The 116,847-nt window shown below is 42.0% G+C and overlaps 5 protein-coding genes and 1 pseudogene across 5 annotated transcripts; 1 reads left to right on the top strand and 5 right to left on the bottom strand.

Moving 5' to 3' along the window:
- Nucleotides 1–344: 344 nt before the first annotated feature.
- On the bottom strand, nucleotides 345–34,697 carry LOC120066726 (WW domain-containing oxidoreductase-like). The gene is made up of 5 exons (XM_039018188.1): nucleotides 34,450–34,697; nucleotides 34,177–34,241; nucleotides 33,393–33,450; nucleotides 15,825–15,994; nucleotides 345–488 (listed from the first exon to the last, which is right to left on the bottom strand). Exons 1-5 carry the CDS (start codon nucleotides 34,554–34,556, stop codon nucleotides 352–354), a joined length of 537 nt encoding a protein of 178 aa, XP_038874116.1. The 5' UTR covers nucleotides 34,557–34,697; the 3' UTR covers nucleotides 345–351.
- Nucleotides 34,698–52,795: 18,098 nt separating this feature from the next.
- nfat5a (nuclear factor of activated T cells 5a) lies at nucleotides 52,796–71,744 on the top strand. Its single transcript, XM_039017675.1, has 12 exons — nucleotides 52,796–53,009; nucleotides 56,375–56,503; nucleotides 58,422–59,091; nucleotides 64,031–64,214; nucleotides 64,323–64,513; nucleotides 64,608–64,780; nucleotides 66,015–66,149; nucleotides 66,333–66,385; nucleotides 66,476–66,608; nucleotides 66,724–66,905; nucleotides 67,103–69,140; nucleotides 69,274–71,744. The coding sequence occupies exons 1-12, from the start codon at nucleotides 52,940–52,942 to the stop codon at nucleotides 69,669–69,671; spliced, it is 4,356 nt and encodes a 1,451-aa protein (XP_038873603.1). The 5' UTR covers nucleotides 52,796–52,939; the 3' UTR covers nucleotides 69,672–71,744.
- Nucleotides 71,745–75,062: 3,318 nt separating this feature from the next.
- Nucleotides 75,063–89,166, bottom strand: LOC120066360 (annotated as a pseudogene).
- Nucleotides 89,167–89,605: 439 nt separating this feature from the next.
- Nucleotides 89,606–93,474, bottom strand: nudt7 (nudix (nucleoside diphosphate linked moiety X)-type motif 7). Its single transcript, XM_039018190.1, has 3 exons — nucleotides 93,065–93,474; nucleotides 90,971–91,129; nucleotides 89,606–90,546 (listed from the first exon to the last, which is right to left on the bottom strand). The coding sequence occupies exons 1-3, from the start codon at nucleotides 93,218–93,220 to the stop codon at nucleotides 90,196–90,198; spliced, it is 666 nt and encodes a 221-aa protein (XP_038874118.1). The 5' UTR covers nucleotides 93,221–93,474; the 3' UTR covers nucleotides 89,606–90,195.
- A 3,811-nt stretch (nucleotides 93,475–97,285) lies between these two features.
- On the bottom strand, nucleotides 97,286–102,042 carry LOC120065897 (hypoxanthine-guanine phosphoribosyltransferase-like). Its single transcript, XM_039016941.1, has 10 exons — nucleotides 101,995–102,042; nucleotides 101,744–101,771; nucleotides 101,296–101,479; nucleotides 100,496–100,679; nucleotides 100,035–100,100; nucleotides 99,837–99,854; nucleotides 99,476–99,558; nucleotides 98,732–98,778; nucleotides 98,124–98,200; nucleotides 97,286–97,481 (listed from the first exon to the last, which is right to left on the bottom strand). Exons 1-10 carry the CDS (start codon nucleotides 102,040–102,042, stop codon nucleotides 97,434–97,436), a joined length of 783 nt encoding a protein of 260 aa, XP_038872869.1. The 3' UTR covers nucleotides 97,286–97,433.
- Nucleotides 102,043–103,590: 1,548 nt separating this feature from the next.
- Nucleotides 103,591–108,380, bottom strand: LOC120066728 (26S proteasome non-ATPase regulatory subunit 7-like). Its single transcript, XM_039018191.1, has 8 exons — nucleotides 108,251–108,380; nucleotides 107,081–107,172; nucleotides 106,824–106,916; nucleotides 106,407–106,504; nucleotides 106,171–106,251; nucleotides 105,911–106,002; nucleotides 105,557–105,755; nucleotides 103,591–104,431 (listed from the first exon to the last, which is right to left on the bottom strand). The coding sequence occupies exons 1-8, from the start codon at nucleotides 108,322–108,324 to the stop codon at nucleotides 104,183–104,185; spliced, it is 978 nt and encodes a 325-aa protein (XP_038874119.1). The 5' UTR covers nucleotides 108,325–108,380; the 3' UTR covers nucleotides 103,591–104,182.
- Between the last annotated feature and the right edge of the window lie 8,467 nt (nucleotides 108,381–116,847).

Below are 116,847 nucleotides of genomic sequence, written 5' to 3' on the forward strand. Positions count from 1 at the left end.
CTCCAGCAGTGTGTACTGTATGTGTAGGTTAATAAAGCTCCAGCAGTGTGTACTGTATGTGTAGGTTAATAAAGCTCCAGCAGTGTGTACTGTATGTGCAGGTTAATAAAGCTCCAGCAGTGTGTACTGTATGTGTAGGTTAATAAAGCTCCAGCAGTGTGTACTGTATGTGTAGGTTAATAAAGCTCCAGCAGTGTGTATGTGTATGTTAATAAAGCTCCAGCAGTGTGTACTGTATGTGTAGGTTAATAAAGCTCCAGCAGTGTGTACTGTATGTGTAGGTTAATAAAGCTCCAGCAGTGTGTATGTGTAGGTTAATAAAGCTCCAGCAGTGTGTACTGTATGTGTAGGTTAATAAAACTCCAGCAGTGTGTGACTCACCCACTCCTGCTGTATGAGGCTGACAGCCTTGATGGCCTTGGAGAGATTCCTACAGGCCAGGATCACATGGGCCCCATGGAGGGCAAACGACTTGGCTGTCTCAAAACCTACACACAGAGAGGAGGTAGCAACAGGGGTAGGGAGAGAGGGAGAGAGAGATGTTTACACAGATTACACAGATCCACAAAAAATTAGAAAACAAACCCAATTTTGATAAACTCCCATATCTATTGGATGAAATACCACAGTGTGCCATCACACTGTGGTATTTGTGACTTGATTTGTGACTTGTTGCCACAAGAAAAGGGCAACCAGTGAAGAACAAACATCATTGTAAATGCACCCCATATTTATGTTTATTTGCACATCGTTACAACATTTGAAATGTCTTTATTATTTTGGAACTTCTGTGAGTGTAATGTTTACTGTTAATTTTTATTGTTTATTTCACTTTTGTTTATTATCTAGTTCACTTGCTTTGGCAATGTGTCCCATACCAATAAAGCCCTTGAATTGAATTGAATCGAGAGGAGGGGGCATGGAAGAGGGGAGCAACAGAGGGAGAGAAGATGGAGACAGAGAGAGGAGGGAGACGGAGGGAGTAATGCTTTAAAGATGGGTTATTTTGCGAGATAATTTGGAGATACTCCGGGAAATTGACTGTGAAGGGGAATAAGATGAGTTAGAAATTATATTAAACATAGATATGGATTCTATCACTGAGGAGGAAGCCAAAGGGTCTACTAGGGAAAGTTAATCATGTCTCTGTGAAGTGATGAAACTGATTGAATTAATGTGGTTCAGGACTTCACCCACTAGTCTCTGATACAGTTATAGGAAACCAAGCACACACCATTTCAGAAGTTATCCCTATCCACTGACTGAGAGAAACATGGAGATGCATATTGGTTGGAGTGATAATGCCGTATCAGTTCTGCTAGCAATAATAATAATGATGTTGATGATTAGGTTAACTACTGTAGTTATAGAGAAGACAACTAGAAAATCTGAACCATTCGACTGACTTGAGAAAAACTTCCATATAAAACCTTGGTGTGATATTCTAGCACTTCAAAGACTGACTGATAAAGACATTTACTACATCAAAAGAGTGGTTCTGATAGAAACTGGATTTATCAGTACAAGACTACTTCACGACTCCATCCAAATCATGTAGTCACGATAAAACGGACAAAAAAACAAGATAGAGACAGAAGTTAATTTCCAAATTGCCAGTCTAAATGGGTCATTTCAACCCAGAGGTAGAATTCATTTACGAGATTAACTTTTCCTTAAATCATGTTTTTATTTCCTGTTAAGATTGACTAACTTTCCCATCCGTGGATGTTGATATTAACAGTGTGCTATAAACCGTTCAGCATCCACTCAGTGGTACACTATCTCAATCATTTATACATCTTTAATAAACAGAAACACACACACACACACGGCATGCGCACACACACACAGACAGAGTGGTGAGTGACAGGCCGGTAGGGCAGGTTGATGCCCGCTAAGTGGTTGTGACAGAGAGGAGCTAAGAGAGGGAGTGGCAGACAGCCAGTGTCACAGCCAGCGTGGATTAAAACCAAACAGTAATTAGATTAGGTCTTAATCTGATTTTCATTAAACGGAGAACTAGGAGGCCTAATTGTGAGTGGTGTGTTAAAGAGTAATATCTATTAAAACTGCAAAATTGGAGTGGGATTTGAAGGTCTCGATGACACCTTATTAGGTGTAATGAAAAATGCGCCGCAACGCGTCCCCTCGCAGGAAAAGGACAGGAACATAATAACAAAATGAAAGAAGAGAAAGTGTTGCACTTTGACTTTGAGAAAATTGTAAATAAACACTTTTTAAAATGTTTTTGAACAGGCATAATTTTACATACCAAGTATCACAGAGCCTTGACACAAACATTTTCTCGCTCTCTCAGACTAGTTTTATAGTTGTTCAAATACCCCCACCAGTTCAAATACTAATATGTCAAATGGGAATGTTTGTCAAACAAAACATCTGATTTACCCTACATTATACAATGAACCAGACAGCAACAAACCCAAGGTTCTACTCATATTTACAAAGAATAAACAGCAGTCAGAACAGGAGGGCAGACATGCCTGCTACAGCTTAAACAATGATTATTCCATCCTTTCTAAATTGGACAAGAACACTGGCAGCTGGGTAAACAATGCCACCCCACACTCACTTGTTGTGTGTACCAAGCATGAAAGTGAAATTAATCGACACCAGTGTTTTCCATAATGGAGTACAAATTAGAATATGACAACAACAACAATATGGGCGAGGGAGCTGTGTTTTCTTCATGACAAATAACAAGGGCTTGGCATTAATTGTGAAATAACGAGAGTGGCGTTGGTTTACAAAGACTCCCCACCCTCAAGCCTGTGTTTCCTGTACGGAGGTGGTGTGGAGATTAGTTCCTGGTCAGGTGAACAACAGGGGGAGGTTATTTAGCGTTCCACTCAGACTGTAGAACATGACAGGAGGTCAGGCTCGGGTATGTTCAACTCAGGGATAATGAGAGGCCTACTCAACAGTAAGCGTTTAGACTTGGGAAAGACACACCACACTCTTAGGGCTGGTTTCCTGGACCCAGATTAAGACTACTTCAGGATTAAAAAGCATTTTCAACGGAGAATCTTCATTGAAAATGCTTATAATCCAGACTAGATCACTAGGAAATGAGGTCCAGAGAGTTACAGCAACTTTTCTCACTTTGAAGGTCCACAGCATCCATAAGTAAAATACTGTATTATTGTACAATCATTGAAAAATCTCTATAAAGCAGTGGATGGATGCTCTGCATGGTACATTAGGATCCTGGCCATCCTGATATCCCCAATAATGAGTGTGATTTAACGCTCTGTTTGTCCTGCGAGGCCCAACGCCCCTCTCCGTATTTCCTCCATACACAGGTGTATTGGCTCAGCCTAATGAGATCATTACCAGTAAACCTGTTTATTTGGCAAATGGAAAGCATTTTACTACAATGAACTGTGTTGATTTGGGCAAACAGAGCTAAAATCAGATCATTAAAACCCACAACGGTAAACATGTTTATTTGGCGAACAGATAACCTCCCTTGCCAGAAGATTCAGACCCTACCGTTATTCTTGTTTACACTGAGCTGCACTGAAGTCGGAAGCACTGGTCTATTTACCATTAGGCAGAAGAGGCGATTGCCTCACACCATCAAGGGGCCTCATGATCTGGGCATAAAAAAAATAGATACAAAAATAATAATTTCTCAGCTTGAGGTCTTCTCATGCTCCGCTGGTTACATAATAAATAAGTCATAAAACAATCCCCATCAAAATCTGTCTGTTTAAGATAGAGAAATATTTCTCTTGGGGCTACGTCTCAATCCCCCGCATCCGCTGATGTCGGCGGTGGAAGGTGGCCGAGCTACATCAGTATTTGTCAGGCCAGGAGACATCCCGAAAATCGGTCTTCTCACGAAAACATTGGTAGCGTACGAACGGTTTGGGCTACACAATTATATGACCCTCTATGGAAAGATGAGACTTACGAACGATGGTGTTCTCCGTTTTTCTCTATGACCCCCACAAGTGTCACTAGACTCATCTGAAGGTCCCGGGCTGAAAAATGAATGGAAGTGAATATGGCATTTCCACGTTAAAATATTATAAAAATAATTCTGAGCTTTCTTCTCTCTCTCACATACAGAACAGACACTTCAAAACATACTTCCTTTTGATAACATTTTGGACTGTTTTTCCATGTATGAATCTGTTATTAAATGCGTTTCTATGGGCTAATAGCGATAAGGCCAAATTCAATGTTTCATCAAATATATATATATTTTTATATCTAAAATTCCAAATCAAATAGCTAAATGATCCTTGGTATCTTTAAACAATTCCATACGTTAGCTTAGTAGAAACCCAGCCCTTAGACTAGGGGCAGGCACGTGCACATGCCTCTTTCCCCTTCCAGTCTCCAAAGGACCCCAAAATGATTTTTTTGTATACATTCTTTGTCATTGTTGTTCGGAATTCACTGCCCGCAAGTTGTTATCAAGTTCACCCCCCCAACCCCAACCCCAACCCGTCCGTTGGTTGGTTGCGCCTGTTGATCTGCCCTGTACGGCGCTCACATGCGCCCGGTATCCAAACATGCATGGCTTGAGAGATACGCTCACCATTCTAGTGTGTGTAGCTAGATACCTGGTTTAAATATGAACACTACTGCCGCAGCAGCATACCATTGATAACACTTGATTTAGCCTACAGCATCATCAATATTTGGTCTGCTTGGCTGATACGCGCAGCAGAGAGAGACAAAACGACAGAGAGGTAAATTACAATCAGTAAAAGAAATGGAGCTAGCTAACTAGCAGATTTACATCAATCATCAATATCAATGACCAGCTGATAGCCCAGCCTCTTTTCCCCATGTCAATCATGTCTTTAGGATGCACTGTTACTAGTTTGCTTACAATTTGTGGTGATGAGTGAGAGTGTTGTGAAATAAATAGACCAATGCTCAAAAATGTAAGCATCGTCTCTACAGAGTCAGTTGGTTATGAATTTTGACATATGAATTATGAAAGTATTGTATTTTTTCAAGCGGGAGGTGGCCTTTTTTCATTTTGAGCACCTGCACCCTGAAAGGTCTGTGCACGGCCCTGACTAGGGGAATACAATAAGCATTTATTTGGTAAAAGACAGGTGCTGCTGATAATACTGCCATTGTCGTCAAGGCAGAGGACATTTGTGGCCCATGTGTATATGTGTAGCCAATGTACTGTACTTGATGCTGTCTGGACATAAAAATGATAGCACGTCATACTCTTTCTGGCCAGACAGCATCAGATATATGGGCTACATACAGTAAGACAGAGGGGCGCTGTTTTGCTCGCTCAGATGCTTTCTCCGGTGAGATAGTTTCAGCCACTTGTGAATTGAATGGCAATCATGGTTACATTAAGACACTGTGAAGCCAGCGCGAGATATTGGTTCAGAAAACTTACCTCAATGCAGGGATGGGATATGCCACTGTACTCCAAACTGTACCTATATCCAAAACTAGCAGTATTTCAAGCTTCTCGACAGAGCAGTGTGGATAAAGGTGAAATTAGGAAAACAGTGACATATCTCATCCCTGCATTGAGGTGAATTTCCCGACCCATATCTCGGCCGTCTCCAAGGTGTCTTAATGTAACCATGATTGTGTTCCGACCCCAGCGCAGTGTAAACAAGCGTAACGGTAGGGTCGGTATCTTCTAGTAAATAACCTCCCTCTCTCTAGCCCCCAACTATCTCGTGCTCCTTCTCTTTCTCTACCATATCAACATTGTACAACATAATTCTTTACACCCCAACACCAGTCCACTAACAGTGTCAACTAAAAAGGTTTACACTCATTCTCTCGCTCTATAGAGAACTTCCACCTGCTCTAATGAACACTCAGCTCTCCCCAATTCCTAACTATTCTTACTGCAGTACCTCCTGTGCATCTCAACGATGAATACACCTGTTCCTACTCTAGAGTATTTTAAGCCCCAGAAGACTGGAGAATAGTCCACGCCTGCAATGAGGAGCGCTCTAATTCTCCTCCATTCCAACTGCAGCCTTTCCTTTACTGCCAGGGAGGTGGTGTCACCCCAAAAGTGGGATGTATGGTTTGTAATTACAGCCCAGGTGTAACTCTCTCTCTCTCTCTCTCTCTCTCTCTCTCTCTCTCTCTCTCTCTCACTCACTCATCAGAATCCCCCCCCCTACATAGCTTCATCGCCTCATCATCCCCAGACTGTAAACCTGATGGTTCCATAAACTACTTCACTACACACAATAACCCAGTCACCTTTCATTTGATTCCACTGAGGGCTTTAAGCACATATATGTATTCCATCCTTTCTCTCTAACCATTCCAGTTAAATTCTATTAGAACTGTAATCATTATCGAACCCTCTTGGCCTACAACGCAATTCCCTCGCATGTTACAACAGTTTGGGACTCCATTGTGAATTTCATCCAAGGTTAATAAAGTTGAATAATTTGACTAACCAACCATAACTGGTTCTCATTACGTAGCCAATAAACATCTTCCTCAGAGAGGACATGACATGCCAGTTGTAAAACCCTTCCATTTGCTCATTTATAATAACACCAGCCACGTCCAAGGAGACAGGGGACTTTACACAAGAGATTGTCCCACAGTGAAGATGTACACATACACACTCAAGCATGTTTGCACACATACAGTGTATACAGAGACACACACATGTCCGTTGCATCTTGTTATCCTCTACTTCCTCCCAGTCAGTCCCAGCATGAATAATGAATCCCCTCCTTACCAGGCGGTGGGCTTAACACATGGCTGGGCCGCTCTTTAAGGGCTCCTTATTCACAAACAGCAGTGGTGCAGTAAATACCAGGGCTTTGCTGCCAATTTAATGGCAGTTATGCTTAACAAATCTGCCTCAATCTAATGCTCACTCACAAAGCCTGGCTATGGGCTTAACCTGCACATTGAGCCTCCCTCCTGTTTCTCTCTCTCTCTCTCTCTCTCTCTCTCTCTCTCTCTCTCTCTCTCTCTCTCTCTCTCTCTCTCTCTCTCTCTCTCTCTCTCTCTCTCTCTCTCTCTCTCTCTCTCTCTCTCTCTCTCTCTCTCTCTCTCTCTCTCTCTCTCTCTCTCTCTCTCTCTCTCTCTCTCTCTCTCTCTCTCTCTCTCTCTCTCTCTCTCTCTCTCTCTCTCTCTCTCTCTCTCTCTCTCTCTCTCTCTGACTGCATCAGTTTAGTGAGCTGTCCTTCCAGAGAGAGGAGAGAGCAGGCCTAGCTCATAATCCACACAACACAGGGATCAACAAAAACACCGAACAATAACACTCTTTCATGAATAACAAATAACATTCAAAGACCTAAAACGCCAAGGGAATGATGTTTAGAGATAGGATGATCATATTATACACTACCGTTCAAAAGTTTGGGGTCACTTAGAAATGTCCTTGTTTTTTAAAGAAAATCACATTTCTTGTCCATTAAAATAACATCAAATTGACCATAAATACAGTGTAGACATTGTTAATGTTGTCAATGACTATTGTAGCTGGAAACGGCAGATTTTTTAATGGTATATCTACATAGGCGTACAGAGGCCCATTATCAGCAACCATCACTCCTGTGTTCCAATGCCACATTGTGTTAACTAATCCAAGTTTATCATTTTAAAAGGCTAATTGATCATTAGAAAACCCTTTTGCAATTATGTTAGCACAGTTGAAAACTGTTGTCCTGATAAAAGAAGCAATAAAACTGTCCTTCTTTAGACTAGTTGAGTATCTGGAGTATCAGTATTTATGGGTTCGATTACAGGTTCAAAATGGCTGGAAACAAGAATAGACTGAATCTCATCAGTCTATTCTTGTTCTGAGAAATTAAGGCTATTCCATGCAATAAATTGCCAAGAAACTGGAGATCTCGTACAACGCTGTGTACTACTCCCTTCACAGAACAGTGCAAACTGGCTCTAACCAGAATAGAAAGAGGAGTGGGAGGCCCCGGTGCACAACTGAGCAAGAGGACAAGTACATTAGAGTGTCTAGTTTGAGAAACAGCTGCCTCACAAGTCCTCAACTGGCAGCTTCATTAAATAGTACCTGCAAAATACCAGTCTCAACGTCAACAGTGAAGAGGCGACTCCGGGATGATGGCCTTCTAGGCAGAGTTGCAAAGAAAAAGCCATATCTCAGACTGGCCAATAAAAATAAAAGATTAAGATGAGCAAAAGAACACACAGACACTGGACAGAGGAACTCTGCTTAGACAGCAAGCATCCCGGAGTCGCCTCTTCACTGTTGACGTTGAGACTGGGGTTTTGCAGGTACTATTTAATGAAGCTGCCAGTTGAGGACTTGTGAGGCAGCTGTTTCTCAAACTAGACACTCTAATGCACTTGTCCTCTTGCTGGACTGGGGACTGGGGACTGGGGACTGGGGACTGGGGAAAGCTGTTTAGGGACAATTCTCTGCATGTTTAGAGAAACAACTGAGCTAGAGTACCTGTAAACCAGCAATCTAAAAATGTCCTCTATAAAATCTTGAAATTTACCAAACCAAAACCACAAATCATGCACACAAAAATCTATGTCATGACAGTGAAATTAAATGTTCTTGAAATCAACTTGATAAAAAATGTATTAATCAAATTGATTAAAATAATAAGAATCCAATAATCCTTTAACCGAAGTCTTATTTGTGGAGCCAGTCATGACGGATATGAATGGGTAGTTGTCTCTACATCTAGTCCTGCTGTAGTGAGACAGAGGGTTGCTAGGACCATAACTAACCATAACTTATTATATTATCAAGTTAATAACAAGACACCACAGAGACCAACAGCCCTCACCTGAACACACACAGGTTCTATAGAGTATCTAGTGTACACATGTAACACTGTATATGGATGTAGATATTTAGTACAAATATATGCTTTGCCTCATTCACATGTTCTATCCTCCCTATTGAAGATATGGCAGAAACAAAACCTTTCACGGTGTAGAGATTGGATGAGAATAGCCAAAACAGGACATGTTCACAGGTGTGAACACGCAGAGGACAAAGTGTTGACAGCTAGCAGGTTTAGTGTTATGAAGAACTAAAAATACAAAGATACTGACGGGCTCTCAAGTTTTTAACAGACTGAACACACACCTCCCCTGGACCATGCAGTACCACTACAAGTATTGCTAACAATATTCTAATTAAGTTAAATAAGTTGTCCTTTGCTGCACCCAGTGATGGTAGCCCTTTAAGGACAAACAGTACAGTGGACCCTTGGCCAGTAAATGTACAGTAACCGTGTAGCGTTAGTCAGTTGGTTGAGTGAAGGAAGGAAAGAACAGGAGCTGTTAATGGGTTTGGATGAGAGGCCTGAGGCAGGATTACAGTCCCTACAGGATCAATGGTACACACATACAGGTGGACCTGAGGACTAGAGGAGACTACCTCTACACACAGAGACAGAGACAGAGAGAGAGACAGCGAGAGAGAGAGTCCACAAAATGAGGTGGAAACTGAGCTCCTAACCTCCTGCCAAATGTATGACCATATTAGAGACACATATTTCCCTCAGATTACACAGACCTACAACGAATTCGAAAACAAATCCAATTTTGATAAACTCCCATATCTACTGGGTGAAATACCACAGTGTGCATCACAGCAGCAAGATTTGTGACTTGTTGCCACAAGAAAATGGCAACCAGTGAAGTGTTTATTTATTTTCCCTTTTGTACATCGTTACAACACTGTATATAGACACATTTCTTTATTCTTTTGGAACTTTTGTTTATTATCTATTTCACTTGCTTTGACAATGTTATATGTTTCCCATGCCAATAAAGCCCTTTGAATTTAATTGAGAGAGACAGAGGGAAGAAACAGAAAGAGAGAGATAGAGAGACAGAGGGAAGAAACAGAAAGAGAGAGATAGAGAGACAGAGGGAAGAAACAGACAGACAGACAGACAGACAGACAGACAGACAGACAGACAGACAGACAGACAGACAGACAGACAGACAGACAGACAGACAGACAGACAGACAGACAGACAGACAGACAGACAGACAGACAGAGCAAAAGAGAGAAAGAAAGAAAGAGAGAAAGAGAGAAAGAAAGAAAGAAAGAAAGAAAGAAAGAAAGAAAGAAAGAAAGAAAGAAAGAAAGAAAGAAAGAAAGAAAGAAAGAAAGAAAGAAAGAAAGAGAGAGAGGAGCCAAGGAGGGCCTACAGAAGCAACTAGATCTTCTGCAAAGATTCTGTCAGACTTGGGCCCAGACGGTGAATCTCAGTAAGACAAAAATAATGGTGTTCCTAAAACAGTTCAGTTGCCATGACAAAAGCTCTATCTAGACACCGTTGCCCTAGAGCACACAAATAATTATACCTACCTCAGCCTAAACATAAACACAACAGGTAACTTACACAAGGCTGTGAGCAATCTAAGAGACAAGGCAAGAAGGGCCTTCTATGCCATCAAAAGGAACATAAAACTCGACATCCCAAATAGGATCTGGCAAAGCAATACTTCAATCAGTTTTATACAACTGGTGGGTCTAATCCTGAATGCTGATTGGTTAAAACTGCATTCCAGCCAGTGTCTATTCCACAAGTTACCACCGGCTAAATCTATGACGTTAAAATGCCTATTTACTCTGTTCCATCTGACTGTGCAATCCACTGTCTCATCAGCCCAGCCAGGCACTTTATAAACTTGATCTCCACTATAAATAGCATCTAGACGTTATCTCACATTTCTTTAAGACTAACATTTCATTTTCACCACGGAGATTTGTATAAACCTTTCGGTCTGTATCTCCAACATTTGCAACATTGTTTCAATATTCAAATTCGATCTCCTGCTGTCCCATAGTAATGAACGTGTCGGAAGTCGGGATGAGACAGACAGGCAGGCAGCATTTCTCAGCCAGTCGAAATCATGAATCTGCTGGCATAATTTTTATGGATATATACAAAAAAAGGTCAATTGAAAAAAGGTCAAAAGAAACGCAGCTAATTTGCAGTCTTTCCAGCTTCAGTTTGAAATGTTTATGTTACTGTAGCTGTGTTGTTGGCAAACTCCTCTGAACAACAGTGTCCTGACGAGTGAGAAAATTTTTATGCAAGGCGAAATCGCGCCTCATTAGCTCATTGTTATGGATGTATCCAAATAAATGTCACTAGAAAACAGCTTAAACAAATGAAAACGGAGCTACTTTGCTGTTATTCTGGCTGCACTTTTTGACGTGACTAAGTTATCTGTAGTTGGCTAGCTAACAAGGGATAAGAACATTGCCAGCCAGAATGGCAATGGAACATCCATAGATATAGATATAAATAGATACAGAACAAAATGACTGAACGACTGGGTCACGTCTCTAGCAACCCTAGATTTGTGTCAAGACTACATCTTGTGGAAGGATGAAATATTATGAATAAATTTATCAAAATAATGTTTTTAATGAAAATATGTCAATCATTATTTTGGCAACCCGTTGTATAAAAGTGATAATGCCCTCGAAGCCGGTGTTTAGAGGATATATTTGTCACACCTTCCTTGTGATTGTCTCCACCCCCTCCAGGTGTCGCGTATTATCTCCGGTGTATATATCCCTGTTTCCTGTCTCTCTGTGCCAGTTCGTCTTGTTTGCCAAGTCAACCAGCGGTTTTCCTTGCTCCTATTTTTCCCCCAGTCTCTTTTGGTTCTAGTCCTCCTGGTTTCGGCCCTTGCCTGTCCTGACTCCGAACCCGCCTGTCTGACCACTCTGCCTGTTCTGACTACCAGCCTGCCTATCCCCTTGTACTGTTTGGACTCTGATCTGGTTACTGAACCCCTGCCTGGCCTGACCTCGAGACTGCCCTTCGCCTGGTACTGATTTAGACTCTGACCCGGTTTATGAACTTCCGCCTGTCCCGAACCTTTCTTTTGCCTACCCCTTGGATAAATAAATATCGGAGCTCAACCTTCTGCTTCCTGTGTCTGCATTTGGGTCTCGCCTTGTGTCCTTATAATATTGGGCCTAACAACACCCATGCCAATATATCCTCCAAACACCGGCTTCTCGGGCATTATCACTTAAATAGAACCCATTGCCCCCTATGGTTGTGAGGTCTGGGGTCCACTCACCAATTAAGAATTCACAATATGAGACAAACACCCAATTGAGATGCATGCAGAATTCTACAAAAATATACTTTGTGTACAACGCAAAACATCAAACAATGCATGCAGAGTAGAATTAAGACTATACCCGCTAGTTATCAACATCCAGAAAAGAGCTATTCAATTCTACAACCACCGAGGAAGCGCTACCCAGACATTCCACCACAAAGCCCTTATCTACAGAGAGAGTAACCTAGAGAAGAGTCCCCTCAGCCAGCTGGAAAGAATCAACCAAAAAACTGAGCAAATTGGTATGCTATCTGGCCCGAAACATAGAGTGCACAGTGGCAGAATACCTCACCACTGTGACTGACCCAAAATTAAGACAATAGCCTTGCTATTGAGAGAAGTCACCATAGGCAGACCTGGCTCTCAAGAGAAGACAGGATATGTCTCCACTGTCCACAAAATGAGGTGGAAACTGAGCTGCACTTCCTGACCTCCTGCCCAATGTATGACCACATTAGAGACACATATTTCCCTCAGATTTCATAGACCCACAAAGAATTTTAAAACAGGTCAAACATTGATAAACTCCCATATGTGAAATACCACAATTTGCCATCACAGCAGCAAGATTTGTGGCCATTTGCCATGACAAAAGGGCAACCAGTGGAGTACAAACATTGTAAATACTACCAATATTTATCTGTTTACTTATCTTCTACTATTTCGTACTACAACTACAGTATTTGCACATTGCTAAAACATAGCTGATAATATAACACTTGAAATGTCTATCTTTTTTAAACCTTTGAGTGCAATGTTTATTGTTAATTTCTAAGAGTTTTTTGTTGATATTGTTAAATTAGTTTATTCTCACATTTGTTGATTGTTTATTTCACTTGCTTTAGCAATGTAAATCAAATTAAATATAATCAAACTTTATTTGTCACATGCGCCAAATACAACAAGTGTAGACCTTACTGTGAAATGCTTACTTACAAGCCCTTAACCAACAGTGCAGTTCAAGAAGAGTTAAGAAACTATTTACCAAATATACTAAAGTTAAAAAAAAAAAAATTAAGTTACACAATAACGAGGCTATATACAGGGGTACCGGTACCGAGTCAGTGTGCGGGGGTACAGGTTAGTTGAGGTAATTTGTACATGTAGGTAGGGGTGACGTGACTATGCATTGATAATAAACAGTGAGTAGCAGCAGTATACAAACAAACGTTTAAACATATGTTTCCCATGCCGATAAAGCCCCTTTTAAATGAATTGAGAGAGAGAGAGAAAGAGCGAGAAGGTGAGATCGGCTAACAGCGACCATTCATTTCCATTACCGCAATTAAAGACCAAATAGGAGTTCTTACTGGTTTTTAAATGAAAAAGGAGAGAGGGAGAAAAGAAGACTAATGCCGTAAGCTGAGACACACCACATCCCTGTATCGCCTTCCAGCAATATTACTAGAGCCTATTCGGGCCTGTTAACAACACCATACCGCATTACATTTCATGCATAAATGGCCCCATATATGTACAATCCCCATGCATTAAGAGCTAAATTAACACAATAAATAATAGCCAGCTATAGTGACAAATAATTGTCCTCAAATTTCATGTTAAAACAATTCTGTTGAACAAATGAAAATAGCCTTGACATTAGGATTGAAACACAACTGATGCAATTTAAATTCCCACTGTGTCTAGTCAATTGGCATAAGCACATTTCACATGTGGACCATGAGGATGTCAAGGGAGCTCGCTGCTGGTGGCAATTACTATTGGCATACTGTTCATTATAGCAGGATAATTCATATTCAGTACACTGGGAGACAAGTGGAGGATAAAGGTTATGTAAATATGTGTTCATTAGGCATTGACACTGCAATACAAACATTACAATTTAGACAATATTTGTAATAATATCAATGGGTTATTTCATTTATAATTGTGTTTGATCATTTTCAATGAAAAACAAGAACCCTATCACAGGGGAAAATAAATTACAGACCGGATGCAATGCATCACGGTTAATCAGAATCAATAGACCAGCAGCGAAACTTTGTTAAAATATCAAAGTGTGTTTTTGATACGTTAGATATTCTGTATTTTAAGAGAAACAAGGGGACTGATGAGTGTAAAGATCGGTGTATTATTCAGATCGCCACATTGCACCTGAAAGAGCTTCTGTGCCCTCTTTTGGAGGAATAAAAAACACCATCTCACTCACTGGAAAGTGTCTCGTAAGAGGACTATGTTACAGGTAATAAGCTACATCAGCTTTATCCATTTGACAAAATATGTTTTGTGACAGAAGGCCTATATGTTTTTGCATTTGACAAGTTAATTTTTTCCTGGCAAAAGTTGTTTCTCTCGAATGACTTGCACATGATAGCCAGAGTTTAGCCCTTTATTCTACCCTGTATGCTATCCTTGTTGTTTTGATCCTTCTTGAAAATAACCAGGTACAAACTTGACTGTGTTGCAGAACCTCTGGCCCAAAGTAATATATACTAAAAAGTAATTAAGTGTGGGAAGCTGAGGTAGTCTGCAACCGCATGAGTTCAGTCACGGTCTGAAGTCATTATAAATCTGAAAACAGCAACACTGTTTTACAACCATCTCTAGTGATATACTCACTCCATTTACAAAGCTAGAACTTTAGGAGAGAGGAATGATTTGAATATAAAGACAATTAACGATTTTATGTTTGTTTAATTTTCCTCGCGCTGTCGTTATCTCCCTGCAACTGAAGCGGCGACTGTGGATAAATGTCTGCTACTTGTGTTCATTTACACAGAGAAATACATTTGTTTCCAGGGCCATTATACAGTGAGCCATGCATTTTCTCCCCACAAATGGCCATCATTCATTACAGTTAACAATGACATCCAATTCAGCTCGGTTAACCCTTTACACTTGTGGGAATTGGCCTGTGCGGCTAGGCCTAAATTGAAATGTTTCTTACAGAAGAAAAGCTTATGCAAAAGCATGGTAGCAATTGAACGGGAACGGTTTGGAGATTATGGGAAAAGTATTAGACTAAAGTTGAGGACACAACTGTTCACCTGACACAAGACTGAATCCAAACATTACACTGTTGATTTTTATGTGCATTTTACATTTACTGTACTTTTCACTGCATTTGTTGATAACGAAATCTAAAAATACTCTGGATACATTCAGTAACATGTTAAGACTATTCCTGGGGAATGTGGGGTAGGTGCAACATAAGATAAAAACATGAGAAGGGTTTGAGTGAGAGGACTAACTGGTGTCCAAGTGGCCACACACCTCTCTAAAGTGTGCACAGCTCATAAGTCATTTCAATGCACCTTCATGACTCAAAGAAGTCTTCAACTATAAGGTGCTTTTTTTAACTCTCCTAGCTGTGCCGTTGAGGAACTAGAGCAAGCACACTTGCAGTTTTTTGTTTGGAACACAGCCCTGCATCCTCACCATCACACAATTACAATTACTATCTGCCATTTTCAACCCGGATACAGGTATGAGTGAAAAGTGCTACTGACCTTCAATACAATCATGTTGGGTATTAGTGAATGACTTGTTCAGTCTAAGTGTAACATTTCATAATGTTTATGAATGCCTGGTTTTAAAGGCATACAATGAGGGGGACGACAGAGAAGCACTGTCAGGACCGGACAAAAAAATGTGTGGTACAACACCCCCACCTACTGGTGAAATAATGAAGGTGCACTTAACTCTATTGAGGCATAAATAACTTAACTACACACAGGCACATGTGCATACACACACACAAAACTCACCGATGCCAGAGTTTCCCCCGGTGATGAGGACCACCCTGTCTGAGAGGTCACGACCCTGCAGGATCTCCAGGGCTGCAGTATTCCCATCGTAACGCTTTGGCTTCACCAGCACGTCCTCCACAGTGAACGCCTGCCGCGGGTCAAAGTAGGTCTTCCTCTTGTTAATGTGACTGTTAGTGAAGGGGCAGGGAAATAGGGGAGAGAAAGAGAGAAGGGTGAAGGAGTAGATTGTATGTTGTATTTTTTACCAAATGAAATACCCAAGTTCAGATGAGACAAGACGACACTAAGCTAAGTGGTTGTGCGGATGCTCAAACAGGTCCCTCTCTACCAGAACAAGGCCTCATGAACAGTCTCAGGCAGAAAGTGGGGAATAGTTAGGCTGCTCACAGCCATGGGTCTACTTTACACCAGTGGGGAGATTTCAAATCAAATCGTATTCGTCACATGCGCTGAATACAACAGACCTTACCATGAAATGCTTACTTACAAGCCCTTAAACAGCAATGCAGGATTTTTTTTAAGTAAGTAAGAAAATATTTGCAAAAATAAAGTAAAAAAAAACAAAACACAATACCGGTACCGGTACCGAGTCAATGTGTAGGGGTACAGGTTAGTTTAGTTTAGTTTATTAATTCAACCATTTTAAAAAAACAAGCACACATAAAACTTAAAAGCCATACATGCACATGAATAAAATCATCGAGGATAACACGCAATAAAGTCTGGGACTTATTTCCATTGTGGTCCTCTTGAGACAAGATGGCTAGACAAGATCGAACACAGTGTGGCAGTGAAATAATAAAACAAAAACATAACAGAAGAACATCTATCTCATCATTCCAGTTACATCATAGGGGTTATTCATATGGGCACAGAGGACATCAAACATATTTTTACTTTATTTTTAAAGCTGTCCAGAGAGGATGTTGTTTTTATGGGCAGAGGCAACTCATTCCATTCTGAGGCTCCAGTATACAAGAAAGTACCTTTCCCAGCATTACTCCTGAACCTGTATAAGCACACATCAGCAACACCTAATCTGGTGCTGTGATTGTGTGCATACCTAACACGAGGAAAGTAGTCACTTAAATATCTGGGCGCAGGACCATAAATACTCCTGTAAACCAAACCTAGTCTAACCTGGGACACCCTAGCCTCAACAGGCAGCCAGTTTAGTTCCTGAAAGCGTGGGAGTGAATTATACATTTGGGGACAGACATGAGTGAATGGATACAGGCTGGTAAAAACAGCTGAACACTAAAACAGACAACAGGAAGAGAAGGCGACACATAGGCGCCTAGGACAACTGGACACACTAATGATAGAAGAGACACATAGTCTGCTGCTTCTAATAAAGGCAAACATAACAAAGAGTACATTAACACACTAATGATATAGGGGCACATAGTCTGCTGACATTAACACACTAATGATAGAGGGACACATAGTCTGCTGACATTAACACACTAATGATAGAGGGACACATAGTCTGCTGACATTAACACACTAATGATAGAGGGACACATAGTCTGCTGACATTAACACACTAATGATAGAGGGACACATAGTCTGCTGACATTAACACACTAATGATAGAGGGACACATAGTCTGCTGACATTAACACACTAATGATAGAGGGACACATAGTCTGCTGACATTAACACACTAATGATAGAGGGACACATAGTCTGCTGACATTAACACACTAATGATATAGGGGCACATAGTCTGCTGACATTAACACACTAATGATAGAGGGACACATAGTCTGCTGACATTAACACACTAATGATATAGGGGCACATAGTCTGCTGACATTAACACACTAATGATAGAGGGACACATAGTCTGATGACATTAACACACTAATGATAGAGGGACACATAGTCTGCTGACATTAACACACTAATGATAGAGGGACACATAGTCTGCTGACATTAACACACTAATGATAGAGGGACACATAGTCTGCTGACATTAACACACTAATGATAGAGGGACACATAGTCTGCTGACATTAACACACTAATGATAGAGGGACACATAGTCTGCTGACATTAACACACTAATGATAGAGGGACACATAGTCTGCTGACATTAACACACTAATGATAGAGGGACACATAGTCTGCTGACATTAACACACTAATGATAGAGGGACACATAGTCTGCTGACATTAACACACTAATGATAGAGGGACACATAGTCTGCTGACATTAACACACTAATGATAGAGGGACACATAGTCTGCTGACATTAACACACTAATGATAGAGGGGCACATAGTCTGCTGACATTAACACACTAATGATAGAGGGACACATAGTCTGCTGACATTAACACACTAATGATAGAGGGACACATAGTCTGCTGACATTAACACACTAATGATAGAGGGACACATAGTCTGCTGACATTAACACACTAATGATAGAGGGACACATAGTCTGCTGACATTAACACACTAATGATAGAGGGGCACATAGTCTGCTGACATTAACACACTAATGATATAGGGGCACATAGTCTGCTGACATTAACACACTAATGATATAGGGGCACATAGTCTGCTGACATTAACACACTAATGATAGAGGGGCACATAGTCTGCTGACATTAACACACTAATGATAGAGGGGCACATAGTCTGCTGACATTAACACACTAATGATAGAGGGGCACATAGTCTGCTGACATTAACACACTAATGATAGAGGGACACAGTCTGCTGACATTAACACACTAATGATAGAGGGGCACATAGTCTGCTGACATTAACACACTAATGATAGAGGGGCACATAGTCTGCTGACATTAACACACTAATGATAGAGGGGCACATAGTCTGCTGACATTAACACACTAATGATAGAGGGACACATAGTCTGCTGACATTAACACACTAATGATAGAGGGACACATAGTCTGCTGACATTAACACACTAATGATAGAGGGGCACATAGTCTGCTGACATTAACACATTAATGATAGAGGGGCACATAGTCTGCTGACATTAACACACTAATGATAGAGGGGCACATAGTCTGCTGACATTAACACACTAATGATAGAGGGACACACAGTCTGCTGACATTAACACACTAATGATATAGGGGCACATAGTCTGCTGACATTAACACACTAATGATAGAGGGACACATAGTCTGCTGACATTAACACACTAATGATAGAGGGACACATAGTCTGCTGACATTAACACACTAATGATATAGGGGCACATAGTCTGCTGACATTAACACACTAATGATAGAGGGACACATAGTCTGCTGACATTAACACACTAATGATAGAGGGACACATAGTCTGCTGACATTAACACACTAATGATAGAGGGGCACATAGTCTGCTGACATTAACACACTAATGATAGAGGGACACATAGTCTGCTGACATTAACACACTAATGATAGAGGGACACATAGTCTGCTGACATTAACACACTAATGATAGAGGGGCACATAGTCTGCTGACATTAACACACTAATGATAGAGGGACACATAGTCTGCTGACATTAACACACTAATGATAGAGGGGCACATAGTCTGCTGACATTAACACACTAATGATAGAGGGACACATAGTCTGCTGACATTAACACACTAATGATAGAGGGACACATAGTCTGCTGACATTAACACACTAATGATAGAGGGACACATAGTCTGCTGACATTAACACACTAATGATAGAGGGACACATAGTCTGCTGACATTAACACACTAATGATAGAGGGACACATAGTCTGCTGACATTAACACACTAATGATAGAGGGACACATAGTCTGCTGACATTAACACACTAATGATAGAGGGGCACATAGTCTGCTGACATTAACACACTAATGATAGAGGGACACATAGTCTGCTGACATTAACACACTAATGATATAGGGGCACATAGTCTGCTGACATTAACACACTAATGATAGAGGGACACATAGTCTGCTGACATTAACACACTAATGATAGAGGGACACATAGTCTGCTGACATTAACACACTAATGATAGAGGGGCACATAGTCTGCTGACATTAACACACTAATGATAGAGGGACACATAGTCTGCTGACATTAACACACTAATGATAGAGGGACACATAGTCTGCTGACATTAACACACTAATGATACAGGGACACATAGTCTGCTGACATTAACACACTAATGATAGAGGGACACATAGTCTGCTGACATTAACACACTAATGATAGAGGGACACATAGTCTGCTGACATTAACACACTAATGATAGAGGGACACATAGTCTGCTGACATTAACACACTAATGATACAGGGACACATAGTCTGCTGACATTAACACACTAATGATAGAGGGACACATAGTCTGCTGACATTAACACACTAATGATAGAGGGACACATAGTCTGCTGACATTAACACACTAATGATAGAGGGGCACATAGTCTGCTGACATTAACACACTAATGATATAGGGGCACATAGTCTGCTGACATTAACACACTAATGATAGAGGGACACATAGTCTGCTGACATTAACACACTAATGATATAGGGGCACATAGTCTGCTGACATTAACACACTAATGATATAGGGGCACATAGTCTGCTGACATTAACACACTAATGATATAGGGGCACATAGTCTGCTGACATTAACACACTAATGATAGAGGGACACATAGTCTGCTGACATTAACACACTAATGATAGAGGGACACATAGTCTGCTGACATTAACACACTAATGATAGAGGGACACATAGTCTGCTGACATTAACACACTAATGATAGAGGGACACATAGTCTGCTGACATTAACACACTAATGATAGAGGGACACACAGTCTGCTGACATTAACACACTAATGATATAGGGGCACATAGTCTGCTGACATTAACACACTAATGATAGAGGGACACATAGTCTGCTGACATTAACACACTAATGATATAGGGGCACATAGTCTGCTGACATTAACACACTAATGATAGAGGGACACATAGTCTGCTGACATTAACACACTAATGATAGAGGGACACATAGTCTGCTGACATTAACACACTAATGATAGAGGGACACATAGTCTGCTGACATTAACACACTAATGATAGAGGGACACATAGTCTGCTGACATTAACACACTAATGATAGAGGGACACATAGTCTGCTGACATTAACACACTAATGATAGAGGGACACATAGTCTGCTGACATTAACACACTAATGATAGAGGGACACATAGTCTGCTGACATTAACACACTAATGATAGAGGGACACATAGTCTGCTGACATTAACACACTAATGATAGAGGGACACACAGTCTGCTGACATTAACACACTAATGATAGAGGGACACATAGTCTGCTGACATTAACACACTAATGATAGAGGGACACATAGTCTGCTGACATTAACACACTAATGATAGAGGGGCACATAGTCTGCTGACATTAACACACTAATGATAGAGGGACACATAGTCTGCTGACATTAACACACTAATGATATAGGGGCACATAGTCTGCTGACATTAACACACTAATGATAGAGGGGCACATAGTCTGCTGACATTAACACACTAATGATAGAGGGACACATAGTCTGCTGACATTAACACACTAATGATATAGGGGCACATAGTCTGCTGACATTAACACACTAATGATAGAGGGACACATAGTCTGCTGACATTAACACACTAATGATAGAGGGACACATAGTCTGCTGACATTAACACACTAATGATATAGGGGCACATAGTCTGCTGACATTAACACACTAATGATAGAGGGACACATAGTCTGCTGACATTAACACACTAATGATAGAGGGGCACATAGTCTGCTGACATTAACACACTAATGATAGAGGGGCACATAGTCTGCTGACATTAACACACTAATGATAGAGGGGCACATAGTCTGCTGACATTAACACACTAATGATAGAGGGGCACATAGTCTGCTGACATTAACACACTAATGATAGAGGGACACATAGTCTGCTGACATTAACACACTAATGATAGAGGGACACATAGTCTGCTGACATTAACACACTAATGATAGAGGGGCACATAGTCTGCTGACATTAACACACTAATGATAGAGGGACACATAGTCTGCTGACATTAACACACTAATGATATAGGGACACATAGTCTGCTGACATTAACACACTAATGATAGAGGGGCACATAGTCTGCTGACATTAACACACTAATGATAGAGGGACACATAGTCTGCTGACATTAACACACTAATGATATAGGGGCACATAGTCTGCTGACATTAACACACTAATGATAGAGGGACACATAGTCTGCTGACATTAACACACTAATGATAGAGGGACACATAGTCTGCTGACATTAACACACTAATGATATAGGGGCACATAGTCTGCTGACATTAACACACTAATGATAGAGGGACACATAGTCTGCTGACATTAACACACTAATGATAGAGGGGCACATAGTCTGCTGACATTAACACACTAATGATAGAGGGGCACATAGTCTGCTGACATTAACACACTAATGATAGAGGGGCACATAGTCTGCTGACATTAACACACTAACGATAGAGGGGCACATAGTCTGCTGACATTAACACACTAATGATAGAGGGACACATAGTCTGCTGACATTAACACACTAATGATAGAGGGACACATAGTCTGCTGACATTAACACACTAATGATATAGGGACACATAGTCTGCTGACATTAACACACTAATGATAGAGGGACACATAGTCTGCTGACATTAACACACTAATGATAGAGGGGCACATAGTCTGCTGACATTAACACACTAATGATAGAGGGACACATAGTCTGCTGACATTAACACACTAATGATATAGGGACACATAGTCTGCTGACATTAACACACTAATGATAGAGGGACACATAGTCTGCTGACATTAACACACTAATGATAGAGGGACACATAGTCTGCTGACATTAACACACTAATGATAGAGGGACACATAGTCTGCTGACATTAACACACTAATGATAGAGGGGCACATAGTCTGCTGACATTAACACACTAATGATAGAGGGACACATAGTCTGCTGACATTAACACACTAATGATAGAGGGACACATAGTCTGCTGACATTAACACACTAATGATAGAGGGACACATAGTCTGCTGACATTAACACACTAATGATAGAGGGACACATAGTCTGCTGACATTAACACACTAATGATAGAGGGACACATAGTCTGCTGACATTAACACACTAATGATAGAGGGACACATAGTCTGCTGACATTAACACACTAATGATAGAGGGGCACATAGTCTGCTGACATTAACACACTAATGATAGAGGGACACATAGTCTGCTGACATTAACACACTAATGATAGAGGGACACATAGTCTGCTGACATTAACACACTAATGATAGAGGGACACATAGTCTGCTGACATTAACACACTAATGATAGAGGGACACATAGTCTGCTGACATTAACACACTAATGATATAGGGGCACATAGTCTGCTGACATTAACACACTAATGATAGAGGGGCACATAGTCTGCTGACATTAACACACTAATGATAGAGGGACACATAGTCTGCTGACATTAACACACTAATGAAAGAGGGGCACATAGTCTGCTGACATTAACACACTAATGATAGAGGGACACATAGTCTGCTGACATTAACACACTAATGATAGAGGGACACATAGTCTGCTGACATTAACACACTAATGATATAGGGGCACATAGTCTGCTGACATTAACACACTAATGATAGAGGGGCACATAGTCTGCTGACATTAACACACTAATGATAGAGGGGCACATAGTCTGCTGACATTAACACACTAATGATAGAGGGGCACATAGTCTGCTGACATTAACACACTAATGATAGAGGGGCACATAGTCTGCTGACATTAACACACTAATGATAGAGGGACACATAGTCTGCTGACATTAACACACTAATGATAGAGGGACACATAGTCTGCTGACATTAACACACTAATGATAGAGGGGCACATAGTCTGCTGACATTAACACACTAATGATAGAGGGACACATAGTCTGCTGACATTAACACACTAATGATAGAGGGACACATAGTCTGCTGACATTAACACACTAATGATAGAGGGACACATAGTCTGCTGACATTAACACACTAATGATATAGGGGCACATAGTCTGCTGACATTAACACACTAATGATAGAGGGACACATAGTCTGCTGACATTAACACACTAATGATAGAGGGACACATAGTCTGCTGACATTAACACACTAATGATAGAGGGACACATAGTCTGCTGACATTAACACACTAATGATAGAGGGACACATAGTCTGCTGACATTAACACACTAATGATAGAGGGGCACATAGTCTGCTGACATTAACACACTAATGATAGAGGGACACATAGTCTGCTGACATTAACACACTAATGATAGAGGGACACATAGTCTGCTGACATTAACACACTAATGATAGAGGGACACATAGTCTGCTGACATTAACACACTAATGATATAGGGGCACATAGTCTGCTGACATTAACACACTAATGATAGAGGGACACATAGTCTGCTGACATTAACACACTAATGATAGAGGGACACATAGTCTGCTGACATTAACACACTAATGATAGAGGGACACATAGTCTGCTGACATTAACACACTAATGATAGAGGGACACATAGTCTGCTGACATTAACACACTAATGATAGAGGGACACATAGTCTGCTGACATTAACACACTAATGATAGAGGGACACATAGTCTGCTGACATTAACACACTAATGATAGAGGGGCACATAGTCTGCTGACATTAACACACTAATGATAGAGGGACACATAGTCTGCTGACATTAACACACTAATGATATAGGGGCACATAGTCTGCTGACATTAACACACTAATGATAGAGGGGCACATAGTCTGCTGACATTAACACACTAATGATAGAGGGACACATAGTCTGCTGACATTAACACACTAATGATATAGGGGCACATAGTCTGCTGACATTAACACACTAATGATAGAGGGACACATAGTCTGCTGACATTAACACACTAATGATAGAGGGACACATAGTCTGCTGACATTAACACACTAATGATATAGGGGCACATAGTCTGCTGACATTAACACACTAATGATAGAGGGACACATAGTCTGCTGACATTAACACACTAATGATAGAGGGGCACATAGTCTGCTGACATTAACACACTAATGATAGAGGGGCACATAGTCTGCTGACATTAACACACTAATGATAGAGGGGCACATAGTCTGCTGACATTAACACACTAATGATAGAGGGGCACATAGTCTGCTGACATTAACACACTAATGATAGAGGGACACATAGTCTGCTGACATTAACACACTAATGATAGAGGGACACATAGTCTGCTGACATTAACACACTAATGATAGAGGGGCACATAGTCTGCTGACATTAACACACTAATGATAGAGGGACACATAGTCTGCTGACATTAACACACTAATGATAGAGGGGCACATAGTCTGCTGACATTAACACACTAATGATAGAGGGACACATAGTCTGCTGACATTAACACACTAATGATAGAGGGACACATAGTCTGCTGACATTAACACACTAATGATATAGGGGCACATAGTCTGCTGACATTAACACACTAATGATAGAGGGACACATAGTCTGCTGACATTAACACACTAATGATAGAGGGACACATAGTCTGCTGACATTAACACACTAATGATAGAGGGACACATAGTCTGCTGACATTAACACACTAATGATAGAGGGACACATAGTCTGCTGACATTAACACACTAATGATAGAGGGACACATAGTCTGCTGACATTAACACACTAATGATAGAGGGACACATAGTCTGCTGACATTAACACACTAATGATAGAGGGACACATAGTCTGCTGACATTAACACACTAATGATATAGGGACACATAGTCTGCTGACATTAACACACTAATGATAGAGGGACACATAGTCTGCTGACATTAACACACTAATGATAGAGGGACACATAGTCTGCTGACATTAACACACTAATGATAGAGGGACACACAGTCTGCTGACATTAACACACTAATGATAGAGGGACACATAGTCTGCTGACATTAACACACTAATGATAGAGGGACACATAGTCTGCTGACATTAACACACTAATGATAGAGGGGCACATAGTCTGCTGACATTAACACACTAATGATAGAGGGACACATAGTCTGCTGACATTAACACACTAATGATATAGGGGCACATAGTCTGCTGACATTAACACACTAATGATAGAGGGGCACATAGTCTGCTGACATTAACACACTAATGATAGAGGGACACATAGTCTGCTGACATTAACACACTAATGATATAGGGGCACATAGTCTGCTGACATTAACACACTAATGATAGAGGGACACATAGTCTGCTGACATTAACACACTAATGATAGAGGGACACATAGTCTGCTGACATTAACACACTAATGATAGAGGGGCACATAGTCTGCTGACATTAACACACTAATGATAGAGGGGCACATAGTCTGCTGACATTAACACACTAATGATAGAGGGGCACATAGTCTGCTGACATTAACACACTAATGATAGAGGGGCACATAGTCTGCTGACATTAACACACTAATGATAGAGGGACACATAGTCTGCTGACATTAACACACTAATGATAGAGGGACACATAGTCTGCTGACATTAACACACTAATGATATAGGGACACATAGTCTGCTGACATTAACACACTAATGATAGAGGGACACATAGTCTGCTGACATTAACACACTAATGATAGAGGGGCACATAGTCTGCTGACATTAACACACTAATGATAGAGGGACACATAGTCTGCTGACATTAACACACTAATGATATAGGGACACATAGTCTGCTGACATTAACACACTAATGATAGAGGGGCACATAGTCTGCTGACATTAACACACTAATGATAGAGGGACACATAGTCTGCTGACATTAACACACTAATGATAGAGGGACACATAGTCTGCTGACATTAACACACTAATGATAGAGGGACACATAGTCTGCTGACATTAACACACTAATGATAGAGGGACATATAGTCTGCTGACATTAACACACTAATGATAGAGGGACACATAGTCTGCTGACATTAACACACTAATGATAGAGGGACACATAGTCTGCTGACATTAACACACTAATGATAGAGGGACACATAGTCTGCTGACATTAACACACTAATGATAGAGGGACACATAGTCTGCTGACATTAACACACTAATGATAGAGGGACACATAGTCTGCTGACATTAACACACTAATGATAGAGGGACACATAGTCTGCTGACATTAACACACTAATGATAGAGGGACACATAGTCTGCTGACAATAACACACTAATGATACAGGGACACATAGTCTGCTGACATTAACACACTAATGATAGAGGGACACATAGTCTGCTGACATTAACACACTAATGATAGAGGGACACATAGTCTGCTGACATTAACACACTAATGATATAGGGGCACATAGTCTGCTGACATTAACACACTAATGATAGAGGGACACATAGTCTGCTGACATTAACACACTAATGATAGAGGGACACATAGTCTGCTGACATTAACACACTAATGATAGAGGGACACATAGTCTGCTGACATTAACACACTAATGATAGAGGGACACATAGTCTGCTGACATTAACACACTAATGATAGAGGGACACATAGTCTGCTGACATTAACACACTAATGATAGAGGGACACATAGTCTGCTGACATTAACACACTAATGATAGAGGGACACATAGTCTGCTGACATTAACACACTAATGATAGAGGGGCACATAGTCTGCTGACATTAACACACTAATGATAGAGGGACACATAGTCTGCTGACATTAACACACTAATGATAGAGGGACACATAGTCTGCTGACATTAACACACTAATGATAGAGGGACACATAGTCTGCTGACATTAACACACTAATGATAGAGGGACACATAGTCTGCTGACATTAACACACTAATGATAGAGGGACACATAGTCTGCTGACATTAACACACTAATGATAGAGGGACACATAGTCTGCTGACATTAACACACTAATGATAGAGGGACACATAGTCTGCTGACATTAACACACTAATGATAGAGGGGCACATAGTCTGCTGACATTAACACACTAATGATAGAGGGACACATAGTCTGCTGACATTAACACACTAATGATAGAGGGACACATAGTCTGCTGACATTAACACACTAATGATAGAGGGACACATAGTCTGCTGACATTAACACACTAATGATAGAGGGACACATAGTCTGCTGACATTAACACACTAATGATAGAGGGACATATAGTCTGCTGACATTAACACACTAATGATAGAGGGACACATAGTCTGCTGACATTAACACACTAATGATAGAGGGACACATAGTCTGCTGACATTAACACACTAATGATAGAGGGACACATAGTCTGCTGACATTAACACACTAATGATAGAGGGACACATAGTCTGCTGACATTAACACACTAATGATAGAGGGACACATAGTCTGCTGACATTAACACACTAATGATAGAGGGACACATAGTCTGCTGACATTAACACACTAATGATAGAGGGGCACATAGTCTGCTGACATTAACACACTAATGATAGAGGGACACATAGTCTGCTGACATTAACACACTAATGATAGAGGGACACATAGTCTGCTGCTTCTAATAAAGGCAAACATGCCAAAGACGTAGGCCTATAGGATAGACAGACATATATTATTTTTAGGACAAGAAAGGGTCCTGCCACCATTATAACCTAACTGAAACCAGACATGGGCGTTATTGGGCGTAAACAAGCAGGAAGCCTAAATTAAAAGATAATGGTGGGAAGTATCTTCGTTTGCATATGTGAGGGACTCATATGCTGTATGTGTATAAATACAAGAGCCAGGGCTCTGGGAAACGGTGTGTGATCCGCGGACCACCCCGGCTTGTGATATTTTATATTAAAGCCTATATTGAATCCACAAGTTCTTGCAAGTGTTATGTTTTGAACCGATTTTCCACGACAAAAGCAGCTCCTGCCTATGTGAGTATGTGGACTCACCTTCAAAACTACCCTGATCAACTTATTCTGGGCTATCTGGAGCATCCCCTTCATAAGTTTAGATAAGCCCCCAAACCAAGAAGTACTAGCATAGTCAAAATGGCATTGGATGAGGGCAGTAGCTAGCACTTTCATGGAGTCCTTATCAAGCAGCTTGGAATTTCTAGCCAAAAACTTAATCCTGGCATTAACCTTCCCTAGCACCTTATTGGCCATGCTCACACCTCCCAAGCTTCCATCAAGGATACATCTCAAGTAGTTAACAGAGGTTTTAGAAGTCAGCACCTCACCCCCTAACTTCACTCTGATTTCAGACAACCTACACAATTTAGGTCTGGATCCAAAAATAATTGCTTCAGTTTTCCCTAAGTGCAGAGATAACTTATTATCTCCAAGCCATATGCAAATGTTAGTAAGCTCTGTGCTAAGTATGCTCTCCAACAAAGTTTTACTTTTGTGAGACACCAGAAGTGTAGAGTCAACCGCATAAAGAAAAAGACGGCAAGAACAAGCATCTTTCATATCATTAATATACAATAAAAACAGCAGAGGCCCAAGCACGCTCCCCTGCGGAACGCCACAACTCATTGGTTTTGCCTGAGACAGTGAACCATTAACCTCTACTACTTGCTCCCTTCCTGATAAATAGGACTTTACCCAGCCTAGAGGGATACTGCTTAACCCCAGTGCCTCCAGTTTGGAGATTAGGAGACAGTGGTTAACTGTATCAAAAGCCTTCTGTAGGTCAAGCAGTACCATTCCACACAGATTTCCCTCATCAATCTCTTTCCTGATGAAGTCAGTCAAGTAAAGTAGACATGAATCAGTGGAGTATGTTTTTCTAAAACCCGACTGAAAATCATACATTAGACCCTGTTTGTTAACATATTCATACATTTGCTCATGTACAATTCTCTCCAGGATCTTTGATGTTACACAGAGGATAGATACAGGCCTATAATTCCCAGGGTCAGACTTTATCCCCTTCTTATACATAATACTTCTTGACTTGGTTGCTTCCATACAAACCAGAACTGGTGGGCAGCTTGCTAACCAGCTTGCTGGCAACAGAAGTAAAAAAAAAAAAAAAGAGTTGAATTCATTGGCAACCTCTGCCTTTTCATATACCATCTCCCCTTTGATGTTCAGTCCAATACTGTTTAGTTTGTTTTTGGTAGTACTACTACAGCCTAGTTCCTTAAATGATTTCCAAAGCTTTTTAGGGTAATTTTGTTTTCAATTATTTTCTCAGCAAAGTAACCCCTCTTAGCTTCATCCATCCTGCTCTGTGCTTCATTTCTGTGATATTTATATAGGACAAAATCATGCTGCTCTTGAGAGTTCTTAAATTTCTTAAAGGCCTTATTCGTTGCTTGGATAGATTCTAGAATCTCATGATTAAACCAAGGGCTAGATCTCTGCTTTACCCTGACCCGTCTAATGGGAGCCATCACATTCACCACATCAAGGAATCTACATTTAATGGCTTCCCAGGCACTGTCTACCCCTACACTATCTAGCACAGGTGACCAGTCAATTTTACCGACTTCCTCCCTAAACTTTTCTACACAGTATTTTTTGAGTCCTCTGATTCTAACGGTTTTGTGACACTTAAATATATCTTTAAAAATCCTCCTTGTGAAAAATGTAGTTTGAGTCATTTGAGTCAGAGCAAGTGATCTACAAAAGTGCATAAATACATTGTGGGTTAGGCTATTCTTTTTGCATACATCAGTATTGAAATCCCCTAACAAAATGATTTCCTTCAACAGCAAAGGAAATCAGTCAAGGAAATTGATGTAATATGTACATGTAGGTAGGGGAAGGTGACTATGCATAGATAATAAACAGCAAGAAGCAGCAGAGTAAAAAATGGGGTCAATGCAAATAGTCCAGGTAGCAATTTGATTAACTGTTCAGCAGTCTTATGGCTTGGGGGTAGAAGCTGTTCAGCAGTCTTATGGCTTGGGGGTAGAAGCTGTTCAGCAGTCTTATGGCTTGGGGGTAGAAGCTGTTCAGCAGTCTTATGGCTTGGGGGTAGAAGCTGTTCAGCAGTCTTATGGCTTGGGGGGTAGAAGCTGTTCAGCAGTCTTATGGCTTGGGGGGTGAAGCTGTTCAGCAGTCTTATGGCTTGGGGGTAGAAGCTGTTCAGCAGTCTTATGGCTTGGGGGGTAGAAGCTGTTCAGCAGTCTTATGGCTTGGGGGGTAGAAGCTGTTCAGCAGTCTTATGGCTTGGGGGTAGAAGCTGTTCAGCAGTCTTATGGCTTGGGGGTAGAAGCTGTTCAGCAGTCTTATGGCTTGGGGGTAGAAGCTGTTCAGGAGTCTTATGGCTTGGGGGTAGAAGCTGTTCAGGAGTCTTTTGGTCCCAGACTTGGTGCTCTGGTACCGCTTGCCGTGCAGCAGCACAGAGAACAGTCTATGACTAGGGTGGCTGGAGTTTTTGACAAATTGTAGGGCCTTCCTCTGATAACGCCTGGTATAGAGGTCCTGGATGGCAGGGAGCTCAGCTGTCCATGGCCGTACGCACTAGCCTCTGTAGCGCCTTGCGGTCGGATGCCAAACAGTTGCCATACCAAGCGGTGATGCAACCAGTCAGGATGCTCTCAATGGTGCAGCTGTATAACTTTTTGAGGATCTGAGGACACATGCCAAATCTTTTCAGCCTCCTAAGCATTGTCATGCTCTCTTCCCGACTGTCTTGTCTTGGTGTGTTTGGACCATGATAGTTTGTTAGCGATGTGGATGCCAAGGAACTTGAAGCTCTCGACCCGCTCCACTACAGCCCTGTCGATGTGAATGGGGGCGTGCTCAGCCCCCCTTTTCCTGTAGTCCACGATAAGCTCTTTTGTCTTGCTCACATTGAGGGAGAGGTTGTTGTCCTGGCAGCTCTCTGACCTCCTCCCTGTAGGCTGTCAGATCGTTGTCAGTGATCAGGCCTACCACTGTTGTGTCCTCTGCAAACTTAATGAAGGTGTTGGAGTCGTGCGTAACCAAGCAGTCGTGGGTGAAAAGGGAGTACGGGAGAGACAAGGGCACGCACCCCTGTGGGGCTGCCGTGTTGAGGATCAGCGTGGCGGATGTGTTGATACCTAGCCTTACCACCTGGGGGCGGCCCTTCAGGAAGTCCAGGATCCAGTTGCAGAGAGAGGTGTTAGTCCCAGGGTCCTTAGCTTAGTGATGAGCTTTGAGGCCACTATGGTGTTGAACGCCGAGCTGTAGTCAACAAAAAGCATTTTCACGTAGGTGTTCCTTTTGTCCAGGTGAGAAAGGGCAGTATGTAGTGCAATAGAGATTGTGTCATCTGTGGATCTGTTGGGGCGGTATGTGAATTGTAAGTGGGTCCAGGGTTTCTGGGATGATGTTGTTGATGTGACCCACGACTAGCCTTTTAAAGCTTTCATGGCTACAGATGTGAGTGCTACGGGGCGGTAATCATTTAGGCAGGTTACTATGGCGTTCTTGGGCACAGTGACTATGGTGGTCTGCTTGAAACATGTAGTTATTACAGACTCGGTCAGGGAGAGGTTGAAAATGTCAGTGAAGACACTTGCCAGTACATGCTCTGAGTATGAGTCCTGGTAATCCGTCTGGCCCTGCGGCCTTGTGAATGTTGACCTGTTTAAAAGGTCTTACTCACATCGGCTACGGAGAGCGTGATCACACAGTTGTCCGGAACAGCTGTTGCTGTCATGCATGGTTGAGTGTTGCTTGCCTTGAAGCAAGCATAAAAGGCATTTAGCTCATCTGGTAGTCTCGCTTCCCTGGGCAGCTCGCGGCTGGGTTTCCCTTTGTATTCCGTAATAGTTTGCAAGCCCTCCCACATCCGTCGAGCGTCAGAGCCTGTGTAGTAGGATTCAATCTTCGTCCTGTATTGACGCTTTGCCTGTTTAATGGTTTGTCGGAGGGCATAGCGTATTCCTTATAAGCATCCGGATTAGTGTCCCGCTCCTTGAAAGTGGCAGCTCTAGCCTTTAGCTCAGTGTGGATGTATTATGTACAACAAAAGTTACAAACTAAGCGAAAAAACACAGAATAGCACAATTGGTTAGGAGCCAGTAAAATGGCAGCCATCCCGTCCGGCGCCATTCATTTTTGGTAGCACTTTATGTTACGGAACAGTTTCCACTATTTGCCTGGTATTGAATAAAACATGTAACTGATATGAATATGGTGATAATTTGACTGAAGCCCAAAGAAACAAACAAGTAATTAGTAGGTTATTACTATGTATTTACCATACCCTGTCATTCTTTTTTAAATGCCTGGTAAATTGATGTACCGTAAAATAAAGTGCTTCCAGTTTTGATTTCTTTACTGTCACCCCTTAACTCGCTGGTTCAGTATATCAGGAAAGGAGGACTTACTCCACATAGAAGATTTGTCCTTTGTCATCCATCTCCTGCTCCCATCCATACGGTAGATCTGTGGGGAAGAAAAGCCTCCAGTTAGACTCCTCAAGCCATTCAGAAACATGATTCATACCATTAACTCATTATCTCAATGGTCTGTTACTGAATGCCATCCTAACAGAAAGATACATCTACAATAGCAGAATTGTATGTGTATCAGTGTTTTGACCTCTCACTATGAACATTCAGGTGCACCCAGAGCCATAAGAAAAAATCTGCCGAGTCATGATACACACAAGATTGGGTCCAATGTGGATAAGTAATGACAATTACACACTTGCAAAAAGGCATATTGAATGGTTGCCTGACGACTCCAACTGAATTCCTCTGCTGCTCTATTGTTCACTACATACTTAGGTCTGAGACTGCCATCATTGAAGTAATTTGTGATGATGTCAAAATGAGGGGTGTTGTACAAAACAAAGTAATCAGCGATTGGATCATCACTAACCAATCAGAGTTTCAAAGCCAAAGACGGATTTTCTAAACGCCACTTTATGCACGTGTGTTCTGGATCTAGCCCAACCCATCGAGTCAAGAATGAATTTCCATTCTAGAAATCGTCTGGAAGGTACTCAGACTCATTGCCGGGAAGAAACTAACTTCCGTGGGCGTAGCGTTTGGCGGAGCAAGGAGCTTGGGTAGCCAGGCAAATTGAATGGGGGAAGATGGGATGTAAGGGTTTGGTGGGAGAACGAGAAAAGTAGAGAATGGGGTCTGCCAGGAGAATAACTCTAACCTCCAGCACAGCGTCTCTTCTTCCCTGTTTTGGGATGATCCCACTGAGTCTTCATTTCCTCATGACTGTGGAGAGAGAGACAGAGAATCCATCAAACTAGCTAGCAATTACTGATAGCAACTAGCTGCATTAAAACAAAGCAATGCTCTACACTGCTCTATTCTGTGTCTGTGCGCAATATCAAGGACTGGTTTATGGGAAGCATAACACTGCCATAAAATCAAGCGGCACTGGTTGACTATGAGCAATGCGCAATAGTTCATTTTCGCTTACTTCGCATAGTAAACCCATCCATCCTTCGTAGATCTCTCTTCCCATCCTGGGGGCAGCTCATCCTCGCTGTCTGTATCGTCCATACCAGCATACTTTAAAGCTGCCATATCCCGTGTTTCTTTAGAATTCAGAGATATAGCAAAATGACCATCTATATTTTGCAGAAGCGACAGAGCTGTGAAATTCGAAATCAGAAACTCTGTGATTATAATCCACTGAGCTATAGTTATAATCCTGCCTCAACACTTCCGCAATAATACGGTGATGAGTCTTATGTCTGCGAAGTGTTGTTTGGGTAATGAAGTCATGCAGGAGTAAAGTCATTCCGTTCCTCAGTTCAAATAAGATACTGTAACATTACAGTTACAAAAATGGCAACACTAATATAATTTGTACAATGAATAATGTATGCATACCGTAAATGACCACGTGTATCATACATTTTAGGGGTAACAAAGTGACAAAATATACTCATCCAAAACTGCGTCTGCGCACGAGAATGGGAGGGGTTTCGAGAGAATGAACCGCGTTAGCATATTAGCGAGGGTCAGGGTGATATTCGGGTTCCTTGGGACGTCCCTAACCCCTTAGCTATTTTAAACCACAATGGCAATGCGGTAGGGACGTTGCAATGATCCAGATACCACCGACATATGAGCAATTGCGAGTGGGCATCAGAAACAGATTATCGTCCCCCTGGCAGCATAATATTATACTGGTAGCACGATCGCGTATTTTCCCCCTTCAAAATAAGAGTCCCCCTACAAAACATGATATATTTGTGGAGTTTCGATTTTACACTCTAGTACAATACAACAGTTTTTCACAGCATTGCAACCACCTTTAAAAACAATTATAGATAATTTGAAGTACTTTTATTTTTAATATTGTATTATTTATACAAGGGCTCCAGACTGAGACTTCACTGCAGTGCCTGGTTCGAATCCAGGCCACATCCGGCCGTGATTGGGAGTCCCATAGGGCAGCGCACAATTGGCCCAGCGTCGTCCGGGTTTGGCCGGTGTTGGCCGTCATTGGAAATAAGAATTTGTTCTTAACTGACTTGCCTAGTTAAATAAAAAATATGTAAAGAAATACACTTTTAATAAAATACAAATATATAACATTGGAATTACTGAATAGAGTCTACAAAACTAATAAGGACAAACCACCTCGTACCGACAACCTGGATGGTCAATTTCTGAGGTTGGTATCGGAATACATTGTGACTCCTGTTTGGCACATCTTCAATTTAAACCTAGAAAGACGCTGTGTGTCCTCAGACATGGAGGGAGGCAAAGGTCATTCCACTACCCGAGAATAGCAGAGCACCCTTTAATGGTTCAAACAGGCAACCAATCAGCCTGTTACATGTGCTTAGCAAACCTTTGGGAAAAAAATGTGTTTGTTCAAATACAAAGTTATTTTACAGAAAACAAATTAACAAACTTTCAGCATGCTTATAGGGAAGGGCACTCAACATGCTCAGCACTGACACAAATGACTGATGATTGGTTGAAAGAAATTGATAGTAAGAAGATTGTGGGAGCTATTTTGTTAGACTTCAGTGTAGCTTTTGATGTCATTGATCATAACCTTTTTTGAAAAAACTTAGGTGTTATGGATTTGCATCCTCTGCCTTATTATGGATTGAGAGTTACCTATCTAATAGAACACACAGGATTTTCATTAATCAATGCCTCTCTCATGCAAATTCAATTGATTGTGGTGTACCGCAGAGCAGCCGGCTAAGGCCATTATTGTTTTCAGTTTTTACAAATGACCTTCCACTGACCTTGAATAAAGCCTGTTTGTCTATTTAAGCTGACGAGTCAACAGTATACACATCAGCTGCAACAGTAAAATAAATAACTGAGATACTTAACAAAGAACTCCAGTCAGTTTATGAATGGTTAACTAGCAAAAGGCTGGTGCTAAATATCTCAAAAACTAAAAGCATAATTTTTGGGACAAATCCCTCGGTCAACACTGAACCTTGTTTAGATCTATTATTGAATAATGTGGCTATTGGGCAAGTTGAGGAGACTAAACTGCTGGTTGTAACCCTAGATAGCAAGCTGTCATGGTCAAAACATATAGACTCAATGATTGCTAAAATTGGAAGAGGTCTGTCCATGATAGGGCGTTGCTCTGCCTTCTTGACATCTCAGTCGACCAGATAGGTCCTACAGGCCCCAGTTTTGTCGCACCTGGAATACTGTCCAGCTGTGTGGTCATGTGCCACAAAGAAGTACATAGGTCAATTGCAGTTGGTCCAGAACAAAGCAGGACGTATCGCACTTAGATGTACACGGAGGGAAAGTGTCAGTAACATGCATGTCAGTCTTTCCTGACTCAAAGTTGAGGAGAGATTGACAGCTGTCATGACGTTGGCCTGTGGGTGAGGTTTATGACCCCCCCCCCCCATATAAATACCTTTCTCCCTTTCCTCTCTCTTGACTCTACAGGACTCTTGAAAAGCCTTTGTTAAACATAGAGAGTCTGGAAACATCTAAAGGTGGGGGGAAAGGAACCATAATTCGGTAATCCAACCAGCTGAAAATATGTGTTGGTACTAAATGAATATGATGCCAGATCAGTTGGTGTCTGAGACATTCTTACTGATGATAGGACAACAAACTGTATCTTGGAAAGTCTACACATTATAGTTATCAGGTTCAAATGGAATTGTTGTGCAATTTAAATGTTTAAACATGAAACTATCTGTGAAAAGATTAAATGTAATTTAGCTTCTTAAGGAGAGAAAGGTTTGTCATAGAGTAAACTATGCTCAATTTAGTGGCCCTGCCCATGTGAACAGACATTGGTTATAAACTATGAAACACGCCCTTCTCTCCCCTCCTATATAAAGCCCTTGACGAAAATGTAACTTTCTGTTCCGAGGACGTTAGGGTGACAGTCCTACGTTTAAAAGGGCTCAGATAGTAAGCTGTTCCAAGGACGTGTGGACTTGAGGTTCCCACGTTGAAAGGACCACCTGCAGAACTAAGCCAACCTTAGAGAACCTAACGAAATTAGCATTGAATTTCAATGTGAAGGTGACGACTATATGGATGAATTTCGACTATACCAGCCAGAATATAGCATGAGCTTAAAAGTATGGCAACTTGGTATGAACTTTGAACTCTTATTCTCCAGAAGTGATACCTCCTAGTCGTTGAGTTAGCAGCAGTCGCTAAACGTGGGCTAGGAGATGACGGACAGAGTATCCATTCTACCACGCTCCAGTTCACCACTAGACAGTCTTCAGAGGACCAGAGATCCATGCTGGACAACCCGGCCTCTCATCTACCGAAGCGCAGCTCAGAGTAAATATTTATTGCATTCTCCTTTTTCAAATGGGCGGTTATTTAGAATGCATAAGATTCTGTATTTACGATAGCATAGCTTCTCCCTTTGTTACTCAGTCTTACCGCTCTTTCACTCAAACCCCCCCTTTTCTTTGTGTAACCAGCCGTCGTATCTGTTCCGTACACCAGGGACGTTTTCTTTATGACATAATTTGTAATCAATGTATGATCCATTCTGTGTGAATATTTAGGTATTTAGTAAATAAATAATTTAACCAAATTTTGTATTGCTGATTCAACTTGTTAACCAGGGTTCGTGAAGATAACCAAGAATTTACAACTTTCAGATGAGACTAAACAAGGTGACGATTAAATATTGACTGATGTTGATGTAAAAGATTACCAGGTCTTTAAGAGCTTATTCGGAAGATAACAGCTCTATAAACATTATTTCGTGGTGCCCCGACTTTTTTGTTAATTATCTACCTGATTAGCTTAATCGGGTAATATTAATTACAGAGAAATTATTTTATAGAATAGCATGTCATATCACTTAATTCGGCATAGCCAAACACACAACACTGCATCACTATTGGTCTTTGTGTGAGGTATTGTTGTGTTGAAGGTACTGAACTGTCTGTTCAAGCAGTTTACACACAGTTCAGACACTCATCTGTACCACACAAGATATGCAGCCAGAGGTCTCTTCACAGTCCTCAGGTCCAGAACAGAGGCTGGGAAACGCAAAGTTTTAAATAGAGCCATGACTATATGACACTCTCTGCCACCCCAGGTAACACAAGCTAGCAATCAAACCAGTAAAAAAAAAACAGACAAAAGAACACCTTACTGCACAAAGGGGACTGTGAAGAGACACAGCCATTTTATATATATTGTATTGTAATTTGCACTGTACTATGCATTAGACCTAGATATTGTGTGTATATACTAATATGTAGGCTATGTGTGATGTTTTAAGTTTATGTATTTCAGTCCTTGACTAATAATGTTCTGCACTATGTATTATGTCATGTTTCATGTGGACGCCAGGAAGAGTAGCTGATCAAATCAAATGTTATTTGTCAAATGCACCGAATACAACAGGTTTAGACCTTACCTTTAAATGCTTACTTACAACCCCTTAACCAACAATGCAGTTCAAGAAAGAGTTAAGAAAATATGTACTACATAAACTAAAAAATAAACTAAAGTAAAACATTTAATAAAAAGTAACAATAACATAATAATAACGAGGTACCGGTATCGAGTCAATGTGCAGGGGTAGAGGTTAGTCGAGGTAATTTGTACATGAAGGTAGGGGTGAAGTGACTATGCATACATAATAAACAGTGAGTAGCAGCAGCGTAAAAACAAAGGGGGGTCAATGTAAATAGTCCGGGTGGACATTAAACCCTCGCTTGGCACAAGACACACACCAGGATAGTGATAAATCATATCCTCAATCTAAGTTCCCTGATAAACTAGAAAAAGAGTCACACTCCTCGCCAACAGACGAGCTTCTTGGGTTTGTAACGGAACTCTTTGTCTATGCGTGAGTGTCTAACAGTCACCAGACAGAGGTGCATTCTGACTACAGCCCGCGCATTCCACCAGACCTGGACTGTCAGGGCTTGCCAGGTTATGGTTGCTAATGGCTGCAGCATCAGCAGTTTCACCACTTGGCCTAATACGCATGAGACCTGTCCAACAATGGTTTATTAGCCAACGCATTCATCCAAAAAGAGACCGTTATCGGCTGATAACCATGTCGCCACACCTTATCCTTCTGGCTAAACCCAAGCATGCTCTCAGTGGGGATCCAGCAGCCTTGCGAGTTGTCATTAAGACTGACGCCTCCCTGAGGGGACGGTGCGCAGTTTACGACGAATGCATAACGAACGGTCATTTAAATGCTTTGGAGCTGAAAGCGATTTGCCTGTATTTATTACATTTTGCCCCCAGGATAGAGGGGCATCACGTTCTGATTCCTTCCAACAACTCAGCCTCGATCGCGTACATCAATCACCAGGGCGGAGTCCGCTCACTGTCCATGCACCAAGTGGCATCACGGATACATCTGTGGGCACACACACACCTGCGCTCACTGTCAGCTTCGCACATTCCAGGCCGGTTGAATATAGGTGCTGACCTATTGTCGAGAGTTAAGCCTCAGTCTGCAGAGTGGCGTTTCCACCCACATGTGATAGAGGCGATTTGGCGCCAGTTCGAACGAGCCCATGTAGATCTGTTTGCATCTCAAAGGGCAACACACTGCAATGTTTGCTATTACATTCAGAACGACAACCCAACATTGGGTCACGATGCCTGGGCCCACCAATGGATTTCATCCAGTTCCCCTGCTACAACAAGTCTTGGACAGAGTGAGAGAGCATAGGCTGGAGCTGATACTGGTATCCCGTTTTGGCCCTCACAGACATGGTTTGCAGACCTGAGTTAAATGATGTATAGTTTACAGACCGGAGTTCAATGGTGTCCGGAGCGCCTTGGACACTCCCTTTACGCACGGACCTTCTGTCTCAGGCACAAATGGAAGCTGGTAAGGGGTTATGTCACGAGAATTATGTTCTCAAGGTTCATAAACCCAATTCAATTAACTACTCAGCCTGAAACCCAGAATTTGTAGGAAACTGGTTGAAATGAATCAGACGGTGTCACGGTAGTCTTCGTCCTCCTCTGACGAGGAGTAAGAAATGTCGGACCAAGATGCAGCGTGGTAAGTATCCATTTTAATAATCATACTTGAAACAACAAACAAAACAATAAACTGACAAAATAAACGAAGACGCAACAGTCCCGAATAGTGAAGACCAAACACAGGAAACACAGGAACAGGAACAATCACCCACAACCCACAATACAAAACAGGCTACCTAAATATGGTTCCCAATCAGAGACAACGACTAACACCTGCCTCTGATTGAGAACCATATCAGGCCAAACACATAGAAACAGACAAACTAGACATACAACATAGAATGCCCACTCAGATCACACCCTGACCAAACAAAACATAGAAACATACAACGCAAACTATGGTCAGGGCGTGACAGACGGAGGCCCAGCTACAATAGTCAGAAAATGTATTTACGAGAGCGCGCTGCTCTATGGTACAAAACAATTCATTTTATACTGGCTTCTCACACACACAAACATACGCACACACATTCACACAACCACACGCACACACATTCACACTAACACAACCATACGCACACACATTCTCACCAACCTTAGCACACAATGTCCTGCTACCCAGCCGACAAGATTAGGGGATTCCGTGAGACTTACTCCCCCTCCTCCCTCAAGATAGGGAGACTGGGAAGTACTCTCAGTGGCCCCATCCAAGGTCGGCACTGAATCTTGCTCAGACAGTCTGTCGGTTATTCAAATAAGGTTTATAGACATATTGTACAGACTATGGTCATACATAATTCTAATCAATTTCATACTCATACAATTATACGGCTTCAGGGTTCAGAGTGGATTATTCTAGTCATTCATATAAATTCCATCAACACATCCACCCTTAATGACTAAATAATACACACTGATACCTCATTTACTATATGGAAATATAAATGGTATCCAAGAATAATTCAAACCAATACATGTATGTACATTCGATATTCATCAATGACTGTTATATGCCTATATCCAATTGTAACGCTTCCTGTTCTGATTTTTATTACAATCTTTATAAAAATACAGTCTTAACCCTCAAAAACAGTCTCATCCAACATGGGCTTCTCGTAGTTAAAAGAAACGGAGCCATCTCCTAGGCCTAGAGGCCCGTATTTGTCCTCACACTGGCCGGAGCTCAAAATCGGTCCGTACCTCACCATTTGTTGCGTCACTGACCTCTCCAGAGTCCTGGTAAGCAAACCTTTCACACAGGGGACCAAACAACATCCACACAGAACCAAGACACTCATACAGGTGAAAGTTGCCCACAACACAGTGATTATGAATTTTTTCCATTTCCCAAACACACTATCAAACCAATTTGTTAGAGCATTATCTACCCCAGAGTTCTCTGCCAATTCATGAGCTAATGTGGTTAAACCAGCCAGGGCCTTGGTCACTGATCCGTCTGGAGCTGTGTTATCGGGGATGAAAGTACAGCATTCTGCTCCGAATATCACACACACACCACCCTTTTCAGCCAGTAACATATCCAAAGCTATCCTATTCTGCCACACCATTAGGCTTGTCGCCGCGGTTTGTTCTGCTAAACCTTTTATCACGTCTCTAGTATAGTTGATGAAATGCTGTTGGTTATAGTAGATATAATTAATCCAATCTACATTTTTATTCAGACTCGACCACCAGAAGATGCTTGATTCCAAGCCAGCCCATATCTGATTCCTAGCTTTGAACTCATCTGGCACCCCCCTCGGAACTCCAATGCTATCAATGTAAACTCTATTGTCAAAAGATCCTGACGGAGCACTCCTTCTCTCTCTTCTACCTGGCTCTAGGTCCTTGTGTTTGATAAGGGTGAAGGGCATGCCTAACTGCACTAGTGCACAACTACCGGTCCAATTGGTAGGCAGGTTGGGCCACAGCTTCATACCTCCACACAGCCACCAAACATCCGCTCTAGGCCATTTTATCTTACTAAAGTCCTCGGAACTCAACCACCCAGTCAGGTCCCTCATTGTCTTGTCTGTTGTAACATTCTCTGTGGTATTGCATATTCTTACTTCCCCTACGTCCCATCCGTGTGTGACGTATCGAGCCATACAATAATAATGTCCTCCTGTAACTGTGAAAGGGGGAAGTCTGGATGTAATGGGTACATGGGGATACAGATAATGCAGATCAATGCAACTGTCATTCTCTGGCTTCCCTGCCTTCATGAACAGCTTTCCCATACAGGCCATTCTCCTGGGTGCTTCAATTCCATCAAATGGAAAGGGAATGGTTGTCAACTGAGGTTTTGCTGTGGCGCAGGCATAACATTCTTCTTTCGCTACTGATCTGGCTGTATACTGAATCCATTCTAACCATAGGTTAGAATCCCCATAACCGGTTTCCACCTCGATCACTTCCTTAAGATCGTTCGTCTGCACTATCCGCACCGGCCCTTGACTCTGGACGACTCTGCTGTCGGTATCTGTTTTGTCAGGGGCTCTGCTTGTATTCTGGCTGACTATAGAGCTATCATCTGCCCTAACCTCTTCTACCCGGAATGGTACTAGTGTATCAACCGAAACTTGGTCAAATCCAACATACCATAACCCTAGATCCTCTTTCATTACATTTTTAATGGTAATACATACCTTTATGCAATACTTCTCTCGCTCCGGATTGCAGTCAAAAACCCTCACCTTCACTATACTCCACCTCCTTCCATACTGGGTATGTGGATTTATATAGCCCTCTCTCTCTGTGTGAGCTATGACCTGTTTCCATGAACTACACGGGGACCTGCACAGATATATTCCATAATGGCTCATAGTCCTAGACTGCCAAGGAGTCAGAGACCCCATTTGGTCTACATAGAACTCCACTGAGACATCCTTCCCGATCTCCACTCTCACTTCCTGTTTATCCAGATCAAGTGATCTCTTATGCTTGGTTAATACAAAATCCTCATTGTCTAAACTATGGGTTAAGTTACCACCTTCTGCATTCTCGGATGGGTCATGGTGTATTAGGAATATTGCTCCCACAATAAGACAGCTCAGACCAATCAGCACTCCTGTAAAGCCCCACCCTTTCACGGAGAACATATCAGCAGCTAGAGGCCAGCCCATACTTTCACTTCGATGAACGCACACAAGGAGGATAGGGCGGGGTCAGGGAATCTTCGTTAGAGAGGTAACCTACCGAACCCTATTAGTATTCGGTTCTTCTCCTAACTCTGTGATTGTTCGACAGTGTCAGTGTGTCTTACCCTCCTGCAATGTGTGATATGAACCCAGGTAGCTCTTTCAGCTATTCTCACCGCGAAGGCTGTCACCAGGAGTACTTGGTGTGGCCCCTCCCAACGTGGCTGCTTCCAGTCTTTTTCTTCAGTGATTGGACCCAGACCCAGTCTCCTGGCCCAATCTTGTGGGTAATCTCCTGTAGAGCATAAAACTCTTGACATACGGGTTTGGTTAATGAACAGTCTTCTCATGTGTTCTGCTAGTATATCTTCAACCTATATGTCTACTTGTTCTGGTCCCTAACTCTGGCCTTCTATTTGTGCTACCTGATTAGCTAAACCGCCCTCCATTATTTAAAGAAATATCTCCTAGTAAACCAACTCTAGGGATAATATCTTGACCTAATATTTCAGTCACCATAACCATAACAGTCAGTATCAAATAGGGGTTGTTTCCAAATATTGGCTAAATGTTTCACTGTTTGGCATTATCTGAACTCATGGATTTTAGAAAAAACATGTCTGTGGTGGCAATCTCTAAAGTACTTACATAGGTTGATTAAGGTTCTCTCGATCCTATCAATAATCCGGAATCACCACAGATGTCAAATATTCCTGTCCCATTGGCCTGAATTAGGTTCTAAATACTTAACATAAATCTACCATTAATCCAAGGCTATCCCATTTCTTTCTTCTCATTGGTTCAAATTACAAACATGTCAAATAACTATAAAACTCGTTCATAATTATCAATTACCTTAAAGTCAGTATCACAAATGACCTCAAATTCATTATCCAAATGGCCCCCCCATGAGGCTGATCAGACCACAACGGAAAGCCATGATAGAGGTCAAAAGTCATACCACCCTTTTACAGTCGTGTTCCATACTATATTAGACAAATTAAAGAAAAACCATCAAACATTTTCTACATGTATCCCAGGTTCCCAGAACATTCCCTTATCAAAAGAACTTGCGTGGTTAATTAAAACTCAGAAAAGAAAACTTCTAATATTCCATATGTGTGTACCCATTTAAGATATTGTGTCTCTAGGAAAATGGAAATCTCCTCAAACCCAAAGGTTAAAAACAAACCAAACATTTCCAGAAAACCCATTATACTCCCTCCAATCATAAGTTCCCCCTAATTTAACATACGACTTGACTAGTTTGGCCCAAGCTTGCTTTGCAACATTAAAACCCATTTAGTCTGTCTGCAAACAGTCTCTCAAAGTGCTTGATAGGAATACCCTGCCATTAGACACACACAACTATGATTAATGTGCACTGTCCCTTTAAAATAAAATTAACCCAACCTGCAATCCTCTTTACCGTCCTAACATGGTTCCACGTAATGGAAACAGATTATAATTTTAGAATACTTGAACTTTCTGTTCCAATTCACTAGTGTTACCTAAACAATCAAACCAAAAATCAATAACCAGAAACTATCCCAAAACTTTTACGATTCAACTATTCAGACCTGAATCTCTTACAGCCAAATATAGCCCAGTGAGCACGACTAACTGTCCTCTTCTTACCAGTGGACAAGAATATAACCTCTCCTCATTAACTTCCTGCCTTACCGATATCGTACGATTAAAACCAAACTTTACAACTGTCCCTTCTTTCGGCTTCACCTTTATGAATTATTCCAGCCTTAAAAGTAACCTGTAAATTGCCAAAATGTATAACCTACATCCGTCAATCCATAAGAATAAAAACATTTCGATGGGCACAACTCTATCGTAATTATCTCTCCGTTACTATTTAGAATTCATTAGATTTAGGTAATTGTCTCTTCTGTGATTCAGCATTTTAAATACGACTCCATCCTCAATACGTTATTCCAGTGGCCCATTTAGGCAAGACAACGTATTCCATCGGAATCGCCCCACTATTATTTAGAATGGATGAGTCTTTCAATTTAACCTAAACAAGCTATTAAAACGTTCAGTTTATATCCTAAACAAACACTAACTAACCGTATCTCTCCCGGCAAAACATATCAGTATTTGAATTACAATCAGAATTAATTTTAGTCTATCGGTGCCTAGGCTGAGATACGAACCTGAGTCTCCCGCGTGGTAGGCAAGAATTTTACAAAGTTTACCGCTGGACCACCATCACTATTGGAATGACGGAGCCTCCCCGCAAACAACCCTATTATTATAATTGTCTGTAGTCGCAAACTCCGGCACGCACTACTGAGACCATTCCCAGAAAATAGCCCTAATTTAAAGGTCCAAGCGTTTCTCGGTTTTTCCCCTTCTGTTTAAAATCTTTCCTGCTCTTTCCCCAAGAGCAGCGATGAAATATTCCGTTCCTGTCTGATCTTCCTTACTTCTCGTTTCCTTGAAGCCTCCTTTTTGCTTATCTACAGTTACTCCGATAGTGACCATTAGGTACTGATCTCCTTTCTTTTCTATTCCTCCTCTGAGTCTGGCTGTAGGCGCCTGACCTTTTTCTCTCTGTTCTTGCCTTTGACCCTCTCTCCTATCCTTTCTGTTCTTTCTACAGTCTCTGTGATTGTGGCCCACCTTATCGCAGTGCATGCATGGTTCCTCACTCTCCTTAGCCAAATGTCCTGACTTGCTACAGTTGTAACATTTTCTGTTTGACTTGCTACAGTTGTAACATTTTCTGTTCTCGGTTCTATCCATTTTTTCCCTTCTCTCTTGGGTCCCTTCCCCTTAAGGCCTCCTCCTTTCTTTTGACTGTCTCTATCCACTTTTCTCAATAAGTTTGCTAAATCCTGTCCTGCGTCCCCAGCCCATCGGTTGGGCAAGGCAATTAGAGGATACTGACTAGCCTCTTTTTCATCGTCGTCTTCCAGCCACTCTGCTACTCCTCTCCTCCCTGGGCTCTGGTTATGCGACTTCAGCCTTCTGGGTGGTAAAGCCCTGTCTCTACCTCTTTCCCCTACATCCTGTCGCTTGTTCAGCCTACGTCCTCGTTCGGTTAAATCCTCATCCGACTCTACCCCTCCCTCTGCATCATCAGGATTCTCTCTCCGCGCCTGGTCTAACCGGGTGGGACATAATTTAGGCTTATGAGGGACCTTCAGAGGAGCCGTGGGAGTGATTGCTCTCTGTTGCCGGCAACTTACATCTTCCTTCTTTTTCTTTTCTCCCTCAGCTCTCTTCCTCGCCTCGGCTACAAATACCCTCGCTGTGTCTAGCCCCTCTGCCCGTTGTTTATCTGCCTTGTCTCCACCAACCCTATTTATTTGTATAATCATTGATTCCAGTTTTTCTATATTTAAACGTCCGTCAAATCCGTACTTTCCCCTCCATTTCGGGCCAAAATAGGAGTTCCTCTTATTTTTTCCCTGCATATATTTCTCATCTCCCGTTAATTCCGGGACCTCCTTTGAGGATTTACTACCCATGTTTAATAAAACCTTGTAGTTACTATGATATTTCTCACAATCTATGTGTATGTATTTCTATGATCTATGTATGTGCTCTTTTTACCGTTCTCCAATCACTATAGTTGTTATCACAACCTATGTGTGTGACTCTTTAATTCGGATTAAATTACTCCTATGTGTGTCTCACTATTGGTGGGTATGTTGCTATCTCTTCACCTGTGTGCTTTTCCTTTCTTGAAACTTTATCTATAGTGGTGTCGATCGGACATTAGGTCTCACCGTTTACAGCCTATAAGCTATTTTCCAGGGGTCATAAATCCCTAGCCAGCAGCCTATTTTTCGGTTGTTGCTTGTTCTTTTGACATCAATATCTCGTATCTCACTCCGCTATATTAGGTTTCCCTTCCTTTCTCCATTTTTTTGACTTTATTTCAGTATTGTCTTTTGAATCGGATCTATGGCTAATTCACTTTTGTTAATTGACCATTTAAGTTATTTGTTCGCATAGAATTACCGTCCTATCTCACAAACCTTAGCAATATCCTCACACTTTAGGATTATATTTAGGTATGTCTTTTGAATTGGATCTATGGCTAATTTACCACATGTTAATTAGCCATTTAAGTTATCCTATTTGCACAAACTCCCCGTCCTATCTCACAGCACCTATTTATATCCCTTGCTAATAACCTCTCGGCCAATCCTCAAATAACCTTTCGGCCATTCCTCACTGATCTCAATTATTAAGCTATTTTTATTAATGGTAGTGCACATGTACCTCAGGTCATTACGGACCTGCTCCCCTCTCAATCGATTCCTTGCTAATACATAAAGTAAAAGTCTCCTATTCCCCAAATTCGTGAATAAAGATTACTGACCTTGTCTTGAAGACTGGGAAAAGCAATGTAGGTTGGATCTCGTCACCACCTCTGTTGTGTACCAGTTCACCACTGGCCTGAAATAAACCCTCAATTCAGAGGTCAGGTCTTTGTCTTACGGATCCTGGATCCGCCCGTGCACGGTTTTCAGCAGTTCCTTGGGACGACAGAGGCAGGTATTGAGATCCGGCTCGAAGGACCAATTGTCACGAGAATTATGTTCTCAAGGTTCATAAACCCAATTCAATTAACTACTCAGCCTGAAACCCAGAATTTGTAGGAAACAGGTTGAAATGAATCAGACGGAGGCCCAGCTACAATAGTCAGAAAATGTATTTACGAGAGGGCGCTGCTCTATGGTACAAAACAATTCATTTTATACTGGCTTCTCACACACATTCACACAAACATACGCACACACATTCACACAACCACACGCACACACATTCACACTAACACAACCATACGCACACACATTCTCACCAACCTTAGCACACAATGTCCTGCTACCCAGTTGACAAGATTAGGGGATTCCGTGAGACTTACTCCCCCTCCTCCCTCAAGATAGGGAGACTGGGAAGTACTCTCAGTGGCCCCAGCCAAGGTCGGCACTGAATCTTGCTCAGACAGTCTGTCTGTTATTCAAATAAGGTTTATAGACATATTGTACAGACTATGGTCATACATAATTCTAATCAATTTCATACTCATACGATTATACGGCTTCAGGGTTCAGAGTGGATTATTCTAGTCATTCATATAAATTCCATCAACAGGTTACCTGTGGCAGTTATAGAGACTATACAGAGTGCTAGGGATCCTTCAACAAAAACTAATTTTCATGCATACAGGTGGCAAGCGTTTGCGCACTGGTGCGAGGCGTATAGTAAATACCCACAGCACTGCAGTATCTAAATAATACTGACCTTTCTTCAGAGTAGATTTGATAAAGGTCTTTCTCCTTCGACATTGGTCTATTTAGCTGCTATATCAGCGTGCCACACTGATATAGATGGTAAGCTTGTGGGAAATGTTGGCCTTTCAGTTTATGAACGGCACCTGTTACCTGAGCCTGCCTACACATTGTCTATTCCTTAGATGGGATTTGATCACAGTTCTGGATGCGTTAACTAACCCTCCTTTCAAGTATATATCACAATATAATAACTATTCCTCTAATTTTAACACAGCTCTACTACTAGCCCTAACATTCTGTGAAACGGGTCGGTGACCTGGCAGCCCTCTATGTGCACCAGTCATGCATGGTGTTCTCAGAGGACAAGCGGATGGCTACATTGACACTTAACCCCGCTAAGATCATTACATCATGTTTCAAATCTAGGGTTATTGATCTGGCTACGTTCTTCCCCCCTGTCACGTTCTTGACCTTATTTCCTTTGTTTAGTCTTTGTTTAGTTGGTCAGGACGTGAGCTGGGTGGGTATATTCTATGTTTTGTGTTTCATTGGTTTAGGTGTGTCTTATTGGCCTGATATGGTTCTCAATCAGAGGCAGGTGTTTTACGTTGTCTCTGATTGGGAACCATATTAAGGTAGGCTGTTTTCACTGTTTGTTTGTGGGTGATTGTTCCTGTTCGTGCGTTCATAGTTTTTTCTATGTTCACTAGTTCAGGACTGTAGCGTCGTTGGTTTCGTTCTGTTTATTGTTTTGTTCGTATTGAAGAGTATTCAAATAAATATGGATACATACCACGCTGCGATTTGGTTCTCCTCTCTTCCACATTACGACGATCGTTACAGCCCCTCCTTTCCATTCAGAGGAAGAGGAACGACTCTGCCCTGTCAGTGTGCTTTGGCTAATGTTGATCCGATGAGCAGCCTACACCACTCTGACCAGTTGTATGTGTGCTTTGGTACACAAGCCAAGGCTTTGTCCAGAGAACAACTTTCTTGCTGGATAGTTGAAGTTATCTCTTTAGCATACTCCTCTGCAGGGAAGAGTCCCCCAGAGGGACTTAAAGCACATTCTACTAGAGGTGTGGCAACATCTTGGATGCTATTTCGGGGGCGTTACATTGGACGATGTATGTGCGGCAGCTTCTTGGGCTACACCTCACATTTGTCAGGTTGTATAGTCTTGACATGACTGGGTCTTCGTTGTCACACAGTACTGACTGCAGCCAGATGTTTGTTCCCACAAACATATACTGTACACATCTCATTAGGTTGTACATGTCCAAACTATAATCCCTTCTACCAGAGCATAGCCGTAGGAGTAGGTTATTCTTTACGATGGCCTGTGTTATCTATTTCTTATCAATTGTATCACATAGCCTGCAGGCTTTGCCTGTCTTATCCCAGTCTTGAGTATGTTATATCAGGGTTATTCCCTTTTGGCCACTTGACTGTGTCAGGCAGGCTGCGCAGTGGTGCCCGTCCTGGTGACCAACAAGGTTGGTTATATACGATATAGCATAGTAAAAACTTGAGTTTGAATGATGTAAAACAAATGAGTTGTACTACAACCCTGGTTTTACTAATAAAGAACAACAGTTCTTACTAACGCAGCCTTGCTGGCGCCCATTACATGGCTGAATGGGTCATTAGTGACACTTTCCGGCAGGCCAGTGTGTAGTATACCCTTATGTTGCTGTCTGGAGACAATTTATAGAATAGTAAGACCTCTCGTTCTTCATTCGTAAAATCAGTGTTGTAGTACAACCCATTCGTTGTTTTCTTTACTATAAGCCAATATGTATTTCATATACAGGGATTTGCGTTGTGGCCTATGAAATGGGTTTAGGTAAAGGGCCAGCGTCACGTTTTATTCAGTGCCCTATAAAATAGCCTTTGCTGAGTCCATAGACTATAAAATATAGACAAAGCCATTTATTACCCCATTGTTTCCTATGAGTGTCAATTCAGCTTGTCACCATCTTGCTACATGGGGGAGTTTTTGTAAACATTGCATGCACAGTTTCAGCTACTACTCTAGGAAGTGACGTTGCAGGCTAGCTCAGTGCTCCCCACTTATTCAGTATCTGAAGTTGAAGGCTGACCGATGTACTGCAGGCAGCCATTAGCAACTAAATTATCCTTTTAACTTGCACTATGCAGAAATTGCTCCGGCATTTCCTGGTTGCTAAAACTCCAATAGTTCGCCTATTTTGAGTTTATGTGACAAAATAAGCTAGTGTAGTGCAGCGAATCATTGTACCATCTAAACCAATGTAAAATATATTTTCCATAACCAAAAATGTTGTTTCAGCTAATTTGAAGCTAGTGTATAAAACAAAGATGCAACAAAAAAAACTCAAGAAGGAAAGCATATAAATAACACACATAGAACAGATCTACCGCTTATCAGACTTGCTTCAAGTAGAATAATAGATCATAACTCACATTTCTATGTGAATTTGGTAGGGTCACCCAAAAAGTGACATATTGCCACTTTAAAGGACATACATCTTGTAAAATATAATAAATTATTGGTACCATGATTGTATTCTATGTTTTTTTATATAACTGTTACGAACCCCTTTGGCCCTGCAGTCTAGGGGGATGGAAACGAGACCCGTAACATATCTCATGCAAATCATGACAGTGAAAAGGAACAGTGAGAACTAAAAAACAACAGACAACCTAAATCTGTCAAACACTTTAGGTTTATTTTTAAAACACACGGTAATGGGGTGTGGGAAAAAAGGGGCTGAGCTGGACCCAAGGGAAGAAATAATAAATATATATTTTTTAAACTTAGCTAGTCTAGCCTGCTTCATGAACAGCTAGTTAACTAACCAATAAAATACAATGGGTGGTCCGCCCAGTTCTAACTAGGGTACTTAGACAAAGTTTTCCTTCGGGTAATGTATGCCCATGGGCGACTTGGCTTGGTATCCCCTTTTCCCACCAACAAACAAACAGTCATACACCACAACAATACGTACTCACATAATAACGGACAAATGTGACATGTAGGCACAAAAACAAAAGAGAGATAGCTTCAGAAACAACTGATTAGGTTTCTTTTAAACCAAGGGAAAGGGGATGTGATTGGGTAAGGGAAAAGGAGCAGGTGTGTCTTCAGATTGGCGACTGATTGGCGACTGATGACTGCCACCTGTGACTAGGGCAGAAGAAGAGAAAACAAATACACACAGGATACCTGTATCCGTAACAATAACTATCCACAAATATTGACCAAGAAGATCGCCATTTCCCCATTCAATATAATGGGAAATCCTGTTAATGGGAGATCCTGTTTTCTGGAAACAATGCCTGCAGTTCTGCGGTCGGCCTTCAACTTGAATTCGTCAATGTGAGGGGGCAGATGTTCACCCTTGGTCAGTCCCCAAAACAGTGGAAAGAGTGCCTGTGACATTATTTTCGCTTTTGGACCTTAATAAGGCGACACTCCATCTTAACTCCTCCTCCACATTTACTGGATTGGTTGAACAGTGCAGAGGAGAACCTCCCCCAACAGTGTTTGTCTTCTCGTCAAGACCAGTATGTTTTAGGCTAGGAGATCTAGTTTCAGGCGTTTCTTTTACGCCTGCTACTTTAGGTTACCCATGAAATGACACCATATATATTATAGATTCTACAAACCCCTACTCCCAATCCCACTTTTACATTTACAAGAATTGTTGTTTCACTATAAGCCCAATATTGTCAACATATTGTCAACATATTGTCAACATTGTATTTTTCAATAGTGGTCTGAAAATAATGTTTTTCGATAAATTCCTTATAAGCACAATAAAAATCAACATTTATTAAAATGTTATATTCTTTGATTATTCACCTTGCACTGTTCTGAAGTGCCGACTTTTATTTTGAAGGTTTCCTCATTACGATTAAAATAACGTGACGTCATCGTCAGTGCTGCTGCTAGCAGAATAGTTCGCGCTAATTAACGGTTGTCTGGGTCCATTTCACTTTTGTTTCTTATCAGTTTATTTCACCCAGATGCAATATTTATTGTTTGTACTGTAGTCATATTTTGTTGGTTTATTGCTCGCTAATGTTCGTTGGCTGACTGGCTTCGTCCTTATCCAGGTGAAGATGAAGCGCTGCGATGCCCTCTGATTTTATATCCCTCAGCTCGGATCTCGACCTTAATTCCCCCAAATCCCTTTACTCTAAAGGTAAGAATTATATAAATGTTATGCCTTGTGGCATAGATGCATTTGAACAGTTTTCCAGTTGTTTTTGGACTATGACTAATTAACGGGTAGATGGCTAGCTAGATAACGTTAGCTAGTTGGCTAGCTAGATAACGTTATCTAGCTAACGTTAGTACTGTTCGTTGGCTATCTAAAGTATGCAGAGAGCTGATGCGCGATAGCTAGTTAGCTAATGTGTGCATGATGGCCAAACTATAGGGACCAACTAGCATCTAACGTTAGCTAGCAGCAGGAGGCGTGTTGTGTTATTGTTTTCCCTCGGGGCACTCGTTGTGGTTCGGTCCCATGACTATGGGCGGCGTGATATCTAAACGTTTTCTAAGGTTAGGTTCAAGTTGTATAGTAACAAACTTCTCCTCGATGTATTGTTGATGGTGTCACAATGGTTTAGCTAGTTGGCTACATTAGCCACCAGGCTCCATTGCCATGGCCCAGTAAACCAAATACTGAGAATCAGACTAGACCAGTTGGCAAGCATTTAGGCGCGTAACAGGTTAAAACCAGGTCATCTGCCTGGTGTGGAATGCGTGAAAGTGCCCCCCTTTTCGTTGTGTGCTTACAACTGTGTGTGTTTCTGGTTTTACTATCCATGTGGGGACCAGAAGTCCTCACAAGGATAGTTAAACAAAGAAAATTCGGACAAGAGGGGAAATGTCGCAGGTCCCCAAAAGGAAAAATGCGGGTTAGGGGAAATATGATTTTGAATGGGAATCAATTGTTTGGCCACATATGTTACAGTAAATAGCTAATTGGCAGGCCTTGTCAAAAGTTAAGTAAGAGTTTTAAGGTAGGTTCAGAAATCAGACTATTCAGAATTATAGTTTACATGATAGCTATATTATCAATATTATCTACTTACCTAATTTTATTGGTTTGAATAACATCTAGGCCCCATATTGAAACAATGTAACCCCTTTCGGTCTGAATAACAAAAGTGAAGTGCATTTTATTATTGGTATAATATTAAGGTAGTAAGATAAATGTGAAGCTTGACCTACAAACCAGTTTCTTAGAAACGTCTAATGCCCAAGCCTAGATGTATCTTGTGTATCTTTGATTAGGCTACTTGGCCAGCTGATGTGGTGGATGCTGACTGAGTTATGACGGATGCAAAGCTGCTCCTGTGATAACAGCTATGAACAGGCTTCATTTTCCTCTGTCACTGCTCAGCCCACTCCTCCTCCAGTCCAGCTGTGTCCGGAAGTGATCAAAGCCTGGGGGGTTCCAGTCAAAATACCTACAGGTGGAAGATAAGACTGGCATGTGTTGATAGTGGTGTCAACTCCTCGGCATAACTTTAAAAAAAATATGATAAACAGAATTATAGACACACTGCTGTCTTGGTGCATGAGGTCTGCTAGTGGTTTTGAACCTCTAGTCTTATTCCTTATTGGCTAGTCATCTAGGCCTAGTTAGAGGCTTGCAGCGAAGAAATGCTACTGTGTGTTTTGAGTTCTGTTTTCTGATGTAGGCCTAATGCAATGTTTTTTTTTTTTTTTCTTCTTCTGAATTCTGAACTCTCTCTTTCCCCACAATCTACAGATGCCCTGTATATGGACTAGCCTACCTGCTGATACAATGGTTCAGACACATCTGTCCAGACCCTGTGTGTTGTACACTAATACGGCAGTATATTAAAGGCCCTGCCATGCTAACATGAGCTGGCCATATGGTGCTGCTGTCGAATGTGATGAGTGTGTACCTTATTTATATGACAGTAATTGTCTAAGGAGAATTTATAAATACTTCAAGTGGGTTACTCTAGGTAGATAAAATTTAACCAATAAGGGTTCCTTAACTGGCGGCCCACGGGCCAACTTTGGCCCGGGGTGGTTTTATTTGACCTCCCAAGTTTAATGAGCACAAAATAAATAAATAAATCTTTATTTTCATTGTTGGACATGAGACCGTAACAACACTAGGAAATCAGCTCGAAGTGATTTTAATTTAGCAATCTGTTCCCAAGTATTCTCACGCATAATAGACGTGATTGGATACAAATGAAAGCAAGGTTTTAAATTATTGTTTTTGTCGTATTATATCTGTTTGGGCTTCTTGCGGTCAATTTTCAGTTTACAAATGATTTGTAATTATCTTCCAGTCCCTGACCATCCGCTCAAAAAACAATCAGTCCGTGGATAGACTAGATCTAGGCTGCTATCCATGACCTAGGCAGCCTATTGTATTTTAATGTCTGGCCTTGTATTTGCAGTGTGAGTGCAGACTGCAGAGTGGGTAGGATCTTTGTCTTTTAATCTCATAGAACCAGACGTGTGTCTAAATATTGCATACAAGCTGACGCTGTGAAGTCTGGCATGCATGATTACCTATGAGTTAAATATGCATGTTAGAGGACTGGGCATTGCTAGAGACTGGTGGATTTTTGGCATCCCGCTTGTGGGCTGGCAGTTGGAACATAAACACATTTCTGTGTCATCAAAGCAAAGGGCCAGCTGCGAGAAAGGAAAGAAAGAGTCTGACCGTTGGCTTGGCACAGCTTCAAAGCTAGTGTAATGTGAGCAGTGTGTAGCCAGCGACAGCATAAGTATGTGGTGAGGTAATCGGATTGTAGTAGGGGAAGTATGCAAGACTTGGCTGACTTGTAGGCCTAGGCTAATAAAAGAGAATTGTTATAATCTAGGCCCATTGCTGTGCTTTTCCCCCCACATTGCCCTATCGCTATCAAAATCTGCACAAATCACAATCTTTCTGTTGATTTCTTTCGCTTCATGCAAACATTATGGGGCTTTTGCAAATGTCTAATTTCCATAGCAAATTAGCAGACCCCACCTAGTATGGAGAGCTAGAAGGAGAGAAATACTGTGGTATGGGGGGGGGGGAATGAGTTTAGTGCCGATGCAATGAGTTTTGGTGGAGTGTAGTCTACCTTCAACCACATCAAGTAGGTATCAGTCGGTACTTGTAAAAATGTCCATTCTTTCATGCGTAACTTGTACCTATGGATATTTTTACAGGTATCGACTGATACCGATTCAATGTAGTCGGTGCTAGGCTACACTCTGCCGAAACTCATCTCCATCGGGAATGATGGAGTTGAGAATTCTTGGTTAAGGTAGGACTAGCCTAAGCCTTTTGGTTTGGTCACTATGCTGCTGGGGTTGACTTATTACAGGCAGATCAGATGACTGCTTGCTAGGCTACATATGCTGGATGGATACGCTGCATATCCACAGCAGATATATCTGTGTCAGGGTGTCGATGAGCTATGTTTCTTAGCAACCAGGCGACCTCTCACTCTTAGTGGTGTTGTTTGGTGCACTTTTAAACCCCCTGATTTCTCTCCTCATCCTCCTCTTCCTCACCAGAGTCTGTGTATGACCTCCTCCCTAAGGAGCTCCAGCTGCAGCCATCCTCCTCCAAGACAGACACACCCACCATGAGCCAGAAGAGTGGGGGAGAGGCCGGACAGCCCCCTTCTGCATCCCTGGCCTCAGGTAAGCGCCTCACCTAGGATCAGATTACTCTCCTCATAACCTCACCTAGATCATTAGTAGGCAGAACATTAGGCTGACCTTAGATCAGTGTCTAGGGAACAACTCTCCACCCTTCCTGCTGAGTGCCTAGTGGTGGGTGCTCTGTTGTGGGAAATTGAGTCTTCACCTCTGTAGGGCAAATGTAGGCCGTGGTTACTGTAGACAGGACAGCTGTGAGAGAGTGGGAATAAATATAGCTTAAAAAAAAAAGTGAATGAGCATGGCCGTGGTCGATATATTCCTAAAGTCATATTAGGCTATAGACTACTGTTGCCTGTAATCTGTCGCTCTAGAGTCTATAATCAAAATATAATAAACTGTTTTGTTTTCATTCATTTGATTGTTCTTTGTTTTCATCTCTCTTACATAGGGAAATGTAACTGAATTAAACCCATCACTAGAGACTGTATTTACTGTCAGTTTCTATTGTTAGTTTTTATTCTCAGATGGTGGGAAGAGGTGAAAACAGCTGGTTATAAATAGCAAGCAATTATCTTGTCCTTTTAGCACTTCTGAATTAGTCTGGATCTGAACTGCCTGTCTGCTATAGCCTTTCTGTGAAGAAGATAAGATGACACGTACAAACACACCAAGTCATGTAGACTAGCATAAAGAAATATCTCAAGAGATCTTGTATTAGGCCTAGATCAGAAAAAAATGATATGTGGTAGTGTCACCTCAGTGAATGGGGTATTAAAACAGAACGTGAAATGGTCTTGAAAATGGCAGAGTACTCATACCCAAGACTAGTAGACCACTTCCTTTTATCACAGGAAGCAGATTGAACTTGGTAGTCTTGTGGCTGCTGTCATTGTGCACAGTAAACCAGAAGTAGGTATAAGTTGACCCTAACCACTGATACACAGGCTCTGATATATTCTTAACCCCCTTGTTGGTTACTGTTAGGATTGGGGTGTAGGGTAGCCTGTCCCAGATCTATATGTGTTTTAGCCAACTCCTTTGACTCTCGTTGTTATGCCATACATGTGCCAGGCTAGGGTAATCCGATCCTAGATCTGTGGTTACAGGCATTTTCTACCTCAAGCTCAGTTTTCCAAGTCTAGCTTGGGACCTGTCATCGCACTAGCTTTTCACACCAAACATATCTGACACAGCTGTACTGAAGCACTACAAATCTATGAAGAGACAACTTAAAAAGTTATATCCTCACAACAGTATTTCATTGATTTAATTTGCGGATTGCCAGGAAGTTGAGTCATGACTGATCAGCTCTTGTTGCTCATTGGCTGTCTCATTTGTATTGCAGGAAGTTTCCTCCCTCTGAGGCAGGGGGTGGCTGCATATAAAATGGCCTGCAGGTCACTGCTCCATAGGTCAGAGCCTTGTTTATTATGTTGCCATGGCTACGCTCAGTCCAAACCCAATCCTCCAATTGGCATGTTCAGACCATTGTATAGGCCTAATACTGTATGCACAAACTGCTCTAGCCTCACTCTACATTTAATTTGGCACCGCATCTTTAGTTTGCAAATTTGTCTGTTAAGAGGAAAGTGTGACTGACCAGATTTAGCTGTTTTTTGTTTCTGGCAATGTGTATGTAACAATTTTAGAAGCTTGCTTTAGTTTTTTGTAAACGAAGCATGTCAGTTGTAGTAGGAATTACACATTCCAATGGGGGAAACATGGGGCCTATTTGTACCATTCTCAACTTTAACTTCAGAAAATTTGACCAACACCAGAGAGCTCTGGCATGCACAGTGAGGGAATGTAGCCACACACAAAACATCCTCAAATGAATTTAGAGTTGGGAAGAAGGACATTTCTAGATAAATCATGGCCAAATTAAGCTGTTTGAATGGGACTGCTAGCCTGCCCTGTATTGACATCTGTACTAACAATGCCATCTTACACACTCCAGATGCCACCTCCTCCACTTCCAGCCCTTCTCCATCCTCCTCTCAAGACATGGGAGACCCCTGCACCACTGGCCCCAGACCCAGCACAGCCCCCTCTACCTCAGCAATGGAACAGCCCCAGCCCCCCATCCTCCACCACCATCCCAGCAGTGCCCCTAGAGAGGGTTCCGGAGACCCAGGGGGATCAGAGATGCAGGGGGTAGAGGGAGCTCTGTCTACCCTTGGAAGTGGAGGCTGCAGTGGGACCAGCTCTGGAACAGGAGGAGGAGAGCCAGGAGCAGGGGGGGTGGGAGCCCAGCAGCAGCAGCCCCAGAACACCCCCTCTAAGCGGAGGCCAGTGCTGAGCATCTCCCCCCCTCCAGAGGACTTATTTGATGACAGCAATATGTCCTGCCAGGAGGATCCAGCCCCGGCTGGGCCAGCAGGGCCAGACTCAGAACACAGCAGCAGCATCTGGGCCGACGACTCAGCCTCCAACTTCAGCCTGATCAGCTCCAGCTCCTACAACGACAACACAGAGGTCCCCCGCAAATCCCGTAAACGCACCCCCCGCCAGCGGCCCGGGCCCAAGCCTGCACCCCCAGAGGACAGCATGGACGTGTTTGATGCAGACAGTGCCAAGGCCCCACACTTTGTCCTGTCTCAGCTGGGCCCAGACAAGGCCAAGCCCAGGTAGGTTGAATAGAATGCTAGTCCCAATACAACGGCAGAAGTCTTACCAGACTTGATACATATCAATCAAGCATGGTTTATTAAAAATAGATACTTACAAACAAATATAAGAACATGTTTCAGTTTAATACAATACACAAGAAAACAAGGTGTGTGTGTGTGTGTATGTATGTGTGTATATATATATATATATCTCAGCAAAAAAGAAATGTTCCTTTTTCAGTACCCTGTCTTTCAAGGTAATTCATAAAAATCCAAATAACTTCACAGCTCTTCATTGTAAAGGGTTTAAACACTGTTTCCCATGCTTGTTCAATGAACCATAAACAATTAATGAACATGCACCTGTGGAACGGTCGTTAAGATACTAACAGCTTACAGACGGTAGGCAATTATGGTCACAGTTCTGAAAACTTAGGACACTAAAGAGGCCTTTCTACTGACTGAAAAACACCAAAAGAAAGATGCCCAGGGTCCCTGCTCATCTGCATGAACGTGCATTAGGCATGCTGCAAGGAGGCATGAAGACTGCAGATGTGGCCAGGGCAATAAATTGCAATGTCCGTACTTTGAGACGCCTAAGACAGCGCTACAGGGAGACAGGACGGACAGCTGATCGTCCGCGTAGTGACAGACCACGTGTAACAACACCTGTACAGGATCGGTACAGCCGAACATCTCACCTGCGGGACAGGTACAGGATGGCAACAACAACTGCCCGAGTTACTCCAGGAATGCACAATCCCTCCATCAGTGCTCAGACTGCCCGCTTTAGGATGAGAGAGCATGGACTGAGGACTTGTAGGCCTGTTGTAAGGCAGGTCCTCACCAGACATCACTGGCAACAACGTCGCCTATGGGCACAAACCCACCGTCGCTGGATCAGACAGGACTGGCAAAAAGTGCTCTTCACTGACGAGTCGCGGTTTTGTCTCACCAGGGGTGATGGTCGGATTTGCATTTATCGTCGAAGGAATGAGCATTACACCGAGGCCTGTACTCTGGGGCGGGATCGATTTGGAGGTGGTCCGTCATGGTCTGGTGCGGTGTGTCACAGCATCATTGGACTGAGCTTGTTGTCATTGCAGGCAATCTCAACGCTGTGTGTTACAGGGAAGACATCCTCCCTCATGTGGTACCCTTCCTGCAGGCTCATCCTGGCATGACCCTCTAGCACGGCCAGGCACGACTCCAACACCATTAAATTTGCAGATGACACAACAGTGGTAGGCCTGATCACCGACAACAACGAGACAGCCTATAGGGAGGAGGTCAAGACAAAGGAGATGATCGTGGACTACAGGGAAAAGAGGGCCGAGCACGCCCCCTTTCTCATCAACAGGGCTGCAGTGTTGCAGGTTGAGAGCTTCAAGTTCCTTGGTGTCCACATCACCAACAAACTAACATGGTCCAAACACACCATGACAGTCATGAAGCGGGCACGACAAAACCTATTCCCCCTCAGGAGACTGAAAAGATTTGGCATGGGTCCTCAGATCCTCAAAAGGTTTTACAGCTGCAACATCGAGAGTATTCTGACTGGTTGCATCACTGCCTGGTATGGCAACTGCTCAGCCTCTGACCGTAAGGCACTACAGAGGGTAGTGTGAATGGCCCAGTACATCACTGGGGCCAAGCTTCCTGCCATCCAGGACCTCTATACCAGGTGGTGTCAGAGGAAGGCCCTGAAAATTGTCAAAGACTCCAGCCACCCTAGTCATAGACTGTTCTCTCTGCTTCCACACGGCAAGCAGTACCGGAGCGCCAAGTCTTGGTCCAAGAGGCTTCTAAACAGTGTCTACCCCCAAGCCATAAGACTCCTGAACATCTAGTCAAATGGCTACCCAGACTATTCACATTGTCCCTCCCCTCTCCACACCACTGCCACTCTGTTGTCATCTATGCATAGTCACTTGAATTAACTCTACCTACATGTACATACTACCTCAACTAATGGACAGTGCAGTTTTTGCTACAGCATTGTCGGTTAGGGGCTCGTAAGTAAGCATTTCACTGTAAGGTCTACACCTATTGTATTCGGCGCATGTGAAAATTTGATTTGACAATGCCACCAGCCATACTGCTCGTTCTGTGTGTGATTTCCTGCTAGACAGGAATGTTCTGCCATTGTCAGCAAAGAGCCCGGATCTCAATCCCATTGAGCACTTCTGGGACCTGTTGGATCGAAGGGTGAGGGCTAGGGCCATTCCCCCCAGAAATGCCCGGGAACTTGCAGGTGCCTTGGTGGTGGAGTGGGGTAACATCTCACAGCAAGAACTGGCAAACCTGGTGCAGTCCATGAGGAGGAGATGCACTGCGGTACTTAGTATCTGGAGTGGCCACCAGCTGCATTGACTGTTACTTTTGATTTTGACCCCGCCTTTGTTCAGGGACACATTATTCAATTTCTGTTAGTCACATGTCTGTGGAACTTGTTCAGTTTGTCTGTTATATATTATGTTCATACAAATATTTACACATGTTAAGTTTGCTGAAAATAAACGCAGTTGACAGTGAGAGGACGTTTCTTTTTTTGCTGAGTTTATATAGATATATAGTACCAGTCAAAAGTTTCAATACACCTACTCATTCCATGGTTTTTCTTTATTTTTACTATTTTGTACATTGGAGAATAATAGACATCAAAACTATGAAAATACATTTGGAATCATGTAGTAACCAAAAAAAGTGTTAAACAAAGCTGTCATCCAGGCAAAGTAGCCACCCTTTGCCTTGATGACAGCTTTGCACAGTCTTGGCATTCTCTCAACCAGCTTCACCTGGAATGCTTTTCCAACAGTCTTGAAGGAGTTCCCATTGTTGACTGCTTTTCCTTCACTCTGCGGTCCAACTCATCTCAATTGGGTTGAGGTCGGGTGATTGTGGAGGCCAGGTCATCTGATGCAGCGCTCCATCACCCTCCTTGGTCAAATAGCCCTTACCTAGCCTGGAGGTGTGTTCCAGTCTTGGAATTGTATCAACTCGCTACCCAAAGCTTTTACTTGTGACATATTGTTAAATGCACTAAAGAGGAACAATGGGTACATATTGAAGATGCGCATGCTCATCCCCAGAATATTTTTTACGTGTCTATTTTCAAAGGATAAGCTAAGAGCATTAACAACTTCATAGTTAAGAACACTAACAATATGGAAGAACATTTTAACTTATTCTACAAGAACCATTATCACTCGCTAAAAATACAACCTTATGGAACAATCCTTGGATAGCTTTTCAGAATTCCCCAATTAAATTGGTCCACATGGAAAACTAAAGCCATATAAAACCGGAAATGACATGGACATTTATTTCCATGACAGAATTAAAGTGTAAAGGCCTCCCGGGTGGCGCAGTGGTCTAAGGCACTGCATCACAGTGCTAGCTGCGCCACTAGAGATCCTGGTTCGAGTCCAGGCGCGACAGGGAGACCCATGGGGTGGCGCACAATTGGCCCAGTGTTGTCCGGGTTGGGGGAGGGGTTGGCCGTCAGGGATGTTCTTGTCCCATCGCGCTCTAGCGACTCCTGTGGCGGGCCGGGCACAATGCACGCTGACACGGTCGCCAGTTGTACGGTGTTTCCTCCGACACATTGGTGCGACTGGCTTCCAGGTTTTGCGGGCGTTGTGTCAAGAAGCAGTACAGCTCGGCTGGGTTGTGTTTCGGAGGACAGACGGCTCTCGACCTTCGCCTCTCCCGAGTCCGTACGGTAGTTTCAGCAATGGGACAAGTCTGTAACTACCAATTGGATACCACGAAATTGGAGAGAAAAAAGAGGTAAAATAAAAAATATTTTGGACTGAACAAAAATATAAATGCAACCAACATGTAAAGTGTTGGTCCCGTGAAGAAAGAAAAAAAGTAAAAAAGAAAGCTGATCACAGAAATGTTCCATTCGCACAAAAAGCGTGTTTCTCAAATGTTTTGTTTACACCCCTGTTAGTGAGCATTTCTCCTTTGCCAAGATAATCATCCACCTGACAGTGTCAAGAAGCTGATTAAACAGCATGATCATTACAGACTCACCTTGTGCTGGGGAGAATAAAAGGCCACTCTAAAATGTTATGTTTTGTCACAACACAATGACACAGATGTCTCAAGTTTTGAGGGAGCGTGCAATTGGTATGCTAACTGCAGGAATGTCCACCAGAGCTGTTGCCAGATAATTTTATGTTAATTTCTCTACCATAAGTGGACTCCAACATCATTTTAGAGAATTTGGCAGTGTCTCCAACCAGCCTCACAACCGCAGACCATATGTAACCACGCCAGCCCAGGACCTCCACATCCGGCTTCTTCACCTGCGGGATCGTCTGAGACCAGCCACCCGGAGAGCTGATGTAACTGTGGGTTTGCACAAACTGTCAGAAACCATCTCAGGGAAGCTCATTTGAGTGCTCGTCGTCCTCACCAGGTTCTTGACCTGACTGCAGTTCGGCGTCGTAACCGACTTCAGTGGGCAAATGCTCACCTTCGGTGGCTACTGGCATGCTGGAGAAGTGTGCTCTTCACAGATAAATCACGGTTTCAACTGTACTGGGCAGATGGCAGACAGTGTATGGTGTCGTGTGGGTGAGCCCCGTGGTGGGGTTATGGTTTGGGCAGGCATGAGCTACGGACAACTAAAACAATTGCATTTTATTAATGGCAATTTGAATGCACAGAGATACCTCCACCATGTTTCAGCATGATAATGCACGGCTCCATTAGAAGAGTGGGATAACATTCCAAAGGCCACAATCAACAGCCTGATCAACTCTATGCGAAGGAGATGTCGCGCCTCATGAGACAAATGGTCACACCAGATACAGACATGTTTTCGGATCCATGCCCCTACTTGTGTTTTTTTTAAGGTATCTGTGACCAACAGATCTATGTTCCCAGTCATGTGAAATCCATAGATTAGGGATTAATGAATTTATTTGTGTTGTGTGTTCTCCAGTTCTCTGGAGGCTGGGTGTCTGCTGAAGGGATGTCTTCTGTCAGGTCAGTACCCCCAGAAGAGTGAGGGCAAGGAACTGAAGATCCTGTTGCAGCCAGAGACCCAGCACCGGGCACGCTACCTGACCGAGGGCAGCCGCGGCTCTGTCAAAGACCGCACCCAACAGGGCTTTCCCACGGTCAAGGTGAGGCGCTTTCTTTTTCCAACCATTTTAAATAAACTATATTAGTCATTAGGTTGATTTGTGTGTTAAGCTGTGTTGCACTCTCAACTCACCATCTTCTCTCTCCAGTTAGAGGGTGTTAGTGAGCCGGTGGTGCTGCAGGTGTTTGTGGCCAGTGACACAGGCAGAGTGAAGCCTCATGGGTTCTACCAGGCCTGCAGGGTGACAGGCCGCAATACCAAAGCCTGCAAGGAAGTGGACATCGAGGGAACCACTGTCATAGAGGTCCCTCTGGAGCCCAGCAACGCCATGTCACTAGCGTAAGGGACTCATTAATTGAGTTAATGAAATATCAGTGTGTTACTGTGTGTTTGTTTCACCATCTGAACATTTTGTAACATTGAATCTTGACAGGGTTGACTGTGTGGGGATCCTGAAGCTGCGTAACGCTGACGTGGAGGCTCGTATTGGGGTTGCCGGGTCCAAGAAAAAGAGCACCCGGGCCAGGCTGGCCTTTAGAGTCAACATCCCCCATGCTGATGGGTCTGTCCTTACCCTGCAGACCACCTCCTCACCCATCCTCTGCAGTGAGTCAACTACCACCGTATTCATACAAACACAAAGAACTATTGGGTATCCAGAGTATAAAGTACATTTGGATGTATATGTGTTTGTTTGATGTTCATTCAATGCAGTGTGTTCATGTCGGGCTGGAACAAAAGCTGGCACACCACGTAGCTCCAATAGTAGGGTTTTGTGGACCGCACTTATTCTGTGGCGAAATCCTGCACGGAGCCTTCACCGTGCGCTGCCACTTTAAGAGCGCATGAGCAGTAAGGAAGGAGGGGATAAAAGAGAGCTTGTTCAGCTCTTTGGGGAGGAGCTCTTGGGTGGCGCGACAGTTTGATTGTGTGTGCTATGCTGCAGAAGTTTTTGTTTGTCTTCAGCGTCTGTAGTTATAAAGTATTTAAATCAATCCTCGGTGTGATGGCTCTACGTCGTGGTTGTTCTCATTTGGGACCGCGACGGTTATGAATCGCAATGGATTAGTAGCAACATTGTTGCGAAGCTTTAACCTACAACCCAACACACCATCGGACAGTCAGACCGTACACCTGCATCCTAAAGACCACAGCTAAGATCTCTCTTGTTCCCTTTCTCTCTTTCTCTTCCCGCTATGTTCCAGTGCTTTACTCTGCAACAGACTCTATTTTCCTAATGCATTGAAGTTCATTGGAACTGGACTATTATTGCCCTGCCAGAACTAATTGGGTGGACATTTTAGTTAAAAGGGAGATTGCTTTAAAGTGTGTATTATTATTTGAACTGTGTTGAGGTGGGGTGTACTAAGGACATGTGGCTGAGAAGATTGTGGACATTTTTAAGGCCTTTGTGTATATGACCACTCCCACATTCATACCCTCTGCACTCCTCCACAGGAAGAGAATGCAAATTATTGCAAATCCTCTGTTGATGACTGGGTTCTTTATTGTATTGAAGTTGCTGTTTAATTGCTCTGCCATTATTATTATATGAGGTATGCTTGGTGGGGTTACCAAGAATTGTGGAAGGACTGTGCTGTGATGTGGGATCTATAGGGTGTGTATTCTCTTTTCTCTCCACTGGCTATCTGGTAAACAGGCTACACTCTAGGCAGTCTCTTCTGCTGATGTGTGTGGGTCTGGTAGTGGTACTCTCTCTGTTCTACTATTTTCCTTTCGGCATGGTTAATACCTGCCTGGCGCCCGAACAAAATCTTCTTTACCTCTCTCTAATTAATACCGCTACAATTCATACTCTGCTGTGTGTGTCCTTCCCCAGCCCAGCCAGCGGGGGTGCCAGAGATCCTGAAGAAGAGTCTCCACAGCTGTTCAGTGAGAGGAGGCGAGGAGCTCTTCATCATAGGGAAGAACTTCCTCAAAGGAACCAAGGTCATCTTCCAGGAGAACCCAGCAGGTACCAGCACTGACCTGCCTGTCTTCTTCCTTTCTTTCCTGTCCTCTTTTCCTCATATCCCTTTCTACCTCTGTTTGTGGTGTCTGTGATGTCTCATCATTGAGTGGCTTTAAAAAAGATATATATATATATATATATATATATATATATATATATATTGATAAAACATTGATTTGTTTCCAGATGATAACTCGTGGCAGGCCGAGGCAGAGATCGACATGGAGCTGTTCCATCAGGTAGCCCATTGATATCATTGCATGAGAGATGCATACGGATCATGAGCTGACTTTGTCCTAATCCTAATGATGCTGTTGTGTTTCCTCTAGAATCATGTGATCGTGAAGGTTCCTCCCTACCACAACCTGTCTGTCTCCTCTCCTGTCTCTGTGGGCGTCTACATCATGACCAATGCCGGGAGGTCACATGACGTACAGCCCTTCACATATACCCCAGACTCAGGTGTGCTCTGCTAAGAAAGGAGTGATGAAGGGTTCACTAAGGCTCCCTCTATGGTATACAAGGTGTGTGTTTCTCTCACTTGGTCAACCTGCTTTTTTGTTTTGTCCCACACCAGAGCACTCCCTGGACATGTCTGTGAAGACAGAGGGGTCTTCTCTGGCTAAGGCCTGCAGCTTCCAGGACCAGATCAAGTCTCTGGCCTCTGACCCTGCCCAGTCTGCTGGTGAACTGGTCAAACGACAGGAGGTCACCCCTATGGAGGTCTCCAGCAATACCCCATCCACAGCACTCTTCAAGGTAGGAGAAATATACCGGCCATGTTTATCCCAGGATCCTTGTATGTACATTTATATCAGATGGTTTTGCTGGGACGTCACTCTTTAGTTGTATCAATAAAAGAAGACATCGGGATCCAGAGTCATTGGGCAAATTGTAGGGAAGTGTGTAGATTCTAGAAAATATTTAATTCCTCTCTTTTTGTCTCCTTCCTTTAGCCATCGTCTGACACCCTCGTCTCGGTCCAGCAAACCCTGGAGCTGAGCTCCAGCACCCCGCCTAGCACTGAGTCCTTCCCCAGCCCCATGCCTCTCCAGCCTGGGGAGGTTGACTTCCCCCAGTCCCCGGTCTTCCCCTCCCTGGAGCCCCTCTGCACCATCCAGAAGCAGGACCTCGCCCCCACCACCTCCTTCCCTGTCTCCAGCGACAACACCACCCTCCCCCCTGTCCCCCCAGAGGTACCCCAGCAGTTCCTCCGGGACCCCCAGGAGAGCCTGCCTCAAGATTCCTCCAACCCCAGCAGTGAGGTGGTGGTAGTGGGCATGTCCCAGATGGCACCCCACTCCCAGCCCCAGCTCCCCCTGTTCCCCCAGGACGGGGTGGCCCAGCTGGAGAGGGCAGTAAGGGAGCTCCAGGCAGGGGGAAGCGACCTGGTACAACAGGTTATGGAGGCAGCAGTGGCTCAACAGCAGCTCAACTCAGTGTTGTACAGCCCCACACCCTCCACTGACTCACTGCAGCAACACGTACAGGACACCATGAACAGCCTGAGACTGGGGGGAGCTGAGGGCTCTCTGGCCACACAACACCTACAGATACAACAGCAACAACAGCAGATCCTTGGCAACATGCATCAACAGCAGCAGCAGTTACATCAACAGCAAGTCCTTGGCAACATACAGCTACAACAGCAATTATTATTACAGCCACAGGATCAACAACTGCAGCAACAGATACTGGGTAACCTACAACAACATCAACAGTTTCAGCAGCAGCAGGTACTTGGAAACATACAGCTACATGATCATCAACAACTTCAGCAGCAGCAACAAGTACTGGACAACCTACAACAACAAAACCAAGCACTAGGCAACATGCAACAGCACCAGCTACATCAACAACAGTTACAACAGCAGCTCCAGACTGAGCTCCTCCAGCCCCAGATCCACTCAGCTCAGCCCCAGCAGCAGCCTGTGTCTCTCCTCCAGAAGACTGGGGAGCTGCTCACCATCCAGACCTCCAGCTTCCCCCAGGAGCCCCACTCCCACTCCTCTCCTCCCCAGCAGCTCTTCCAGTCCCCCAGGCCTCTGTCAGAGACCTCCAGCCCCCAGCACCAGGCTGCCCTGCTGCAGAACACTCTGACTGTGCTGACCAGTGGTAGCCTCAGTCAGGAGCAGCAGGCCACAGGGTCCACACTGTTCCTTTCTCCCAACACTCTCTCTAACCAGGGTAGTCAACAGCAGCTAGCGTTCCTGTCCTCCATGGAGACATCAGCCTGTGAGCCCCAGACGATGTCAATGTTCCAGGCCCAGCAGCAGCAGAGCACCCCCATGGACCATCAGCAGTCCCTTCAGCAGACACAACTACAGCAAACCCAGCAGCTTCCCATGGCTCAGCAGAGCTCCTTGTTCCAGACTAGCACTCTGCCCCCCAGCCAGCACCCTCAGCCCCAGCCCACCGGCCTCCTCCTCTGCACCGCCTCCCTCAAACCCCAGGCTCTGCCCCCAGCCCTCCTCTTTAGTACCCAGGCCCATGGCTCCTCCAACAGCACCCCTTGCCCCCAAGACAGCCCTGCTTCCCTCTTGTTCTCCCAGCCCACCATGGTGGGGGTCAGGGTTGAGGTGGCCCAGACAGACCCAGTAGAGCCCATGTTATTCCAGGACCAGAGCTCCTCTGTAGGGGGGACCCCTGCCCCCAGAAATACCCCTCCGCAGGGTCTGTTCCAGGGGCAGCAACCTATGCAGGTGGGCTCCAGCTCAGTTAGTGGCCCTCCCAGCCAGCAGGTGGAGCTGTTCCTGCCACAGGGTTCTCTTTCTGGTCTGCAGGGCAGCATGGCCACACAGGAACTAGGAAACCAGGCTGCAGCAGGGGAAACTATCTTTGTAATGCAGAGTGGGCTGGGGGTTGTGGGACTGCAAAGTACCACATCCTCCCCTGGTAAGAGACCCCCAGAGCAGCTGTTCCAGATGGGAGTGAACGGGAACGTTGGCCAGCCAGGAGGACAACCCAATCTGTTTGTGTTTGGCCTCCAGAACGGTGAGACTGCTTTACCTGCCAGGATCAGTACTCTGCATGGACAATAGTAGAAGAATATTTACTTACTTGATATATAATACCCCATTGATACATTTTAAGAGTCTTTTTGTGACATCCTTCTCTTTCTCCTCAGATTCCTCCCAGCTGATGACGTCCTCTGGTTCTACAATGTCTGCCCAGAGCCAGCCCCAGAACCACAACCCTTTGCAGGCCAGCCACATCCAGCCTCTCATGGACCCAAACATGGCCCAGACCACCACACCCATGCAGACTAATCTTCAGACACCCATGCAGACTGGTCTACAAAACGCCATGAGTAGCTTAGAAAATGCCTTGCAGGCCAACCTACAGACCCCAATGCAGACCAACATACAGACTGCAATGCAGACCAATATACAGACTACCATAGAAACAACCCCCATGCAGACCAACCTCCAGACCCCCATGCAGACCAACCTCCAGACCCCCATGAGCACCTCCCAGAACATGGAGAAGATAGAGGACCTGCTGGAGAGCCTACAGGAGCAGTGATCTTTACTGGGACCACCGATACACTGATGGGGGTTCTAGTGACTTCTGCCCACTCTTTGAACCCCAGACTGGGCCAGGTTGTGTCTGCTGCTTACAATACAACCCCTCCAAGCAACACAGATATGGAGAAAGGGGGTAGAGATGTCTGGCCATGCTATGAACCCCCTAAGAACATGAAGTAATGAAGACATTTTAAAGATTTGATCAGATGTGCTCGTGTACCCCCAGGTGATATTTTGATGAGTGTCTGTACATGCATTCATAGACAGAGAGATGGCCGGGCAGACGCCGTTATGATGAATTGGTTGAGTGACTACTCCTCTTGCTGGATCAGAGGACAGTAACTCCTGTATCCATCAGTCTCACACATGCAGTGGTTCTTCTATTTCATACTATACTATGTTGTTGATGGCCTAACGGGTGGGGGAGAAGGAGCAGGAGAGGGATACAGAAAGCTGGAGCAAAAGAGCAAGACAGATGGTGCATAGATTGTGAGATTTAAAAGCAAGAGAGTGAAAGAGAAGGGCAGCCAGATGAAGGCATCTTGCTGTATTCTTGTGAGTGTACAGTTTCAGTCAGATCATACAGCAGTCAGTGTATCTGTCCAACATATCTCTTCTTTTGGCACTTCCCATAGTCTGCATTTAGTTGCGTATTAGTACACACAGGCTTTCTCCATTGTAATGCTTAATTTGCGTATGTTCTGCAACTTGTGTTTGTGGGGGGATTTTAGAATTGGATTTGGAAGCATTTCCAGTATATTGTGAATGGAAGGATGCTTTCTACTGGGGAAAGTGAAGCGTTGTGTGGTGTTATAAACATTAAGCACTTTATAAACTGTCTTGTGTGACCAGCCAATCCTTATATCCATCCAGAGGCTCTGGGGTTAGAGCACATGTACTTGTCAACTTCCATTTAAATAATCATTTGTAATGCTTTTTGTCAAGGTATACATTTTAACACATTGCCCATGCATTTATACATTTTCACCATATTTTTGGGGTAATAATTTAGATTTTTCTAAAGATGTTTTTGTCTTAGTGTTGAATTCATCTGAAGCCTATTTATATCAAGTGATCCAGTCAGTGTCGGTCTGTCAATTCAGTCGGATTTCCCATAGTGAGTATACAGTCTTCGTTTTGATGTCTGTGTGTAACTAGCTCCTGTTCGTAGGCTTGCATATCTCTGCCTACACCCCCACAAAACATTTATAATTTAAGTCGATACATTGTGTGTACACATACATGAGTGGGTGTGTCATTTTTCTAAAGGATTTACAGCATATTGCTATCTGTAGCCTACAATTTACTGTGTACTGTAACAATCTGTGTAATTTAACAGACTGTGTTTTACCTTGTGCGTGGTTGTAGTTTTTAGTTGGTTTCTGGTTCATGTACTGACAGATGTTGAACTAGTACTCCCAGTGTTCAGGGCAGAGCTGTGCGAAATAGACACGCAGTACCTCTCCCATGCAACGTCACTAGGGACTGACAGCAACACAAAGGCTGTTCCAATATCCGCACTAGCATACCATTTCCTATGGACTTCCACAGCCAAAGTAGTCTATTGGTATGCTATGCCTGTATGGGCATTGGAACATGCGCATAAAATCTCTTACTGGCAACTCAATTCAGATCTTTTTCCACTAATTGGTCTTTTGACATCAGATCTTTTTCAGTGATCTGTTTGGTCAAAAGACCAATTAGTGAAAAAAATATCAATTGGGCTGCCTATCTAAACACAGCCATGGCGAGAGCCATTCTCATGTTATCTATGGTGCTATGTGCAGATGTGATGGACACTTCTAATGCGATGTTTATACTAATATTTTATACTCATATCAACAGAACTGATATTTATGTTGTGGTTCAGTCTTGTGTTTCTATAGTGATGGCTGTGAGCAGGCAGCGTGAGGGGTGTGTATCTGGACAAAACATATGTTCTGTTCAAAACATCTTGTTTACTCATTCCTACTTTTTATTTTTTTACTCATTTTAAATCATGCAGCTTTCATGGATATTAACATTGTGTTTTTGTACAAATATTTTAAATTACATTTGTAAGGTACTCTCCCAACAGTTTTGCCTCTTCTGTCATTTCCATGCAAATGAATATGCATTTGAACCCATGTTGCTCTACCCTGCTTTAGATGAAAGGTGATACTGTTATTCCATATCCAATAAGCAGTAGTCTGTTTGACATATTGACAGAAACAGATGGAATGAGAACTTTTCAGTTGTTGCTCAGATCCCTATATGCTCATGAAGGCATTTGACATTTTTCATATACTTTCTCAGGACAGAATGATAAAATGTCTACTCCGTTTAGAAATGTTCTTACCCATGAGTCAGATTACATGATTTTCTGATGTATGCAGTACAGTATATAATTGTTAAAACATTGGATGAACTCCAGTGTACAGTTAGGTGTGTGTATACTACCAGATGTCTTCATGTAGAACACGGGCCAACAGTAGTAAACTCATTCTAAGCTAACCATAAGATTTGAAATGGACAATGTTCCAGCATAGAAATGAGTTATTTATTCCCACAGATAATGTATAATATTTTGAACACAATTGGTTTCACCTATCCAACATGTCAGTTTGCCCTAAACACAATAGATGATCACATCTCTAAATACTGATGTTCAAGCCTCCATTCCATTTCAATGGGGGATTTCCAAGAGCACATAATATTGTGGCATAGTAATGCCATACAAATAGATGAAGCCAACCTCCGAGTATCTCCTCTCTGTGTGATGAATGTAGCTTTACCTCAGTGGTAAATCTGTTAGTACCGGACCAATGCTACTCTTTTTAGAGAAAATATTTGAGGTATCCTAATATTGACCCTTTGGTACATTGGATGTGTGGAAATACATTATTTTGTGGTTCTAATGTCTGGTTTCATGTTCCAAGACATACTGTCGCACTCACTTCAATGTATCTATTGCTTAACTGTTTGAATTCATCACATTCATCTGAAAATACTAGCTACAAATGTTCACTTTGAAGTGGAAAAATAGCACACACATGGTCTCCATCCACAAATCAGTTGTCATTATCTCATGTGAATATGAATATCCATGTTGAAATATGAGATAGGGGTAATCAGTTGTGAAGTTCTGTGTGCCTTGAAAAACCATCAGTGTAGTATGTTTACCATATTCCCTTTGTGTTGTGAGTCAAGACTGCACATCTCCCTTGTCTAATGTTCTATCTCTAGATGAACTCTGACTTGTCATTCTTCAGTCTAGTGTCAGTGATCTGCTTTTAGTTCCATGACCACCTTAACCAATGCAGTGTGATTTAATGTCATCCATCCCTGGTTGCAATACTACAAATGTGATCACCTTCACTCTTGAACTGCTGTGCAGCTGAACATGTAAACTGTATACATGTTTGTTTCTATCCTAATTTCAGGACTGTTGAGATTCATAGTTGTGAGATGGAAAAGGAAGGTGATTGTTCTGATTAGATGTTGCAGAAAGCTCTTGTTGGTGTGTGCTTGTCAGTATTACTGTTGCTGTGAAGAGCTTGACATGAGATCAAAAGGAGAAGTGATAAGACTGCTATTGCGTTTATCAGTTTGAGTTTCACCTCTTTTTCACCTATCAACTGCTTGTAGAGCTTTAGTATCTATTCAGGCAATGCGTCAGAAGTTACCCTCTGTTTTGTCATACATATGAAATGTATTTTTGTGATTTATATTTCTCATTCTGCTGCTACATGATGAGTAAATAAAGATTAAGGTATTTGCTTCAACTGTTTTCTTCTGGGTCAATGGTGGCTGGATATTAAAATGTATTCAATTTAGTGATCTTAGTTGAACTTGATGTATTTATAAAAAAAAAAAAAAAAAAAAAAAAAAAATCAAATACAAGATGTAGGGACATAAGTAGGCCTAATAGTTCTACATTTTAACAAAGTATCTGCACAAGTATACTAAACATTTCACATGTTTTACAATAGATACATCAGAAATGTATATTTGAACTAGAGGGGAATTTCAGTCATGTCATTTCCATCGATTTCAACAGGTTCATTTGATCACTGCTGAGGCTCCTGGGTCGTTGTAGCGAAGGGGTTCTTCCAAGCCAGTCACTGCAGAGAGAAAAATAAATGGTCTTTGACATGCCTTTTCTACTAGGCTAGTTATTGATTAATACATTTTTGGGGGTTAAGTGATTTGAAAATGATTTTCAACTGCAAAAAAGTTGACCCTTTTCCAACATACTGAGCCAATTGACACTTAAATATCGTATTTCATAATTTTGTTGGAGGAAAATGTCATGAGGGTTCTTGAATCCTTTTATCTTAAAATGGAATGTTTTATACATTAAGGATTGTATGTATTTGTAAACAGCTGGTTAGTGTCCACCCTGAGATCGGAGGCTTGGCACTCAGCATTAAGGAGATAAATTGGGGGTAAGGCCCTGCAATAGACTAGCGCCCTGTCCGGGGGGTGTACTTGTACATCAAACTGCCTCACACTACAGCAATGGGAGATGGCTTCTGCGAGCTGGAGCCCAAGTATGTTATATTGTAACCCCAAAAATTAATGGATTTTTTGTTGTGGTTGATTAATTCATTACATCAGTTTGGGCAGTGTTCATTGTGGATCCTTCAGTACAGCTGAGAACAATTTCACTCCTGAGTCTCCTGGATCATTCCCATTCAGATCCAGCAGCCACATGCGTGAGGGGTTGATTTCACAGCTGAAGCCAGAGAAGCAAAGCCTTCCTCTGTGATTGCACAGAGAAAGAGAGAAGCACCTCACTATCACAACTCTATGCAGTTGGAGATTTGTTTAGCATGGGTGGAGAATAGTCCGAGTATGCAGAAAATATGATGCATGTTGTTACGCATTGCTTATGTCAAAACACCAGGTTGTTTTACATTCGTAGAGATGTGCAGAACCATCTAATTTAGAACACAAAGCATGACTGATTGTGACTAATGTTCATAACCATACTGTTGATAACAGGCTGATGCATACATAACAGCCTGATATGGCCCTTACAAAAAAGATTGTAGTTTTGAAACTGCAGTAAAAGTGCAGTAACAGTGCAGTTGCACTGCACAGCTACTGCAGTAAAAAAATAACGTATTTTGGATGCAGTATTTGCAGCATACTGCAGTTATACTGCAATCTTTTTTCGTAAGGGCGGCTGTGTGTGAAACACCATTAAGTAGATTCATGTTTAGTTGCGACAGTACATTTCTAGAGATACAACTTACAACTGCTTAACTACTGTAAGTATCTCATTTAAAACTCACAAGGCATGATATTCAGTGACTCAGATAATGTATGTATTATCTTTAGCGAGGTAATGAATGTAGATTAGTGATTCATCTGCTGTACAAAAGATACTGCATGACTCACAACATGATCAGACTACGTTCATATTGATAACAAGCTGATGTATACAGAAAAGCTTGATATAGTTATACAGTTGTATTTGTGTGAAAGTTCAACAGGTGGCAATAGCACTTCAATAAACAGATGAACATTATTGATGTTTAGTTGATAATATTCACTTCAGTATCTCCAGCTGACAGAGTGGATGCTTCAGTACAGCAGAGAGCAGCTTCACTCCTGAGACTCCTGGGTTATTGCAGCTGAGGTCCAGCTCTCTCAGGTGTGAGGGGTTTGACTTCAGAGCTGAAGCCAAAGCAACACAACGTTCCTCCTTAATTCCACAGTTAAACAAGCTGTGTGGAGAGAATGAATGATATATCAACACGGTATGATTACAATGATGTAGTATATCACAACTTTAGGGTTATTTCAATTCATATGATCTTGGTTACATACATTAATAATGACTATCAACTATGTAATTCTCCTATTCACATGTAATACACTGTGAAGAACAGTATTCAGTTGTAATGCTTAATTCAGTGCACAAGTCAGTCTATAAAAATCACCAACAATAATGTTTGCTGTAGAGAAACTGGATCAAAGGTTTATATCTAGTCATCTTAACAGTCACCTTAATTTCTCCAGTTTGCAGCGTGGATCCTCTAGTACAGCAGAGAGCAGCTTCACTCCTGAGTCTATTGGTGTATTCTGGCTGAGGTCCAGCTCTCTCAGGTGGGAGGGGTTTGACCTCAGAGCTGAAGTCAAAGATGTAGATCCTTCCTCTGTAAGACCAGTCTGATAGTCTGCAGATATAAAGAGATGGTATGATATCCATCAGCTTGAGTCATTGTAGAAACACATACATATTTCATTAATTAATGTGGGTGTGTGGCATGAGCAGGCAGTGATCAATGTATTTTACACTGATAGTAAAATATCAAAACAGGCTTTTACATAAAAAGTATTTTGTGCAAAATATCTTTATTATGTAATGTATGATATCTAGTGAAAAAAAATATTTTGGACAATATTCAAAACAGAAATGTTTACAATTAGTTTCCCTGCTCACTTTAGCGTTGCCAGTTTACAGCGTGGATCATCCAGTAGAGCAGAGAGGGTTGGGATGGTGTTCTTGGGGTTGTACTCATCCTTCTTCCTCCAAACACAGCGAGTGGAGTTTAGTCCAAAAAGCTCTATTTTTGTCTAATCAGACCACATGACCTTCTCCCATTCCTCCTCTGGATCATCCAGATGGTCATTGGCAAACTTCAGACGGGCCTGGACATGCGCTGGCTTGAGCAGGGGGACCTTGCGTGCGCTGCAGGATTTTAATCCATGACGGCGTAGTGTGTTACTAATGGTTTTCTTTGAGACTGTGGTCCCAGCTCTCTTCAGGTAATTGACCAGGTCCTGCCGTGTAGTTCTGGGCTGATCCCTCACCTTCCTCATGATCATTGATGCCCCACGAGGTGAGATCTTGCATGGAGACCCAGACCGAGGGTGATTCACCGTCATCTTGAACTTCTTCCACTTTCTAATAATTGCGCCAACAGTTGTTGCCTTCTCACCAAGCTGCTTGCCTATTGTCCTGTAGCCCATCCCAGCCTTGTGCAGGTCTACAATTTTATCCCTGATGTCCTTACACAGCTCTCTGGTCTTGGCCATTGTGGAGAGGTTGGAGTCTGTTTGATTGAGTGTGTGGACAGGTGTCTTTTATACAGGTAACGAGTTCAAACAGGTGCAGTTAATACAGGTAATGAGTGGAGAACAGGAGGGCTTCTTCAAGAAAAACTAACAGGTCTGTGAGAGCTGGAATTCTTACTGGTTGGTAGGTGATCAAATACTTATGTCATGCAATAAAATGCAAATTAATTACTTAAAAATCATACAATGTGATTTTCTGGATTTTTGTTTTAAATTCCGTCTCTCACAGTTGAAGTGTACCTATGATAAAAATTACAGACCTCTACATGCTTTGTAAGTAGGAAAACCTGCAAAATCAGCAGTGTATCAAATACTTGTTCTCCCCACTGTATATATATACACACACACACAAACACATATATATATATAAAACAGAGAAATGACCCCACCTTAATGTCTCCAGTTTACAACTTGGATTCTCTAGGACAGTAGAGAGCAGCTTCACTCCTGAGTCTCCTGGGTTATTGTAGCTCAGATCCAGCTCTCTCGGGTGAGGGGTTTGATCTCAGAGCTGAGCCCAGAGAAGCACAGCCTTCCTCTGTGACTCCACAGACTGACAGGCTGCAGAGAGAAAATCTCTTCACTCTTTACACTCAATACATTGCCACACTAATTTGATTCCTCCATGGCAAAAGTGGCCAGTGAAAAAAACTCCTAACTTGTTTAAAGTCATTCATCCCCACTAGCTTTGCTATCTCATGAAACTGGGAAATGTTGGTAGAGAGGATTCATTTGAATGAAGGAGCATGACTGGCTTATGTCTGCTTGCATTACACAGGGACAGTACTTAGAGCTGTTTTGGATGCCTTAACCACTGGCAGCAGCCTCAGAAGAGCCTTATCTGATCCACTAAATTGCTTCAAGTCAAATACACCCAGCTCCTCTGCTGAAGTCAGCAACACAAAGGCCAGAGCTGACCAGTGTGCAGGTGAGAGTTTGGCTCCTGAGACATTTCCTGAGCTCAGGTAGCTCTTAATCTCCTGCACTAGGGTTGGGTCATTCATCTCATTTAGACAGTGAAACAGATTGATGCACTTCTCTGAAGAGGCATTCTCTCGGATCTTCTCCTTGATGTAATCAATTGTTTTCTTGTTGACCTCAACTGTTTCCATGTCAATCTTTGAGCGACCTCCTGTCCATTTTAGTAGGCCTCGAAAGACAGTCTGATTTGATGGCAGTGAGAGGCCAAGAAGGAAGCAGAGGAAAAGATCCAGGTGGCCATTCTCACTCTGTAGTGCCTTATCCACTGCATCCTGATAGAAGTGAATTGCAGGCATTATTTTGACTCGCCTCTTCAGATTCTTGGGGATGGACTGCTGATTGTTTTTTGTTGTGTTGAAGTCATCGTTGAAAGAGAGAAACCTATAAAAAGCAGCAAGACATTCCTGGATGCTCAGATGCACAAAGCAATAAACCTTCCCTTGGTGCAGCCCAAACTCCTCCCTGAAGACCTCAGTGCACACTCCAGAATACACAGATGCCTCTCTGACATCAATGCCACACTCTGTCAGGTCCTCTTCATAGAAGATCAGGTTGCCTGTTTCCAGCTGCTCATATGCCAGTTTTCCCAGTGACAGAATTATCTCTTTATCCCAGTGGGGATCAATGACATTGCCGCCATGATATTTCAGATTCTTCTGTTTCATCTGGAACATTATGAAGTGCATGTACATTTTTGACAGAGTTTTGGGGATTTCTCCACTCTCTGCCGCAGCCAACAATCTTTGTAGAACAGTGGCTGAAATCCAACAGAACACTGGTATGTGGCACATGATGTGGAGGCTCCTTGATGACTTCAAGTGTGTGATGATTTTGTTGGCCAGGGTCACATCGCTGATTCTTTTCCTGAAGTACTCCTCCTTCTGTGGGTCATTGAACCCTCGTACCTCTGTCACCTGGTCCACATACTCAGGAGGGATCTGATTGGCTGCCGCTGGTCGGGAGGTTATCCAGAGGAGAGCAGACGGAAGCAGATTCCCCTTGATGAGGTTTGTTAGAAGCACGTCCACTGAGGTTGACTGTGACATCAAAACAGCTCTCATTGTTCTGGAAGTCTAGAGGGAGTCGCCACTCATCCAAACCGTCCAAGACAAACAAAGCATTGTACTTGTCAGAGATGGACATTCCTGATTCTTTTGTCTCCATGAAAAAATTATTGACGAGGTCCATCAAACGGTGTTTTTCTTCCTTCATCAAATTCAGCTCCCGGAAAGTAAGAGAAAATATGAAGTGGGTGTCCTGATTTGCCTTTCCTTCAGCCCACTCCAGAATGAACTTTTGCACAGAGATCGTTTTTCCAATGCCAGCGACTCCTTTTGTCAGCACAGATCTGATAGGTTTGTCTTGTCCAGGTAAGGGTTTGAAGATGTCGTTGCATCTCTTCCTCTACTGGTCTCCTGGATGCTATCTCAATCCGTCTCACCGCATGTTCTTTGTTGACTTCTCCACTTCCGCCCTCTGTGATGTAGAGCTCTGTGTAGATCTTATTTTAGATTGTAGGATTCCCCTGCTTAGCAATTCCTTCAAAGACACGCTCACACTTTTTTCTCAGGTTGAATTTGAGCTTATGTTGGCACCTATCATGACGCTCGTCTGAATGGAAATGCAAGGACGTTTAAGATATCATTAAATCACATACTATTTGTAAATGATGATTGATATGAAAAACAAATAGGACTGTGATCAACAATTGAGTGTTTGGCAGAGCTCTTACATTTCTCAAGTGTATCAGCAAGTTCCTTCTGGTTCATGTTCCTCAGGATGTGCAGTGTGATATTCAGAGTCTCCGCTCTGGCACTGCTCTCCTGATGTTCAGCATCCACCACTTCCTGATCTTCCTCCTGACTGTCAAAGCTTTCTGGGTAATCTGGAGTCAGAAGCCTCTTCAGCTCACTTTTCACAAAACTGATGATATGTTGCTCAAGCAACTGGAATTAAAGGAATAAAGTTAAAACCTTGAATAAGGTGCAATCTGCAATATGTCTAGATGTTCAATGGTAATATCAATTGCAGTATAACTTGAATATGGAGGAGAGGTCTGTTAGCTGACTCTGGGTAGACTGATCATTGAGGGTCTCTGACTTTGATATTTCCTGTTAGTCTCTGTGGACATAATGTGAGATAGGCGGTGAATAGATGGAGAGAGCTTACACCTAAACAGTCTAAAACAGGGTTCGCCAACAGGTGGGGTTCCCCAATTGATTTTATTTGTTCCAAAGTATTCCCATGCACAATAGGGATATATGTGATCGTATACAAATGTTAGCAAGGTATACACATTTTATATCGGTTTGGGCTTCTTGCTGTCAATTTGCAGTGTACAAATGATTTGTAATCATCTTTTGGTCTCCTGAACATTCGCTCAAGAAAAGAAAACAACGTCCTGTGGCTGAATGTGGTTGACGATCCCTGGTCTAAAATGTTTACATTACAATGCAAAAATACTAATATATTGAAAGAGTGTAATGAGCTTTTAAACCAAAAAAGTGCATGTTAATGAGAAAAAGAGAGCCAGAAATAAGTTAATATTTTAGTATAGCTAGAACGTTCTAACCTGTCTCCTTCTCTGAAGTTGATTGGTTGTCCCATGGACCCATCACTCTTCATAGACACACAGCTGGGCAGAGGTGAGTATGGTTTCTCCTGCTGGACCCTGTCAAAATGCACGTTGCTATTTTCTAATCATGTTGAGAACTACAGGGAAAAAACAGACACCACTAGTTGCTTTACCTTTGTTCTGTAGAGAGGACATCCTCTCTGAAGTTGATTGGCTGTCCCATGGACCCATCACTCTTCATAGACACACAGCTGGAGGAGAATGTTTGAAAATTTGAATTTGAATCAGTACGTAAAGCAGTTCATTTATCGTTGTGCAACATGTTTGTTATATAATATAGACAAGGGAACTCCACTGCAACCAGGGAAGTTCCCCACTCCAAAAGGATCTTTTGTCAACATAGCTATGGATTTTATAGACATGATAGAGCGAAAAGAAAGAGATACTGCCTGGTGATAATTGACATGTTTACCAGGTGGGTGGAACCATCCAACTGCATTGCGAACAGTTGCAAAATTGCTAGTTAGGAAAATTATACTCAGGTTCGGAATACCTGAGGTTTGTCTGCAGACAATGGGACCCATCTCATAGGAGATGTGGTTACCCAAATGGCCAAAATGATGGGTGTTGACCAGAAGTTTGTGTCCATCTATCAACCGCGGAGTAACGAGAGTTACTGAGGGCTAATAAGAACATGAAATGCTCCCTTGTCAAACTATGCCATTCCACAGGAATGACATGGGTAGAGGGATTACCTCTTGTCCTCATGAAAATGCGCAGCAGCTTAACAAAGGTATTGGGTGTACACCTTATGAAATGTTAACAAGACGACCAATGAACACCCCAGGGGTGAGACCTATGACTGACCGATAGATAGACACAACTGAGATAGTGTGACCATCTTGAGTACATAAAGAAACTAACTTCTGTTGTAAGTTTTCTCCACTCTCACACTAGGAAAGCAGCAGAACCAATACCAGGTGAAGACCCTGACGAGCTACCCATAAACGTTGGAGAACGGGTGAAACTCAGGGTCCAAAAGCGAAAATGGAACCAACCATGATAGATGGGTCTGTTCCAGGTAACCATGATAACACCAACAGCCCTACGGGTAGAGGAGAGGTCCGGCTGGCATAATATCTCCCATAGTGGGAGTCATGGAAGAGTGACTGGAGGGAGGGAGAGCAGGGCCCCGAGAACATCTGAAGGAGGAAAAAGGTCAGAGTCAAAGGACAGGAGCAGAGGGCCCAGACTAAAGGCCAGAAGAACCAACAGAGGGTTCAGCTACAGAACCTGAAGAGTCATCAGATGTCGAGGAAACCATCATACACACACTATGGTTGTGAAACAAGAAAATCGCAACCATGGAAACACACATGCAGGGTATTTGTTTCTCTCCAAATCTACCCGTTCCCTTTGTGGACGGGGATGTGGAGAATAATAAATGGGTGAAAACAGTGACATACATAGGATTACAGGGGAGGGGGAACACATCTGGCACATGGGTAATGATTTTCCAGAAACCCACCTCCACAGCATTTCTGTGGGGAACCCAGGCAGTACCAATTGGAAAGAATGATCTTGGATGTAGATTACCCCATTTTATGAAAAGGAACAAAACTAGGGCTTGACAAAGAAAAAGCAATTATACTATTCTGATGTTGGTCAAAGGGGGAAGGAAGCAGCATGGGAAGTTGTAGTAATGGGTAAATGGATTAATAATTTGACATACTCCATGCAGGTCCTTACTAATTTGATAAAACAGGGTTTTACTCAGTTGTCACTAAATGTGCAGAATTTGAAGGCAGTAGTGACCAGAGATGAAATGGCACATATTGGCTAAAGACAGAGGGGCCTACAGGTCCCTTGGAATAAACGATTAGGATTACTGTGTCATGTTGCTTCCTGACTCCTCTGACAACATGACAGCTATTATTAATGACCTGGCTAAATTAGGAGGTACTCTGTGAAAAGCTGACAACACCATCTTTAACCAAATTGGACACTGGTTTAATGGTGTATTTGGAAACGTGATGGGTAAGGTAATGATGTCCAGGTCTGCCATGATTGTTCCGCTCCTGGTAGGACTACTGTGTTTTGCTTTTGACTTATGTATAATAAAGTGCTTGGCTAGAAAGACTGTTGAACATTTGGGGATTATGGGACACATGTATGTTGGGGTGGTCACAAGAAGGGAGCAAACTTACCTAATGTGGTAGAGGGAAGATATGAGAGATACTAGAGCTTGTCATGAATATATGGGTCAACTGAAAGAAGAGTATAGTGATAGTTTCTCCTATGATAAATGGGATTTTAGTGTGTTAGACTTCAGCAACAGGTGACATGTGTAAACCTTTCCAGGATAGAGGAAGGCATGGGAGCACTTTTTGAATAAATGTGAGTATGCAGTGATAAGGTGTATCTCACTTTACCTCCCGGATGGGGGGGGATGTTGTTATTTGAGTAGAACAGAAATGTACATGTTAAAGAATGCCAGTCACTGATCTTTTCAATGAAACAGGTAAAACCAACTCTGGGGTACTGCAGCGTGCCAAACGATTCATCCCAGACAATCAGGAAGCCTATGGTCATGTCCTACACCCGAGTGAGATTTATGGTATGTCAATCATACCCTCCTGGGGTGTGGCTGTCCTAGGAAAGTGGGTAAACAATTTAACCTATTCTTTACAGGCCCATATGAATATAACAATCCAAGGATTTAGCCAACTCTCATTAGATGTCCAAAATCTGAAAGCAGTCATCAGCCGCCATGAGTTGGCTTTAGATGATCTTTTGGCGAAGGAAGGAGGACACTGTAACATACTAGGTATTATTGATCCTGAAAATTGTGTTATGCTCCTCCCCGACTCCTCTGAGAATATGACTGCAATTATTGATAAGATTGCTGATCTTAGTAAAACTCTCAAAATCTGAAAAATCTGTTTTTGACCAAATTGGTGACTGGTTTAATGCTAAATTTGTAAATGTGATGGGAAAAGTTAGGTTGACTCTGTTTATTCCTATACTAGTGGGAGGTTTGGTGATTTTGGTTACTGTTTATATTTGTAAGAAAATGACTAACTGCTCCTTAACATGCTGGAATGATGGTGTTGGTGGAATCTGATACAAATAGTGCTGAAGGTGATACTGGTGCATTTCTAATTTCTCTTAATCCCATTGTTTATTTAACTCTGTGGTTCTTCCCAGGACACAAGAGGAATGGGAGTATAGCCAGATTCACCCCCAACAGCATTCCAGGAACCCCAGGAGTTGTTTCACCCTTTAGAAGGCCATCCCTGGGATCAAATGGATCCGGGGGATTTGCCTAATCTATTTGATTTCAGAGGAGAATATTATGATTGAAGCTGTGAGACTAATTAGTCTCAAAGGGGGAAATGTCAGGATTCACCTAGGGGGTCATGATTTGGGGCTGTACAAATGTTTGATGTATTAGAATAATTGATTATGCTTATGTTATATTAATAGAAGGGGAGGGGTTATAAGACCCCTCCCTCCTTACATTTATAGGGTCCTAGACTACAGATTAATATATATATTCATTATATAGTTTTAGAATTGTTCCACAGTTGTTTGCTCTTTCTCTCTCTTATAATGTGTGACTGAGACAGAACTCTGCAGGGGAGTGTGGGAGATAAGAGACTACTCAGACATTCCACAATAAATCTACTTTGGGGAGGGGACATTTATTGTCTAGCTTTTAGATAAACACTGAAACTCTATGTTTGTATAGCTTTGGATGCAGGGTTTTGGTCTCAGGAGTAAAAAGGTAATGACATAGTCAGTGACATCACTAAGGCGGGACTTCGGTTTAATAAAACAACTTGAGACCTTTTGATTGATGCAGAACTTACTCAGAAACATGCGTGCTATGTTCCTGTTTGTCAACTTCTGTCTGCAATTGCATTAATAAAGATTTTTGAATGATTTAATTAAAGATACTGTCATAATGCTAATTTCCCCAATGAACCAATGATTGACAAAGAAGGAGGTAAGGAACAAACCCTAACAGTAACGACCCCAACACTGAGTAAATCATTGAAAGTAGGGAGAGAAAATGATCAATGTAGTCGAATCGCACTCCACCCCCAGCCCCCAAAAAGAAAAGTAATAAACAGACACCACTAGTTGCTTTACCTTTGTTCTGTAGAAACGGTATCCTCTCTGAAGTTGATTGGCTGTCCCATGGACCCATCACTCTTCATAGACACACAGCTGGGCACAGGTGAGTTTGGTCTCTCCTGACAAACCCTGTAAAAATGCACATTGCCATTTTCAAATGATTTGGAATATAACAGCCTATTGTACCAGTCTGTTTGAGTTATCATTACACTCCTTGCAACGCCAAATGTTTGACATGACATGGAATGTTAGCAAAACAGGTTTTGGATTTCAGGCTACCGTTATACAATATCATAGAAATATTTTATCTAGATCATAAATAAAGAGGAAAGACAAGGGTAAAATGTTGTTTAAGCCACATCAACCAAATCCCTTTAAAAAAGTGAAAGAACAGGAAATACAAAGAAAAAGTGACTACTAGTTAGCACCTTTGAACAGTTGAGAGGGCAGCCTCTCTCACGTTGATTATGTGTCCCATTGACCCATCACTCTTCATAGATACACAGCCAGGTACAGGAGACCCTGGTCTCTCCTGACGTAGTGGGCTGCTGAACACAATGTGGACTGACATTGAATCCCTAGCCATTTCTTCTTACAATGAATAGTGTAATGTGTTTTTGTAATATTGGTAATTAAGTTAACATTATTTATGGGTATTCCTCCTTCACACAAAAACACATACAGAGGGAAAGAGAGGGGGGAGAACACAATATCTCTCCTCTTACCTCCTAGCATCTGTTTGAATGTTAGGTTCAGGGAGACTCATTTCAGAGTCAGTGGCCCCCTCCTCAGGGGCAGACCAGGGGAATCCAGGATTAGAACTTGACCCAGTGAAGCAGAGCTGAGAACACACAAACACCATATACTGTACTGACGCTGACACACCCTAATACTTTGGTGAAACAAACAACCAGTGGTGGAAAAAGTACTCATTTGTCATACTTAAGTAAAAGTAATGATTCCTTAATAGAAAATGACTCAAGTAAAAAAGTTAACCAGTAAAATATTACTTGAGTAAAAGTATTTGGTTTTAAATATACTTAAGTATCAAAAGTAAATGTAATTGCTGAAATATACTTAAGTATCAAAAGTACAAGTATAAATCATTTAAAATTCCTTATATTAAACAAACCAGATGGCACAATTGTCTTGTTATTTAAATTTACGGATAGCCAGGGGTACACCAACACTCAGACATAATTTAGAAACAATCATTTGTGTTTAGTTAGTCCGCCAGATCAGAGGCAGTAGGGATGACCATGGATGTTATCGTGACAAGTGCTTGAATTTGACAATTTTCCTGTCCTGCTAAGCATTCAAAATGTAACAAGTACTTTTGGGTGTCAGCTAAATGTATGGAGTAAAAAGTACATTATTTTCTTTAGGAATGTAGTGAAGTAAAATTAGTCCAAAATATAAATAAGTACAAATACCCCAAAAAAACGAGTTAAGTAGTACTTTAAGTAAAACTACGTTAAGTACTTTACACCACTGCAAACATAAAATTACACAGCCTGGATTAAACACACACCAAAGCAATTCATCAAATTAGTTTAGCAGTAATGCAAAACTTTATTTTAATGAAATGCACATAATTAAGTGTCACACATAAACCAAGAGATACCATATAAAAAATAAAAACATCACTACAGTTGTGATGGAAACAGGACGTTTCGGTACAATTTTATAAATGCCTACAGATAATTTGCTCCGTAGGTAAAATGTATTATTGGAGAAATGGCGGTGGAAACGCATCACTGCGCAAATAATGATATAATAGTCTAAACAGTCAACTTGGGAGTCACGCGATGATATGGTGTAGTTCTCCCACTACGACTCCGGAAAGCAGGCAGTTAAATCAAAAGAAAAGCTTTTCATTTTTTTTTATGCGGGTGACCACGCTGGAATTAATGCACAGGAGTGAACGAGAGACAACGGATGAGCCTTGAGCGTCAACATCATAGCGCATCAAATTAGAATTTAAGTCAATTTGTCTCGAGTCTATGTAGAGAAATTCTGGGGAAAAAAGCAGATCAATTTCGTGGGTTGTTTGTAGATAATGAATTAGAGGAATTGTTATGATCGTCCTTATGCTAAGTAGACTAAAGGTATAAACTGTGTTCGAATAACCATACTAACCTACAAGTTCATTTTAGTATACTGTAACGAAAAGTATCGTTGCAGTTGAGCGTACTAGAGCTTCGCCTGTCTACCGGAAGTTGCTTGTTAGCATAACAAATGACTAGCTACACATTTTACGATTTCGGGTGTGTTAGTAAATTCAATCTGGAGTGCCAGAGCGTTGACAGATTGAATTTACAAACGGCCGAGGAGTAGGGTTGATCCGAGCGGTCAATGGCAGTAAAGCACCCAAGCTAACTGGCTAACGGTGGCTAGCTACGTCCAGACACAAACGAGAGAACACCTCTCTGACTATTTTACTCACCGTAGCAGAGCTGGTTAGGCTGTTTTCATGTTATCCAGAGCGTAACTGTAACTGTGCTGCTGGCAACAATTTAATTACGCTTTTTTTGCCAACGTTTACTGACACCGTCCATGTTCAATGGGTGTTGAGCGTTGATAAATTCATCAGTTATTCTGCGTAAGAGTGCTCTGAAATCGGAGTAACCTTAGATAACCAGAATAAACAATGTCAATTGAAACGCACAACAACTAAACCACTTTAGTTGAATGATGTGAATAATCAAGTCAATAAACGTTGGGTAGTTAGTTATTATACTGCCTGGCAAGTTCGATGTATTAATTAGTAGCCAACTAACGTTAGGTAACATATTACCGGTACATACTGCTGTAATGCTATATGCGGTTCGTAAGGATAGCGTAGCAAAAAAATTGTCAGCCAACATAACATGTAAAGTAACTTATTTGAAAAGAATTTAAGTCAGTTAATAACAAATTCTTATTTATACAATGACACCTACAGTGGGTTAACTGCCTTGTTCAGGGGCAGAACGACAGATTTTTCCCTTGTCAGCTCGGGGATTCGATCCAGCAACCTTTAGATTACTGGCCCAATGCTCTAACCACTAGGCTACCTGCCGCCCCTCATTAGTTTATTACATTGCTCAACATTTTCTTAACATTTGTCATAGTTAGTTAAATCGGACTTCGGCTTCTTCTTCGATTAGGTCTAATAGCGGTTGGCATCCAATAAATGTTGCATTACCGACCGCCACCTTCTAGACTGGAGTACAACTCCCTTACACTTTGCTTGAAAAAAACAACAAAAAACATCTAACACAGCTCACAAAAAATAAATGTATAAAATAACACCACACTACTCCACTATTTAAATCAATTTAGTCCTACCTCAGGCCAACAACCTGAAAGGATGGGACACCATCACTTAACACACCCTGTAACTCTTCTGATGTCAAGTCTAACAACAAAAATACCTCTGCAGCTGCTACCACAACCTCAATTTTCTGCGACTTACGTTCCATCTCTGCAGTACAGTTGATAACCATTCCTAAATATTAAATCTCACTGAAACATCACTTGTTGGCCTATCCCTCTGTACTGGTACAGATCTTCTACTCACGCCACTCCTCTCAGGATCCCTCCCCCTTGACCCATTTTCCTCTACTTTCTTCACTGCCTCAACATATGACAACTTCTGCACTACTCTAACCCTGGAAACCTCAACATGCCTCGGACGTCGGCTGCATATTTTCCGAATTTCTGTAGAATTGCATTATGGGCCCTAAAAATCACGAAAATAGGGTCCACCATGTATATTTTGTGTTTTGGCCAATTTAGTACTACATCCGGGAACTTTTGGCATACTAACAATATCCATACTATGACCAATAAGCATACTATATACTCAATTCACGTCACAATTAGTTCGTTAGTATGAGTATTCGGACGCAGATAAAATGTATTGGGCTGTAAGCTAAGGTTTATCAGTTAAATATGCTACATATTTTAAAACCATTGTAGCCTACCTGTGTTGATGTCGATCGTAGGCAGACAGGCTACGGCTGGGAAACTCGAAGAACTCCGATTTCAAGAGAGAATACTGTTATGTAGACGAACAAGACTAGCGAAATTCTTTATAAACTTCTCAGGTGTGCTAGCTACAACTATCCTCAGTTCATGAGTTAGAACATAACTGTTTAGCGCAGGCAGGTATGGTGGCTCCCATATGACAAATAAATTGAAAAATATTTAAATAATTCACAAGGGCTACATAGCGAACATAAATACAATTGTTTTATGGATTTTCATGACAAATCAGTTGCCATACACTACCGCAGTTTAGTGAATTGACGCTCTTTACACATTCAATTTTAGATTTTTATTCGGTACATGAAAACTTAAGCGAAAAATTACATTTTGTGTGCACTGTCATCACGCCCTGATTTTTATCCACGACAAATCATTACGGTGGAAACACCTGCAACAAGTCAGTTTGGTAGGATTTTTGAATATTCATATGAAATCTGTAGCCAATTGGATGGAAACCTAGCTATAGAGGCACTTTATAGAGATAGATATGTTATTCTATTTCAGTAACCTTCGGTTTCGTTGTCATTACAGCTGGTGAGTTGTAGTAGCTGCTATCTAACATCATGAATTACATTGACAATAGCCCTTCTGTCTGTGTTATAAACATAATCACAATCCACTTACTTTAATCAGTCCACTCAAATGTTTTGATCATGTTCATTTCCTCAAAATGGATCCTAGCATAGTTAAATAAGATCCTGACTCTGTAGGAGGTGGAGCTGAAGTCAGAGCTGGGATTGGATATCTAGCTATGAAGGTGTGATCATGTAGGTCATGTGCAATTTTAGAGGAATTATTGTAGATATCGTTTCAGGGAATTTAAAACTATATTCACTGAACTCATATTGCATATACAGCAGTGTATTATTTCTACATTGGTCTGCTTCAGTTGAATCCAGTTGAAGCTCCTGTCTTGCCTGTCCTCTGCTTTAGGTTAGAACCAATGATGAAAATAAACCCTGGATTGCTGATGCTATGTATTGGCCATCGAGAGTTCTACAATATTTCAATAAAAAATGTTGAGGACAAAATTAAGTATTGTTATGTTGTTGAAGTAGGGACAGGAACATTAGTAACCTAAAAAAATATATACTTTAAGGAAAATGTTTTAATATGTTTTATTTTTGGCTCAAATATAATTTAAAGGTATGCATTAATGTGTCTATAATATAATACATGTGGCAAAAACGATTATAGACAATAAATGCATTTCTATAGCTTCAGAAATGTGTGCCAAGATGGAGGCATGGTGGCTTCAACACAGCGCCCCCTATCAGTCATCTAGTCCAATATGATTCATTACGATCTGAGAGGCTAAACTGATTATATATCAGCACTCCTACGCTGAGATTCTTTGTGAATACAGGCCCTGGTCCAGGTATCAACTCAGTCTTGTCCTTCCACATAGCTCTAAACAGGCCACTGCCCACTCTCCTCTCACACATGTTACATTTATGAACTCAACTGGATGCATTTACCTATTCAAACTTTAATAGTATATATATTTTTTTTTTATTGTCACCAATATACAATATTCACAAATTACATTCAAAGTTTTTTTTTTAAATCCATTTTTGTAAAGAATATAGGTATTGCACATGATTCCACATTTACAGTTGGCAGAACAATTACATTTACAACATTTTAGGGAAAAATATGTTCTCACCATCATTGCATTGCATTATATAATTATCTGGTTAAAATATTTAAAAAACATTGATACATGTCATAGTTTACTGATCCTCTTGTTCAGATTGTGTTGGAAGAAAGATACCGGGTCATCAGAATCAAAACCAGTCTCAAACTCAGGCTTTTTTCTGAGGGCTAGGACAGAGACCAGTATAGCCAAAATGGCAGTCAGACCCCATATCTGATAGTGGCTGCCTGATTCAGGGTCCGGAAACTGGAAACTGTGGAGCAAGCCAGCAATTCCAGTCGCGCTGTAGGATGAGTGGTCTATCTCTCTAGTGAAGAACTCCAGAGGGACAGTGAACACAGCGCCGACCTCGGCTGGGTTTGGGCGAGGAGAGAATGAGGCCTCAATGAACCCCACCACTGGAGTCACCAACAGACCACTCTACAGAGCGAGAGGAGGGAGAGAGAAGAGGGGCGAGGGGAATGAAGGGGAGAAGAGAAAAGATGTGGAAGAGAGAGGGGAGAGGAGAAAGTATGAATATCTCTGACTAGAAGTATGACCTGTAATCTATTGGCAATATCTAATTCCAAAATATACTGTACTATACCGAGCAGGGTTCTCCAACTTCGGTCATGGAGTTACTTGGAGTGCAGGATTTTTATCCAACCCGATTCAATAAAACACCTGATTCAGCTAATTATGGTCCAATTATGCCATCAGCAGTTTTTAAAATATTTTTTATAGTTCTCCAGGACCAGAATCCTGTTGAATCCTGTTACACCATGATAGTGGGGGTGTTGAGAAATCATCAGCTTTGAAACATTTTATCTTTGTTCATGTAAAAGCAACCTCTCCCCATGTGTACCTTGTTCATAATGGGGAAGAGTGTGCAGACCACATCCACCTGGTCAGGAGGAAGGCCTATCTCCTCCTCTGCCTCTCTCAGAGCCGTGTCCACATCATCCCTGTCCCTCGGGTCCCTCTTACCACCTGGGAAACACACCTCACCTGCGTTGGTCCTCAGCTGCAGCACAGAGAGAGAGAGACAAAGAGTGAGTTCTACAGCATTCCATTTTGTTTTCTTGTGTAAAGGACATCACGTAGGCAACAACACATCCGCCATGCTGACCCTCAACACGGGAGCACTTCAGGGGTGCGTGCTTAGTCACCTTCTGTACTTCTTGTTCACGCACGACTCCAACACCCTCATTAAGTTTGCAGACGACACAATGGTGGTAGGACTGATCAATGACAACGATGAGATAACCTATAGGGAGGAGGTGATCGTGGGCTACAGGAAACGGAGAGGCGAGCCCTCCATTCACGTCGAGGGGGCTGTAGTGGAGTGGGTCGAAAGCTTCAATCTCCTCGGTGTCCACATCACTAAGGAACTATCATGGTCCACACACGCCAACAAAGTTGTGAAGAGGGCACGACAATGCCTCTACCACCTCAGGGGGCAGAAAATATTTCCTAAAAAAGTTCTACAGCTGCACCATTGAGAGCATCTTGACTGGCTGCATCACCGCTTGGTACGGCAACTGCTTGGCATCTGACCGCAAGGCGCTACAGAGGGTAGTGCGTACGGCCATGGACAACACTGGGGCCGAGTTCCCTGCCATCCAGGACCTCTATATCAGGCAGTGTCAGAGGAAGGCCCTAAAATGTTTCTAACTTCTGCCACCTAAGTCATAGACGGTTCTCTCTGCTACCCTGAACAGCTTCTACCCCAAGCCATAAGACTGCTAAATAGTTTGTCCAGGTAGCTATTTGGTTAACTAAATTTTTTGACTCATCACATGCTGCTGCTACTGTTTATTATCTGACACTTTATACCTAGTTATATGTACATATCTACCTCAATTACCTTGTCCCCCTGCACATCGACTCGGTACTGGTACCCTGTGTATTGCCAAGTTATCGTTACTCATTGTGTATTTATTATTACCTGTTTTACTTTTCTATTTTCATTTCTCTGCTAGGCTGGGAAAGGCCGTAAGTAAGCATTTCACTGCCAGTCTACACCGGTTTACGAAACGTGGCAAATAACAAATATGGCAAATAACGTGGCAAATAACATTTGATGTGATTCTTACCAGTCCGCACCATATGAAAAGCTAGCTAGTGCAAATGGGGACACTTCAAGCTGAGTTGATGGGCATTGAGTAATTTCGTTGAGCCGGCTAATTTGGCTCAAAAAACAAATCTTCATTCAAAATGCTTAAAAATAAACCTAGAACCATGAAAATGTTGCTAATCTCTAATGTAAAGCCCAAAAGGTTGGCTACCATTGTGTCAGATCTTGAAATGCACGTTCAAATAAAAACATTTACCTGGCCAAATTATTTGGATGGCCTGCACTGAAGAAAATAAATCAGCGTGGACTTGATTGACACTCTCTTCCCACTATTTATTGTTTCTGCTGGAAGGATTCACTCTTTAGAGTATAATTTTGTAATTTAGCAGGAGAAAAACGTTGTTATGATCTCAAAAAGCAGTACCAGCAGTATGCTTATCAGGGAGCCAAATGAACGGCTCTCTCATCGATGCGATTCGTTCACCAAAAAGATCCGTTCAAAAAGAGCGACTCATCACAACTGAGGAGTAAATTTCACACATCCCAATGTGCTATATTTGCACACTCACTCACGCATGCACACTCACGCACGCATGCACACGCACACGCACGCACGCACACTCACGCACGCACACGCACACTCACGCACGCACATGCACACTCACGCATGCACAAATATCAAAGGCTATGTTTATAAATACAGTGGACAATTTCACACATTTGGATGCAACACTGTCATACTTTACTTTTGTATTAATGGTTTCAATGTTCCTAACACAATTTTGTATGTTCAATGGCAAAACTGTAGGCCTAAGAATCGATGACATAATAGTTAAGGTAAACTAGTTAAACTAAGGAGTAATTGAGAGCCATATTACTGACCTCTTGGGAGCGTAGAGTCATCAGCATGTGGACCTCTCCGTCCTTCACAAACAGCGGTATCAACACCGAGGCTTTGGGCAGGACCGGCAAGTACGAGAATCTGCTCCCGACTTCATATTGCTTCAATATGGCAGCTGTCTTTTCTTTTAGGTCCATCCTGAAGGTCAACAATGTAGCCAAACAGAGGCAAAGACCTCACAGTGAAACATACCAGTAGCCTACCTTGCTTTTGTTATAAAATATAGCTCGAGTTTGTTATTGCTGTACAGGAGAAAAGCTTCAGAATGTTGCTGCCGACCTGTCACTACTATCCCAATATTAAATATTTTCTTCGGACAGGCACCTGCTGTGCAAAAAAAATCGTTGCTACAATGCTTCCACTTGACATTAGGTTTGTGTTAGTGCTTGCATGCGGATTGCGGAAGCGAGTCCCTTCAGCTTAAAGAAAATGTAGGGCAACTCCATCTAGTGGGGAACCAGAGACCAACATCTTGGAAAATGATAACGCTCTATGTTTTGCACGGACATGTTGAACAGTTTTGCCTCAAATTAACACCTAAAATAACTGCCATGAAATTAATAATCTACCAACCCATTTTCAAGTCATTCCATAATTCAAAAAGGCACTCGCACAGCTGAGCTATCATGTTGCAGGTGAATGGTAACAATGAGATAACATAAGAAAAAAGAAACCTGCGCACTTACCTTGCTAGATGCACGTTTTTTATTGAAGTTCATGCGCCGCGAGAAGTCGTTTGCGGAGGGGGTGCTGCGATCTGGCAAAAAAAGTACCTGTGCTGAAGATGTCTATTTTGATCCTCTAATACAGGACGAGTAAAGGCCCAGTGCACTACTTTTGTGATTTTCTTTAAAAACTAAATGTATTTGCGTGTTCACCAGCATTTATAACTTGAGTCTGATACAGTTCCTTGCAAAAGTATTCACCCCCTTGGAATCTTTCCTATTTTGTTGCATTACAATCTGTAATTTAAATTGATTTTTATTTGGATTTCATGTAATGGACATACACAAAATTGTCCAAATTGGTGAAGTGAAATTAAAAAAAAGAACTTGTTTCAAAGAAATCAAAAACAGAAAAGTGGTGGTGCATATGTATTCACCCCCTTTGCTATGAAGCCCCTAAATAAGATCTGGTTCAACCAATTACCTTCAGAAGTCACATAATTAGTTAAATAAAGTCCACCTGTGTGGAATCTAAGTGTCACATAATCTCAGTATATATACACACACCTGTTCTGAAAGGCCCCAGAGTCTGCAACACCACTAAGCAAGGAGCTCGCCAAACAGATCAGGGTTGGGTTATAAAAAATATCAGAAACTTTGAACATCCCACGGAGCACCTTTAAATCCATTATTTAAAAATGGAAAGAATATGGCACCACAACAAACCTGCCAAGAGAGGGCTGCCCACCAAAACTCACAGACCAGGCAAGGAGGGCATTAATCAGAGAGGCAACAAAGAGACCGAAGATAATCCTGAAGGAGCTGCAAAGATCCACAGCGGAGGTTGGAGTATCTGTCCATAGGACCACTTTAAGCTGTACACTCCACAGAGCTGGGCTTTTTATTTATTTATTTTACCTTTATTTAACTAGATAAGTCAGTTAAGAACAATTTCTTATTTTCAGTGACGGCCTAGGAACAGTGGGTTAACTGCCTTGTTCAGGGGCAGAACGACAGATTTTGTCAGCTCGGAGATTTGATCTTGCAACCTTTTTGTTACTAGTCCAACGCTCTAACCACTAGGCTACCTGCCGCCCCACTTCATGGGAGTGGCCAGAAAAAAGCCATTGCTTAAAGAAAAAATATGCAAACACATTTGGTGTTCACCAAAAGGCATGTGGGAAACTCCCCAAACATATGGAAGAAGGTACTCTGGTCAGATGAGACTGAAATTGAGCTTTTTGGCCATCAAGGAAAGCGCTATGACTGGCGCAAACCCAACACCTCTCATCACCCCAAGAACACCATGGTGGTGGCAGCATCATGCTGTAGGGATGTTTTTCATCAGCAGGGACTGGGAAACTGGTCAGAATTGACGTAATGATGGATGGTGCTAAATACAGGGAAATTCTTAAGGGAAACCTGTTTCAGTCTTCCAGAGATTTGAGACTGGGACAGAGGTTCACCTTCAAGCAGGACAATGGCCCTAAGCATACTGCTAAAGCAACACTTGAGTGGTTTAAGGGAAAACATTTAGATGTCTTGGAATGGCCTAGTCAAAGCCCAGACAATCCAATTGAGAATCTGTGGTATGACATAAAGGCTGCTGTACACCAGCGGAACCCATCCAACTTGAAGGAGCTGGAGCAGTTTTGCCTTGAATGGGCAAAAATCCCAGTGGCTAGATGTGCCAAGCTTATAGAGACATACCCCAAGAGACTTGCAGCTGTAATTGCTGCAAAAGGTGGCTCTACAAAGTATTGACTTTGGGGGGGTGAATAGTTATGCACGCTCAAGTTGTTTTTTTGTCTTTGTTTCACAATAAATATTTTGCATCTCCAAAGTGGTAGTGTGTTGTGTAAATCTCATGATACAAACACCCATTCGCCCATTCGCTTGCGGCAACAAAATAAGAAAAATGCCAGGAGGATGAATACTTTCGCAAGCGAATGTAGTTCTGTACAAAACAGTTAATCTGATAATACTTGGGACTGAATATAAAAATACTTGCTTATGTTTTCCAGTTTCTTGAAATACTTTGCAAATGCAACTTATTTCTAAATGTAAACTGAAATGGTCTTAATTCCTTTTACATTTTAGTAGAGCAGGTTACAGTAGTGAGTGCATACATTTTCATACTGGTCCCCGGTGGGAATCACACTCTACCAAATGAGCCATATCATCACAAACCACTTTGTCTAAATGTTTTTGCCCATGTTACAGAAATCTATATCGGTCCGTTAATACTAGTAAAGCCCCACTACTTTTGTGAAAAAAGTTTATCTTAATATATTTATTAACACCCTCAGCACCCCTACTTCCCACAGCTATGTACAGTTGAAGTCAGAAGTTTACATACACCTTAGCCAAATACATTTAAACTCAGTTTTTCACAATTACTGACATTTAATTCTAGTAAAACTTCCCTGTCTTAGGTCAGTTTGGATCACCACTTTATTTTAAGAATGTGAAATGCCAGAATAATAGTAGAGAGAATGATTTATTTCAGCTTTTATTTCTTTCATCACATTCCCAGTGGGTCAGAAGTTTACATACACTCAATTAGTATTTGGTAGCATTGCCTTTAAATTGTCAAACGTTTCAGGTAGCCTTCCACAAGCTTCCCACAATAAGTTGGGTGAATTTTAGCCCATTCCTCCTGACAGAGCTGATGTAACTGAGTCAGGTTTGTAGGCCTCCTTGCTCGCACGCGCTTTTTCAGTTCTGCCGACAAATGCTGTATGGGATTGAGGTCAGGGCTTTGTGATGGCCACTCCAATACCTTGACATAGTTGTCCTTAAGCCATTTTGGAAGTATGCTTGGGGTCATTGTTCATTTGGAAGACCCATTTGCGACCAAGCTTTAACTTCCTGACTGATGTCTTGAGATGTTGATGCAATATATCCACAATTTTCCTTCCTCATGATCTTGAAAAACAAGTTTTCATGACTCCAACATAAGTGTATGTAAACTTCCGACTTCAACTGTATGTCAGCCTCTTGGCCTTAAATGCTTCAATAAAATAAAAAAACAAGAGCAGGGTGCAGATTTCTCTTTTCTTTAAAGTCATTCCATGGAAGGCATCTCTCTCTCTAACACACACAAATTTAAGATTGACAGCAATATTAAAATAGGATTGTTAATGTCCTTGGTGAATGAAAACATTGCCATTATTAAACAAAATTGTTACATTACATTCCAGGCTTGTCTTTGCATGGGTATGGCATATGAGCTAAACAGCATCATTGGTTTGTACAATGCAGTACATGACTTGACTCACATAGATTTTACTGTGGATATGTACAGTCGCCTGAGATCCTGTGGATTGTATTAAGCAACATAACAAAATCCATCCTTACTAACATAAATCAGATGCAGAGGCATCCAAGGCCCCAATATAATATATAATTACAAATCTAAATAAAAAAAGTGTTCTCCCAAAACTATCTTTACACGAATCCTCTACTTAAAAACATAACTCATCCCATTGCTTCCAGGGGAACAAAAATATGAATTCAATACATTTTTGTTTTCTCAAATAGCATCTTGCAAACTGAATTCACAATCCATGTGTTCACATTAAGTAGGTTTCATACATAGATAAATAAGGTTCAGAACCCTAAAAAGCTCAGGATCATCACAGTGGTCCTAGTCTCTCGTCATCCATCTGTCTATCGCCTCAGCTCACACTTTGTACTTCTCCTTTGCGTTCTCGTTCAGTATACAGATGTGCTGCACAGAGCAAAAACACATGGTAAAGTGTAAAAAGAATACACCAACAGCAGACTTGATTAAACTGACCCCTCATACATACATTGAGTGTACAAAACATTAGGAACAAGTGTTCTTTCCATGTCAGACTGACCAGGTGAAAGCTACCATCCCTTATTGATGTCACTTGTTCTCCTTCAAATCAGTGTAGATGAAGGGGAGAAGGCAGGGTAAAGAAGGATTTTCAAACCTTGAGACATGGATTGTGTATGTGCCATTCAGAGGGTGAATGGGCAAGACAAAAGTAGGTGTCAGGCGCACCAGTTTGAGTTTGTCAAGAACTGCAATGCTGATGGGTTTTTCACACTCAACAGTTTCCTGTGTGTATCAAGAATGGTCCACCACCCAAAGGACATCCAGCCAACTGTGGGAAGCATTGGAGTCAACACGAGTCAGCATCCCTGTGGAACGCTTTCGACACCTTGTAGAGTCCATTCCCTGACGAATTGAGGCTGTTCTAAGGGAAAAAGGGGGTCCAACTCAATATTAGGAAGGTGTTCCTAATGTTTTGTACACTCAGTGTATATATTTCACTAGGTTGACATGCTGTATCTCAGAGAATATAACCAAATATCAGGATCATCTCCAATGCAGCGAACTTACACTGAGATCTCTGAAGTACTCGTTGTAGTCCAGGGCATATCCCACCAGAAACGAATCTGGCACCTCAAACCCGATGTCTGACCAAATACAGAGACGGACATAATTCACTGCACAATACAATACTAAGCTACATGTAAGTTATACATCTTGCTGTGTAGTATTACGTTAGCAGTATCAAAAGATCTTATGGGATGAGTTTTGCATTAGTATTTCATAACATTAACACAGATATAAAGTATGTTTCTCTTTTCCATCTCTGGAGGTTAGCTAGTTGACTCCTGTTGTCTGTGACTGGGATTGACCCTTTAGCTGCAAGGGTCACAGAGCAGGTCAAAGGTAAACAGCTGTCCTTGCAAAACCATCTTAGAAAGCTTATCCAACTCTGACTTAAAGGAATGACATACATCACTAACCATTGTATAGAATACTAGTACTAGAGTACCATGTTGACCTACACATTCAAAGTCGATTGTTAGATACGCATATTAATCCCATGCGAAAAATATAACTATTATACGTGGTCATCCTGCCAAAGACTCTTTCTAGTACAGCAGTGTATCAACGGTGGGAAGGCATGCACGACACACACAAACAACGGCAGAACTCACATTCTGGTCTGTAGCCTGAGCTCCTTGGTGTTCTCTTGACTAGAAGGCTGAAATAACAATGCATACAAGCACAGAACTGAATAGGATCTCTATGCAAACCATGCTCTTAATGGCATGGCATGCATCGCTCTCAATGACATGGTCTTCAACAATCTCAATGACACAGCTAACAATACAATCCACTCAATGGCCTTGCATTGTTCAATAACATAGCATAGCTACAATGCGCTCAACACAGCCGTCTACAACCTAAACTAGCGTCAAATAGTCCCTTCCATAGGAGAGGGATATCCCATCCCTCCACAGTTCAATTAACAGTATGGTACATAGATTAACTCTTAATCTGATCCAGTCACATAACATCTCTAAATCAGTGCTTAAGGGGAGAGTGCCCATTACAATAGATGGAGAGTGCGGTCATTAATATTGCTGTCTAGATCGACAAAGGCTGCGTTTACACAGGCAGCCCAATTCCAATATTTTTTCCAATAATTGGTCTACTGACCAATCACATCAGGTATTGTCACATTAGATCTTTTTTAGAGCTGATCCAATTGGTCAAAAGACCAATTAGTGAAAAAAATATCTGAATTTGGACCCCTGTGTAAATGCAGTCAAAGAGTGACATTCTGAGCTGAACCACTTCTCTGTCTAAATCAGGGCTACACAGCACTTATAGGGAATATTCAGTAAGCACAATATGGGAGAAAAAGAGTACTGTGTGCTTAATACATTGGTTCTCACCTGACGACTTTGACCATCTTTGGATTGCAGTCACTCAGCAGTGATAGCAGTGTCTCCATAGTCCTCCCTGTCTCCACAATGTCCTAAACACGTCAGCAGGACAGATACCGTTGCATAAGGGGGTTCAATTTAAGGAGTGCAAGGAAGTCCAACAACAATTCAAGGCAAGCAATTCAATATTAATGTGGACAACCATAGCGATGGTACACCCATTAGTGAATGTGATTTGCACCCTGGTCATATAGCTATAGTTCATGTGAGAGCTAGTGTGCGCCACACATTTATGTACAGCAGTTTTAACATTTACAGAGATTGAATTTTCAGATTATGTGCTAAAAAGACACAGGGAAATTGGTCTTACCTCAACTATCAAAACATTCTGTAAAGGAAATTAGAAGACAATTGATCACATATATATATACTGTAGATCAATATATACATATAACGAAAAATCCAATAATTAAACAAAAATACAGCACCTCATTGGTTAAAGGATTACAACTTCACTCCTAAGATATTTGTATTTTATCTGTGGTTATGTCAAGCAATCAAATCTCACCTTCCCAGTTAGAGTTGAGAGCTCGTCCCCTCCGATAACTTTGACAATGTTTGTAGACTGGTCATTCTGGGGACAATACACACACATCAGTAAAACTACACATCTCACCCAGGAAGAGGGTGATGGTCTACTCTAAATAATCATAAGGTCATCTAGTAATACATTAAAAGACATGTTGGCCAATGGAAGTGTTATCTGCTCATGCATCAGATGAGAGTCTAGTAGCAGATCACATTGTGATTTAGCCAACCCTTGTGTCATGTTTGTCGTCATGACAAACATGGCATGACAGACAACAGATAAGAGGGGTTAGCTAAACAAACTGATCTGAGACCAGGCTAAACACACACAGAGAGAGAATAAGCAACGGCTGCATTGCTTACATATAAAGATTGCCATCTTCCTTACACAATTGGAGGCTATTGAAGGAGAGTGAGAGAAACGTGGAGTGGTTCACTCACGCAATAGCTCTTTAGCCTAATGAAATCCACAGTCAACGGGACAGACTTATCGCTGTTCTGATTTAGGGTCTTGATGTAGTCCAGCAGGTCGGCAAAGAATGTATAACCTCCTTTGAGAACACACAGTGCTACTATATGGTGTCCCCCCATGTCCCGGACTATATCACGAGCCAGGCGCTCAGTCCTAGAGAGAGACAGAAGGAATAGAGAAGGATAAAAAAAAGAGAGGAAGAGAGGGCGATACAATGGCATGGGACCTGACATTTCTGTGCAGGCTCATCAATCAATCTTCAGATGGTTTGTGATCTGGTCAGTCAGAACATCATGGTTTAAGGCTAGTATTGGCCATGTGTGGAAAACTGGCTGAAAAGTTGCTGACTGGGTCAAATCAAATGATCTGGCTGGAGTCCTACTATTCATAACAGGGTTTAACATGGCATTCTACAACAGGGTATCCGACTAACAGTGTGTTTCATTCATAAGGCTGCTGCTTGCCTTCTCCCTGTCTGCAATGCAAATTGATGATGGCTATACACCATTACAAAAAAAAAAAAAAATCACTGCTGGTTTAGATGCCTAACACTGATTTGTCTAACAAATATGTCAGTGAGCTCTATCCGACAAAATACCTTAGCAACCATGGTGTAAATTAAGGAAACAATGGAGGCATAGAGGAATTTGTACTAAATTAGAGTTATGATTTACTCCACAAGGGAATAGGAAAATGTGCACTTATGTTATAGTACAGTAGCCTACCCAGGCCCCAAGAGTGCCAGTCCAGTGGTGATGGTTTGACTTACCTGTCCATGATCAGTCCATGGGGGATGATAACCTGGTCTAAATCCTCCTCATAGTGTTTGGGGACACAGAAGAGGTCCAACTTATACCCCTTATCATCAGGTATCTGAAGGAGCAAAGAGATAACACATTTAGGAAATGATGGCACATAAATGTGCAATTGAGGTGACCAAAAGTCTTCGCAAACTGAAGCTCCACACACACGAGCCAGGAGCCCTGGCAACGTTTAAGCTTGCTTTAAACCACCCGTTTGTGGGTGAGACAGAGATAGGGTGCAGACCCGCTTTTAGGACTCCATAGCCTACTTGGTCTGACTAGCTGCGTGAATTCTGAAATTATGTCAACTGACAAATAAGTAACACGCTAGTGATTTATTCACGTCCCGCAATCCTGATGTCATTATGAAACCACACTCCGACACAACTCTGAAACGTCCATTCTGCAGATTACCCTTCACCCCAGAGCAAGAGGGGCCTGACTGACATTACAAATATAACATAGGGACAGGGTACACCTTACCTGGATATAGGCCATATCGCCGCTCTTGCTGTTCACGCCTCAAATATCACCCTAGTGAGGAGTCATGCCCTGATCAATAGGGAATAAGAATGTTATTTAGCTTGGTGCGTCTCTCGTGCTCGCTCTTCCTCGCCTACTGCCTACTTTACCTAGGGCGAATAGCTTACATACGATACTCCAACCTTGCTCTCCCTCCCCTGGGGGTTATAAACCCTGACGTCACAATCCATTTTACCGATCAAAATCTGATTTACCTGACTTGAACATTTTATAAAATCCTACCGCCGTATTCCTCGTTGCATACCATAGATTGCATGGTACAATTTTCGAATTAGCTACTAACGTGAGTGTGAAAATAATTGAAGCCTATTGGCAGTTTGTCGTACAAAAAACCACACCTTCCGTTATTTTACTGTATGTTAGAATCCAAATCTACGCAGAAACGCATCTTCGCCATACTAACCTAGTGCTGCGTCATGACAAGGATGATAATAATAAACGCAGAGGCTTCAACCACATTGTAGTTACTCCACAATACTAACCTAAATAACAGTGAAAAAGGAAGCTTGTACAGAAATATGCATCCTGTTTGCAATAAGGAAATAAAGTAAAACTACAAAAAATGTGGCAAAGAAATTAACTTTTTTGTCCTGAATACAAAGCGTTATATTTGAGGCAAATCAAACAAATCACTGAGTACCACTTCATTTTTTCAAGCATGGTGGTGACTGCATCACGATATGGGTATGCTTGTCATCGGCAAGGAGTTTTTTAGGATAAAAATAAACAGAATAGAGCTAAGCACAGGCAAAATCCTAGAGGAAAACCTGGTTCCGTCTGCTTTCCAACAGGCACTGGGAGACAAATTCACATTTCAGCAGGACAATAACCTAAAACACAACGCCAAATCTACATTGGAGTTGCATACCAAGACGATATTGAATGTTCCTGAGTGACCTAGTTACAGTGACATAAATCGACTTGAAAAACTATGGCAAGACTTGAAAATTGCTGTCTAGCAAAGATCAACAACCAACTTGACAGAGCTTGAAGAATTTTTAAACAAATAATGTGCAAATATTGTACAATCCAGATGTGAAAAGTTCTTAGACTTACCCAGAAAGACTCACAGCTGTAATCGCTGCCAAAGGTGATTCTAACATGTATTGACTCAGGTGTGATATTTCTGTATTTCATTATTATTATTTTTTGTACGTCATTACGGGCAAAATTCCCAATCTGGCCCTCATACCATCATGGTCACCTAATCATCCCCCCTCCTTTCCCCTGTACCTATTCCCTAGGCCATTGCTGTAAATGAGAATGTGTTCTCAAGTCAACTTACTTGGTAAAATAAGGGTAAAATATATTTTTTTAAATTGGGTATTGTGTGTAGATGGGTGACAGGGAAAAAAATAAGTCAAGGGGTATGAATACTTTCTGAAGGCACTTCAACTATTAGTTCCTTGGCTGTAAAGGTTGTGTCATCAAGTAACCCAGTATAGGTCCTTTATCAATAATCTTTGTCTACAGTTAATCCAAATGGAAAAATAAACTTCAAACCACTCTTCACTTGGTACAGCCTGTGTTGTGAGAGAGATTCATAATATGCAGTCCATTACCAGACTTGAATGCATCCTCCCCACAAATGTCAGGCGAGGCTTCATAACCTCACAATTCTCCTCCCTGTGTTTCTATGACATGAAATATCATACAGTACAACAAAATACACCCAAACAAAGGCAAGGGACAAAAGAAAAGATTTGCAAATTAGAAACTTAATGAAAATTATTTAATATGACCCTACTTTAATGAGTGATACAGAAACTGAAGGTTCCTTTCACCACACACACACACACACACACACACACACACACACACACACACACACACACACACACACACACACACACACACACACACACACACACACACACACACACACACACACACACACACAACACCAGGGTCACATTCAGGAGGGGGCAATTTACTGAACGTTGTAGATAGAAATACCAGAATAGAGCTGACCTGATTCTTCACATGTCAAAAAGGCATGTCTGTTCTAGAATATGGATTTCTATTTGAGGTTCTGTAACGTTGTGCCCTACTGAACGCAGCCCAGATGGTGCAGAACGAACATGTTCTCATTGTAGAGAACATCCAACACACATAACCATCCTGTCACCCTCAGCACTATAGTTATTCAGTGCCAGTTATGACAAAGGGCAAGTCTCAAATGACACCACACCCCCATATAGAGCACTACTTTTAGCTAGACCCATATACAGATGACTGTGGCTCAGGCCAAAAGTAGTGCACTATCCAGGGGAATAGGGTATAACAAAGACGAACACCAATAGTGCACACTCATTTCTTCTTTTTCTCATCTTTCCTGGACGAGGCGTTGCCTTTCTCCTTCTCTTCCTTCTTCTCCTTGTCCTCTTTCTTCTCTTTCTTGCCCTCTTCCTTCTCCTGTCCCTCCTTCCTCTCAGCGTCACGGTTGGAGATCTTGTTGTTGATGAGGTTGTGGAGAGCCACCACTGAACGGATGAGGGACGCCAGGTAGACCACTAGCATCTGGTCATTGGTCTTCAGGTAGAAGGCCTTTGTGAACTCCTGCAGGGAGAAGTGGCAGGATTAAGGCATTGTGTATTATGATTAACTAAACAGTGAAAATCTGGTGGAAAAATCCAGACTATCTGTTCATTGTAATGAAGTAACGTAAACTCACCCCATTCCCTACAAATGTGTGCAACCGCGACATTCAAACGAGGCTGCAAAGAAAACTAATGGGACTGTAGCGACTGTGTTGACTTCAAAATCGGGGGTGTGAACTACGTTTCTATTCAAGCGTTGATCGACATGGTAATGGCTCTATAGTATTGGAGAAAAGTTGAAAAAACGGACCCTCCGTTACATCATGACGTGTCATGCCGTAACGTACAGCACGCATAAAGCAACTATTTCTGTCTTACAATCTCTCTCCACCAGGTGTAGCACTTCTCTCATCGTTTAAAAACAAGAAATGGACAGTGACGGGGTAAGGGGGGATACCTAGTTACTTTTTGCGTCATCACTGCAAGTGATCATGATTCTCAAAGCCGCTGTTTACTTCTAAGATCACTTTAGCACCGCCCTAAAAACCCGATTCAAATTCGACACAAACCTCCAAATAGGTATGTAATGACACATTATATAAACTCTTTATAGTGTTTTATTTACATTTTAGAGGCGATAAGGTAATAAGTTGGACAGATCAAGTGAAAAAAAGCCCTTTTCCCACACATCTCCTCTCCTTCTCACTACCACGCATTAGTTTCGCTTCCCCATCCGCCATTTTTTTAAAGACCCGACGGAGCTCATTGCCTTCTTGAATCATGCAGAAACAGGCAGCGTGGAGGTTTCGGCATGAATTCTGTTAAAATTATGCTTTACAATGGTATTGACATTACAGTTGATCTGGAAATATTACGTTTTTGGGGCGCTAAAATAAGGTCAATAGTACGGACCAAGGCGATGTACAAAAGTGAGTGAGTTTACGTTAGTAGATCATACCACGCAAATTTATTTGATTTGAGAAGGAACATTTATCTGTGTACTCTTTCAAAATAAAAAAGCTAATATTGATTACCATGCCAGCCACCCCCTGCCCCCTTTCTCCCACATAACCCAGCCTACTCACACACATTACCCCATCCCCACACCACACCACCCCCATCCTAAACCTACACCCCAGCTTACTAGAAGGTTGACATCAGGAAGCAGGTTGAAGATGTCCTGTAGGTGGTAGATTATTTGGTGGTTGATGGGCAACTTGCCTGCAGCCACTCTCTCCAGGTAAGACCTGATGTCCAGCAGCTTGGAGTTGAGCCCCTTTAGGCCATGTACCTGGTTAGTGATACGCTGTGACAGAGTACCAACTGTTGTGTCCTTGATGTCTCTGTAGACGGAAGAAAAATGGGGTAGAATATATCAAGTTTAGTCGACATTAGTGCAAATCTGTTCGGTGTGATGTTAAGCATGAAACTACAGAAATAATGGAAAATCCATGAAATGTTTGGTGTCTGCGTAGTCCAGATAAAAAATGATGTGTACCTGAGAAGGTGCTCCACGCCCACCTCCTCTGCCTCCTCGGCTCCAATCTCACTGGTCACATGTTCAAATGTTTTGGAGGTCGGGGTGCCGTCCTGGAAGAGTGAAGAGACAAGAACCCTTTTAGAGTAAAAGTCTTCCTTCCTTTCGCAATAATCAATTGTATGCCCAGTCCAAAATCAGCCCACAGCCCCTAGGGTTGGCTGGTCCAGGGTTTGACTTATTTTGTCATTTAGTCTCAAACAAGTCTATGCTCCACTTACGTCATGTATTTCCTCCACCGAGAAGTAGGCTTCTGTAGGCAGGCCCAGGTCCTTAGGCTTTACATCAATGATCACTAATACCTGAGGGTGAAAGTGCCATACAAACACAGTCAATGTTCACTTAATTATCTGCTGCATTATCAATACAATTTAATCCTTTCAACAGGAGATGAGATATATTTCTTACCGATATTTAGGTATTAATGTGGAATATTTACTGGGTGGAAAGCACTTACTGAATTGGTGCAGTATTGCTTGATGAGTTCATTGATGGCAATATCATTCTTATGTAGTTTAGGACCTGTGTGATACCAACCCACTATCCTCTCTCTGGCTGGAGAGAAGAGAAGGAAAAGGTTTAAGAATCTCATAGCCACACTTTGTAGAAGTTGATGAGACTGAATGTATATAGTTAAAATGTAATAATCTATAGCACAGGTGTCAAACTCATTCCACGGAGGGCCGAGTGTCTGCGGGTTTTCGCTCCTCCCTTGTACTTGATTGATGAATTAACATCACTAATTAGTTAGGAACTCCCCACACCTGGTTGTCTAGGGCTTTATTGAAAGGAAAAACCAAAAACCTGCAGACACTAGGCCCTCCGTGGAATGAGTTTGACACCCCTGCTCTATAGTGTGTGTGTGTGGTCTCACCATTGACTTTCTTGAACATGTTGTACATATTCTCCAAGTAGTCATGATCCAGGAACCACACTGAATCATCCTTGTCATCCTCATCAAAAGGCACTGGCGAAAAACACAATCAATATTGGATCCAACAACAGGCTTAGCTATATAGCTAAACGTTTAGTGATCATAATTATTAGTTGAGTTCTCTCACAAATATGATAAAGATGTTATAAACTAGTCACAAACATGTTATTTTAGTACATGGAAGGAGAAGAACTCACCTGCAAAGCTGTTGGACACATCAAGGACTTTCTTATGCCAAGAGCCGAGGAGGACACCCACTACTCGCTTTTGGTTGCCTACTTTCCCTATTCTGTCAAAAGAGCACATTTACACAATCAATATCATAGGATGTCTTAGTGGAAATCAAACAAAAACTTAAAAGACACAATCCATGAGCTTAATCACAACAAAATCGTAACATATAGTACGAATTGGATTTGCTCATGAGTACCACTTTCAAAACTACTGGCTGAAATTATACAAAAGTTTAAGAGTGCATCTTTAAGAAAGTTAACACAACTAGTTAATTAGCTCAGTGGTTCCCAAACGGCAGGGGGGACTCAGTCCGGCTTTGAACTTACTCATGAAAATTGTAATAGTAGAATGCCCAAGGTACAATTTCGAAATTGGGTAGTGCATCATCAGTTTCTCCTCTTGTCATGTCAGTCATTGCATACCTCAGAGAGCTATTTATAACTTGTCAGAAATGTCCAGATCAACTAGCCTATGTCAGCAAACGTTCTTTAGCTAGGTTTTTTAGCCCATAGATTTTGTTGTAATGTTTGAGTTACTCAACTATCACATGGCAAAATATATAGAATTGCAAGAAAATGTGTTATGAAACAGCAAAATGTTCTCTGCATCCCATGACAAAATGTGTAGAATTTCAGGAAATAAACTTTAAATCTGCTAAATGTCCCCCCCCCCCGACAACAAGAGGGGTGTAAACAGTTTGCCATAAACAGTGCTTGTACCAATAAAAATAGACGTGGGGGGCGCGGGATGTTCCCCAATGCTGGAAGGCAGGCCCGAGTGAAAAGGTTTGGAAACCTGAATAAGCCAACTACAATACTTATCCCTTGCTAAGTTAGCTAGCTAACTACTCTGATCCATAATGACGCTGTGGCTAAATTCTTCCATAATTAGTGAATGTTGCTAGCTATTTGCCTGTTATTACAATTTACCAGCCAAAATAAACTAACTAGATATACTACTGTCATTGCTAACAAATGCACAGCTTTAAATGGGTTTCTGACTCAGCAGGTTAGCTGGCCAGCTAACGTTAGCTATGCCTGGCTGCAACATCATCATATTGTACAAAAAGTGGCGAGCTAGCAGAAGTAGCGAATGGATGTGATTTCCAAACATATATATTATTAATTACAAACCTATTAAAATGATCCACCACGCTGAGCAACACAAGTGGATGGACAACAACATTTTCTACCGCTAACTCCGGCATTTTTGAAGCAAAGTGTTTGAGGATGCTAGCTACCTAGCTAGCTACTTCCTGTCGAATTGTTTCTTCTTCTTCTTTGGTGGGGATTATCGGCAGTTGGCATCCGACGTTATGGTGCATTACCACCACTTACTGAACTGGAGTGTGGGCCAGAGACGGGTAGAAACTAAATCCTACCTGCCAGCCCTGTTTCTCTTAAAAAAAGATAACAAAATATTTGAGACTATAACTAATGACGTTTTACTCAATATACTATTTAAACTAATTTCCTGTATCCCCTTCTCCCTCATACTAGATCTCAGCCTCTCACTTTCCCTATGATACTGTCCACACTGTAGCAATACATGCTCCACGGTCTCTGTTTCCTTGCAATAATCACACTTTCCTGTTGGATGCTTTCCTGTCACATTTAAGGTCTTATTCAACCGTCTGTGTCCCACCCTTAATCTTGTAAAAATAGCCTCCTATTTTCTGTCCCTTCCTCTTGTCCTCCCCTCCCTGACTTTCCTCTGTAATTGAAATAAATGCCTGCCCTTAGTATCTCTATTCCACTGCTCCTGCCATCTCTGCACCATCATTGTCCATATCAGGCCTTTTGCCTCTGCCTTGCTCATTGAAACTACAACATCAACATCCCCACTACTAAGTGCTTGTTTACCCAGTACATCAACTGCCTCGTTCCCCTCCACCCCCACATGGGCTGGGACCCCAAGTAAATCTTATCTGTATACCCATCTGTCTAATCCTGCCATGGGTTTGTAGCACCTCATAAAGCAGGTCTTGTCTGCTACGTGACCTGAAGGACTGGAGACTCATCAACACTGCACATGAATCAGAGCAAATAACTACTCTGTCTGGCTAGACTTCCTCCACCCACTGCAAGGCCAACAGTATGGCCATCAGCTCCCCTGTATATACAGCCATTTGATCTGTAATACGTTTCCTGACTGCCACCCCACATTCCTGCACTACAAATGCTGACCCAGTACACCATGTCCTTGGATCTTTTGAATCATCTGAGTAAATGGCCACAAAATCCTGATACACAGTATCCAGACGTCTCTTAAACAAATCAGATGGATCAACACTCTCCCTATCTTTCTGTATTCTCTCCAACACTTCTAGATCAACTACTGGAGGCGGGAATAGTTACCGTTGGACTAAACTCCCTTCCATACAGTCCCATCTCATTCGCTTGGGTATTACCCACCCACCCAGAGCTTGTGTTCTGTCTTCGCTCATGTTCCCAGCATGCCTGTAAAATCTTTCGCAGGATGAGACACCCCATGTCCCGGTAGGTTGACCTAATAATTATTTGCCAGCTGCTGTCTCCTAATCTGCATATCCCCCATCTCCACCTGTAGCGCAGCCACTAGGGAGGTCCGAAGTGCCCCACTACATATTCTGAGTCCTTGCCCCTGTTTGACATCTAGCCTTTCCAATGAGGTCCGGGCTGCCGAACCATAAGCTATACTGCCATTTTGTTTAACAACAGGAAAAAAGGAAAACATTTAATCTCCTTTAAAGCACAAATAATTTTATAGCATTGACATTATTGTTAACAGCATTAAAAGTAATGATTACTAGATAGTTATTATGGTAACAAAAATAATACAAATAACAAAACATTATTTATAATGCTACTATTAATAATAATAGTAATAACAATATTAATCATACCATTTTTATTATAATTATAATAATCAACTTTAGAAAACACTTTTAAATCCAATTTTTAATTATCCCATTCATATTGCACACTGTTCAGTAGGTTTTTCATATTGGACATATACAGTATATGTCTGACCCTATCCTGTGTATGTGGCAATAAAACATAAAATGATTATTATTTGTATAATTTTTTTTGCACTGTACACAATTTCCTGTACAGTACATTGTGTCGCAGTAAAAAGGGGTCCATTCTACTCAGGAGCACCTCTAGTTTCCAAATCCACAGTATACAACCCAAGGAGCCTGGCTGCTCATTCTGCGGACATTAAAGAGTGGCTTATCAGCTTAAATCACTGGTGTAGCACACACCCCCACAGCCCACAAGCATTATGACGTGTTCATATGAGATTCTCCAAAGTCAGGACAATCCTTGTCCGGCAGGGAAAGTTATTTTGAGTTTAAAATGTACATCCAGGGGAATTTTATAAGGAAAAAGGTTTGTTATGGGAATTTTCAAAATACTTTCAATATTATTTTCTTCCATGTTAGCTCTATGCATGGAAATGCGCTTGTCTGAAGCAAATGATCACAATTTCAAAGGAACTCAGTCCGGCTTTGAACTTACTCTTGAAGTTGTAATAGTAGAATGCACAAGGTGCAATTTCGAAATTGAGTAGTGCATCATCAGTTCCTCTTGTAATGTAAGTCATTGCATACCTTAGAGAGCTATTTATAACTTGTCAGAAATGTCCAGATCAACTAGCCAATATCAGCTAACGGTTTTTAGCTAGGTTTTTTAGCCCATAGATTTTGTTGTAAGAGGTTTAGCCGAGAGGGTTAAAGCTTATTTCCTGCAATTCTACACATTTTGTCATGGGGTGTAGAGAACATTTTGCAGTTATAAAGCTAATTTTCTGGCAATTCTATACATTTTGCCATGTCTAATGTGTATTCATGTGATATTTGGGTCAGGGCCGGTCATTGCCACTCTGCCGCCCTAGGTGAGACCAAAAAAGGCCAATGATTGGTTCAGATTTGGTCTGGACCGGACCAACAATCAATGTCGGTGAATGATGAATTCAAGGCTGGTCCAGACTGCACCAAAAAAGAAATCCAAAAGGCTTCGGAGTCAGTCCGTGCTTACTGAGCAGCCTACAGTGTTGTCTGGAATTAAATTGTATGGATGCCTATTTATGTGGCAAGCCTACCGTTTGTAGAACACCAACAACAAAAAAGACGTCCGGTCCAGAAAGGACCAAAAAAAGCTGTCCAAAAGACATTGGCTCGTGCTTACTGATGTGTAGCCTACCATGTCTGCTTGCAATGCAATTTTATGAATGCTCATCTGTGTTGTAGGTCCACCGTTTGTAAAACAGGCCATTGCATTGGCTTTATTAGTCCTGATTCCTGTGACTAATCAACTTGGCTATTTAAGCTCTTAATATCAGCTACCCAAAAGTATCTGGACACCTGCTCATCGAACATCTCATTCCAAAATCATGGGCATTAATATGGAGTTGGTCCCCCCTTTGCTTCTATAACAGCCACCACTCTTCTGGGAAGGCTTTTCACTAGATGTTGGAACATTGCTGTGGGGACTTGCTTCCATTCAGCCACAAGAGCATTAGAGAGGTCGGGCACTGATGTTGGGCGATTAGGCCTGGCTCGCAGTCGGCGTTCCAATCATCCCAAAGGTGTTCGATGGGGTTGAGGTCAGGGCTCCGTGCAGACCAGTCAAGTTTATCCACACTGATCTCGACAAACTATTTCTGTATGGACCTCATTTTGTGCACGGGGGCATTGTCATGCTGAAATAGGAAAGGGCCTTCCCCAAACTGTTGCTACAAAGTTGGAAGCAGAATTGTCTAGAATGTCATTGTATGCTGTAGCATTAAGATTTTCCTTCACTGGAATTAAGTGGCCTAGCCCAAACCATTAAAAACAGCCCCAGACCATTATTCCTCCTCCACCAAACTTTACAGTTGGCACTATGTATTCGGGCAGGTAGCATTCTCCTGGCATCTGCCAAGCTCAGATTTGTCCATTGGACTGCTAGATGGTGAAGCGTGATTCATCACTCCAGAGAAGGCGTTTCCACTGCTTCAGAGTCCAATGGCGGTGAGCTTTACACCACTCCAGCCGACACTTGGCATTGCGCATGGTGATCTTAGGCTTTTGTGCGGCTGCTCGGCCATGGAAACCCATTTCATGAAGTTCCCGACGAACAGTTCTTGTGCTGAAGTTGCTTCCAGAGGCAGTTTGGAACTTGATAGTGAATGTTGCAACCGAGGACAGACAATTTTTTACGAGCCACGCAATTCAGCACTCGGTGGTCCCGTTCTATGAGCTTGTGTGGCCTAACACTTCGCAGCTGGTCAGAAATTTGACAAACTGACTCGTTGGAAAGGTGGCATCATATGACGGTGCAACATTGAAAGTCACTGAGATCTTCAGTAAAGCCATTCTACTGCCAATGTTTGTCTATGAAGATTTTTCATTGCTGTGTGCACGATTTTATACACCTGTCAGCAAGGGGTGTGGCTGAGATAGCGGAATACATTAATTTTAAGGGGTGTCCATATACTTTTGTATATATAGTGTATTTTCTTTTTCGCTATGATCAGCTTGTCAAAAATGGACAGATACAAACTTAAAACCACTGATCATGACACCCGGGTGAAACTCCTGGACAACATTTGTGATTGTCCATTCCTTATTGTCCATTTTACTTTGACCTGTCCTGTTTTTAGGATATGTTTGTCAACATGACAGCAAATGTTTTATTTGATTGGGTGCCATTTAGTTTAAGCTATTTGATCGGAGAAACCTGCATGATATAAAAAGTGTCCATCTCATTACATTGTCATACATTTTATCTCCAGCCTATAGGCTACATAAAATGCAACATACTCTTTCGACCATATCCTATATTTGCTACATGATTTATGTTAGAGCACCACAGCAACAACTCTCCCCAACAGCACCCTGGAGAGGTGGGCTGGAAATGGACAAGCAAAATATTTTGCGCCCCTGCCTTTGACAAAGTGGGCACTGCTTATCACAGGGTGGCATCACCTGGCATCACCTGTCAATTCAGGGCACGTGTGTAACGACTCCCACCGAAGGTGGCTCCCCTTCCTGTTCGGGTGGTGCTCGGCGGTCGTCGTCACCGGCCTACTAGCTGCTACTGACTTTTCCTCCCCCTCCCTTTTTGTGATTATTGACACCTGTTTGTGGTTAGGGTGATTTGTGGGGCTATATTACCCAGCAGCCCGGCCTGCTGGGTGTGCGGGATTGTTGTGTGTACAGGTAGTACATGCTTGTGTGTCACGGTTCGTGTACGTTGTGTCTTGTGATTTCGTGTTCTCACTTTATGTGGTGGAGCATTACATTTAGAGTGGCGTCGTGTTCACCCGTGTTGGGTATTAAATTGGAACGCTACTCTGAACTCTCTGTCTCCTGCGTCTGACTCCTTCATCCACTACACCCCGGGCATTACAACGTGGGGCACCTGTTTTGAGCCCCACCTGTTTAACAAAAATAAAAAAGACATATTATTATGATTATTATTTTAATTAGATTTTTTGCCTGTTTTGCATGTTATTTTGGTATTAATACATGTCACATATCAGTTTGCAAACAATGTAAAAAAAACTAAAAAACATGCTGCTTTCTTGAGGAAGGCAGCTCCAAAATGCAGGTGTTTCAGGCTAGCTCAATGCTTTCTGTGGTGGTGGGGCAGCCAGCAGAAAATACGGAGTGTAGGGGTTGGTAATGTTCACTAATTGCGCTGTGACTGGCTCAGTGTTCTGTCACTCATGGGACACTAGGTCACCGCAAATTCTACGGGGAGAGCTCAAAAATTCAAGCCCATTGGGTGCTGCCAGACAGTTACATAAGAAGTGCCCATCCAAGAAGGTTCAAGGTCATTGGCCACAGATAAAATGACGTCAAATCACATATCTATCGTAGCGATGATTGGACATATCTTCAAAATCTTAGCTAGCAAGCTAGAAGTCATCATGAATCAAGCTGACAATCTACTGGCAACTTTTAAATCCTTGTCATATGAAGAGAAATTATAGATAAAAATGTATCGGTGCTCATCGGCCATTGGACATAAATATTACACAACAAGTTGGAAATCGTTAATTCAACAATGAGTGGTTTGGAAGGAATCAGTGGCTAACTGCAAGCATTGCAAAGCAATCACTAGCGAGTGGGTGTGTGGTCCAAGTCTGGGTTTAAGGGTCTGTCAATCCAGCATGACTTCTGCTGCGCTCAAAACAACTGGAAACTCAGAACTGGGAAATCTCAGACTTCAGTGAGTTCAAGACAACTGGGAACTGGGAGCTCCAATTGGGAAATTATGCTTTGAACGGTCTTCTAACTCGGAATTGCAAGTCGGGAACTTGGGCCTCTTTCTAGAGCTCCGACCTGAAGATCACTGACGTCATGAGTTCCAAGTTGTCTTGAAAGCACCATGAATCCAGAGAATGCCAGACTTTGATGACAAAATCTGACCACAAAATTTGCCCACGAAAGACTGCCGTGCCACCTTCCTGTTCAAGTGAGCTGAGCACAATAAGGTGAGTCCAAAAATGTCTTGTAAGCTGCTGCATAAATTATGTAATATGCCATGGAGATTTGTATACTGTAGCTAAGAAAGTAATACTAAGTGTATGTTGTGTAGTAAGCTGTCATTAGCTCATGTGCCTCACCATAATAATTTGGTCCCTTTTCCCCTCATAACTTAGCCTACTGTTCTGACTTGGTGGTGCACATGTAGCCTATAGCCTGTTTTAGAGAAATGTCATCATTGAATATTGTAAAGTTTTCATTGTCTGCTTATATGCCCCCTTTATTTATCGTACGGTTCTGACTTGGTGTAGAGAATACTGTAAGAACGGCCCATGTTCTGAATTCTGTCGCTGTACATTTCAAAAGTGCTGAACAAATAGTTATACTGACTACGTCCGTCCTAGCTCGCTCAATAATGTCTTAATCGAAATTACAGATTGCCTCTTATCCGCTCGTCGTCCGGTTATGCCATAGTTTGTACATCTCAATTGTCAGTAGAAACCACATTTGTTCAAGTAAGTCAGCCACATCAGCTATGTTTTTTAAAAAGCCAATAAATGAGGCTGAATGAATCGTTTTGCTGCCAGACAAGGCTCTGCTGATAGCAAGGAGTAGCAGAAAGGTGTTGGGATTGCTGTTGGAACAGCTTTATGTAGGCCCTAACAGTTTGTGGGCACCGCTTGTCACCGTTATAGTACAATTAATGTATTGTTGTCACGACTTCCACCGAAGTTGTTCCCTCTCCTTGTTCGGGCGGTGTTCGGCGGTCGACGTCACCGGCTTTCTAGCCGCCACCGATCCATGTTTCATTTTTCCTTTTGTTTTGTCTGTTTACACACCTGGTTCCCATCTCATAATTATGTTCCTTATTTAACCCTCTGGTTTCCCTTTCTGTTTTGTGCGTGATTGTCTTTCGTGTATTCCGGTGTGTTGTATTTTGAGTCCTGTTTTGTCCTATCTTTTAGATAGACTCTGACAATTGTTTAGTGTTGTGTTGTGTAGTGGCTTTGCTGGCATGCATCTAAACATTTTTTGGGGGGTTTGCCCCACCAAGATTTTCATGCTAAAATTGCCACTGCCATAAGGATCCCTTATTCATATCCTCTTATTACACTATATGTACTAAGGATCCCTTATTCATGTCCTCTTATTACGCTATATGTAATAAGAATCCCTTATTCATGTCCTCTTATTACGCTATATGTAATAAGGATCCCTTATTCATGTCCTCTTATTACGCTATATGTAATAAGAATCCCTTATTCATGTCCTCTTATTACGCTATATGTAATAAGAATCCCTTATTCATGTCCTCTTATTACGCTATATGTAATAAGGATCCCTTATTACATATAGTGCAACAAGAACACCCATTGTCTGTAAAGTTCTCTACGTTGATAGATTTAAACAAACAATGTTGGAATAATCATGGTCACAAGTCACAACCATGGACTCTAAACTCCATCTGCCTGATAGATTAATATAGAATATGAATTTTGGTTAAAATATCTTACATTTAATTAGGTTTTAGAGTCATAAAGCAACTGAGGAAAAGCTAGATTGCTACTGTGTACTGTACATCACCTGAATGAATAAGAAAAATAAAAAATGTCTAAACGCCGTAAAACATCAACTCTGGCATATTGTTGTCTGACGTCAACTCCGTCAGAGTGCTGAAAGATCTGATAGAATGGTTATGTTTGGGGTTTTAGGCTGGGTTTCTGTACAGCACTTTGAGATATCAGCTGATGTAAGAAGGGCTATATAAATACATTTGAATTAGAATATGTTTGTATTGGGGATTTTCAAATGAATAATTTCCCATGTTTGTATTGAACTTTTATTTTTAGAGGCAAAAATATATCTGTTTTGAGTATCTGTTGTCAACTCTGCCACTGATGGCTAACCCCATTATTCAAAAAAATATATTGTCATCACTGTTCCGCAACATGTGCTTATGTAACAGTACTCTTCTTGCGTTGTGTACAATCAATCCTCGACACGAATTCCAACGTGTAGCACCAGTCATGGAGATTTATTCTGATAGGAACAGCACAAAATTGCACGTCATGCAATGCACGGCTCACCATCCAACTCTGCACTCACGCACGTTGGTTTGGTGCTTGTTCACTGGGCTGTAGTTACCAAAATAATACAATTACAATATACAATATAATATCTTTAACAATGTACCTGATAGGAACAGCACAAAATTGCACGTCATGCAATGCACGGCTCACCATCCAACTCTGCACTCACGCACTGTACAAAATA

This window comes from Salvelinus namaycush, chromosome 21, assembly GCF_016432855.1.
Source record: "Salvelinus namaycush isolate Seneca chromosome 21, SaNama_1.0, whole genome shotgun sequence".
Taxonomy (NCBI): Eukaryota; Metazoa; Chordata; class Actinopteri; order Salmoniformes; family Salmonidae; genus Salvelinus; species Salvelinus namaycush.

Bases quoted from the DNA above. Each gene is read 5' to 3' on its own strand.
- LOC120065897 (XM_039016941.1), bottom strand. From the start codon at position 102,042: ATGGATTGTGACGTCAGGGTTTATAACCCCCAGGGGAGGGAGAGCAAG. The intron at 101,772-101,994 runs GTTGGAGTATCG...TTGTAATGTCAG, and splicing joins CCCAGGGGAGGGAGAGCAAG to TCAGGCCCCTCTTGCTCTGG. The intron at 100,680-101,295 runs GTAAGTCAAACC...GTCTCTCTCTAG, and splicing joins CATGGACTGATCATGGACAG to GACTGAGCGCCTGGCTCGTG.
- LOC120066726 (XM_039018188.1), bottom strand. From the start codon at position 34,556: ATGGCAGCTTTAAAGTATGCTGGTATGGACGATACAGACAGCGAGGAT. The intron at 33,451-34,176 runs GTTAGAGTTATT...TCTTCCCCACAG, and splicing joins GAAGAGACGCTGTGCTGGAG to ATCTACCGTATGGATGGGAG. The intron at 15,995-33,392 runs GTAAGTCCTCCT...CTTCACTAACAG, and splicing joins GGACAAATCTTCTATGTGGA to TCACATTAACAAGAGGAAGA.
- nudt7 (XM_039018190.1), bottom strand. From the start codon at position 93,220: ATGGACCTAAAAGAAAAGACAGCTGCCATATTGAAGCAATATGAAGTC. The intron at 91,130-93,064 runs GTCAGTAATATG...TCTGTGCTGCAG, and splicing joins TGACTCTACGCTCCCAAGAG to CTGAGGACCAACGCAGGTGA. The intron at 90,547-90,970 runs GTACACATGGGG...CTCGCTCTGTAG, and splicing joins TCTTCCCCATTATGAACAAG to AGTGGTCTGTTGGTGACTCC.
- LOC120066728 (XM_039018191.1), bottom strand. From the start codon at position 108,324: ATGCCGGAGTTAGCGGTAGAAAATGTTGTTGTCCATCCACTTGTGTTG. The intron at 107,173-108,250 runs GTTTGTAATTAA...CTCTTTTGACAG, and splicing joins GTGGTGGATCATTTTAATAG to AATAGGGAAAGTAGGCAACC. The intron at 104,432-105,556 runs GTAAGCTGGGGT...TTCTCCCTGCAG, and splicing joins TTCCTGATGTCAACCTTCTA to GAGTTCACAAAGGCCTTCTA.
- nfat5a (XM_039017675.1), top strand. From the start codon at position 52,940: ATGCCCTCTGATTTTATATCCCTCAGCTCGGATCTCGACCTTAATTCC. The intron at 64,215-64,322 runs GTGAGGCGCTTT...TTCTCTCTCCAG, and splicing joins AGGGCTTTCCCACGGTCAAG to TTAGAGGGTGTTAGTGAGCC. The intron at 69,141-69,273 runs GTGAGACTGCTT...CTTTCTCCTCAG, and splicing joins TGTGTTTGGCCTCCAGAACG to ATTCCTCCCAGCTGATGACG.